The 144,179-nt window shown below is 35.4% G+C and overlaps 3 protein-coding genes across 6 annotated transcripts; all 3 read left to right on the forward strand.

The window, feature by feature from the left end:
• The first annotated feature begins 22,783 nt into the window (after positions 1 to 22,783).
• On the forward strand, positions 22,784 to 79,061 carry LOC123679831 (serine-rich adhesin for platelets). Of its 4 annotated transcripts, none has more exons than XM_045617346.1 (9): positions 22,784 to 23,030; positions 55,630 to 55,713; positions 66,283 to 66,327; positions 66,445 to 66,654; positions 66,736 to 66,999; positions 67,385 to 70,360; positions 70,424 to 74,006; positions 74,307 to 76,565; positions 78,065 to 79,061. In XM_045617346.1, the coding sequence occupies exons 2-9, from the start codon at positions 55,641 to 55,643 to the stop codon at positions 78,168 to 78,170; spliced, it is 9,516 nt and encodes a 3,171-aa protein (XP_045473302.1). In that variant the 5' UTR covers positions 22,784 to 23,030; positions 55,630 to 55,640; the 3' UTR covers positions 78,171 to 79,061. The 4 variants fall into 4 exon arrangements, with proteins under 4 accessions (XP_045473302.1, XP_045473303.1, XP_045473300.1 ...); XM_045617347.1 differs by having other exon boundaries at positions 70,424 to 73,735; positions 74,888 to 76,565; XM_045617344.1 differs by having other exon boundaries at positions 70,424 to 76,565.
• Positions 79,062 to 80,099: 1,038 nt separating this feature from the next.
• On the forward strand, positions 80,100 to 82,710 carry LOC123680033 (FAD synthase-like). The gene is made up of 6 exons (XM_045617675.1): positions 80,100 to 80,325; positions 80,410 to 80,504; positions 80,546 to 80,669; positions 80,724 to 80,824; positions 80,876 to 81,144; positions 82,424 to 82,710. Exons 1-6 carry the CDS (start codon positions 80,223 to 80,225, stop codon positions 82,536 to 82,538), a joined length of 807 nt encoding a protein of 268 aa, XP_045473631.1. The 5' UTR covers positions 80,100 to 80,222; the 3' UTR covers positions 82,539 to 82,710.
• Positions 82,711 to 137,234: 54,524 nt separating this feature from the next.
• LOC123680216 lies at positions 137,235 to 139,225 on the forward strand. The gene is made up of 2 exons (XM_045618007.1): positions 137,235 to 137,346; positions 138,658 to 139,225. The coding sequence occupies exons 1-2, from the start codon at positions 137,287 to 137,289 to the stop codon at positions 139,024 to 139,026; spliced, it is 429 nt and encodes a 142-aa protein (XP_045473963.1). The 5' UTR covers positions 137,235 to 137,286; the 3' UTR covers positions 139,027 to 139,225.
• The last annotated feature ends 4,954 nt before the right edge of the window (positions 139,226 to 144,179 follow it).

A 144,179-nucleotide genomic window follows, 5' to 3' on the forward strand; every position in this document is an offset into this window, starting at 1 on the left:
GTCAATTTTATTAGAGTCGTTGACGACCTCCCTGGGTTTCTATGAATGAGTAGGGTAGTGAACAAAAGATCTGCATGGTCGCAGTTCCCGGAAGGCTTATCGAAGCAAAACGACCCCAGTTCAAATAATAAAAATAATAATAATACCCGGAAGAAGAATATCATAGTAGCGGAATCTCAAAACCTAGTTGGGGAAAAGCTCGGCAGAACTGTTTTGAGCTGCTACCAACAAAATTATGATTGCCAAGATTCGAATCGGATAGGTACTTGAAGAAGCAGTTACAAAGGCATCAGTTTAATGGAAGTGAATTGTAAGCAACATTGGCGATTCAAACTGAGTCCAAATTTCCCAGGAACTCGACATTTTTAAAGAACAAGCTTCACTTTTATTTGGGAATATAAGGAATGCTAACGCTTTTAATCTCTTGCAACAAATCTAATATCTACACGATTAGAATAGAATAGAATAGAATAATGTTTATTTTCCCAAAACAAAATTAACAAAAAAAGTTCTATACAATCAGTAAATATAGTATAAACCTATTAAAAATAAACATTTTGTTTCCCACAAAAGTTCAAAACTTGTACGTGGGCAGTACCTATAGAAAAAATTTATAACAAGAATTTCGTGTACACAAATATCCATAAAGAGAAAAAAAGTAACAAAAATTACAATGGTTACCTCAACCAATTTTCACACATTTGGAACAGTGAGTATTAAATGAAATTGTTTCTGTTTGTGAACGTATACCAGAATGATGAAGGCTTGCTTCGAATCCATTTCTTTATTTTATTATTGAACGCTGATCTTGCCCTAGTATCCTTAATGTTCTTTGGGAGTGTATTATAAAGTAAAGGTGCCAGGTAAGTATGTGATTTTAAACCAATAGTTTTCTTCGGCATAGGTAAAGGGATGTTTGGAGATCTCATATCTTTTCGATTTTTTGTAGGTACCTGTAGCTGATGTTGGTGCATAAGTAGGGCACGGGCGTATAGTTGACGTACAGTAAACATGTTTGACAACTCATATAGACTTTCTGTTGGGTAAGTAATAGGTTTACGATATATAATTTTCAACACCCATTTTTGAGCTACTTCTATTCCTTTATAATACGAGTTTGCTATCCCTCCCCATGATAGTATAGCATAATTCAAATGCGGTTCAACCAGTGCTTGATACACCCTCGCCAGTTCATCTTGCTCACATATTTCTCTCAAACTTTTGAATTTACCTAATAGTGATCTTATTTTCTTTATTACAAGATTCGCTTGTTCATTCCATCGTAGATGACAGTCCATCATTATCCCTAAATATTTAATATATTCTGTACGTTTTACTTGAAAAGAATATCCTTTAGTTTTTATGCATAACGTATCAAATGAAGGTTTTCCAGTTCTAAGACTCGTAAATGTCATAAATTTTGTTTTATCCATGTTAACTGTCAACTTTCTTCTTTCAAAAAATTCGATTATCTCAGCAAAATTTTTTTCAGTTTTTAGCTTCAATTGGTTCCACGTCGGCGCGGTAAAGTAGACTACAGTGTCATCCGCAAAACTCACAATTTCATTATCAGGATTCAAGGCAAATAATTCATTCATATAAAGCAGAAAAAGGATCGGGCCCAAAATAGTCCCCTGAGGCACTCCGCATGTAATTGTTTCTTCTGTACTTAAGACTTTTCCTATTTTGACTTTTTGTTTTCTTCCTTTTAGATAGCTCTTGATTAAATCAAATGATACTCCTCTCCACCCCATATTTTCTAAAGTCTGCAACAATATTTCGTGATTAACCGTATCGAAGGCCTTCGAGAGATCAACGAATATGCATATCGCTGGTACATTATTATCCATGGCTTCAGTGATCAACTCTACTAGAGAATTGATGGCATCTTGTGTTGATCTTTTTTTTTGGAATCCAAATTGATTCTTGGCCAATATCTTGTACTTTTCTATAAAAGAAAGTGTGCGTTTGTATAAGATTTTTTCGAATATTTTCGCAGTTGATGAAATTAAGGATATAGGTCTATAATTCTTTGGCTCTGTCCGTTCTGACGACTTATATAGTGGTATTACCACGGCGGTTTTTAGGATATGGGGGAATATTCCTTTTCTGATACTATTGTTGATAAGATAGGTTAATGGTTTTTCAATGTGAGTAGATATGATTTTTAAGGTTTCTGCTTTGATGGTGTCCGGTCCGGGTGCTTTGTTGTTTTTTAATTCCTTAATTACTTTTTTCACTTCTGCTTCATCCGTGTCAAAATAAACAATGGAGTTGCAATATTTATGAGTTGTTTGCAGTACTTGATCTTGATGTGAAGTGAATTTCTCTGCTAGTCTCGTCGCAACGTTTATAAAATATTTATTAAATTCCTCTGCTATATCACCATCTCCCTTCAAAATCTCGCCATTTTCATTCTTTATACTTGCAATCCTATTTTCTTGTTTTTTATTATTCACTATTTTCCAGAGTCCTCTTGAATAGTTTTGATTTTTTTCTATTTCTTTTCGATAATAATTTTTTTTTTGTAAGATATTTTGCGCGCTCATTTAAACATGCTCAGATCTCACCCTTGGAGAGCACCTAACTGCATATAATAAGTATGTCGTCTCGAAGGATGCAATGGTCTGATGAATGACGAGCTCTCAAAAGTACGCGACTTGATCTCAGTGTTGTCCACCCCGTATACGTTCTTCATAACGATAACTCTACAACTACCTGTTCGTTTGACGAACATATTCTAAAATAAGAATGAACCAAAACAAAATATTATTTCTCATTAAAAAGTTTCACATCCCATAATTGTTTTCAAGCCCGAGAGTCAATTCGACTAATGGGAATTTTGACCCATAAAATATGTCTGTGATAAATAATATCATTCCAAAGGAGTATAATCAAATATTTCATTGTCTTTTTTTTGTACTGTGCTAAGTAGGGAATCCCAGTAAACATATCACAAACATAAACCGCAGGGAATAATCCTCATGGGCCCAAATTCTGGTCCCACAACTATTTCTCATATATATGAATGATATATTGAATATTAATATAAAACGAGATATCATGTCATACGTGGATGTATGGTCTTACTTTTCTCCGACGACAAAAATACGTCAGAAATAGGTTCATAAAATTCAAATGTTAACTGGATATGAATTCATTCTGCTCAAACTTCTTCAAAAACTTGAAATTATGACATTTACAAACTCCATAGCATCTAAGTCCATTTTTTACATTATCATTTACCATACAAATTCAACATCAATTAATGATCTCCCGAAATAAAGATGGACAAAACTGATAATATCAAATATATATATATCAGTAGTCAACCAAATAATTAAAAAAATTTGTTTACCATTTTAGGAGCTAAGTAAATTCATTCTAAAAGAAATACTGAAAAGAGCGCATAAAGCTTTAGTTGAATTTATTCTCTTCCGTGGAATAGTTGATTCGAGTGGTACTTAAGAAAGTTAAAAAAACTTCATTTTAACACAAAAGGTAATTCCAAAGATCAGCGTTGTTCTTACAGTTGGATAATGAACATGTAGCAATTCTATAGTTTCTATGTGTCGAAATTCATATAACAACAAAAAAAAACAACAAAACAACAAAATTTGCTATCACAACACTGTTCCTGAACAGTGTGTTTGTACACACTACTAGTCCCAGAATATGTAGGTATAACTGTATCCCTGATGAAGTGAAGAACATAAGAAACTCCAGACTTTTCATGAAATGATTGAGAAAAAATTGTAGAGGACATTTATCCAGAGCGTTTGATGGAGTTCATCATGCGATATGTTTTAATTCAACATTATCAATTATTATATAATTATTATTCGTTCGTTTACAGGGTTTAATAGAGAGGGTTCTCATTTGGAACCATTCCTCTTCATTTTATATATTATCTATTATATCCGCCAATGTTTTTCCAGGTAAACTGCGAACACAGATGACATTGAAATGTATTTAGCAGAAACTCAGATGATGCCAGGAAGTTCCAGGAAGATTTGGAAACATTTTACGAATTTTGCTCCCTTCACTACTTGTCCTTGGATGTTAACAAGTACAAACATATAATATATTCGCTAAATATATCAAGTTACATATAAATAAACATAAAGGCTAGAAAAGTGTATCTTTGATTTGAATTGTTTGTATTATTCACTATGAGTTACAAATTGTAACATATATAAAGGGTAGGTACTCCTAAATTGGAGGTTCAAAGGAATATGAAAGACTTCTTGAGTAATTTTACGAAAAAAAAGTCCTTTAAACAAACGCTTCTTTTTAGTTTCTTATAGTCCTACCAGTTTATCAAATCTTTAAGTTTTGCTACAGAAAGGATGAATAAGTACCAAAACTTATAGTTCATTTATTCATTACAGGTTACTAAATAGATCTTTATAATGATTTGAATTTTCCTGAGGATTACTAGAGAATTGTTTGAAACTTTTTTTCGAAAACGGTACAAAACTACAAGAAACCATAAGGCGTAGTATTGGACCGAAATTTCCTTTTAAATTTTTTTAGACTACCAGTGGCCCACCAAAAAAGTTCATGAGCCGTGAGGAAAGAAGTGAGCACTGTTCCAGAAAAAATAACCCCCTATAGATTTTCATTCAAAATCAGCATATCACATGATGAACACTTCAAATTGGATATCTTTGCCAAATTTAAGTTGAATTTGTTGTGAAGGAAAGAACTCGACAAAAACTTTAACTTCAATAACCTATTTTTTTCTGAGAATGATCCGAAGAATCTCATTCTTGTTTGTATCCCCAATTTAGGAACACCTTTTATTTATTTTTTTCAATAAAGTCGAGCATTTTTTGTTTCTTTTATGTAAAACTTTGCCCCTCGCTTTGTCCTGTGCTCCTCAAAACATTTCGATACAGGGTAAATCAAAAGCAAACTATGCCACTGATTCCTCTATATGTTAAATAAATAATAAATGAATAAATAAATAAAAACTTAAATCTCATGACTTAGTTAGTTAATTTAAACCCATTGTTCCCCAAAGTTCAATTAAGACACCACATTCCCTATTCAGTCAGGATGTGCTAGATAAGGCGAGACTACACGTGAATCATGCTGCCACGACACTACAAATATCTAATCAGTTTATGCCAACACCCACCCCTCATCTCATCTCGTTACCTACCCCAACGCTAATATGAATGCACCCAGCCCAGCATCCACCTTATTTTGTATATTCTCCCTCGCTGCTTTATTGCTAAGTAATAGGGGAAAATGTGCGTGCTATTCGAAGCAGTAATAAGTCATAGAGTGCTTTGATCTTCGGAGAGCATTCGTGCTTTCAAACATAAAAGGGACAAATACTGTATGTCTGATTTTTTGCTACTCAGGTTCTCTGTTCGCAATAATTCAATTTATGATCACTGAAAGAATTTTGTAAGTGCCTGAGCAGACTTTGTTGACTGGATTCCTCTGAGTTATCCCTGAGATTCTTTTACTTTGAGAGGAAATGGTGGATGACAAAGGTTTGAGATTAAAAGGTTCATTTCTGAGAATATTATTATGATGATTGGAGGAATTTTCATCTTCAGTGGCCATACAAAGTATACACTGTGTCCGTATAGTATGGAACAAATTCAGTTTTAGCTGAACATACCATTTTAAGAAATAATCCTGAAATACGTCGATTTTTTATTTCAATTTACCGTATTTTAAAATAATAATCTAATATTCAGGGTGAATTACTTTCGAGTAATGACGTCACCTTCTTTTTTTAAATGGAACACCCCCATTTTGTCTCAATTTTCGGTTTACTCTAGCTGAGCTGATTCGAAAAATATATCACATGTTTATTCCAATTGGTACAGGGTGGACAAAAATACAATAGTTTTGTGTGTGCTCATAAAGTAACGCGTTACATTCTTTATTAGTTAAATTAACAATATTATCAAGACACTAATTTTCTAGCGGCAATTGGTTTGAATGTAAAACCCTTTACTTTATTACATTTTTAGATTAATAAAAATGAGCTTTTTCCAAACATGTTTGGTACTTATGGTCTAGCAGACAGAAAATGAAAGAAATGATTTCTTATCAATTTAAAAAAAAAACATAGTCATCTAGTTTTTTTGTGAAATGTCATTATTTGTTTATTGCCGCTAGACAATAAGTATTTTTGATAATATTGTTCATTTAACTAATAAAGAATGTTACGCGTTACTTTATGAGCACACACAAAACTATTGTATTTTTGTCCACCCTGTACCAATTGGAATCAACATGTGATACATTTTTCGAATCAGCTCAGCTAGAGTAAACCGAAAATTGAGACCAAACGGGGGTGTTCCATTTAAAAAAAAATAAGGTGACGTCATTACTCGAAATTAATTCACCCTGTATATTAGATTATTATTTTAAAATACGGTCAATTAAAATCAAAAATCGACGTGTTTCAGGATTATTTATTAAAATGGTCTGTTTAGCTAAAAATGAATTTGTTCCATACTTCACGGACACAGTGTATATAATTTTTGACAGTAGGATGTATAAAAAAAAACCAAATATGAAAATGTATATTTTTATGACATCCAAGAATCTATCAGCAATTCCGTCGGCTTTAAAATATATTCTTTTAGGAAGTGTTCAACCATGTTACTTGATAAAAAAATAATGATATTTCTTTGTATGATGTAAAGTACTTTGTTTTATTTCATTCGTTAAATGGAAATTTTTGAGAAGAATTCATGCAAGATATTTTCAGCTAATCGATAACTATTGGTCGTATTGTAGACAAATTTTAAAGTGAATTTTCTTTACACGACAAAAAACTACAAGAGGAACAATACTAAGTACTGAAATGTACTTAGTACGTACTTAGTACCTCTTTCAGATCTATCTACAATACGATAAAGAGTGATAATTTTTTCAGTATTCACAAATGAGCATTAGAATTTTAATTTTAATTTTTATTGTGTTTCTTTTTTAATTTGAGCACTATAGTATAAGTACTTTGCTCTTTCTTTTGTATAGTAATTATTATGATAATTATAACAATTTATAAACATTGTATCTTTTTATAATTGAATGACATAACCTACTGAACACAAATTACATAAGCAATGTCACAAAATAATACGAACTGTATGTTTTTCTTGGAACATACTGTATTTAAATAATACAGTACAAAATAATACGAACTGTATGTTTTTCTTGGAACATACTGTATTTAAATAATACAGTACAAAATAATACGAACTGTATGTTTTTCTTGGAACATACTGTATTAAAAACAAATCCATCATGCTGAAATTGAAGAAGTGTGGACCCTGCCAAACTCATACCAAATAGTTTAAAATTAAATCAGCTTCTATCCTCCAGAGCAACACATACACATTTTCTTGAGGAAATTGAATTCAAAGTTTCTACGGCACTTAGCGATTGTTTCCCTAAGTTTTGTAACTTTCTCGAACTTGTTATTCAACTTTTCGTCTCATTTCCATATAGAAACAATTCTGTAGACGAAATAATATGTAAATCTTCAATCTTTAATGCAACATATGGCCCATTCTATTTTTATATTTATTGGTAAGAATTCCGTCAAAGTAGTTCGAAATGCACTTGTATAAAGTTGCATGCTTTATTTTATATCGATATTATTATTTAGTATGCAAATTTCGCTCAATTTATCAATTATGAAATTAAGATTGTTTCGGACGATATAAGATTATTTTCTTAAATGTCCAAGATTACTGTCTGATACGTAGGTACATACTCTATATTATTATTTCACATGAGTGAGGAACCCACGCTCTTGTCTTTGTAAGCGTGCCTTTTCCAGAGTTATACATTTCTACTCACATCATCAGAAACGATTAATAAAACCCCACAAGTAAACTAACAACCCATAATATGGGTACTTAGTGAATCCAAGATATGTAATTGGATATCACAATACATTTTCACCAAAGATATAAACAATTAAAAAAACCTGAGATACCTTCTTCAATAGTTTTCCTTATACAGGGGTTTCCAATAAGAGGTTTCATTTTGAATAGCCCGCTATCTGGCAGCTGTCACTTCCGAAGCTGTCACCTTTTCACATTTGACAAGTTAAAACTACGTCATTATTAAAAATGGAACGCTTCAACAACGCATTGAAATTGTTCAAATTCACTCTAAAATGGTGACAATTTTGCAGTCACAGTTCGCAGAACTGAAGCACCTTTGGGTCGTCGTGAAGCACCTTTTTGACCGGCAATGGTGAAACTGGTGGAAAAATATTTGAGATGCTGGGACAAGTTGTGACGAATCGAAACAGTGTGTGTCGCTCAAGAACAACTGGAAATATTGCTGCTGTAGCCGATACTGTAGTCGATATTGGATATTAGGCATTCCACAAATGATATTACATCGTATTTTGCACAGACTTAGATCTAAAGGCTTCAAAAATTCAGTTGTCACAAGAACTTAAGGCAGTCGTTCACCAGCAACGTCGTATATTTGCTGATTGGGTTCTTGAAATTCATCAAAATGATCTGGATTCACATCTTCTATGATGAGGCCCATTTTCATCTCGGAGGCTACGTTAATAAGTGGAGGGTGTTTTTTTTAGAGCTATAGAACTTTAAATTGCAATAAAACAACGATGGATTATTCCATTGACAGAATTTCATTTATCCGCAAGATAATCTTGTGGCATTATATTTTAAATATGATTTCTGGCATATGACCGCGGCTGGCTCGGATGTAGTCCAATCTGGACGTCCAATTTTCGATGACTTTTTCCAACATTTGTGTCCGTATATCGGCAATAACACGGCGAATGTTTTCTTACCAAATGGTAAAGGGTTTGTGGCTTATCTGCATAGACCAATGACTTTACATAGCCCCACAGAAAGTAGTATAGCGGTGTTAAATCACAAGATCTTGGAGGCCAATTCACAGGCCCAAAACGTGAAATTAGGCGGTCACCAAACGTGTCTTTCAATAAATCGATTGTGGCACAAGCTGTGTGACTTGTTGCGCCGTCTTGTTGGAACCACAGCTCCTGGACATCATGGTTGTTCAATTCAGGAATGAAAAAGTTAGTAATCATGGCTCTATACCGATCACCATTGACTGTAACGTTCTGGCCATCATCGTTTTTGAAGAAGTATGGACCAAAGTTTTTCTGGATGGTGTTTCGACATAGACTTGAGGATTAGCTTCACTCCAAATGCGGCAGTTTTGTTTGTTGACGTAGCCAACCAGAAGTGCGCTTCATCGCTAAACAAAATGAAATGAACGTAGTGCTCGATACGTTTTCCGCACGGAACCATTATTTTCGAAATGAAATTGCAATATTTGCAATCGTTGTTCAGACGTGAGTCTATTCATGATGAATTGCCAAACCAAACTGAAAATAAATCAATTGACAGCTGTTAAATTGGTCGCCATCTTGAACAGTAATGCCAACTTAAAGTTATATACCTCGAAAAAAAACAACCGTTATAAATATATCCCATATTTTCCGAAAAACTGTCAGATATTTCATAAGTTGTCGCTCTACATATAATTATCATGGACATATACATTTCCAAAGAAACCAACCATTCCAACAATTGCGATTTCTATAAAATTTTGTTCTAATTTACGACCTAAATAAAAGAGGAAGAAGAAGAAGAAGGAAAAAAAAGATTGTAGGAATTATAATGATTTGCAAATACAATATCCTACATGTATCCTTACAAATAACAGAAGAAAAATAAGATGTTCAACTCGGCAGCAAAGTAGATTGACCGCCTTGGCTCAGCCGCGGCAGTTAATCTACTACTCTGCAGCCTAGTAAATCAAATAACTATTTTTGAGCTCCATATCCCGAAAAGTGTACATTTTTGAACTTTGTGATTATGGACATTTTCAATCAGCCCATCAAGAACTTAAACATACCAAATATTCAGCCAAATTTACTCAATAAAATCATTTCCCTAAGTATATGTGCAGGGTTCTTTGAACAAACGTTCGAAAGCTCCTGACTTCAGTGCTCTCCCCTTTTTCCTTGCTGCCTATCAAAGATTCCATATGAAGTGAAACATATTTCACCCGAAAAACTTTCACATACACCCCTAAATCACCTCCATATGTATAATAAGCATATAGGTAGACCTGAAAACTCCTGCAACAAGCCAACGCAGTTCTGGAAAAATTCCCGCTTTCGCAGATATATCACGTAGTAATGGCGGAAATAACTGGGAGTGCCTCGTAGAGTTTCTCTAGCCTTCACTTCTCGCTACGTATCTTTCCGTTTATTTCCTACATAAACCTGGGGATTTGTAGGGTGCAGAGCTCCCAGTCACTACATCATATTTCCTCGCGCGCATTCTCTTCCGCTGAACCTGAGGGGACCACTACAACGACACACGATGCATTTAGTGTCTAAATCAATAATCGTTCCTGTATACTAGAACCGGGAGATTGTCAACATCGCAGCTTTGCCATTGTGATCCGAAATGGACTTCCGTTATAATATCTCGGGTGTACAATGGAAAAGCGGTATTTTCCTTAAGGATATCTGTTAAGTCGAGTGTAGTCGAGCCTTTTGTGTCTCTCAAAGCTCGAAAAAAGGAGGTGTTGTTAAGGAATGCGGGGAAGACTTTAACTTAAAAAATTTGCATATTCTTTTCGTAACGACTCAGAAATTCTCTGAAAAATGGAAATACCTACAAAGCACAGAAAACTAACCACTTTTAACCCCTAGTTAACTGGAGTTTATTTGTTGTAAATGACCCCTTTGAAGGATCACGTCGAATTTCCAAACATTCTCTACACATGCAAGATTTCAAGTCGATAGGATCTGTTGTATCTCAAATAATAGCTTTTCTCCGATTGGCGGCAAATGTTAATTTTGCAGACACAAATCAGAACAATTGAAAAGTCCCCGGTCTACCAGGGTAAAACACATTTTTTGGCAAAATTCGAATTTATTATTCAACATAGTTGCCTTCGAGAGCGATACAGCGTTTATAGCGATCTTTCAACTTTTTGATACCATTTTTGTAGTAGGATTTGCCTGTCGCTTCAAAATAGGCCTCATTTTGGGCGATTACTCCTTGATTGTCGCTAAATTTCTTTCCAGCGAGCATTCTTTTGAGGTCAGAGAACAGGAAAAAGTCGCTGGCGGCCAGATGTAGAAGCCCAATTCATGCAATTTTGCCATTGTTTTAATTGATTTGTGACACAGCGCATTGTCTTGATGAAACAGCCCATTTCTTTTCTTCAAATGGGGCCGTTTTTTTTAACGATTTCATCCTTCAAACGATCCAATAACGCTATATAATAATCCTGTTGATGGTCTGCCTTTTTGGAGTTAATCAATGAATATTGTACCTTGCGCATCACAGAATACTGATGCCATAACTTTGCCAGCTGACTGTTGTGTTTTTCCTCGCTTTGGATTCGGTTCATCGTGTGCAGTCCACTCAGCAGACTGTCGATTGGACTCCGGAGTGAAATGATGGAGCCATGTTTCATCCATTCTCACATTCGACGCTAAAATTCAGGATAATTGCACTTAAACAGCTTCAAACACTGCTTACAATAATCAATACGTTGTTGCTTTTGATCGATTGTGAGCTCGTGCGATACTCATTTTGCACACAGCTTTCTCATGTACCGGGTTTTTCACCATAATTTGACCCCCCTTTAACTCTGTTAAAGAAGACTAGAAGTACTAGAAGAGGTACAAAAAAATGTTTTCTACAGAAGTTTCACGAAATCGACTAGTGTTTTTTAAAATGTTTTCACAAAACGAAACATATACAGAGTTGGCACTATATTTATAGCAACTTCATTTTTTCAAATGGAACAGCCTGTATATTTTTCTATATTTGACTAGCTCTCTTTCCCCTGATTTACGAGAAGGTGTTTCGAGACAACCCAAAAGTACTTTAGTTTGGCCAACTGTGACAGCAAAATTTTCACCATTTTTGTAGTGAATTTTAACAATTTCATTACGTTCTTGAAGAGTGTATCATCAAAAGATGACAGCTTCGAGAATGAATCATTGAATTATTAAAAGGTGTAATTAACAACAAATTAATAAAACCAAATATATAGCTGAGATTGAGTGTATAATCAATTTCCGAATATAATCTATATTTCAATGAATAATGACTATGAATTCAGTATCGGAATTCAATACCTAGAACATAATCTAATGAATTTGATTGTTTTCCCATTCATTATTTCCAGACTCCTTCTAAGAAAATAATACTGAAAAAGCACTTAACATATTTTGATGATCACATAAACAATCTTACAATCTCTTCATTGTGCATGAACTGGGGGATTTCCATACTCCAAAAACCACAATAAAAGTGTTATTCGGAATTGATCTGGAACTTCCTGTATCTCAATTTTCTATGAATATTCCAAGAATTTCAATTGTAATCCTGAAAACATGTTACAATGCTAGACGGGATATGCGTGCTCTAATGACTGTCATTATTACATATTCGTTATGTCATGACAAATATAGATATGTAATAATTATTTAACGATATTAATAGAATTGTAGATTCAAAGGGGGTTTCATTTGGGGATTCATATTGGCTTGATAAAACATAATGAGGCTTCAATTCTGCATCTTGCGTCTAGAAGCAGCGGCAGCCTCGAAAAAATTATCCAAGTTTTTTTTGAAAATATCATTTTATAACGTATAATTTCTGAAACAATGGACTAATCGCCGAACTGCAAGCACTTTCGTGATCTATATAATCGGATCGATCAAAAAAGGGTTATATTTCTCTAAAGAAAGAATTTTTAATTTCTTAAAATTTTCTAAGGGTATGGAAAATTTGACAAAATTTTCGACTAGAAAATTTTCGAGCGAGATCGAAATTTGAAGCAGCATGGACCGCCAATATTAACTCCGCCAACCGATTTTCCGTAGACCCCGCTCTTTGAGAAAAATTTGAATTCGAAATTTGGAAAAAAAACCGTAAAAATTGAATTTCTATACAAAAATCTTTATATCTCCTGAAATATTCAACGGAGACCCCTCAAATAAAAAGGTGTTTTAAGAACGAGTTCTAATCTAGAACATGATGAGGCTTCAAGTCCGTATCTAGCATCTAGGAGCAGTGGCAGCCTCGTGAAAAATATTTCAATTTTTTTTTTGAAAATATCAATTTATAACGTATAATTTCTGGAATAATGGACTAATCGCCGAACTGCAAGCACTTTCTATTCGAACCACCGATTTCATCCGTAGGAACACTATTTTTTACCATTTTTGTTTTTTCATAGGAAATTTCCTTGGGATGGCTAATCCACAGCAAGTATCGGAAACGATTTGATCGAGCAAATCACAACGATAAGAGTTCTATGAACCCACCAATAAATATTGTAAAGCGATTGTTTTAGCCCTTTTTGATTATTATAATGTTAAGTTTTGGCAACGTCGCGGATTCTGGGAAGTCGAGACGTATGTATTGTCAGAAGAAATAAGATGTATCGGTTCATCGGCGGTCGGAAAGAATAGTTAAAGGTTGTTAGTATAAAGTTTTCGGTGTTAATCAAAACGGTTTTGATTATATTCACGGACATTTTAAATATATTAGGATTACAGTTCATTAGAAGGTCAGTTTGCATTGTATAAGTCCCATTTTGTTCCATTTCAATCCTTTACCCTGTTCCTTTACTTCCTTATACAGTGCGGTGCTGTGTGGAATAGCAGAGAGCAGTTTATATTGGTAAGATTATTATAACATCATTTTATTGGTTCAAATATAGGGAAAATGCAACATTTTTTGGTCCTTCGAGCCGGATTTTTTGAACTTTAATTCAAGTTTCGGTTACATTTATTTTAGTTTCAATCGGTATACAGAGTTTCGGAACTCATTTTCATTTCATTCCTAATTGTATTCGGAAATATTAATTCAGTTTATTTTGTTCGTTCATACGGTATTGAGCGAAGTAAAAACGTGCGGTAGTTTTTTATATTTGGTCAGCGGTTATCAAATACGATTCGAGTCCCAGAGTAAGCCTTGTTGCCAAGCGTACACAAAAGTATTCAATTCACAGTTTAGACTCGCGGGGTTAGTTTTCGAGTATTCTGCGCACTTGACTTTCAACACAATGGGTTTAACGTCAACTGAACGGAAAATGAAGATGCTTATTGCTAAGAAAGAATCTTTATTTTCGATACTGCAGAATTTATTGGATTTGTCAAAATCATTAACAAGTGAAGTAGATAAAACTAAATTTTTAACAATGGTCAGTTCAATTAATTCAACAAAGAATGACCTACTGAAAATAATAGACGATATAACAGAGCTCAGTTTTGAAATTAATGATGAGTTCGAACCAGACTTTAATATATTTAGAACTATTGATGAAATGTGTTGTCACATTCAAGTTTCAGCGGCTAAATTGGAACGAGAACGAATTCAGAAAGATGTTTCTTCGGTTAATGTTGAACCTCAGGGAAGTTTGATACGTAATCTTCCTACACTACCGAAGATTGAATTGCCGGAATTTTCGGGAAATATTAGAGAATGGGAAACCTTTTATTCAATATTCAAGAGTTTGATACATGAAAATAAGTTACTTACGGATACTGATAAAGTGAATTATTTGGTAGGTCGTTTGAAAGGATCTGCGTTGACTATTTGTTCTTCGTTAGCTCCTACTGGAGAAAATTATGAAATCATTTGGAATTCGCTTGTGGAAAAATATCAGGATAAGCGCGCTCTTGCAACTAATTATCTACGCCAAATTTTAGAGTTCAAATCGATACAGGGTGAGTCATCTAAGGGTCTCAATATATTTTTGGAAAAATTTGATTGTGCGGTACAGGCTTTGAAAAAGCTTAAATTAGATGATATGTCGGATTTCATTTTAATGCATCAGGCCCTTTCTAAGCTTGATTCTGATACGGTGAGATCGTTTGAAATGACTATTAGGGGTAATGGAATACCTACCTATGAAAATGTGATTAAGTTTGTGAAGGAACAATCGAAAATTTTGGCTCTAAATCAGCAATCAACCATTAGTAGAGGTGATAGCTATAAAACTCGTAATTCGAAATCCTTTTTTGTACATCAAAATAATTCTTGCGTAGGAATGGATCGGTCGAATATATGTATTTTTTGTAATCGGAAAAATCATTTGTTGAGTAGATGTGATAAATTTGAACAACTGTCGCCATCTAAACGATATGCTATAGTACGGGATAACAACTGGTGCTATAATTGCTTATCGCCAAATCACGGGGTAAGAGACTGTCCTTCAGACAAATTATGTTCAGAGTGTTCCAGAAAACACCACTTCCTATTACATTTGGGACGTATACAGGGTGAACTGGAAAAATATCCAAATTCGAAATCGGATTCGAATACAAATACGTTGTTTTCAACAGATAACAATTTTTGTGCTACTGCTTTGGGTGATCGGGATACTCATACGGTTTTATTGTCGACGGTTGTGGTAAATGTTTTAAACGGTTCGGGTGGTTTGAAAACAGCTAGGTTTTTAGTAGATAGTGGCAGTCAGGTTAACTTACTTACTTATAGGTGTTGTAAGAAACTAGGATTGAAGTTTTCACAATGCTCGACGTCAATTCATGGGGTTGGAGTCAGTTCAAATTCAATTAAAGGTTATACAAGTATTATTGTTTCGTCTAGGTATGATTTTACTAAGAAATATTCTATTGAGGCATTTTTAGTAGATAAAATTACGGATAAACTTCCAATAGCTAAAATTGATCGCGGTGTTTTAAAGAATTTTGGAAATATCCAATTGGCAGATGAACAATTTGACGAACCGGCTGAAGTTGATGGCATTTTGGGGGCGGATCTTTTCGCGATTATTGTGGGTAATTCGGTACCCTCAGCATCGGGATCTCCAGTGGCGGTACAAACGGTATTTGGTCATATGATTATGGGTAAGGTTCGTAAGTTAGAGTCAAAGGGGGAGTTCGGTGTATTCTTCAGTTTAGGGGAGGAGTGTCGGTTAAATGACTTGGTTAATAAATTTTGGGAGATGGAACAAGTTCCAAAGAATATTTTGCCGGACCCAGCAGAAGTAATATGCGAAAATTTGTTTTCGACATCTTTTAGTAGAGATTTTGAGGGACGTTTCACGGTAGCGCTTCCTTTTAAGAATTCTCCGAATACTTTGGGTAATTCTAAGACAACGGCATTGATTCGGCTCTATTCATTAGAAAGAAGGTTGGCGAAATTTCCGGAGTTTCGTTTGAGTTATAATGAGATAATGAAAGAAGCAATTCAGTTAGGATATATGCATTTGGTTGAGGATGAATATTTAAAAGATTCGGAACCTGCGTATTACATTCCTCATCATGCTATTGTTAAGCAAGGTAGTTCGAGTACGCCAATTCGTGTGGTTTTAGATGCTAGTACATCATCCGATAATGATGTTTCGTTGAACGACATTTTACATGGTGGTCCAAAACTACAAACCGATCTATTTTCTTTATTGCTGAATTTTAGGTTGTTTCGAATAGCGATTACAGCGGATATTCGACGAATGTATCATCAAATAAGATTAGTTGATCATCAATGGAGGTTTCAAAGATTGCTCTGGCGTTTCAGTCCTGATGATCCGGTTCGGGTATATGAATTCAATCGTTCAGCATTTGGGGTAAAATCAAGTCCATATTTAGCTCTTCGTACTATAAAGCAATTGATAAAAGAAAATGGATGTAGTTATCCTTTAGCAACGAAAATAGTTTCGACAGATGTTTACATAGATGATTTGGTTTGCAGCATTCCTTCGGAAGAGGAAGCATTTAATTTGTATTCACAATCGGTGTCATTATTCGCGGAAGGAAAATTCGAGTTAGTTAAGTGGTCTTCTAACTCTCTCGATCTATTGGAGTTAATTCCTAATGATCAACAACTTGTAAATTCGGTAACATTTGGAGCGGAGACAAAAACTGGGTGTTATGTGTCTGTTCGGAATATAGCGAATGAATCGTTTTATACAATATTTTCTAGAGTTTCGTCTTGGATTTCTATTTTGCGGATTACGGTTTGGTTACTTAGATTTTTGAAGAAGCCTCCCAAGAGAAAATTTATTATAGCAGATGATTCGAAAAAAGCGGAGATCGTATTGATAAAAATTGTTCAGAGTAAAGCATTCGGATCGGAAATAAGGTTATTGAATTCAGAAAAAGAGATCTATGGAAAATTGCGCAAATTGACTCCTTTCATCCAAGATGGAGTTCTCAGGGTGGGGGGACGATTAGAAAATTCTTCACTCAAATTTACTAGCCAACACCCTATTCTACTTCCAGGCAAAGATCCTTTTACAGTTAAATTAATTCAATACTATCATAAAATAAATCTCCATACTGGTTCTTTTCTTTTAGAAGCGTTGTTGAGACAAAAATATTGGATAGTGAGTGGTCGTAATGTTATACGACAGCAAATACATGCCTGTAATCATTGTTTTAGGTTAAAGCCCAGAAATAATTATCCTCTGATGGCGAATTTGCCTGCTTCAAGGGTGAATTCTACTAAAGTATTTTCTCAAACGGGGGTAGATTACTTTGGACCGTTCGGAATATCACTCGGTAAAAATAGAAAGACTCAAGTATATAAGGGATATGTTTGTTTGTTTATATGTATGAGCGTAAAAGCAGTTCATTTGGAACTCGTCAGTTCATTATCTACGGATCATTTTTTTGCAAGCCTTTAAACGGTTTATATCTCGAAGGGGTACTTGTAATGTTCTGTATTCAGATAGGGGCACTAACTTTGTGGGTGCTAAAAAAGTTCTTCGCGAAATTAATGAATTTATTAATTCGGATCAGTTTATAACTTCTTTTCAAAATGAATTATCTTTGAATGGTATTGATTGGAAATTTAATACGGCCGGGGCACCCCACATGGGCGGTTTGTGGGAGAGCAACGTTAAATCGGCTAAGAATCTGATCTATAAGGTAATAGGTACTCAAATTCTAACTTTTGAAGAGTTCAGCACTCTTCTTACGCAGGTGGAAGCTTTATTGAATTCACGTCCTCTTTGTCGTCTGTCATCAGATTCAAGTGCACCGGAAGCATTAACACCTTCACATTTTTTGACAATGTCACCATTAAAATGTATTCCATCGCATGATTTGTCGGATATCAAGTTGAATAGGCTTGATCGTTTTCAACTGATTGATCGGATGGTTCAGGATTTCTGGAAGCGCTGGAAATTAGAGTATCTAACGACCTTACAAACTCGGGAGAAATGGCATTTGAAATGCTCAAATATTGAAGTTGGCACGGTTGTCATATTAAAATGTGAAACTTCGCCACCACTGCATTGGCCATTGGCGTTGGTCACAGCGGTCCATCCCGGAAAAGATGGTATAGTTCGTAATGTAACGCTGAAAACGAGTAAAGGTACCTATACACTACCTGTAGTAAAGGTATGTCCTTTACCGACCCAGTAGTCAGAAGAGTTGACTACTATATATATATTTTTTTTTGGTAGGTTAGTTTTTGTTTCTTTTTTTGGTGAATTTTTTTTTACAGTGGATGATTTTGACAAGTTCATTCATGATAGGTATTTGATTTCAAAGTGTCTGAAATTGAGTTTTCAGGGCGGGGGGTATGTTTTAGCCCTTTTTGATTATTATAATGTTAAGTTTTGGCAACGTCGCGGATTCTGGGAAGTCGAGACGTATGTATTGTCAGAAGAAATAAGATGTATCGGTTCATCGGCGGTCGGAAAGAATAGTTAAAGGTTGTTAGTATAAAGTTTTCGGTGTTAATCAAAACGGTTTTGATTATATTCACGGACATTTTAAATATATTAGGATTACAGTTCATTAGAAGGTCAGTTTGCATTGTATAAGTCCCATTTTGTTCCATTTCAATCCTTTACCCTGTTCCTTTACTTCCTTATACAGTGCGGTGCTGTGTGGAATAGCAGAGAGCAGTTTATATTGGTAAGATTATTATAACATCATTTTATTGGTTCAAATATAGGGAAAATGCAACAGCGATAATATCGCTGAAGCATTATAAAATTTCTGCAAAACCAATTTTCCGTTTTTTCAATTAGGTGCAGGATATTGTGTGAGGTTGGAAAGCAATAATAAACCATAAGTGTCAAATTTGTAGTTTATTTTTCAGTGACGTTATCTCCTCTAAAATTCATCGCCCCAAGGGTGGTTCAGTCAGGACCGGACATTTTGCCGGGGCGCCAAATTTTAGGGGTGCAGTCAGCACATATTTTTTGACACCAAACTGTTTTCTTAGTGAAAATGTCACTCTTTGTAGTAAAATAATAAACGTTTTCAACTATTGTCATGAAAATACAAATAGGTACTTAAATGCTCCATCAAGAACTTCCTACTATAGAATTAGAGAGCGTCGTACATTGAAACAATGCAGGACGTTTTTTGATGAAATCGACAAAACGTAAGAAATACGATTTCATATGAAACTGTGAAGATGCCTAAAGGAAATATTGAGAAAAATTCGGTAGAATAGGGCGGCAAATTTTTATTTCACTGGGGCGGCAAAATTTCATTTTGCGGCAAAATTTTATTTTGCCGGGGCGCCAAAATTTCTGGCGGCGACCCTGGGCTCAGTTAATTGCCTGGAATTCGGCAGTTCAGAGTTTCAGACGACAAAGTCGATAATTTCGCAACCGTGAACGAGTCCGTCAGACCCCGCCAATTAGATCGGCATACGCAGGGAACCGTGGCAACATCCACCACGGGGCGATGCGTCGTCTGAAGTTGCAGCGCCGCGACGGATGCAGAGCAGGGGTCGTTTATTTTATCGCTCCGTACCCCCGTTTGCACGTGAAATAATTCCTCGTCTGGTTTCACGACGGCCTCCGTAAATTGCTTTATTTCTGTCTGTGCGCTGTCTCGCGTATTTTGTGGAAGTCGATGTTAGATATCGATGATGGGTTAGACGGGTAACAGAATGTAAACTGAGGTTATGCGAGTTACCTTGTACGATGGAGGTTAGGAGAGGATGGTATGGAAGGATGAGGAATAAGCGCTGTGAAAAATGCAGTAGTATTTGATTATACGTCTGTGATTTACTTTAGGATTTTCCGGAAAAATATACATGATAATGCTATGTCAAAAAATGGCGGGAATTCGAAAATTATACACACTGACAAATATAAGAGAAACGGAAGAATTCTCCACGAAGTTTGTAGTTCAGTTTCTCTTGTTACTACTTGAATACAAATTGGAGCAATTATTTTTCTTCGTTCAAGTTTGATTCCTCAGGGTGATTTATGGAAAACTAATCATAATTTTGAGCTGAAAATTTGCATATTGTGGTTTGAGACAATGTTCTATCTCCCTAAAATATTTTCAGATCTCTACAATGTCTGGTTGTATCGGAAACATACAAGTACTTCCTTATTTAAAATGGCACACCCAGTATATTATTGCATCATTAGATAGTTTTTTTATGACAATTTCAGCAATATGCTATACCTTAGGGAAAAAATTAATGGTTCATGACTTAATGGGATTCTAATGAAAAAAAATGTGGCGACGATTTTTTAATATTTCTGCAGAAAATTTTTTTTCGAATACGTAGTATTGTAAGACTGTTTGCAGTTTTGATCAAAAATGTACAGGGAGTTTATAAGAAGATCTTGTACTTGGACAAGTTAAATTCATCAAAACTCAAGATTTTCAAAGTGCAACTTATATTTTTTATTATTTCAGTCGATTCAACGTACAAGAATAGTGGGGGTTACTTGAGCAAACCCTATACCTGATAGAAATACTTCAACAGTTATCGAGAAAAAGCTTTAAATCAGGATAAACCGCAGTTTGCAACTTTGGGAGTAGTCTGTGACTTCCGCAAAACACAGAAAGAAACTAAAATTCGATGTTTGGATAATTAAATTTTACATTCCGTGAATTAGAACTAATTTTTCGTTGGGATTGTTGAGAAATCCATACAATACAGTTTCCAATTACGATTAATTCATTACAATTCTTGATATGTCACAGACTACTCCACACAGTTGGAAATTGCGGTTTTTTCTCATTTAAAGTTCTTCGTGGATAACTCTTGAGGTATTCATTTTAGGTATAGAATATGCGTGAAAACCCCCTTCCTTTTTAAACGTTGAATCGATTGAAATAATAAAAAATATAGGTTCCAATTTGAAAATCTTGACTTTTGATAAATTTGAGTTGTCCAAATTGATGATCTTCTGTAAACACCCTGTATATTGTTCGTCCAAACTGCAAACAATCTTATAATACTACGTATTTGCAGAATGCAAAATGTTTTCTCAAAAAACAATTCTCTGCAGAAATATTAAAAAAAAAAATGTGAGTCTCCGTCGCAACAATTTTTTTTTTCATAAGAATCACATTAACTCATGAATCGTTGTGTTTTTACCTATGGTGTGGCAAATTGCTGAAATTATCATACAAAAAAGCTATTTAATGATGCAATAATTTACTGGCTGTTCCATTTGAAATAAAGAAGTCTGTTTCCGGTATAACCGAAAATTGTAGAGAACATAAAATATTATAGGGAGAAAGATCATTGCCTCAAACCCCAAAATGCGAATTTTCAGCACATAAATATGATCAATTTTCCATAAACTCCTAAAAAGGCGAATCACCCTGTATACATAAGACTTCGAAGTTTTCAAAACCAAATGTTGAGGTATCCCAAAAAATTTAAAATATTTCAATTATTTGTGACAATTCACTACTCAGTAGTAAATCTGATAGTTTACCCACTTTGAAATGTTTCAAAGAAGATCAAAAATTTTTGATATGAAAGTTTAATTTTAAAATCGATTGAAAACAAATTTTCGTTTCACTATCCATAAGGCATAGGTATAACATTTAGTCAAAGTTTCTATACCTACTGCATTATAATACATTTTAGAAACACTGACAAAGTACGGATTGAAAAAATATTTTGTGAATTTTAAAGATCTTTCCAATACTAAATTATGTTAATAGGGTCATTAAAAATGGTAAATATCAAATTATGAGTAGACTGACAATTTCGAGTTTGGATTCATGCTAAAAACTTGTCTCAACAAAAGTTCTGAAGGATTTTTTATGATACTTAAAAAGATTCCTCCACACTTCAATTTCACCTGGCTTCTTCCAGTGATAGAATGAATTGAAATATAGAAAAACTAACAGACAAATAGAAGAGAATTATTCTCAGCAATAATAGCTCAGAAGAAAAATTAGGAAGAAAACCAAAATTAACTCCTTCAAAAAATTTTTTTGATTGATCAAATAACTAAACGTCGAAATGCCCAATTGAAGGTCAGAAACAAATACTGGGATTTGATATTAAAGTTACACGTCTCTTTCACTCTTCCAAACATAAATCAACATATTCTCATCACCTCACACATAAGTAAATCCAAACAAAAACAACTCATTCACATCATCGAAAATAATTGCAATTGGAAAACAAGCACAGTAAAAAAAATTCTCCAATTCGTTCACACCACCCCCGAAACACACCCCAATGACAAAATTCACTCATAACGTCTGTGAAAACAACCCGTGTCCCTCCAATTTTCCGGTCCAGAGGCAAGGGATGCTGCGAGGAGACAAAATGCATCCAGCACGAACAAATGAATGACGCCTAGCCAGGGCGATCTTCGATCGTCGGCGGTGCAGAATGAACGTCCGCATCCGAGGCCTTCTTCTAGACGACGGACGCTCGTAAGCGCCGCCGAGAGCAGCACCAAGAGCATCGCAAAGGAAGAAGAACAGCAAGCTTGATTCCCCCGCCCCTTCTGACTATTTAAACTAGCGGCGCTCACTCTCGCACGAGTTCATTTCTGGTCGATCTGTCGACATCTCTTGGCACAAACGGACACACACGCACGTACGGACATACGCACAACACTCACCCTCCGTCCGAACTTGCACAAGTTCGAAGCCGAAAAAATTTCCCGCGAGAATTTTCCATTCAGTGATTTTGGTTTTTTTAGTGATTTTTCCACTTGGCCAGTTCGGGGAATTGTTCGGGATTTTATCCTGGAAAAGTTGCGGGTTGCTGGTCCTTCGCTCAGGGATTGAGGTAAGTCTGATCAACAAAAACCTGAAAAATGTGGATGTTATTGTGATACTCCAGGAAAGTGCGGTGTATGCGGCATTTTTGGAAGTGTTTTCTTCCCAAGGACTGTCGGGAAATTCGTGTGGAAATTCAGTTGAAAATATCCGAGTACGAAGTGATACAATTTTAGTTATCGCGTAAATAATTGGATAAAATTTTTCGGTAAATTCTTGTGAGGAGATTTCACTGGGAAATAACAAGTACGAAGTGATAAAATTTCAGATTTTATGGAATTCCAATTTAAAAAGTCTGAATGAGATTTGTCGGAAAATTGCCAATTTGAAATGGAAAAAAAATTAATTTGATGATTTTTTCAACATTTTCTCGAAAACCCAAATCTTAAATATCCATGAAGAAAAATAATAACAAACATTATATAATATTCAATTCATTAAAAAAGAGAAGAAATTTTTTTCCAATTTTCTTTTTTATTAAATTTTTCCCGAGTTGGAAACCCAAATTTTTCCACTTTTAAAAATTCGCCAAAACGAAAATTCGCCACCAAAATTTCGCAATGCAACAACATCGATCCAATCTGGCTATTAAATTGTAATTCTCCAAGCGATACTGCACCTAAGAGAGCTTCTCCCAATTTAATTGGAATAAAGTGAATGAACAGTGAAGGGGTTGAGATTGAAGTGGGTTTTAGGGGGATTCTTGTTGCTTCACAAGGGGGTAGACGTCTTCCCTTCAATGTGGAAACTGCGTAGAATGTTTCCTTCAGCCGGCTTTTCAATAATGTGTCTTTTTGTCAAATTTTCATGATTTCGTAAAATTTCACTTGATAAAATATTTATTGTATTCTATTTCTTCACAGAATTATTATCGCAGAAAGTTTTCTTCTACCGGCTTTTCAATAATGTGTCTAAGTTTCCTTAATTTCGAAAAATTTCCCTTATTACAAAACACTCATCCAATAAATTTCTTCTTAGAATTATTATTACCTGCTTTTTCTTATGGGCAGTCCATCAAACTTTCATTGACAAAATTACATGTGCAGTTGACCTTGCCTAACCCATGATCTCTGAGTAATACCTAAGCAATAAAATTTTCCCAAATTGCCACAGACAGAAAGAAAAAGTGATTCTCCAAAATCTCATTCAAACCTCATTCACCTACAAGAATTATGTAGAGTATCTCTGAATCACTTCTCACCCACAGTTCCACATAAATTTTAAGGTCAAGTTCGACGAATACTGTGGCAATATAGCGTGAATAAGAGTCGGCAATATCATTTGGCATGGTATTTACGAGTTAGGTGATACGACGAGAGCACTAAGTCGGTGAAAATGTTATTTACACTTTCGATTTGAACATTTAAAATAACAATCCTAAGTGGAGCAGTTCGAAAAAATTGAAAATAGGTAAAAAAAATTTGAATTCGAGATGATAAGTACTTATACCATCATTCATCTGGAATAACTTTCCACGAGACAACAAAAAATTAATTCAGCTAAAGTATATTTCAAATATTGAATAAAATATTGTCATGTCTTAATCTTTCCAAAAATTCTTTCAGTAATCGCCAGAAAATTATAATGAAAATCAGTTTCCATCTCCCATTTTTGGATATAATTTTGTTCAAGATTAAAAAAAATTAAATATTATAAAACTATAACTCTTATATGAAGCTCATGAATAAATTCAGTATATTCTAAGTGATTTGAAATTTGCGAATAAAATTAATTTAGAGGCTGAGTCAACTGACCCTTTTCAGCTATGGTCCTCTGCATTTGAACTAGAAGTATATTCACAATTCTATTAGAAGATGGTATCAAAACAAAATATAAGAAACCTCCTTTCAAAAATTGCAGTTTTGTTATGAATTTTATCGCTACAAAATATGTTTTATGGAACATTTATATTCTTGCGATTAGGTCATAATATGAATGTATCAAGATTATTATGCATGAATGATTAAGTATACAGATAATATTCAATCTATAACTATATTATTATGGGTTGGATTGAGATATCATTTTTTAGATTTTTATAGGCTTCTACCATTAAGCAGATATCTAGATAAAAGTAAAGATCTATAGTATCTACATTTATTTTAGCAATAGGTATGGCTAATCTGACTGCTACATGAAAAAGCATACAAAATGCGGCAATTTCTTAAGTTTGTGTAAACTCTTCGATATTTTGCTAATGTACAAATGTGCGTATTTATTTAATTCGTGATAAGAATTAGGTTTGGTAGGTTTCATCTGCTTCATTAATGTCATTAGCATTTACCTACATAAAATATTGATTTCATAAGGAGTTTAATAAATCTTAATCAATCTTCCAGGATACACTGAACCGTCCTGAATAGAATCACAAAATTTGTTTGGACAATCTGGAGACAACATTTTTCTTTAAATCGTTGACGTCATGACATTGATAAAATAAATGAACTATTAAAGTTTTGAAATTTTAGTACACACTGATACAAGAGAGCATGTGATATTTCTATATGAATGTATAAATCATGACAATATATCACAAATTGTATTCAACATTTGTCAATGATTGTTTCAGTTTTATCTCAAAAAGTTATTTTTATTGTTTTTATTAATTTTCTAATATTAATTTTCAAATCTAGTTTGAAGTAGTATAGGAACTTAGATTTGAATTCTGGAAAATTATCTTGTCGAAAAAATTTATTTTGTGTCCTATTCAGACAGTGTGAGTTCATTCGTGATTAAAATATTCTACAGATTAGACGTTGAGGTAACGGACTGTTCCAACTGAAGACACCTGACAACAGCACGATTCCTCAAACCAAATGAATATTCAATGAACATTGACATTTTTTGAATTCTTATCGTTTCAACGCAATCTGCCACCTTCCTCTTTTCCGAGTATCTCTTTTCTCACCAAGTCAGCTACTTAAAAAAAAAACAAGAAACAAACGCTGCTTTCCAGCCACACCTCTGCATCCACACACCGAAGACAATGCTACGAAGAATTTTCAATTGCATAACGTAAAATAACTCTTGTTGCTTCCGAAAATTACTCACTGACATTAAGATTCATTGATTCTGAGAATATGCAGCCACAACTGAAAAGCGTCGCGACTAGAATTCACTTCGATCCGTACGGTCAACTGGGCAAATGGTTATTTTCCAGATGTACATCGGCCCATTCTATTTCGCTCCAACCCAAAAACTGTTCTATTCCTTTCAAACTCATCGTTCAATAGTTTTTAGTGCTCCTGTTTTGAAAGTTATGTAAAAATTTACAACCAGCATAATCTTAAAATTATATTGAATAGTTTAGGTCTTATTTTAAGTAACCAAATCAAGTATGCCAGATTTTTCACAATATTTTATAATTCTTCACCACGAGGCGAAATCTGTCAATTTATTTCAAAGAATATAATAAATATCTTTATTTCTTCCGAATTCTAAATGATACTGATTCATCGTTCATACTTAGTTATAAGGGCTAAGACGTTGTGATAACAAATATTCTAGTGAATATCTTCACAATGTCTGCTATCTCGATCAACTTCACTTTACGGTCATTCAAAATTATTTTGTGAACTTTTTTGATTTTTTCGTCGGTGACATCCTCTTTTGGTCGTCCACTGCGTTCGCCGTCTTCGGTGCTCATTTCACCCCGTTTAAATTTAGCATACCAATCAATGATAGTTGATTTTCCTGGTACAGACCCCGGAAACTCTTCATCAAGCCAAGATTTTGCTTCAACAGTATTTTTCCCTTCAGAAAGCAATATTTTATCAGCACACGAAATTCTTTTTTTTCCATCTTTTTTCAAATAACAAAAGCAGCTACACTCACAACGCAGTATCTCACAAACTAATGGTTGGACTGCTGTCAAATTTTGACACGTATCGTTTGAAGGTTGGTACTAACTGAAAATTATATGGATTTAATACTAGCACCGCCATCTGTGCATCAGACCGGGGACTTTTCAATTTGCCTTATATCTAATATCAACCCTCTTTATTTCATTATTTCTAATATTTAACCTTCAGATCAGAATCCAGCAGAATGAACTCAAAATTATATTTTATAATTAGATCATTTCAAATAATCATCAATATTCTTTACCTAAAAGTCCTGAGCCATTTATGTATTATAGTTTCCGAGAGATTCAATTTTTGATTTTTTTTTAGAAGGTAAGACCTAGCGGATTCTAATCCAACAGGTATAATCAATTATAATTTTTTTACAATGATAATTTTATATGTGTAGAGATATTTTGCGTAGAGAGAGGAGATAATAAACCATGTAAAATTTCTGCATATTTTTATATTTTATTCTCATTCCTTCCAAACATGGAGAATCTGAGCAGGATTCGAAAAATTCTTCATCGAAAATAATAAGCCAAAATTAAATAAAAATATTCACCTGCGCAACGTTCAGTTTTTTTTTTTGAAATTGGGTGGCTATTAATTGAATTGAGCTTCACAGAACGATCAATTATTTAGCAGAGCAGCAATTAACCGATAGTGAAAAAACATAAAAACAACTTTAAACAATATTTTTACTACCAAAAACGGCCGATACTCTTCAATTTCTCGAAGAACAACATAAGAGAGTTTTCTATTCATCTGAAAATTACGTTGTCCGTTATGTTTTTGGATACTCCGGAAGTATACATTTTCTATCTCTTCACAAACGTTTAGTTTCAACGAAAAGTTGAATTTCTATAATATTTCCTTGTTGAAAATTCAAATACGTATCTCCCACCAAGAAAATTATTCTGACACCACTAATACCATCTACAAATAACCAAAACGACTACCAAACCAATTGCCCAGTTGACGCACGGTTAACCGCTCAACGATTCGTTAAACTCCCAACGTACAACTTACATACGTTTTTCATAAATCGTCGGAAATAATAACAACACTCTCACCGGATAGAATATCGAATCATAGATCATTTTCGATGGATCGAAAAGGCATTCCCGACTGGATTTCATTGTTAGGCATTCTTTGTACGGCATGCCGTATGCGTATGTAGTCATTGTATTGTGAATGCCTACTGTATAAGCATAGGACAGCCGAGTCTCGCTCGGATTTTTTTCGTCTGGCACTCTATTAGGGTCGCAATGCAGCCACATTGAGCACCAGGCTTGGAGGTGGTCCAGATGATTCGAAAATCATCGTAATATAACAGCACAACATACATAATATAACAGAAAAATTTTTAAATGCAGAAAAAGTACCTCCCTCGAGCGGGACTCGAACCCGCAACCTCCGAACAACTAGTCCAGTGCTCTAAATCAATCAATCAATGAAAAATCAATATGAAACAATATTCAAGAGGGAACGTCGAAAACTTTTACTAGCTCATTCAAGATTAGTTGAATTAATTTCACTGATTACGATAAAGAAAAAGAATACGATAATCTTTCATATTATACGATTTTCAGAAAACATTGTTTCAATTGTGGTGTTTTCCACTTGTTGATTACTGTGTACAGTAACTTTTGTCACTTGAATACTGTGTTGTATGTCTAATATCTGTTTTAAATATACTTACTTCTTCGAATTTTGATATAACATGTCGAAATGACACCACATTCATTCTTCAAATAAATCCAGCGGACATTGTCACCTGAGTAGCATGTAATGATAACAAATTTAAATTCAATGAATTGAACATTAAATATCCATTTCCATTTGAAATTTCAAAATTATATTGAATTCTGATGCTTCACACATTAGGTATCACCAAAAAGATGGTACGCGATTTGGTTGTCCGCATCTCAGGAGGCTCATTATTTTTAAAATAAGGAGGAAGAAGATGAAAACGATTCATTATTCAAATACCAGAAATTCAATTTTATAATATTCATTCTTTTTCAAAACGATCCAACCTTTATGAATTAATTATACTTAATACCCCGTTTTATGAAAAGCATCTGCTATTAATATCGATCTATAATAGGATAATAAACCAAGTATACCCAATTTTTACATAATTGTCCCCGAAATGGTTAGATTACGTTGTCGGATTGTGATATATTTTCGAATACACAATTTTGCTATTTCATTATGAATGTATATTATATTGAATGAAATATATTTATTTGAGTGAATCCCAATTAAATATGCAAATTTGAGTATTTGGAATCCGATATTTTTTTTAATTGTCGAATTTATAATAAGCAGAATATTTATTGTTTTCTGTATCTACCTGCTGATATCCAAGGTTTGGCAACTTTTGCCCTCCTAGTGTCATCGGTTGTTTCACTTCGTTTGACGGGCTTGAAGTTTGTTTTCTGAATTTCTGATATATTTAGGTATCAATTCAATATATTTTGAGTTATTATGAAACGTTGATTCACTCACGAATTGAGTGAAATATCGTATCAATGTTGTTTTCATTTCTGCGCGCTTCATGGCAAATTTGCGTCATTTCCGTCAATAAGCATTTTGCCAAAAATATTATTGAACTATGGCCCATTATTTCTGTTGAAATATTAAGCATTAACTCAAGGACACTCTGTATGGATTACTTCGAGAAAAATATAATTTTGCTTTCTGATGAAGGAGCTGAATTTCCATATACTTCACTAGGGAGAACTTTAACAAATTTTGGATAAGCTTTTGTGTCGTTTATTATACAACTAAAGCCTTTATTTTCAATTTGATTGAATCAGTATTTTTTTGAATTAACGAGAAAAAATTTCTACTTGGCTATAACTTCGGAAACATTGGGCAGATTTGGCTTAATCACGAACTTAACTGCTGCATTCAGACCTCAATTCCACTCTGAAAGCGTTTCAGTCTGGCATCAATTCAATTTCAACAGGAATTCTCATAGAGCAAATAAAATCACATAGTCCCTGGCGTGGTATCCAATAGTAACACAGGTATTACAGTCAATAAACTTCGATGGAAAAATGAGTAAACCTTCTTCTGCGTAGTCGACTCACGTATGAATCTTATCTATGTATAGATTATCAAGCAACATCCATCGTATTTTGATTCATGGTGGTTTCCAAGATTGTACGTTTTATTTAACAGTGTGTTACTATAAATATTTACGTTCGAGTTGAGAATGAGTGAAGAGATGTAGGAATTTCCGATAACCACAAAGTATTGAACCATTCATATTTCAGATTGTGCAATGATTTTTTTTAATTGTGGTTAAATGCAAGTAAAACGATAAAGGTTTCGTTCGTTATATCCTCAGACTAATAAACAGAGATAGAGGGAGCATATGTTATTTTCAGTAAGCAAATTCTGTCCCCAACATAAACTATCAAATTTGGCATGAAGCGCGCGGAAATGTCAATCGTGATACGATATTTCACTCAATTTGCGAATTTCCCCACACAGAACGCACTTCTTATGTCTCATAGTGTTGAATCTACGTTTCATATTAACTCAAATTATATTGAAATAAATACCCAAATATATCAGAAATTCAGAAAACAAACTTCAAGCGTGCCAAACGACGTGAAACAACCGATGACACTAGGAGAGCAAAAGTTGACAAACCTTGAATTTCAGCAGGTAGATACAGAAAATAATAAATATTCTGCTTATTATAAATTAGACAATTAGAAAAAATATCGGATTCCAAATATTCAAATTTGCATATTCAATTGTGAATCACTCAAATAAATATATTTCATTCAAAATAATATATATATATTTTAATGATATAGTAAAATTATGGATTCGAAAATATATCAAAATCCGACAACGTAATCTAACCATGTTGGCGGCATGTAAAAATAGGGTATACTTCCTCTATATATGTTTATTACTTTATGATTATACTTGAACTGAAAATCAAGGGAGATTCTGAATTCATTCAAAATTCGATATTTGATAAATCTACTCCTTAGGAATTGCAACAACTAAGTATTGAAAGTAAATTATATCAAGGTTAATGTTTCAAATAACCTTTCCAAGATTTTGGAATTTCAAACGGCATTTCAATACTAATACGATTATTTCAGATGAAGAACACATGTCATTCTTCAATTTGACATTTACATTTCCTCGACCTTTTTGTTGGTGAAGATTCCAAAGACATATAAAATCGTTTCGCTAAATAAAATTTATCGACCTGAATTCATAGGCAATAACTGTTTGATCTATTATATAAATCCTTCATAATCTGAAATTAATCGCATTATTTATAATGTTAAACTTCAACAAACATGCAATGGAACTCCAACAGAAATTTTCACACAAAATGTATAGTGAGTGTTTTTATTACCTCAGTCATCGAACACCCATTTCAGTAGTTATGCGTTTTTTACAATATAATCGTTTTATATCGTCTGTTTACGATAAATAGAAAAGAACGATATTCGGCCATATATCGAATCTGAGTTATTATGAAACTAAATTGAGTATTCACTATTGATTGGAAATTTTCAATTTTAGATCGAGTTTTATCACAATTTTCATTTTTCGATGTTTTGATCGTCATGACGTTATTGGATTGTCACAGTTGTTGAATTTAATCAGGTCTTTCATTGTATACCTAAGAATTGGTTATAACTTCTGGAATGAGGTCTCTCATCCAAAAATTATACCTACAACATGCTTAGAAATTACCAGGAATTAATGTGTAGAAAAGTCTTCTTTATCGACACCTATACACTGTGTCCGTAAAGTATGGAACAAATTCAATTTTTAGCTAAAAAAACCATTTTGAGAAATAATCCTGAAACACGTCGATTTTTTATTTTAATTTACCGTATTCTAAAATAATAATCTGATCTACAGGGTGCATTACTTTCGAGTAATGACGTCACCGTCATTTTTTTAAATGGAACACCCCCATTTTGTCTCAATTTTCCGATTAATCTAGCTGAGCTGATTCCAAAAATGTATCACATGTTGATTCCAATTGATACAGGGTGGACAAAACTACAATAGTTTTGTGTGTGCTCATAAAGTAACAAGTAACATTCTTTACTAGTTAAACTAACAATATTATGAAAAATACTTATTGTCTAGCGGCAATTGGTTTGAATGTAACACCCTGTAGTTTCTTACATTTTTGGATTAATAAAAATGAGCTGTTTTCTAACATGTTTGGTACTTGTGTTCTAGCAGACAGAATATGAAAGAAATTATTTCATATCAATTTATAAAAAAACATAGTCCTCTAGTTTTTGTGAAATGTCATTATTTGTTTATTGCCGCTAGACAATAAGTATTTTTGATAATTTTGTTAATTGAACTGATAAAGAATGTTACGCGTTATTTTATGAGCACACACAAAAGTATTGTATTTTTGTCCACCCTGTGCCAATTGGAACCAACATGATACATTTTTGGAATCAGCTCAGCTAGAGTAATCGGAAAATTGGAACAAAATGGGGGTGTTCCATTAAAAAAAAAATTACTTGATAGTAATCCACCCTGTATATTAGATTATTATTTTAAAATACGGTAAATTAAAGTCAAAAATCTACGTGTTTCAGGATTATTTCTTAAAATGGTCTGTTTAGCTAAAAATGAATGAAATGAGTTCGCAAAATGCTACTTTTACGCCGCAAGTCCAGTTAGACGAACAAAACGAAGCGGGAATAAAAATTGAATCGAAAATGTTCAGAACAAGTTTAAAACCAAAAAACATACTTTAATAACCGTGACTTATCGATAAATGATTCACGTCTTACTTATATAAAACCAAATTTTTTTTCGAAGCTCAGATTGATGATCTCTCCAGATCCTGAAAAACTTGTACTTCCTTCGTATGGTCTATCAGATTATAAGGCCTGGTGCAGAATTAACGGCACTTAGCTCAATCTCGCCTGTCATTTTTTTCAATATTTCCAATATAACCGTAACGCATGGAGTTATTTTTCGATTATCGGATCCGATTTCGATGTACCGTTGCCGAAATTATTGAGCTACTAGATACCCGGCATCACGAATCCTATCTCGACCATCACATCTCGGTTACGGGCCAAACTTTTTTACGCCGGCTCATAAATATCTTATTCAGAAAACCTGCAATACAGTTTCTTCAGCAACCTTTGGCGGTTTTAGCATTCTGACTCCGTGTAGAAATGCAGTAACCTTGCGGTCTGCTCGAAATTACTCGGAAACTTGACGGGTGTCCGTTGTCTGACCGAAGAAGAAGACGCGTTTTCATAGAGTCACATCCCATCTCTAGAATTGTGCGGTATTCGTGCCCGGCTTGTATACGTATGGCAATAAAAATAAATTATACGATGTTGCGTACATAAAGTACGTCAGATTCTATCGCCTTTGTAACGCATTCGAATTTAAGCGAGTCTATAGGTAACTGATAGACGGCGTGGGGCAAGAGGTTAAGATTCAGTGTTTTTCTTCTTCTTCTTATTGGACTCGGTCGCCAGAAATAAAATTGGATATTCCGATATTCCTGCTAATTGATTAAATACAATAAGAATGCAAAGACAGGAACTTTTGAACGAACCATCTTTGAAAAAATGAATATACTAGGTGATCCAACGAAAACTTCACATGAAAAACTTTTGAATGGAAAATCTTTGAAACTGAAATTTTTCAAGGATGTGAAATAATGATATTTTGTCTGAACTGCGGTTGGAAGTTTCAGCTTTCTCGGTTGCTCTTTGGTAAGAGCGCTGGACTAGTAATTCGGAGGTTGCGGGTTCGATTACCGCCCGAGGAGGTACTTTTTCCAGCGCTCTTGCCAATGAGCTACCGAGAAAGATGAAAGTTCCAACCGCAGTTCAGACGAAAAATCATTATTTCACATCCTTGGAACATTTCAGTTTCAAGGTTTTTCCAATCAAGATTTCCTGTTCGTCGGATATAATTTGACCAATGAGTAGCATAAGAATTGAGCATAAATGGGTCCTTCTAACTTTGATCAAAACCTTTTAGAAAGGGTATATATTTCAAGAGAAACTAACTTATCCCAACAGCTCGCAATTTTCTACCAGATTCAGTTTTGCCGACTGAGAAGATGCTTCACGATGACTCAAAATTACTTTAGTTTTGCAAACTGTAACTGCACAATTTTCACCATTTTCGTAGGAAATTTCAACAATTTTACTGCGTTGTTGAAGCGTGCACCGTACCATTTTTAGTAATGGCGTGGTTTCAACCTGTAAAATGTCAAAATATGACAGCTTCAAAAGTGACATCTGCCTTGATAGATGACTTATCATAATGAATCCTCTTATGGAAAACCCTACATCAATATTGATAGATGTTTTGAAGATTTCCTTCATTATCAATAATGCAAAACTCGCCTCAATCTCTTCCAACTAATTAAACACAACACTTAAATGAAATGAAACCTAATTATGCATCTTTCGTTCATCAAATGTAAACATTTTGGCTATTCAGTACTCGATAATAGCTGCGTGATTTTGGTTACGTGCTAATTATTATTCAATACCTCATAACTACACCACTTGACTTTTTTTCGAGAGCCTTCGGGGTAATTGATTTGAGTTGCGAATTTTTCAACAATTGGTCAAAATGACAACTTCCAGATGAACCTCCGTGAATTGAATTAAAAATTCAATTATCCGTATCTCATTTCCATATACATGCTTCAAAATGAAATGCTACGCTAAGCAAGTAATTTTCGAGACGCCGCCGATGATTATATTACTATCTAATTATCCCAGAATAATGATAGCCCATCTTCGATCGTAAACAAAACTAGCATCCACCGAATCACGAACATTATAATCATACAAAACTAAACAAAAAAACCCAAAGCAGAACAATACATCACAACAAAATTCCTAATATCGACAATTGATTGACACATGTCGAATCGATTCAAGAACAACACCATCTAATCATCCAGGAAGATCCTGCTCATCACCATTTTTTCAATGCAATCCAACTTAGATTAGTTCTATTTCGGTGTGTCTGTACTCTTCCGGGACTGCCTACCAAGCTAATGACACACTTTACATCGCATTGAATAATAACCAATCAAGGTGAAATTCTTGTATGACAAGATACGAAATCGCAGACTCGTTTACTCCTCCGACTTACATCATTCGAGGTCGTTTTCTTCGATGAATCATTAGAGGACTCGCTTTTTTTTTATTCCGGAGTCATTGACATCGCCAGTCAATTTCTCGTCTACGCAAACAGGTTGCAGCAGCGGAGACTCGGTTTGCTTATAATGGATCAGATTGAAGATGAGCTGAGCTGCTGCCATTGTTGGGTGGAATGATGGGTCCATTGTGTTTTTCGAATGGAAATGGACTTCGGTCCAGTGGTGGAAAGTGGTGTTATACTGTATTTTTCGCCGAGAGGGTATCTCGACCGTTGTTGGTGTCTTCAGATGCCAGATGAGTATCTTATTGGCGCTACGATCTTAAGCTAGGATGCATTATTTTTCTTTAAAGTATGTAATGTAATATCTTGCGGTTTGTGAAGTGAAGAACCTTCTCAAATTTTCAGAATAATTCAGGTCATAGGATATATAGATTCCAAGGTTGTCCAGGTCCAGAGCTAGCGGTTCCTTTAGCTAACCAATTTCTCGCAAAGCTAGCAAAATTCTTAATTACTGCTTCACTACCCATCGATGAAGGAAATACTGGTCTTGCTGGCATCACTCATGAATGTTTTGAATTTCTTGTTTCTACCTTGACTGCTTTTTAATGAAAAATGAAAAGCTGGCTTCTAAACTATCTGAAGAATCTCAAAATTTCAGCTTCGTTGGAGGTAGGTTATGAATTACATTTCCTTCAGCAACTTTGCTATCTTTTGGTAGATCTTCCTTCTGATTCTTCAGTTGCTCCTGAATGAAAGCCTCCTCCCTACTCTTCCATATTTGTCTATGTCTCACCTGAGTCACCCTGTTTTCACCTACCATCTCTCGGATAGGGTCCACCCATCTTCTTTGTGGTCAGCCTCTACTTCTCATCATCAGCTACTGTCCTGTTTGTGATGCTGATATGTGACTCATAACTTGCATATGTTTGAGTGTAACAAAAAATTGTAATCCAGTTCGATGTTTGCAAGTATCTGCCTTAAGACAGCAGAGTTGCAAAGTGTTGCTATCTTTTATTATTATTCAGATGGCTGGAGGAGGAAAAATGAATCATTGTGTCATTTGTTGAGCCTATAATTTTGACACTAGGTAGTACTCTGTGGTGAAAACAACAGGATACAACTTAAAAAGGGATTAAGTGACTTGTTTCATAAGAGCTACTCACTGCCGATGGTTTGATTATGCAGTGGAGAGATGCCCAATCGACCATTTTGCGAGCTTACGTATTATGGCTACTTGTTCCATTAAACTATGAGCTAAGGTCTGAAGGCTTATCGTAAGTAATTGCACAAGTGCATCAAAATTACCGATAATTTTGCATGACAGCGTGTTGTCATAAAAACTGCATGAGTTCATTTTCATTTTTGGAGAAAGAGCCCGACACCGAAGGTGGAGGGCTCTTTCTCCAAAAATGAAAATGACCGAATGCAGTTTTTCAAAGAAAACACGCTGGAATGCGAAATTATCCGGTCATTTTGATGCACGAGTGTAATTCGGGGGAATATTTCCCGAATAAACTGTTACATGCTAAGGTCTGCATAGAAACTATGCATCTATGAACAGAACAATTATCGCAGTGCAGTTTCGCTTCCTACAATGCAATTATCGCTGTAATTTTCGATAATTGTTCCCCACATACATAGAATTTTTGACAGGAGGGAAATATTCGATTGAATTTGTGAATAGGCTAAATCTGCCAAATGGTTTCGCAGCTATATAACTATTCATAACATTTTTTTCCAATAAAGAGCAGCTTAGTAATCTTTCAGTTGTAAGGCAATTTTTCAGTTGTAAGGATGGCTTATGCGCCATTTTGTGGGTTTTATTCTACATTCAAATTAGGGAAAATTCAAAGAGACTTCTTACAAAATATTCACCACAATCGTAGACCCGTCGCCAGCCAAATTGCTGCCCTAGGCAGAGACCCAATTTGCCGCCCGCATAGAAGTCAACTTTGCAGGATGCAAAAAATTGAAATTGTGTAATCAGGGACGTCTACCAAGAGATAAAAAATTGAAGGTATTTTGATAATAACATACCTATGGAAATGTTCATAAACAAAATAGCAACAATTCCAAACATGAAATTAAACTGATTTTGAGATTGGTATAAGAGAAACTGAACTGAATCAATATATATCTAGTTCGAATACGTCATCAGTGACGTCACCATCATAGTCCAATGATATTTCTCGAGATTAGTTTTCAGCCTGTGTGTATTCAGGCTGAGAACTGCGATTCGCACGCCCCTGCACCATTTATCGCGTACACATACAAGTGAAATATTTGCCGTTCCGTTGCAATATCAATATTTGTCAAGAAAATCTTCGTTACTGTGCCCGGTCGGGAATCGCCAGCAGTTTTACCGGAACAGAAAACATTTTTCACGTGGAATTTTTCGAGTTGGCGTAGAGAGAAGTCGTTAATCAATATTGTCTGCACTCGGCCAGTAATTGAATCCTCTCGTGCAGGTTGAAAGTATAAGTAAACAAATCGGGCGGGGGCAGAGGGGGGAAACGGAACCATAAAGGAATTTTTGCACTGCGGGCACTCAGCACTCTCCGCAGGACGCGATACGAAGGCCGGTGGCAAGAAACGGATGGAGAGGCTCTTAAATCCTTCATAATATGCAGTTAACAGCGCAGAAGGTGATTCTGACTTGGATCCGACAACGGCCGGCTAATCGTGTGTAAAATTTTCATCATATTTATTGGATACATATTATTGATATAAATATTTCAACTAAGACAGGTGTGTTACTCAAAAAGCGTTTGTGTTATTTGTTCATCGATAAATCGATGTGATTTTTGCTCTGAAAAGTTTTTACTTTTCATTAAAAAACGACAATGATCAAATTCATTGCATTTATACAATGTAAAGGGTTTTCCAATAAAAATAAGAGGTTTCGTTTCGAATAGCCCGCTATCTGGGCAGCTGTCATCTTTTGACATTAGAGTAAAAATGGAACGATACACGCGTCAACAATGAATGGCAATTGTTGAAAGTTGCTACAAAATATACTGAAGAGAAAGTTGCCACCAAATTGATTTTGCAATAAATTGATGGTTAAACCCGTCGTAAGGCAAGTTACACAATTCTTCGGTGAAAATGCTCATCTTTGACTCAATCAGCAAAAATGCGACGTAAACTATCATCATTTAGCTTTAATTCTTGCATGAGCTGTATTTTATAGATACGTAAGCAAGATCCTTACTTAGAATTTCAAATGTAGTCAAAGGACAAAGGCCAACAAGTTGAGAACGGCGACGTATAATATTTTTTGTCTCTTCTCCAACACTTCGAGCTACAGAAGCAATATTTTCTTCGGTAGATTTCTGAGTCTTGTTGATGGTTTTCAAGAAGAGTGAAATTAGTGCGAAAACAATCAATAACTGCAAGAATTGTTTGGTCACCAAGCCGATTCTGTCGACCGTAAAATGAAAAGTGTAGTGTAATTCCAATAGTGTAAATTTTGAGTGAGCTAACTCTAAAAAATTCAAAGTTAAACTTTCGTTCGCCATTTCAGCGCAAAAATGGAATAATGAATTGGCAACATCATACCGACTCAACCATTTCATCAATTCCTTACTATCCAAAATAAGAAGTTGTGCATTAATTCCAACAGAAACTATGTGAATATACAAAAGTCCTCATCATAAATCTCACCTGGTCTAGATACCTGTTATGACAGATGAGCCATAGACCATAAAAAAGTTAAAATGTCACTGTACCTTCCACACCTCAGAGTAATAAACATGGATAAAGAGAGAATCTCATTTTCAGTAAGCAAATTTTGTCCCCAACATGAACTATCAAATTTGACATGAAGCGTGCGAAAATGAAAACATATCAGTGATCGATATTTCACTCAATTCGCGAGTTTCTCTACATAGAACGCACTTATTATGTCCCATAGTGAATCAACGTTTAATATTTACCCAAATATATTGAAATAATCACCTAAATTTATCAGAAATTCAGAAAACAAACTTCAAGCGCGCCAAACGACGTGAAACAACCGATGACACTAGGAGAGCAAAAGTTGCCAAACCATGGATTTCAGCAGGTAGATACAGAAAATAATAAATATTCCGCTTATTATAAAATCGACAATTATGAAAAATATCGGATTCCAAATATTCAAAATTGCATATTTAATTGGGAATCACTCAAATAAACATATTTCATTCAATATAATATACATTCATAACGATATAGTAAAATTGTGGATTTGAAAATATATCACAATCTGACAACGTAACCTAACCTTATTGGATACATATAAAAACTGCGTATAATTTCTCTATCTATGTTCATTACTCACAGAAAATCGAATCAGTACCTAATTCTGTAATTTACCAGGTGGAAACACATAATAATCTGATTTCTTTCTGATTTCTGGTCCATTTTCCGTTCCTGTTACAAACTCTTATGCCCCGATCGCACGAGTCCGAGTTAATTATTTCTGTAAAGCTGCCGGGTACGTAGCAATGAAATAAATCGCTCACGACAAATTTCTTGCAGCAAACACAGACTTATTACAGGTGTTGTTGCCGGTGCTTTCCCGCTGAAGTGATTTATTCCGTACTGCTAAAATGAAATTATGCACGATTTCCTATGGGAGTGCCATAAACATCAGAGGAGTTATGCTGCCATGAGTTATGGTCGATCTGGTGCTTGTGCTCTGGCTTGCTGACGATTAGTTTTCTGGATAAACGCAGCTACGTTGGACCTTAGCGATTTTCTGTGAAGTTGTTTACGTTATCGAATAACATTGATAACATATCAGTCTTATTCAGCGGAATTTTCTACTACTCACCAAGAATCGAGAACATGATATTTTACATTAAACAGCTTCGAAAGTACTGGATATAACTCTCTAGAGTGATCTCTAGTTGAATACTTCTTCTTCTTCATAAAAGACAATTTGTCTGTTTTTCTTTAATGTAATCTCCTCTATTATAAATAATCGTTCCATCTTCTTCTTGGTTGTCCCACACTTCTTCTGCTGATGTTGATTTTTGTATGTATGTATTCAACTTATGTTTCCTGTTTTTCACCCATACTCCGAAATTTTCTACCTTTCATATGCGTCTTATGTTCTGACTGGATTCCCTGTCCCATTATGTTTTTCCCGCTATTTTTTTTTCATGATCTTCATCTCGCTCTAGATAACTCTGAGTTTCTAGTCTTCTCTCAGCGGTGTAAGTTATTGCTGGTGTTACTACTGACTTATACTAGTTTGTCTAACGAAAACTGAACACCTCGATTTTCCAACTGGCTTCAAGTACCTGTTTCCTTACGTCCTCTTCTATCTTGTTGTCACTTGATAATCTAATTCCTAGGTATACAATATCCATTACCTGTTCTACCATCTTGTTGTCAATTTCTGTTTGCACCTTATGAGAATAATAAAGATTTCGTTTTCTCTCCTGAGATTTTCATATTGAATTTTTTGGTGGTGTCAAACATATTATCATAAAATAATATTCATTGATTATCTTCAAAATGGCCAGACCATCAACAGCGATTATTATATAGCATTATTGGATCGTTTAAAGGCTGAAATCGTTAAGAAACATCCCCATTCGAAGAAAAAAAGGTGCTGTATCATCAAAATAATGCGCCGTGTAACAAATCCATGAAAACAATGGCACAATTGCATGAATTGGGCTTCGAATTGCTTCTGCATCCACCGTATTCGCCAGATCTGGCCCCCAGCGACTTTTTCCTATTCTCAAACCTTAAAAGAATGCTCGCTGAAAAGAAATTTAGCGCCAATGAAGAAGTAATCGCCGAAACTGAGGCCTATTTTGAAGCGAAAGACAAATCGTACTACAAAAATGGTATCGGAAAGTTGGAAGATCGCTATAATCGCTGTACCGCCTTCGAAGGCAACTATGTTGAATAATAAAATCGAATTTTGCCAAAAAAGTATGTTTTACTATGGTAGACTGGGAACTTTTCAATTGGCCTGTTATGAAGTAATCTCTGCAGCTTTCAGGACCATGTCATCAGTATAGCATCATATTTTTAATTCCCCATTACCCATTGTATAAATTTTTGTTTTGTTTTGACATGTTTCATCATTTTGTCTAAGATTATGCTGAATAATACAATTCGAATAAATATGTCCAAATATTTCAAAGGCTCATATTCAAAATTGAGCAACCAAGTATTCTCGATTTGGTTAATATTTTCTGCTCATCTGCTTTGAGTTATATCCTTCTCCATTTTAACCAACAACCGAAGGCAATAATTCCATTTTAATGGACCGTTTAATACGTTTTGATTAACGACAAACTGAAGATCCTCAAACGCCTTGTCCATAATTAGATTCTACGCAGGTAAAGAACATCCTAAGAATGTGAATAATTCAGAATCAATTATAAGGCGTCCGCCTCTGTACCGAATATTTCGGAAATTCCAATGGCACCACTCAAATCGGCCATTGAATAATTCAGACAAACCTGTGATTTCTTCATGGGTGGGTAACCGTTCAGCAGATTCAACTTTGGGAAGAAATTGGACGAACGTGACGTATTTTTTAAATTTCACCAGTAAAAACCCTGGTAATATTGAGCAGGCTGCATTAAAATCGCGAATGACATTCTTAAAAGTTGGAATATTCGAGACCTAATAGCCTCAGTTGTTCGATTTGTATGCAACGTGCGAAATGAGGTTATAAGTTTCTCGTCATTGGCGTTTATGCAAAATAGATACAACATCAAGTTGAATTTGTAGTTGAAGTGTGCATTCTTTCGGCATTCTGGTGGACTTCTAACAAGGTAACGATTATTGTGTCATTTGAATTGTTACGATTCGATAAGACTCGATATTGGAAACAGTAAATTTCCCGGTTGGTTTGCGATCAGCTGTCACATAATGATTATGCTCTGACACTCACCCAAATCCATATGAACTCTCATTACCGCAGTATTGCTTTTTTGCTGATATCCAATAAAATCAAGCTCATATTATAGTAGACAATATGAAACAGTTTGATTACTATTATATCAAAACTGTTTGCCAGATACTGAAATTTCTAACACTAGATATGTTGAGAGTGTGCACGTCTATTCTGCATGTGTTGTTGTTGTTGGATTCATAACTTCAGATGTTGAGGCTTCACTATGATTCTCCAATGTCAGGAATACAATTTCATTTGCACCTAGAATTATCATAGTCTTTTGTTTTCACGAGTAGTTTAAATGTAGCCTTCAGCGACCTAATTAGATCTCCAGCCACCATATCTTTTCACAGTCGAAGAATCAGCTCCAGAAACATTCAAAGGATCGACTGCAGACTTTGCCAACCTGAAAGAGAAAGAGCGCCCAAAAATAGTTAAACTCCTTTGTCTAGTGTGGTTTCCTGGTCACTCGGGCATTAAAGGAAATTAAGAGACCACACTTTCTAGAAAAGGAGCACAGACTCTTTTCATTAGTCCAGAACCTTTCTGTGGTAAAGGAAAAATTTTTCAGGAGAAGGAAAATCTCTGGCGGAATCTTCTTAGGTCATACCTTAGCAAAAAGTATCTTCGAAAATTTTATACTGCAAGATTGAAGTAGTATCTGGATCTTAGCAAAAATATGTTACACTCCCCACTGGATTCCTTATAGGGCATTTCCGCCTCAGGAAGCACCTCATTAGAATGACTTGAAACGACGAGTGCAAATTATACAGGGTGAAGAAAGAAACTCCGCATCACCTGGTAATGGAATGCCTCACTATCACTAGCCAACGCAAAAAATGCTTTGGACAAGAGACTTGTAGAAGTGAGGAAGTAAACTCCTTGAAGCCATCCCAGATACTGAAGTTCATTAGAACTCTGGAACTATGACGACAAATGGCAAGAACAGCTCTGATAGGGGACACAATAGACCATAAGGTCCAATGAAACTCCCCTTGAATCATAATCTAATCTAAATCTTGTATTAGGCAAGTGGAGAAACTGGACAATAAGTCTTGGAATATGATATTCACACCAAAAGAATGTTTGATGCGTAAGGTCTTATTTCAGTATATTTTCTGACCAAATCTACGAATTCAATTCCTGATGTTACAAGAATTCTCGTCACTACTTTGTCTTGGTATATCCATCTTCATAAACACTGAATATTTTAGGCTTCTACCCATTTAATTTTCTTTTCAGGAAAGGAATTGACATACTTTTTGATGTCAACATTCTTTCTAATCGAAATTATTGTTCTCAACATTGCGTTTAAACGTGTATCATACCCTTTTTGTATCAAACCTAAATCAGAAATTCAAGAACAATGCCGCAAATGACTTTTAGATCCAATTGTTGTTTACAAGGTGAACAATACCGAACACAACATCGATCCATAAATAATCCCATCGAAATAAAAAGATACAGACATAGAAGACACACACATCTTCGTAGCATCAAACAGCGAAATGAAAGGTTAGAAAAAGTGGCGTTCCCGAGTACGGAGCCTGCCCTTTTCATTCCCATTAAAGTAACGTTCGCTTTTTCAGAGCCCACTATGTCAAAAGAACCGGATCCATCTGAATAAAACATTGACGATTCCGTTCTTATAGAAGTCTCGCAACAATATTTCTTCTTATAATTCCTCCTATTTAGTTTTATTTCGAAGGAGAAGAGCGAAGAACATCCCATCATCTGAGAACGACATTTGTAGCATTATAAATTTCATTCCGGAGACAAATTAAAAATTTGTTCTGCGTACTTGGGATGGCTGGTTAAAAATAGATGTCGTTAGTAAAGTGCAGCTTGATGGATGGTCTCATGTCGAGAAATTGCAGTGGTATTAAATTCATTTCTTTAGTTCCCGTATTAGATGGTATCTGATGTAATTTGTAAGGATTTGTAAGACTTAGGCTACTACTAGTACCGACCTTATTAAAATAGTAATACTATTTTACAAGATCCGATAAATGGCATTTTGCAATAATCAAATGATCACTAAATAGTAGATAGGCTGTTGCCTTTCAAGCGTGAATGTCATTTTAGCCAAGCTTGTTCTCCCTGGCTGATATACCTACCATTGAAGTTGTTGAATGCTCGTCATTTTAGGGCGATTGTCTTCTTAAGTGGTTGCAGCCTTCTTGGAAGATGATTGCACGCTTGTATTTATTGTTTTGTGTTCGAATCTGACAGGTGGTATGGACCGTTTAAAACAAAATTAATAAAACAAAATTTTCTTCATGGGACAAGTGCTTGTAAATTCTGTTTATCCCAAATATCCCATTTACATATATAAGTGCTGAACGTTTTGGAGACTCTTGAATAGATCATCTTGCATTCAGTAGATGACTAAAGTACTTACTGCGAATTCTCTTTATGTCTTTTACTATCAACTCATTAACTGATTATGCTTGACTTGAAATGACAATGTTGGCTAAAGCCATAGCAATAAAAATTGTTGGATCAGATTGATATTTGCTCACCAATTCGTTATCGTAGGGCTAAATCTAAAAATACTAGGTAACGGATGTTTTGAGCTGCATGAGAAATTTCGATAGTTATTGTCTATGGTTTGACAGTTGACAATGTGAAACTGTGTTGACATTTCTTTTCATTGAGGTTTGGCAATTCATCATGAATCGTTTAACACCAGAACAATGCTTGCATTTAGTAGAAGACTAAACTGTACTTACTGCGAATTCTCTTCGACTGTCTTCTATTATCCACTGTATATGTTCTTCCTGAAATGACAATGTCGGCTAAAGCCATAGCAATAAAAGTTGTTGGATCAGATTAATTTTTGGTCAGAAATTCATTATTGTAGTGCAAAATCTCAAAATAATAGGTAACGATTTGAGCAGCTTCATGAGAAGTTTCTATAGTTGTTGTCTCTGGTGAATGTGAAAACTGTGTTGACATTTCTTTTCATTAAGGTTTGGCAATTCCTCATGAATCGTTTAACTCCAGATCAACGTTTCCAAATTGTGGAAATTCGTGCAATAATTGATCTTTTTCGCATTAATTTTACTCTTCTCGATTCAAAACCATCAACAAGACAAAGAAATGTGCGCACCGAAGAGAATATTGCTGCTAAAGAGCGAAATGTTGAAGAAGACGGCGAAAAGTCGATACGTCACCGTTCTCAATTTGTTGGTCTTTGTCCTTCATCTACGTGGAAAATTTCACAGACAATCCTCAAGCCAGTAACAAATCACCTTTACATCCACTAAAATTGACAGTTTGATGCAGTTCACACACTGGTGGCATCAGAGCCGCTGCTATGAGCGGCAAACCTAACATTTTGCCGGGGCGCCAAATTGTAGGGGCTCAAAGTCAGTTAATAAAACAAGGTATACCTACTTTTTGACATGAAATGTTTTCTTAGTGAAAAAACCACTCTTTGTAGTAAAATAATAAAATTGCCAAGAGCCATTTTTTTTTCAAATCGAATAGGCGCTCTCAACTATATTACACATTATAAGTCCTGAAATGCACCTTTAAAATATAGAATAGGCGCTCCCAACTAGCAATGAAAATACAAGTAGGTAATAAATCCACCTTTAAGATCTATTTCTTATACCATAGAGAGCCGTACTTTTTTTTTAATGAAATCGACAAACGTCCTCTGATTAATTTGACAAGGTGATTTTAAGTTGAAAAATACGTTTTCATATGAAATTGAAAAGATGCCTGGGAGGAATAACAGAGGCTCCCTCAAAAAATCCAGATAAAAAACAAAGCAGGGCGACGAAATTTTGTCTAGCGGTGGCCCTGGGTAGCATCATCGGTCCTCATTCATTTCGAAATGGGAAAGGAACTGCAGGTAACGGTAAATGACGAACGCAATCGAGTCACGCTAATTTTTGGTTTCCAAAATCAAGTCAAATGTCGAGGACATTGATTTCCAACAAGGCTCTAACTTGCTTACAGTGCGCCTAACAATAAATTTATTGCAACATCAATTTGGTGATAACATTATTTCCAGAAGTGGTCCTATTAACTGGCCCTCTCGCTCGTGCGATTTAACGCCTTTCGATTATTTTTCATGGGTCTATGTTGAGTCATTGGTTTATGCCGACAAACCAGCAACTCTTGAAGCATTGGAAGACAATAGTCGAACCACCACTGAAAAAATTGAATTATAATAATGAAAAATTCATTTCAACAATATCTCTTTTTTATTATTATTGAAAGTACCCAAACTCTGGAAAACACAGCCATTAAACAACAGACTGGCGTCATTTATGAGGTAACAATAATGAAGACTGAAACTCCTAGAGTAAGAGAGAGAGAATATGCTCAGAAAAGATTCGTCTTCAAGCCGGCAAATTTCAAATGCTAATCACATCGGAAATCAAATCTTCCGCTCCGAGCCTAACAGATAACGCGATCTAGGAAGCCTCGAGCACGATACCTCGGATTTCCCTGCCTCACTTCAAATTGAAACATCCGAACGAGCCTGGAGATGCACAAAATCGATCAGGATACACGATCTGCTATGTATTTATGGGCGGCATGGCAACGTATAATTCCCGCCAAAAATGCCACGCATGCAAGGCGAGAACCCGCACAAAAACTCACGATATTACAGCCCAAATCAGGAAGAGCATAGCGGATTGAGATGTTATACCGTGATTAGTGTGCCGTGATTAGTCCATTATGCCATTTCGTTCTACGGTGTGGCAAAGCCAACTTTATAGTTAGCGAGGAGGTAATATAATAAACAATAATTCCCGTTTCTTTGCTTCCTTCGCGCAGGGCCGTCGCTGGCCAAACTGCCGCCCTAGGCAGAGACCCATTTTACCAGGGCCGTCGCTAGGCAGGGTAGGCGGTCGCCTAGGGCGGCAAAATTCAAGGGTGGCATTTCAAGCTTGATCAACAAAAATCATCACATGTGTAGAACTTCAAATTACCAAATGAGATTTAATTCAGTCTGCAACAACAGGAAAGAATACCGACAAATTTAACTAACATCAAAAACCATAGAAGGTCCGCATTATACATTATACTCCAAAATATCCAGATGTGGCGTGATCCCCTCATAGTGCTGTTAACGAGTTATTGACGCTAAAAAACACATGAACTCATCAGGCTTGTCGGCGTTCCCTCTACGTTGCCGAATTTTATTGCCACTTGGGGTTCTGGATTATTTTCTTTTAAATTCCCTAATCAGTATGTTGATTGATCAAAAGGAATGCAAAATATAAAAAAAAAACGATTCTATTTCATCACTTCCAACTGATACTTCTCAAGAAATATAAGAAGTTTTATTATTTCATACGACATTCCATTATTTTATAATATCCTTCACTATTTTTCATCAAATTAACTAGTGTGGGAGTGAGCGCATTCGAATTAAATAATGGTTCATTATTTGCCGCCCCTCCAGAGTGGGCCCTGCAGTTTCAGGTTCCTAGCTCAGTTTCGATTTTAGAAAAAGATTGAAAATTTGTTTTTTTTTTTGTTTATGATTATCGAGAATAATGAATGAATGAATGAATCATTATTTTATTTGACTTCGCCCACGCCCAACACTAATTAATTTGATATAAAAAATAAAGAATATTATAAAATAATGGAATGTCGTATGAAATAATAAAACTTCATATATTTCTTGAGTAGTATCAGTTGGAAGTGATGAAATGGAATCGTTTTCTTATATTACGCATTCCATTCTGAGGAATCAACATTCTGATTAGGTAATTGAAAAGAAAATAATCCAGAACCCCAAGTGGCAATAAAATTCGGCAACGTAGAGGGAACGCCGACAAGCCTGATGAGTGCATGTGTTTTTTTAGCGTCAATAACTCGTAAACAGCACCATGAGGGGATCACGCCACATCTGGATATTTATGAGTATAATGTATAATGCGGACCTTTTATGGTTTTTGATGTTAGTTAAATTTGTCGGTATTCCTTCCTGTTATTGCTGACTGAATTAAATCTCATTTGATAATTTGAATTTCTACACATGTAATTTTTGTTGATCAAGCTTGAAATGCCGCCCTTGAATTTTGCCGCCCTAGGCGACCGCGTATCCTGCCTACCCCCTAGCGACGGCCCTGCCTTCGCGGGAACCTGCGAAACGCGGGATTATTGCTGGAAATTCTCTTCCCACAGATCGTTTTCATTAGGACGATGGCCAATAATAAATATGTTTATGGATTCCCAGTAACGTAGCCAATTTTACCGTTACCTCCTTCTGCATGATCTATAAGTGTTCCTACTGTATAAATTTACAAGACGAGTTTGCAAGAACATAGGGTCACTAGTACTTGACATCACGAGAATCTCGGAGGAGATGGAAAAATCACGCATACTCGATTGCAACTCTGATCTTTTGATTTTTTTTTCCATGGCGAATTGCTGGAAGACATGAAATTCTATCGGTTGATTTGTTACGGGTCATTTTGAAGCATCGGGAAAAATTCCACCGTATTTGAACGTATTGGAGCTTAGCGAACGACTCTTTCAAGGATTATATAACTCATGTTTTGATGAACCAATAGAATCCATAAATTTCCCATAGTTACGTCGTAGAGATAAGTGAGTATACACCTAGACAACGTGGTATAATCGTTATGGTGTTTCGCCTCTTGCCATATTGGGATCATTTCCATAGAAACTTTCTTGGACATTCGCCAAAAAAAATAAAAGTCAATCTCAGTGAAATATCATTGAATTATCAAGATGCAGTGCTTTGGTTATAGTTATCGAAATCATTCGTTATATAATCGATTTCGTAGTTATTAATTTTTTGTATTTATATATCTTATCTTCAATTAGGGACACCAAATGTTATCATGAAAGAAATGAATCAAAATCGAACTTGAATTAACTCAGAATTATCCTATTCTCGTTGTACGAAACGTACAGTCAAATTCACTCGTAAAACATAATTTGGAGTACCTCAAAATGAAAAGTGAGGTGAACTCAAAACAGATAATCTAACAAATAAACATTTTGCAAAAAATGCACCTCCTCGCTGTACTCAATTTCGATCATCTCGGTACGGCCGTATACAAGATAACTCTCGAACAAAAAGACCTAGAAACTTTGAAATATTCACGGTAGGTTCGATCTCGAATACCTCAGTTAAAATCGAAAATGGGAAAAATCTGACTCGTATTTCTGGACGAAAATTCGAAAAAGCTATCGAAACATTTCGAGACAACTATTATGTTATAAAATGCATACAGAGAATCACAGCCTACACTGAAATCAATACCAACGTTCAGAAAAGATTTCATAATTGAATTGATTAATTTTTTTACCTCCATTAAGGAATAAAGAATAAAATTATCAATAATTCATTAGCTGTAAAATGAAACCGAAAGTTTCATCTTCAATAAAGTTATTTTGAATATGAATGAAAATTACACTCCTACTGTTTCATCTGTCTTGTCGTTCAGATTTAAACATAAAGTTACCAGAAATTAGTTGTAAAACGCATTATTGAATGCACGGTGAAAGATCCTCGAAATGCCACCGATGTCAAAACCTGCACAAACTGTTATTCCGTGGGAACAGGTTTCATTTTCGAACGGTTTGTAAATACATTTAGTACCATCAGTTTTTCCACCAATTAGCCTTAAGGTTATTTGCATGTCTGGTAAATATAATTGCTGCATAAATAAAACCCGTAAGATGATTGTCTTGTGTGTGCATCTTTCCGAAAAAAGAAGTTCTATTTGAATATGTTAATTCGACGGAATCCGAACCCATAAATATTGATGAGGTCACCAGATCAAGTGTGTGGAAAAATCTGAAAAAAAAAATTGTTTAAAAAATTTTATGCGATAAGATTAGATATCCAATTAATTATAACAGTAACGTTTCTCAAGCTCGAGGTGAATTGGATATTGCATCGTAAAGGAAACCATTCAGGCGTAAGAAATGTAACAACAAAAGCGAATCGAATTTTTATCAGGTAAATTTGTGGTACAACTTGGTTTGACGTCAATAACGAAATTCCAAATAGCTTCAAAAACGGGCTAATTGAAAAGTCCCCGGTCTACCATAGTAAAACACATTTTTTGGCAAAATTCGATTTTATGATTCAACATAGTTGCCTTCGAGGGCGATACACCGATTATAACGGTCTTCCAACTTTTCGATTTCATTTTTGTAGTACGATTTGTCTTTCGATTCAAAAAAGGCCTCAGTTTCGGCGATTACTTCTTCATTGGCGCTGAATTTCTTTCCAGCGAACATTTTTTCGAGGTCTGAGAACAGGAAAAAGTCGCTAGGGGCCAGATCAGGCAAATACGGTGGATGCAGAAGCAATTCAAAGCACAATACATGCAATTTTGTCATTTAAATAGCTTCAAACACTGGTCAGAATCATTACCATCGTTGTTGCTTTTGATCGAATTTGAGCTCGCGCGGCACCCATTTTGCACACAGCTTTCTCATGTACAAAAATTCGTGAATGAATGATTGCACGTTCAGATTATATCTTCACAATGTCTGCTATCTCGATCAACTTCACTTTACGGTCATTCAAAATTATTTTGTGAACTTTTTTGATTTTTTCGTCAGTGACAGCCTCTTTTGGGTGTCCACGGTGTTAGCCGTCTTCGGTGCTCATTTCATCACGTTTAAACTTAACATACCAATCAATGATGTTTGATTTTCCTGGTGCAGACCACGGAAACTCTCTATCAAGCCAAGATTTTGTTTCAATTGTATTTTTCCCTGCAAAAAGCGATATTTTATCAGCATACGATATTTTTTTTCTTCTTTCAAATAACAAAAGTAGCTACACTCACAACGCAATATCTTACAAACAAATGGTTGGACTGCTGTCAAATTTGGACATGTATCGTTTGAAGGTTGGTACTAACTAAAAGTCATATGGATTTAATACTTTTACTGCCATCTATGTATCAGACCGGGGACTTTTCTATTGGCCTATTATTCCTTAATTTCGGAAAAATAGTATCAAAAATAATACTGCAAAACGAAAATTAAATACCTTATACATCAAATATTTTTTGACAACGTAAAAAATTTTCAGCAAATTACAATTAAGTTAAGTTATTAAGCAGTCATTAAATAAAGTGAAATGCGGTATAATCGATCATAATTAATTGAGAAAGATGAAGAAATTTACTATGATCATTATTAGAATTGAGTAATTAACATCTCCTTGAAATCAAACAATCATATCAGAGTTTTTGGAAACTGAAATATTATTCACTTAATTCTTAATTCCTAATTCTTCTTTGATTATTATTAAATTGAATCGGGTTTGAGTGCAGTGGTCGCCCATTAAAAATAATTGAGGAAACGTCAAACATTTTTTAGACATTTTATAATGACGATCCCATGATGTCTTCAGTCGGAAAGGCAAAGACAAATTTTTTATTCAAATTCATAACTGAAATTTAAAAGCCATCTATCGGATTAGGATGTTACAAACTGGTTTAGGTTGACATAAATTTTGAATTCTGCTTGAAGCAGATGATTTGTGCTCAAGAAGATACATAAAGAGATGCTCTGCCTTTCTAATTTATCACTTTGATATCCAAGATGAGGTGATTGACCAGAATATTTAATGCTGTTTATGAATAAGAGGATAAGGTTGCGAAATGTTTGATGGTTCATTCACTTATCTCTGAATTAATCTTATCACGCTTGTTGAATTGCTTGTCTCTTCAGGTTTGAGTTAACTGTAGCTGGAATAAAACTTCCAACCATTTACAGGGTTTTTCATTGAAAGGTTTCAATTTGAATAGTTGAGCTAAAAAACAACTGACAATATTTTTACTGTAGCCCGAAACCTCGGCTTTGTCGATTCCTCATCGATCTTAGGAATTGGGCATTTTTTAAAGCCAGAAGAGCCTCGAAGAGATGATCATCACAATTAGCCACTGAGATCGAAGGATTTACCAACCTTAAATTTTTTTCTTTGGGATCACATGAAATATAAGTTATATGCCAATGCTCCACATTCGATTTAAGACCTTAAAGATGTAATTCGAGATATCAGGGACATACAGCTGTAAATTTGCGAATTGGTCATGAAAAATTTATAGATTTCTCTTGAAAGATGTTTTTTTAATATCAGAATGAAACCTCTTATTGGAAAACCTTTTATCTATAAGGTGATTCAATTTTCACAAAATCAACTTGAGCCATGAATTATTTAGGCAATTTTAATTAAGAAGAGTATTGTGTTTCCACATTTTACTTTAAATTGCATAAATATTTCATCGGCCTTATAGTAGTGTCTTCTTGACGTTTAATCACACAGAGAATTACCATAATCAAAGTTAATCAAATTCTTTTTATGCCTTTTCTCACAATTTCAGCACATCATTAACACTTCTGGAATCACTCAATTTGACAGTCATTGGTGATAATTATGAGTAGTAATTAAAATAACTAATTTCATGAGAGATGTGAAGCTGCAATTTTTGCCAGTCTTGTGTGAAGCGCGTTCGAATATCCACTGAGATAAGCTAGATGTTAATCTCAGACACCTCTTTAGTAGTTGAGAAAGGTTAGTTTCATAGGATAGTCCGTCTAGCAACCTGTTAAACACGCTGATGGAAGAGCTGTTAGGTCCTTTGCATCTTCAATAACCGGACATATTCTCACATTCACTGGACAAATATTTGCCCAAGAAATATACCGAATATGGTACCGGTAGAAAAGATCCTGACTATGGGAAAAGATTTGGCTGTTTGGTTACAGGTTTATTTAAGGAGTTATTGTAGAACGGCAAAACCACGCCTCCGGCCAAGGTGTCAAATTCACAGACAAACACCGGTGCTCCGTTGTGTGCCCGGTAATCAGCTAACTAGATTGGTGTGCAAACACAACCTGGATGGAAGTTAAATACAATCGGCGAAATTGAGTCACAAAAGGAAATGAACCTTGAGGCTTTCGGGCCCCACGGGGTCTCTTAAATCTGTCCGATGAATGTGACACACAAAATACAACGGTACATTATCAACACCTACTCCACAGATCGGACAGTGTTACTGTCTGGGAAACTCATGCTTCTTCCAAAATGGTCTTTCTACACCTACAGCGAATCTTTGTTGGCAGTTAGACTGGTCGACGGTCTGCGTGATACATCGAAAATGATTGAGAACCATTAGACTGAGTTCATTATTTATCTGAAAATTAACATATTTCAAAACTTGCTTTATTAAAACACATTAAACAGAATGATCGTTCGATAGCTAGTTTTTTCGATCGAGTTTGATGTATAAGATGCTCCGGGACGTAATAACACATTGAAAAATGGCTGTAGTTTTTTTCAATGATCAGAAATTATTTCTTCGTGGCATATCTTCATGAATTTTGGAGAAGGGTAGTAGTTTCATAAAAATATTATTTATTGAATGTAATTGTTATATTCCATTCAGAATATTCATTTATCTTTAAACAATAATAATGCAGAAAGCATTGATATACTTTCACGGGTTATAAATTAACAAACAAGCCACGAAGTGGCCAGTTTTTGAACGAACAAGTGTTAGAATAAGCCTTCAGAACCATTATTTTATTATAATTTCATTGAAAGTATTGGAATATATCTTTATATATAATTTAGTAAATTTTGCATTGAAAAATGTTAGTTGGTAGAAGTGTTTTCTGAATCACAAAACGTACCGAGTAAAAAAAATTCAAGAAAAAACGCTTAAAAATATTAACCAATATTTCCGTAACCACAAAACCAGCGTATTCAAGATTTTAGATGTTGATACAAAACATAGAGTAATGAACATAGATAGAGGGAGTATACGCAATTTTTACATGTCCCCAACATGGTTAGATTACGTTGTCGGATTGTGATATATTTTCAAATACATAGTTTCACTATATCGTCATGAATGTCTATTAAATTGTATGAAATATATTTTTTTAAGCGATTCCCGATTAAATATGCAAATTTGAATATTTGGAATCCGATATTTTTCCGAATTGTCGAATTAATAATAAGCAGAATATTCATTATTTTCTGTATCTACCTGCTATAATCCAAAGTTTGGCAACTTTTGCTCTCTTAGTGTCATCGGTTGTTTCACGTCGTATGGCGCGCTTGAAGTTTGTTTTATGAATTTCTGATATATTTAGGTATTTATTCCAATATATTTTGAGTTAATATGATACTTTGATTCACTTTGCGACATAAGAAGTGCGTTCTTTGTGGAGAAACTCGCGAATTGAGTGAAATATCTTATCAATGATAAGTTTTCATTTCCGCGCGCTTCATGCCAAATTTGATAGTTCATGTAGGGGACAAAATTTGCTTACCGAAAATGGCATAATATGATCCCTCTATTCATGGTTATTACTCTGAAATATGAAATAACACTTACAAGTTTCGTGCAATATTTCGATCGCATCATCAGAACCATAGACAATTAAAAAAATGATATTGGAAAGGAGTGACCCAATATTTCCCTGATAATATAACCGATCAAATCAAGTATCGTGCAAAATTTTATGTGGATAGAATCATCAAAACCGTAGAAAAACACAATATTGAAAAAAACTCAGACTGAGTTGAAATTTGGCTTGTTGCTCAAGGAATGAAAATTCCAAGGCCTTGTCAGAATCATAGAAAATTCAGAACAGAATATTGAACACAAGAGGAAACGGCTGATATGATGTTAAAAGTTTTTGGGCGCTAGTTAAATCTTCTGCCAATAGCACCCTTGGACGCCACTTGACTATAAAAGGTCGTTATGGGTGCAATTGGTGCACTTGCATTGCAACTGTAATTTCGTGGGACTGAAATTGTTAAATAAAACAAACGGTGCTACCAGTGGTACCACAGTGCATTCAAATGTGGTTAAAATTAAAGACGGAACAAGATTTTGTAGATAAAACTGTGCTTACTTCAGTCTTAAATAGTTCAAAGACCAATTCCCTGTACTTCAGTTCTATAGAAATCCCATTTTATTCAAACAGAGCTAAATCAGGTGAATCTGTTGGAGCCCCCTCTTCTGCAAATCCATTCCTACAAATCGACTAAATTATCACTCTACACACGTTCACTGCTCGAAATAATGGTAATTGTAGTAAGTTGAGCGTAAGAATAATCAATAAATTTAATAATACCAACGAACAACTAAAGTGTACGGTCTCGGTTGGGAAGTGAGCGTGAAGAATTAAAAGGTGAACAATTTTCAACAATTAAAGCAACAATTTAGCGAATTTGTCATTAGCACGACGAAACTCATCAACCTTGGATTCGATTCGGCTGTTGAAGACAGAGGATTTTGATGACAAATTATCGAAATAAAAAATCAATTAACGTTTTGTGAGATTTGGCTACCGGGTTTGGATATTTGCACTGATTCACAAACCTCTTAGTATGTTTGTTGGTTAAATAATGACGCTGCGGATCTTTGTACATCTTTTCAATATTTCCCCCATAAAGATTTATCGTTTATTTATGTAATAATTTTTTCAATTTATGTCCCACTTGGACATAACTATCTTAATTCTGAGATGTCGTCAAAAGACTCTTTCACACGAAATTGACTATTGTTCAGAAATTGTATCAATGTCTGAGGCATTTATTGAACTAAATCGGTTTTTCATGCTGCACGGATGCATTTCAGAATTTTATTGTTTTCAATTCCACAGTTTACTGACGGATTCCGTTTTTATTTCAGCAAACGCCAAGATGGCGTGGTCCCATTCAGATACTATGTGTCTGAACCTGCTGGTGCTCTTTCTGGTTCCAGTCATATATTCAGGTGAGTTTCAATTTTATTTTTTAATTTATCCAGATATCTGTGTCCAGATAAGTTAAACTCCTCACCCCTTATTACATTACAATTTGTTATGTCATTGTGTCAATCACATACATAGAGTAATAAACATAGATAGAGGGAGTATATGCAATTTTAACATGTCCCCAACATGGTTAGATTATGTGGTCGGATTGTGATATATTTTCAAATCCACAATGTATATTATATTGAATAAAATATATTTATTTCAGTGATTCCCGATTAAATATGCAAATTTGAATATTTGGAATCCGATATTTTTCCTAATTGTCGAATTTATAATAAGCAGAATATTTATTATTTTCTGTATCTACCTGCTGAAATCCAAGGTTCGGCAACTTTTGCTCTCCTAGTGTCATCGGTTGTTTCACGTCGTTTGGCGCGCTTGAAGTTTGTTTTCTGAATTTCTGATATATTTAGTTATTTATTTCAAGATATTTTGAGTTAATGTGAAACGTTGATTCACTATGGTAAATAAGAAGTGCGTTTTTTGTGGAGAAACTGGCAAATTGAGTGGAATATCGTATCACTAATATGTTTTCATTTCCGCGCGCTTCATGTCAAATGTGATAGATCATGTTGGGGATAAAATTTGCTCACTAAAAATGACATATGCTCCTTCTATCAATGTTTATAACTCTGAGGTCACATATTATTCTGAAAGTTGTCAGATATCATATCTATTTACTTTGCTTATTACAGCCTTCAATTCGAGAGAGGCTTTATCACAATTTAATAAGCAAAATATTTCATTTTTCGGTTTTACTTATATCACAAAATATCTGACAACATTCACAATATGACTGACACAATGATAACAAATTGTAGTAATACAAAGAGTGATGAATATGATTTCTCTGATTCCAGTTTCTTCGGACTAAGAACTAACAAAATCTCTCAAATAAATAGGAGATGTTTATTTCTTTGTAGTCGTGGTTGAAACAACGGTATCATCATTATCAATATCTAAGAATCGTTATCACAATTGTAGGTGGTTTCCAGATTTCCTTTCACTTTCTCTTATTCTGATATGATAAACAGAAACAATCATCTGCTACCTTAGACCGTTATTTTCGATTTTCGGTAAATTTCAAACGTCAAATGAGTCTACTTCATGAAAGTAAAGTAATACAAATACATATTAAAATTATAACATGATTGTGCCTTCTCTATCTAATATATCAACCATTTGATTTATTCGTTTTTGTCTAGAAATACAATTGCAATTGACAAAATAATGAAACCAACCAGAAAAAAGAAATAAATCATCCAAAACTGTACAAATTGACTAATCGGTAAATAAATAACAAAATTAACATAAAAACAGACGTACGTTTCGGAATTTTTTAATACACTCTTTCCTCATCAGTGTCTTATAGTTCAAAAAATTTACTGAATTTACAAACTTACAACTTGTATATTCATTTCACTAACTTGCGTTTGTGGACATCGTGGATTAACTCAGAGATATGTACTGTTTTCTGATAGAATATACAGCGATAGCAATCTCAACATGTAGTCAAAGATCTTCTCTCTTACTCTTCTGTGAAATGAATATATAATTCAACATTTAGATATGAAATAAAAATTTTAAATATTTCAATTTTTTGTATTGGTTGATGTTGACTTCAACTAATGAATGATTGCTTCAAATTATAAAGGTCAAACATTCTTCTGTCTATAGGACAATTAAGTTATTCAATGTATTAACCGTTTGCTCAATTTATACAGTTTTTAATAATGTATTTTTCTTCTGGTGAGTTTTGGTGTTTTGTCTATTGGAAGATTATTTCTAGGCAAAAAAGTATATAGCGAACAAATATATCAGATAATGATGGTTTTGGCACAATGATAATTTTGATATTCCGTTAATAAAATAAGAATAAGAAGTCCTATGATGAATTAAGTAAGTAATGGAGACAGCTCACTCTTGTTATCAACTTTTTTATACATTTCGGAAAATTTACTTCACAACAATGAGATTACTATTGTATACATAGTATTTCATTTTCCTATTCGAAGTTTAGTTAACAAGACTGAAGAGGAGTCCTAGACTGTCATGATATAAAATTTGATTATCAAACTCAAGCAGCTCTGACAAATTACACCTTTTGTTATGTTACGTTAAAATATATGTACTCTATGCGATCACAGAACATAATCGATCACTCTTCTTCTTATAAATTCGAGTAGGTGGCGTCCAACAAAAAACCAAAACACCCACTATACGTTTCTAGATTTTGAAACTTCTAATCTCCAGATAACCATAAAGATACAAACAAAACATCGTTCTGAATCTCAAAACGTATTAAATTTCAAACGTGTAAGTGGCGTTGACTCGGCCATCAAGATTTGAAGATCGCAGCACTAGCAGCGGCATTAGACGTTGCATTTTCACGGCCTACTCCGTTCCTCGGTTGACTATCCGGTAAATCGTCATCAAACACCTACTTAGCGTTGTCCAGGAAGTAAAACAAACAGAAACAACCGGTCACAGTAAAAATCAGCCATCGTTTTGTTCCTTTTGAATTTTAATTTATGCGCAGTCAGGTCCAGTAGTACTTTAAAATGTAGAACTGTGTCGGCCGTTCTGTTGCAAATAGTTTTTTAGGTTAGCATTATGTGATATTACAGCCGGTATGTGTGTGTGTGTGAGAATTGGCATAATATTTATGTCCGATGTCAGCATGTAATACGACAGATGTAGTGTCGCGCTTGTAGCATGAATAACAATTAAATTGATAGCGTCCACAGGGAATTTCAATGCGATCGTATGGAATTGTGTCCACGGTATGTTGAAGAATTGCAACCATTCATGAAAGATGAAGAATGGTTCGAGTACCTATCAATAGGTCATTATTTCTTCGGTGACTATTGATTGGGATGTGATTTGAATGTAGAGAGAAGGAATTTGGTTGGAGAGATTCGTAGTATTTTCATTCTGTGAATGTTTTAACTGAAACACATTCCTTGAAGAGGAATTGTTGACTCTAATAATTAAATTTGAAATTCTTTATTCTGGAATCTGTTGCTTTCACCCCACGAGCTATAACTTATTTGCATTACATTTTAAATATGATTTCTGGCATATGACCGCCACGGCTGGCTCGGATGTAGTCCAATCTGGACGTCCAATTTTCGATGACTTTTTTCACCATTTGTGGCCGTAAATCGGTAATAACACGGCGAATGTTGTCTTCCAAATGGTCAAGGGTTTGTGGCTTATCCGCATAGACCAATTACTTCACATAGCCCCACAGAAAGTAAGCTAGCGGTGTTAAAACACAAGATCTTGGAGGCCAATTCACAGGTCCAAAACGTGAAATTAGGCGGTCACCAAACGTGTCTTTCAATAAATAGATTGTAGCACGAGCTGTGTGACATGTTGCGCCGTCTTGTTGGAATCACAGCTCCTGGACATCATGGTTATTCAATTCAGGAATGAAAAAGTAAGTAATCATGGATCTATACCGATCACCATTGACAGTAACGTTTTGTCCATCATCGTTTTTGAAGAAGTACGGACCAATGATTCCACCAGCCCATAAAGCGCACCAAACAGTCAGTTTTTCTGGATGTAACGGTGTTTCGACATACACTTGAGGATTAGCTTCACTCCAAATGCGGCAGTTTTGTTTTTTGACTTAGGCATTCAACCAGAAGTGCGCTTCATCGCTAAACAAAATAAAATGGACGTAGTGCGCGATACGTATTCCGCACAGAACCATTATTTTCGAAATGTAATTGCACTATTTGCAAGCATTGTTCAGGCGTGAGTCTATTCATGATGAATTGCCAAACCAAACTGAGAATAAATCACTTGACAGCTGTTAAATCGGTCGCCATCTTGAACAGTAATGCCAACTTAAAGTTATATACCTCGAAAAAAAACATCCGTCAGATTTCTTCTTATTATTGACAACTCTTCGGATTTGGAATATTTTCCGCAAAAAAACAATTTTCATCAAATAATTCGCAGTGCGCTATATACATACTCATATAATCATCTGAACCCATCATGTCAGGGTTTGTTAGATCAACCAGTATATTTTATGATGGCATAACCTCCGCTCGTATCATCGCAACCAAATAGATACAATCCATAGGCGACGTAGTCTTAACAGCATTAACATTGGACTTGTGGGGAATGACTTTCACCTTGCTGAACTTACTGTCCACCAGCAATGAGACTTCGCGGCCAAGTAGGCGTGGGATCCCAATCGTCTTTGGAGGTCAACATTGCTAGTAAAACTATACAGACATTCAACCTGTCTTAATAGTTCAAATTTGCATTTATCGTTATGCATCTCGTGATTGACTGCAGGTTCAGGTCTCAATCCGCTCTGGGTGACCCAGACATTGAACTTATTGGTCATAGACACGTGGTCCGTTCGCATTATCATATTCAATTTGAGGAGATAGGATCTCCTATCGTTATTCTACTCGTCGACTGAATCTATTCTAGATATATGTTCAGTTCGTACGGTATAAAATTGACTAATTTGTAATAAAATATTGATGAGACAAGGTTTGACCATTACATGATTTATAAATTCAAAAGTATTGGAGCTATCTATATGGTATTTAGTACAATCAGGGCCTTACATGATCGAAGTTTTATGTTTCTGTGTAGTCAATTGTTAAAGTTATGGATTTTTCGAAATTTCATTCCTTGATTTTTTGTTTTGAAAATTTATTTATTGAAGAGTACAATGATTGACTGAGTTTTCGACCTAAAAAGGTTACTAGGCTGAGGAACACTGGAGCATGGCATATTTGAAGGATGATTCAGTTAAATATGCATATCAAATTTTTGAAACAGACTATGAGAAGACGTCATTTTTTTTTGATAACTAAGATCTATATTTTGAATGAAAAAACATTTTGGATTCATCTAAAATTCAGATAGAGTCATAATCAAACGGCTTAATTAATTGGCCATACAGGACGAAACAGTAATAATTCTTTACATCTACGTTATTATCTCAAAAAAATCACCTCCATCTAAGGTTTTCGTTGGATCAGCATGTAATCACACACTGTGGTATCTGTTTTTTACCTGATTGATATTCTTCAACTTTATAATCATATGTTAACCCTGTATAATTTATAACACCTCTTGGATTGATTATTTTTTTTCAAATCCATTTATTCGAGGTTACTGCGATGCCAATTTTCATGAGAGAATTCTTGCTGCCGTTTTTTACCGATCTGAGCAGCTGTTCAAGAAGGATGATCGATGCTCTTTGCAAGAGCATAACACTTTGACCTATAGAATAAGCTAACATACTACGACTTTTGCAAATTCGTATTTTGTGTCAGTTGCTACCCTATTAGGCCAATTGAAAAGTCCTCGGTCTGATGCACAGTTGGCAGTGCTAGTATTAAATCCATATGATTTTTAGTTAGTACCAACCTTCAAACGATACGTGTCAAAATTTGACAGCAGTCCTACCATTAGTATGTGAGATATTGCGTTGTGAGTGTAGCTACTTTTGTTATTTGAAAGCAGATGCAAAACAAAGAATTTCGTGTGCTAATAAAATATGGCTTTTTAAAGGAAAAATATACAGTTGAAGCAAAATCTTGGCTTGATGAAGAGTTTCCGGGGTCTGCACCAGGAAAATCAACCATCATTGATTGGTATGCTTAGTTTAAACGTGGTGAAATGAGGACCGAAGACGGCGAACGCAGAGGAGGCTGTCACCGACGAAAAAATCAAAAAAGTTCACAATATAATTTTTAATAACCGTAAAGTGAAGTTGATCGAGATAGCAGACTTTGTAAAGATATCATCTGAACATGTATATCATATCATTCACTAATATTTGTACATGAGAAAGCTGTGTGCAAAATTGGTGCCGCGCGAGCTTACAATCGATCAAAAGCAACAACGTGTTAATGATTCTGATCAGTGTATGAAGCTGTTTAAGTGAAATAAACCCGAATGTTTGCGTCCATATGTGACAATGGATGAAACATGGCTCCATCATTTCACTCCGGAGTCCAATTGACAGTCAGCTGAGTGGACTGCACACGATGAACTGAATCCAAAGCTAGGAAAACACAACAGTCAACTGGCAAGGTTATGACATCACTATTTTGGGATTTGCAAGGTATAATATTCATTGATTACGTCCAAAAGGGCAAGACCATCAACAGCGATTTTTATATAGCGTTATTGGATCCTTTAGAGGATGATATCGTTAAAAAACGGCCCCATTCGAAGAAACAAAGGTGCTGTTTCATCAAGACAATAAGCCGTATTACAAATGAAAACAATAGCAAAATTGCATGAATTGGGCTTCGAATTGCTTCTGCATCCACCGTATTCGACAGATCTGGCTGCCAGCGAATTTTTCCTGTTGTCAGACCTCAAACGAATGCTCCATGGAAAGAAATTTAGTGCCGAAGCTGAGGCCTATTTCGAAGCGAAAGACAAATCGTACTACAAAAATGGTATCGAAAAGTTGGAAGATCGCTATAATCGCTGTATCTCCCTCGAAGGCAACTATGTTGAATAATAAAATCGAATTTTGTCAAAAAAAAAGTGTTTTACTATGGTAGACCGGGGACTTTTCAATTGGCCTGTTAGACTCGGAAGCAAAGTTGATAGATCAATGAATATTTTGTGATTAATTGTCCAATTTCCGGTACTTTTTCAACCTGCCAGTATTATTGCATCAGAACTTTTAAGTCTAGTTTGAAAAACGTCCACTCCACTTCTAGATGTTGCGATCTCTACATCACCGAGTGTACAGTACGGTCTGTCTTGATGTCGTGAATTTAGCATCTTTTCCGAGTAGCCTTCTTGTTATCTCCTTTCGCATAAAGGTAACTGTAACCGTTTGCATAATCACGATCCCCATATACTCTGGCTGCAAGTTTATTTTTAAACCATTGATGGCCAGACTTGGAAACGGGAACTACTTCAACATGCTTTTCGCGACCGGCAAAAATGTAGTACAAATCTTGTGTCATATACTGTACATTTCTGGACTGGTTTCGTTATTTTTGTCGGAGTTGCTAGAGGTTAAAGGTTGATGTATGTGTTCGTGGCACGAGGAAGTCGACTGGTATAAGTCGTAGGAGAACATAACTGTCATGCGGTGGCACATCTGTCCAAGATAAGCTGATGCAAAGAAACAATAACCTCAGGATGCTCGTTAGTCTCTTTCCTGATTCAGATTAATAATTAAAACGATTATTAAGTGTTGCAGCAGGCGTTCTTGGTTATACGTAATTATAGTTGTTTCTTGGAAATATTTCAGAAATTGACTGCTTTAGGTGTTACAACCAAATAGTTGGTATGACCTTCAATTATTCAATTGAAGGTCATTTCTAATAGATGTTTCTTGAGATTCGCATATTTATGTGAATTTAGGGGATTGATGTTTTTCGAGTCAAATTTCATGAAGCTTCCCCGAATAGTTTAGAAGAGAACGGCCAAAACAATCTGCTAAAGTCAATTACACCAAAGAAATGCTTGCACATACTTAGTCATAGTCTAGACTGTCTAGAATCTAGTTAATTTGTGCTTACAAGAGCCTTTCACAGGAAAGTTTCGGTGTAGTTTTGATTTCTTCACAATTTCGTGACGGAACATTGCAAAAAATTTCATTTTTTGGCGATTTTTTGCATATTACTCGGAAAATATCATTTTCATGGATGACCTTGCTATACAAAAATGGGAATTTGTGTTCTCTCTCATAAAAATACGACGACGGTATTATTTCCCCAATATATTCATTGAAATCAATATAAAGAAATGAACTGAATTTCAAAAAGAGATTTTGAAAATGCTTTTTTCTAAACTGATGATGGCCTCATAGTATAAAACCCATCTGGATTGTATAAGAATAAGAAATTATTGAGTAGGAGATATTTCAATAATAACAAATTGAAGTTTTGATTGGAAAAAGTGGGTTTTTGCAGAAACAGATAAAATACGCCAAATTTCAACTTTCGTTTGGGCCAGAAAGGTTTATCGATCAGAAAACCTTGATGAAATAAATCTGAAGAGAATTTTATTTACTTTGTTTTGTATAGGGAGATCATTCCCGAAAAAAAAATATTATCCGAGTTATATGCAAAAAACCTTCAAAAAAATGGAATTTTTATCTTTCTTCTGCAATTTTTCCAAAGTTCCATGACAAAATTTTGGTAGCAAACGTCAGTTTCAGATTCAGCACCCCAACAAACATATAAAATCAAAGAAATCAAAACTACCCCAAAAAGAATACCAAAAGAATACCCTGTATTTTTCCTATTACAGTCTTTCAAAGGTCAGACTTATTTCATTAGACAATATTGGTTTAAATGTTCTGAGTATTCAATGACCCTTCTATGGAGAAAATGAATCTCATCAGACTCTAAAATGATTAGTACATTTTATTCTAGAAACTGTGAAATTCATAGCTAAATACTTAACGTTACTACTGACGTTATCGTTAGTTTGCCGATTCAATCATTCGTTTCTCATTACAATATGATAGATATGAATAATTCGAGTTTATAGCTTTTTTGCATATCTATCAACATGTTTTTTCAATTGGTGGATATTGTTCTCAAATGTTCATTCTATGATAATTTCAATGAATGGAAGAATATTTTCTCATACTGTCAAACAACCAATTCAGAAAAACGTATAGTATTCTTCAACTCAATCGGTGGAATTGAATCAGCTATTAGCGAACAAATGCGCAAAAATCTCCATACCTGAAGTCAATGATTTTCTGGAAGGTTTCAGTTTCCAATTTTTCGCGACTCCAAATCAAAGCTATATTTCGGCGAAACATAGAAAATCAAAGTTAACGTAGCTACCGGACTGTTACCTTCACATCCTTCATAGTGAAATTATCCGCTAAATAAACTTGACCATTTTTTTCTCAGTTTCGGTCGTTGAACTCCCCCTGAGAAATCCTTTTTCGTGATATGCAGCCAGGCGAAGCGATATTTTGACTGCGAATCGACAGCAACAACAATAGGGGTGTGAATTATAACGTACAATAAAATTTCCCACGTATAAAAACGTTCTCATGATTCGCGTTCGGGTATTTGACTCATAGTGATCAGGTGAACCCGACTCTTCTTCATTTTGTTTGTACATCGTATAAAAATTGTCGAATCCGGTAAAAAATCACCTCGCTAAATCAAGGTCAAGTTCATAGACTCAATTAACACGTATTATGAAAATAAGTATTAGTATATTAAAGCTCATAGAATAAATAACAAATTAATAATGAAATACTTAGGTAATCGAATAAAACTAATTGAAAATGAATAGATTAAAAAGATCCTGCTGATAAGAGTGAATGACAAGCAAATACATATATAGTCTGAAGTTGTCTCAGTGTAGTATTTAAGTCGTTTTATTTGGTTCATTTCAGAAGGCCAAAGCTGTTAAATCCTCATATTTTTTTTCGAATTATACTGGTTGAAAGTTAGTATCATTAAGATCTGATTTTCAGCGATTGCTATATGGAGACCAAAAGGACCAAATTAGAACTCCCCTCCATCAATAATTCTACAGAACATGCAAAATTGACGATATACCTACCTATTAGTTTTTGTGCCGACTTTGCCGATCAGGCGCCTTAACTCCTCACTTCTAGTGACCTTCCTTTTAATGAATTCAGATTTTGTGGCGCCTTCATTATACCATGACCTAGTTCAAGAACATCTGGAACCTACATCCGCCCTTTGAAAGAGTAACCCTCTGATCCCAGATGTTCAACATATCATCCAATTGATATATTAGCATTCTATCCTCAATAACGTCGTCTCACTGTAACTTTGCCGAAATAGTTGTTTGTTACTATATTTCCATCTTTCATCAAATTAATGATGAGGCCATATTTATGGAAGCGCTGGTCGGATTTCGCCCTGAAATTTTAAATTTCTAGTTTTTTTTCGATCGTGAACTATCATGTTCAAGAGTCAGACGGAAAGAATTAAGTTTGATCGCGCATTCAGCATGAGTGAAGCTGAAAATACCAGAAATATAGACATCGTTACGAATTGATAGAGCACTCTGTCAAAGAAATGAGTTCCCAAAAAGGTATCATTACCAAAAAACTTCCAAAAGAATTCACAAATGAAATTCAAGACAAACAAATATCATTGGAATTAAAAGGCAAATCGTCAAATAGGAACATAATAATAACATCAATATGTATATGTTATTGAAATCGGCTCCCGATTCGAACAATAAAACATGAGATATTATATTTTTATTGTCTACTCGGTTGCAAGTTGAAAAAATAATTAAACCCATTTTATTGCATTTTTAATACCCTGAAATAAAATCGTCCCAATGATTAATAGTTGCGAAATCTAAATATTCTGTTTTTTTACATTTGAGTTAGTTATATACTGACATAAACGACAAAATCAAGAATGTAAACTTCCCAATAATTTTAATTGTCCTTCCATGACCTCCATATAATCAAACCAGAAATGTAGACTAAGTAAATTCTCGTACTTTATTATTTGCTGTTAATGTGCTAATCTGAATCTTATTTATTGTTGCAGCTCCCTTATCTGAACTTGGTTCGGACAATCTCGGATACTACCCAGGTAAATATTGAAATTACACCATATTCTCTAATTCACACCCAACATTAATCTTCGAACGGAATATCAAACAACTCACCGATCTTCAAACAACAATAACGCAATTCATCTCTTTTACAGTTTCTGATAAGACAGGATGTTATTACAACTTCCAACACTACGATGAAGGAGACAGGATATTCACGAATGAGCCATGTTTGAACTGTACCTGCCACAACAAAATGCTCATGTGTTACTTGAGAGTTTGCCCGTTCGTGAAAGCTTACGGTGATAACTGCAGGGTAGAGAAGCGTGCCGATTTGTGCTGTCCAATCATTACATGCCCCGAAGGTAATTTGATAAAATTCACCCATCTCTGATGTCTTAAAAAACTTAATAATGGTAATAAGATGAGAAATATTAATTATGTAGTTCCAGTGCCTTTGATTCCGTCCAACGAAACACAAACCTCTGACGGCACTGCCATAGCTCGACCAGATGATTTTGGATGTACCATTGACGGCCTCTTCTATGCTGATGGTGTCAGAATACCTGGAGATCCAAACAAACCTTGCGAACTGTGCTACTGTATCAGGAACAAAACTGCGTGTGTTATGCAAGAATGTACACTGAAAATCCAAGGATGCACCCCTGTCTATCACAAGGATATTTGCTGCCCAATTCGCTACGACTGCGGTAAGTATTCTTGAAAAAATTGAGCAATTGAATTCATAGTAGGAAGTCAGATTCACTCAATTATGAAGACATCGAACTGAACTTGCCATTCAGAGTCTAGAGTCAATTTTGGATTATCCATAATCCAAATATCATTAGAGCTCCTGATTGGTTTGTTTCACAATAAAATGAAGTAGTGATCAACAATTTCCTTGGAATCTTCAGTGATCAATATCAAGCGCAACGTCCAGCATTCATCTTTTAATTTCATAGTTGATAACAAAGCTTCATCTGCCTTCAGTTGACTAGGAAGCAAATGAATAATATCGTGAGAAATTGAGAAAAACTGCATGAAATTGTTTCATCATCTAATAAAGCTTCCCTAATCGAATGCTTGCAATTGCAGATCGCCCAGCTTTGGAAGGACCATCAGACAACGAAGGCGGTTTGATTTTCACGACAACGACCAGCACGACTACCACAACGACAACCACAACAACCACTGAACCAACAACAACAACAGCAGCAACTTCCAATTGTTACTTCAATGACCAGATTTATTTGGACGGTGAAAAACTCCAGAAGGAAAAACCATGCGAATCGTGCTATTGTATGAAAGGTCACATTGTATGCGCCGTTCAAGAATGTGCCCCTACACCATTAGAAAAAATCAACTGTACGGCTCTGCCTCCCCTCGAAGGAGAATGTTGTCCTTCTCAATACGAATGTGAAAATATGTCAGGTGATCTTTCAACGACCGAACATTATGCAGTAACAGCTTCAGGAGTTACAGATATTTATGGCATTCCAATGGTTCCATTGGACACCACACTTCATTCTGAGGTCACAGCTAGCAGTGAATCAGAAGATATAAGTGGCGACTCTATCACTTCTTCACCCGAAGAATCAGGTCCTAGAGAGAGAACAACTCTTAGATCCAGTTCGGAAGAAGAATCAACTGAAAACTCTAGTGGAATAGAAGAAAGTTCATCTGAAGAGCCATCAAGCTCTTCTACTGAAGAGAAAATAACAATGTCTGAACACGGTGAAGATGCCCGACCAACTATTCCTTCAGAATCTCAGGTAACAACTGAACAACAAGAGGAAAGTGTGACAGAACAACATGACGTTATTGCTGAAGGAAGCAAACCGACTGAAAAAGAGACAGCCATCCCAACAACCACTGGAAAACCCATGGTAGAACAACCAGTGAATAACGATGACCATCAAGAAGGTCCTGCCTCAGATGACACCGCTGCTGAAGATGAAAAAGAGTCCGAAGAACAAACCACTCCTGAGAAAATCAATGAAGTTTCGAATGCAGAGGTAACAACTATAAGTCAAGTAACTGAAGAACACTCTTCAAATGAGAACCCAGAGAAATCCACTGAAATTCCAAGTTCTATTCACGATTCGAAAGAAAGTACTCCAAAAGAAGAAGAATTTGGACCATCCACCCCAAGTGAAGAAATCCAAACAGCAAAATCAGCTTCCGCAATTGGTGGACCGCCTAAAGAACAAGAGGTAGCTACTACACTGCTACCAAATGTTGAAGACATTTCAGAGGAAGTATCTGCGGAACAAACTACGAAAGCACAAATTCTGGAAACTGAAGATAATACTAATGACTCTCAAACTACAGAAAAATCTGAAGACAACCTCACAGAATCCCCACAAGTCCAGGAGAATGTTCCTATTTCAGAAAGTAAACCAGAAGAGAAGCCATCTTCAGTAACAGAAATGAACCCAATTACATCAGAAAATATCTCAACAGAAAATCACACCGACTCAGAATCTCAACAGACTGAAAGAACTACTGAATCGATTGAATCTGAAGAGAAAATAGTTACTACCGTTCCTACGATATCAGAGGAAATAACTCAAGGAGCACAAGAAGCGGAGGCTATACCAGAATCTACTGAGCACCAAGAAAAACCACAAGAGAATATTGGAAATGAGTCTTCTGGTTCTGAAAGTACTACGATGAAAGAAGAAAATGGAACTACAGAAAATGTTAAAGCATCTGAGGAAACTACGGTATCAGCTACTACTAAGGGAACGATTACTGAAAGTACTTCAGTGGATAATAAACAAGACAGCTCAGAAAGTGGTATAAGCACAGAGAAAATCGACGAAACTCCAGCTTCAACAGATGAACCAAAAATAGTAAATGAACAAACAACTGTTCCCGAATCTACTGAAGAATATTCGGGAGAATCTTCTTCAACTGAAGCTTCACATCCAACCGAAAAGTCAACTAATGAAGATGAGAATATCAGTTCAACCACTCTTGATAATAAGCAATCCGAAATATCAGGAACAACTGAAGGATCTTTGAACAATGTATCGGAAACAAAACCAGATGAAACTACCATCAAAGAAAAGGATGAGGTTTCTACTGAATACGCACATTCTGTTGAACATCAATCATCGACTTCCACTGAATCGGTCACAATCCAGACCTCAGATGAAACTACCAGTTATATCCAACCAGAATCGCATTCAACAGAATTGCATGGAGTTGAACCTGACATCAAGGCAACAGAAGCAACAACAGAATATCATGGATCATCAGAACAAGTCACTGAACAGAAGTTACAAGAAACAACTATCCTCAACTCATTGATTGAAAGTTCTAATGATGCTGGTTCTGAGATAACATCAGATAAAACGACAGAGAACAAGCTGCCAGAATCAACAGAAAAACACCATATTCCAGAAGTATTCACTGAAGATGATTCGGAAACAACTCTTTCTAGTGCTTCAGTTGAAAACTCTTCAGAGGAAAACGAAAACAAATACCAAACAAGTTCTGAAAGCTTGGAAATATATGATGCCAGCATAACTCCTGACTTTGAATCAACTGAAAAATACACACCAGATAAATCATCTACCGAAATTCCCTCTTCTAATACTTCTCCAAAATCAGAGGAAAAAACAACAGCAGGAGTATCGCAAGAAACTCTATCTGTAGATAGTCAAGAACAACCTGTTACAACCGAATCTAATCAAGGTGATTCCATAACAGAGAAATCAGTTTCGACGTCCACTGAATCCTCCCATTCTCAAGAACCAAAGATTCCATCTGCGTCAAATGAGAGTGGATCAGATGAAACTTTGACACCAACGACCGAATCTTCGGAAAGTCATCCAACTACCGAAGAACGTTTGGTGCCAGGAGAAGGAAGTTGCTTGGTTGATGGTGTAACCTACGAAAACAATGCTCACATTGATCCAATTAATCAATGTCAAGTTTCTTGCAAATGTATCAATTCCATCGTTAAATGCGAATCAGTTCAGTGTGATCCTCCTGCTGCTGATTTACAAAATTGTATGGCTGTCTATCCAGGACCTGAGAGTTGCTGCCCTATATACAATTGTGGTAAGTATACAGCTGTCTTCATAAAGGAACACACAATAAATATAACTATAATTTGATTTTCAGCCACACCTGGAGAGCAGTCTATGGAATCTGATAGTCAAAAGAAGGAACATGAAAATGAGAAGCCTACAATATCATCTGTTCCTGAAACATCAGAGTCTAGCGAAAAACCTGTAGATGCCAGTGAGGATAATACTGAACAGAATGAAGTAGAAATAGCAACAAAGGAAGTCCTTGTCTCTGAAAATGCATCAGAATCAACAGAAAAATATATACCAACAGCAACATCTGAACCCTCAAAGGAATATGAAAATCCATCTTCAACGAATGCAAGCGGTGAGGAACCAACTGGATCTGATGGAAAAGAAACTGAAAAACCGATTGACGAAATAACGAATGGGGTAACAAGTGAAAAAGAGAAAGAACCAGAGAACCAAAGTACGGAAAGTTATTCAAAACCAGAATTAAATTCATCTGAAGAAGTGACAATATATATTGGAGGAACTCCCACTACGGAAAGTTCAACATACACCAAACAAGAACATTCAAATGAGGACGTAGCAGTTACTGAGCCAGTATTACAAGAATCTGAAGAAGATAAGACAACAAGTAGAACAACAGCGATTGTTAATGAATCCACAGAACCAAGCGAATCAAATGAAAACATTCCTTCGAAAGAAAATGAATTACCAGAAAAAGAAACACCTTCAAAGGTAGACACTGGAAAAGAACAAGAAACACCATCATCATCTCAGGTTGCCATTACTGAAGGAGAAGTTAATGAAATCAGCACCAAGCCCAATATTGAAGTAATTCCTGAATCATATTCCACTGAGGAATCTTTGGAGGAACAAAAACCGATTGAGACAATGACTGAGAAAGTATCTCATTCCGAGAATATACCTGATAATCGAGACCAAACAACTATACAAGTAGAAGAGACTACAAGTCCTGTAGAAAAAGAAAAACCATTCACTTCCAGACCTGCTACTGAAGAACAAAACCAAGGAATCACTACTGAAAAATCACTCGAAGCTGAAATTACAACTCAGAAATTGGTTGATGCAACTTCCAGTGAATATTCTCCTTCTGGTGTTACTTCGACAGAAAAACAATTGACTGAAGAACAATCGCCCTTCACATCCCCCACTGTCGATGAGAAACAGGACACAACAGAAAAGGACTCCACAAAAGCAGCAAATGAACCATACACTAGTAGACCTTCGATTGAACCCTCTGCTACAACAGAATCTTCCGAAAAACCAGAAGCACCAATACATGATGATGTGAACAATGATTTCGAAGGAGAAGAAAATGTTGAATCTTCTAGTCCAACGCAACCACACGTTATTCCAGAAGTTTCAGAATCGTCCTCTTCCAGTCAATCTAACGAGAATACTGAAAGTCCAGTAACCGAAAAATTAATTCCAGGAGGAGAAAGTGAAGAAAGTAATAAACCAAGTGAGGAAGAAACAACTGAGCCAGAACATGTGACTGTACCAGATGATTCCAAGCCAGAAATGCCCGAAAATGATAACTTGGTAACTGAAGTACCCTCAATTGTTCAAGAGAGTCACGAAACTACTACACAACAAGTGAATAAACAACCAGAAACAACGATGTCCTCAGTAGAAAGTGAATCTAGTGACAATGTTCCAGAGCAAAATAATGAAGGAGATGAAAAGCCATCTTTCCATATGGATGCATCAAATGAAGCTGTTGGAGGAAGTTCGGAAGAATTAACGACGGTTAAGACATTTGTTACAGATAAACCAATAGTCGAAAGTCATGAAACCCCATTAGAAGCTAATGCACCTGTGGAGCATGATACTGTAACCAATAAAATACCTGAGGAAGTTTCTACAGAATCTTCAGTATCGGCAGAAAAAGAATCATCATCAATCGACTCGACTGAAGGAACTCACCAGGAAGAAATAACGAACCCCGAGACTGAAACTGACCAACAAAGCAAGCAAACCACCGAAAAATCTGCTGAATCGACAGAATCCTTGGCCGAGAAGAAAACGACTGTTGCTGCGGAGGCTTCTTCAACCGAAGGAACATCAGTAGAAGATATTCATGTCATGAGTTCAACTGAAAGTGAATCCTTGGAACCAGCTACTGTGAAAGCATCTGAAAGTGCTACAGAAACTGCTGAAATTTCTTCTGAACAAACGGAATCTGATGAAAAGCAAGTAACAACTCCAAAATCTCTTGAGATAACAGAGATACCAATTGAATCAGATCATCCTACCGAAACCTCTGAAACAACAGGTCCTGTCATTTCTGAGCATGAAACTGAGGACAAAATCGAATCAACAGAAAAATCCAATGTAGTGATAACTGAAGGACCACAAAGTACTAAAACTCATGATAGTTCAACAGAGAGTTATGAACAGACAAATACTGAATCTGTATCATTAGATAAAGAAGCTACACCGGCTACAACTCAAAAATCTGAAATAATTCATGATACTGATGTAACGAGTGAAGAAACAGGTCAGTCTTCTACAGAAGATATCAACAAACATTCAACGAGTGGACAAGAACATGAAACAACGGAAAAATCTCCAGTATCAACTGAGGAGAAGACGTCTTCGACTGAATCTGAAGAAGAAACCAATCAATTCTCAACAGAATCAATAAAGTTCGATCATGAAGACAAACAGACCACAACTCAAAAATCATTAGAATCGAATGAACCAACTGAAACCAGTGACTCGAATGATATCGAATCAAACTCTGTCAACAACGATGATCAATCAACCGAATTATCTAATCAAGATAATGAAGTCACCACTAGTAAGAACTCAAAAGAGGTAACTGAAACATCTGACTCAATCAAGGAAGTAACCACTAGCAAGATACCAATTGGGGTAGATGAAAGTACAAATATTGCAGATACGGAAACTTCTTCCCAACAATCCTCAAGCGAAACTTCGAAACAAGAATCTACTGAATCATCAGTTTACGATAAGGATGATCAATCTAAAACGACCGTTGTTACAGAAACATATGAAAAAGAAACTACTAACGCATCGGACGAACTTGTGAAATATTCTACTGAATTACCAAAACACGATTCATCGGAAGAAACAATAGATGATGTAGAAAAGACACAAACAACCGAAAAGTCCTTTGAATCCACTGAGTCATTTGACGAAAACAACAAAGTTGATTCGACAGGGTCAGACAAGCATGAATCAACAGAAATAGTATCAGAAAGTTCTTCAGCATCATCTGAATCTGGATCTGAAGAACAAGATGTAACAACAGCAAAATCCGATGATGCTGAACCAAGTGAATCTGGCTCTGTTGAACAAGAAGGAACTACACCAAAATCTGCTGATGCCAAACCAACTGAATCTGAATCTGGTTCTATTGAAGAACAAGCAACAACAGCAAAATCCGATGATGTTAAACCAACTGAACCTGAATCTATTGTCAAAGAAGTTACAACCGCAAAATCAGCTGATATTAAACCAACTGAATCTGAATCTGTTGGACAAGAAGTGTCAACAACAAAATCTGCTGATGCTAGACCAACTGAATCTGAATCAGTGGAACAAGAAGCGTCAACAGCTGAATCCACTGATACTAAATCAACTGAGTCTGAATCTGTTGAACAAGAAGTGACAACAGCAAAATCTGATGATGTTAAACCAACTGAATCTGAATCTGTTGAACAAGAAGCGACGACAGAAAAATCAGCTGATGCCAAACCAACTGAATCTGAATCTGTTGAACAAGATGCGACGACAGCAAAATCAGCTGATGCCAAACCTACTGAATCTGAATCTGTGGAACAAGAAGTAACAACAGCAAAATCAGCTGATGCCATACCAACAGAATCTGGATCTGTAGAACAAGATGTAACAACAGCAAAATCCGATGATGCTGAACCAAGTGAATCTGGCTCCGTTGAACAAGAAGGAACGACACCAAAATCTGCTGATGCCAAACCAACTGAATCTGAATCTGGTTCTATTGAAGAACAAGCAACAACAGCAAAATCCGATGATGTTAAACCAACTGAACCTGAATCTATTGAACAAGAAGCGACGACCGCAAAATCAGCTGATATTAAACCAACAGAATCTGAATCTGTGGAACAAGAAGTGACAACATCAAAATCAGCTGATGCTAAACCAATTGAACCTGAATCTTTTGAACACGAAGTGTCAACAGCAAAATCTTCTGATGCTAATCCAACTGAATCTGAACCTGTTGAACAAGAAGCGTCAACATCTAAATCTACTGATGCTAAACCAACTGAATCAGACTCTGTTGAACAAGAAGTGACAACAGCAAAATCTGCTGATACTCAACCAACTGAATCTGAATCTGGTTCTATCGAAGAACAAGCAACAACAGTAAAATCCGCTGATGTTAAACCAACTGAATCTGCATCTGTTGAACACGAAGCAACGACAACAAAATCAGCTGATGCCAAACCTACTGAATCTGAATCTGTTGAGCAAGAAGCGTCTACAGCCAAATCCACTGATGCTGAACCAACTGAATCTGTTGAAGAAGAAATGTCAACAGGAAAATCCACTCATGCTAAACCAACTGAATCTGAATCTGTTGGACAAGAAGCGACAACGCCAAAATCTGTTAATGCTGAGCCAACTGAAGAACAAAACAAGATTACAACCCAGAAACCATCTGAAGAAGTTCAACCGACTGAAGGAGATAACTCTGAACCCGCATCAAAGGTAACAACTGTACCTTCAGTAACCAATGAAGATGTTGCTGTCACCGAGAAAGATGAAACAGTTTCTTCTGATTCCTCCGCAGAAGAAGAGGAATCACATGAAGAAACTACTATTAAAGCGGAATCACCAGTGGAGATTCAAACAGAAGCTATCAAGACTGTAGAAAAAGAGACAGAAAAAACTGAATCACAGCAAACAACCTCATCACCAGAATCGGAAAGCTCTCCAGAGACAGTAGAAGAAGATAAACCTTCAACATCATTGCCAGTTCAACAGGAAGAAAAGGATGAGGTGTCTTCTTCGCCTGTTGTTCCAGAAGAAATAGTCACTAGCCCTAAGTCAGTTTATAGTGATTCCGAATCAACATCGGAAGAAGAGGCTGAAGAAGTATCCAGTGAGCCTTCTTCTATTACCGATCAGAAAGAGGTACATGCAACTGAATCAGTTTCATCAGAATCTACAACAGGCCTTCCGAAAGAAGAAACAACATCGAAATCTGGAGACGCCTCTAGCGAAACTACAGAAGAAGCTATTCGACCATCTTCTGAAACAGTAACCGATAAAATTGACCGAACAACTCAGTCGTCATTCAGTTCAACCATTGAATCTATCACCGATAATAAGATTGCAGATGAAATAAGCACTGAAAAATCACATGTTCTCTCGGCGGAGAAGAATGAAGGAGAAAAACCAATCGAAGAGGCCGCACCATCGACTGATTCTTCGGTAAACAAAGAATCTGACGAAAAGGTGACCACGCCACCACAATACAATGCAACACAAGAAACTGAAGTCACTAAACAATATCAAGAACCAAGCTCAACTGAAAAGATCGGCTCACAAGAACTTGATATTCTCCCTGATAACGAGAAAGAGTCTGACAAGGAATCAGAAAAAATACCTGAAACGACAACGACCTTCATAAAAAGGCCAATCGGAGATGAAATGACAACTTCCAAACAGTTCCTAGAAAAAGAAACTTATCGACCAACAACGCTCTCACAATTCATCCCTACAGTTGTTACTACCACCACAACTGCCGAGCCTGATAAACTGCCAAGTATTCCTGATTACTCAGAACCAGAATATGAAGACAACGGAGATGAGTTCGGTCCTGGAACTTGTCGTTATGGTGGAAAAGTCTACGTGTCTGCTCAGCAGATCCCAAGGGACGACCCCTGTGATTTCTGCTTCTGTTTCAGAAGTGATATAATTTGCTTGCAACAGAGCTGTCCACCACCGATCAGAAACTGCCACCAGGAACCGATCAGAGGATTCTGTTGTCCAAGATACGAATGTCCGGTCAATATGGCTGTATCGATGAATTTCACAACGACAACATCTACTACCACGACTACCCTTCCACCGCATTTCCTTTCTCACGCTTATAAAGGAAAAGCGAAGAAAACTGGGTGTTTGATCGACAATCGGGCTTACCAAGTGGGCGATTTCATTCCATCAGCATCAGGACCATGCCTTCAGTGCAAGTGAGTACCTTTACTTTATTATTCTGATGTACTACTACAGACTACTAACTAACAAAGAAACTGCAAAAACCAGGAGCTGTTTAAATTTTAATTTTTTTTTGGTAAAACATAGATAGTATAGCAAGGAGTAAATGGTTGAATTTGGAGAAAAAAATCGTGAAGGTTTTTTCATGTAAACAATTTTTGTTACTTAAATATTGTAGTCGTTTTTTGCAAGTTTTTCAAATTTGACAACAAACCAGCTGTTTGAGGAGATCCAAAGTCGATGTTTAGTTGTTGTTAAAATGCCTAGAGCACTTGTACGCGGAATTTATCGCCAGCTAAGAGAATTTGAAAGAGGTCGAATTATTGGTCTACGGGAGGCGGGGTTGTCATTTCAAGAAATCGCTAACCGTACGAACAGAAATTCAACTACTGTTATGAGATATTGTCAAGCGTGGTTTAATAATGCCCAAAATCGAAGAAGAGTAGACACCAGACGTCGAAGGGGCACAAATGAAGTTCAAGATCGACGTCTAAGACTTATGGCCATTAGAGACCGATTTACGACAACTCGATCTATGGCTGATGACTGGTTAGGAGAACAAGGCCATCCTGTAACTGTCCGAACGATTTACCGCCAGATAGGGTCTTTTGGAATGCAGCATTATCGACCCCATCTTGTGTTACCTCTAACGGTTGAACATCGCCGGCAACGATTACAGTAGAAAATCATCTATTTAGTAAGTAGTGCAGAGAACGTCAACATTGGAATTTGGAATGGCATCAGATCGTCTTTTCTGATGAATCTCGCTTCTCCTTGGGTTCACATGATGGCCGAAGAAGGGTTAGACGACGTCGGGGAGAAAGACGTGAACCTCAGTTTGATGTTGAGCGTCATGTACACCGGACAGTAGGCGTTATGGTATGGGGTGCTATTGCTCATGCATGTAGGTCACCTTTAGTCGTTATGCGAGGTAACATAACAGCGCTGCGTTACCTTCAAGAAATAATGGAGCCATATGTTCTCCCTTACCTTAACCGGCTCGAGAATCTAATATTTCAGCAAGATAATGCCCGACCTCATGTTGCCAGAATTATTTCAAACTTTTTCGAAGCGACCCATGTGAATATTTTGCCTTGGCCGCCCAGATCCCCCGATCTTTCGCCCATAGAGCATGTTTGGGACATCATGGGTAGAAGGCTTGGATATTTACCCCAGCCTCCTCGAACTTCAAACATTCAGTCCTTGCTATACTATCTATGTTTTACAACAACAAAAAAAGTGGAATTTATATAGCTCATTCTGGGTGTTGAAGTTTCTTTGTCAGTTAGTATATGTCATAAAGTACAAACAAATCATACCATTTTGTGAACCGAAACCTACCTTAACTTATCCAGAAAGCAGTATCATATAAAAAGGATGGGTTTTCAGTTGTTTAAATGATTCATTCAAGATATTTTCATGGAAAAATATATTATGTTGATGAATAAATGACTAAATTCTTATTTATTTCCAGGTGTGGAGGAAATGGACAAATGGAGTGTAATCCAGTAGTTTGCAGTCCGAGTCCAATGTTGGAGCAGATGTTAACGGTAGCAGCGACGTCGAAGAGAAGAAGATGAATCTGATGTTCCTAACAACGAATAGTGACAACCGTACACAGTCGACTAGACTAGTACAAGTGATACAGACTTTTTTTAATTGAAGAATATCGTGAACAGGACTTAAAACCACTGCATTATGCATTCTTGGGTGCCAAAAAAACATATTGAACTGTTGTTTATTATCGAGGATGTGCCTTTTAGGAGTTAACCTATCCAGATCGGATAGTTTCCACTTGAAGAGTGATAGGGCGACATTTCACTGAGACACAGAGCTGGTTCGGTCTCTACAATTATTTAATGTTTTTTCAATTGATATATGGACTTCTCTCCAACTCACCGAACGAGTCATCAGATCATCACTGATGCAAATTCGATGAGTGTGGAAGCCTAGTCCTAGCTATTTTCATTATTCTAGTCCAAGTTATCGTTAACTCTGTCGATAACGACCTTGTTGGAAGTTAAAATTAGTAATATGCAGGTTTTCCTAACTACAATTCGAGATTGATTAATGATTAGAAAGTACCAGCTCTGGGACTCATTCAAAACAACCAAGTTCGTATAGTAAATCTGGATTAAGGTAATAGCGTGTTGAAAAGCAACGACTGAAATGCAAATTTTACACTTTTGTATTTAGAATCTTTTAGAATCCATTTCGATGAGCCATTTTACATTTTAATGGGCCCTCTTTTAGTATAAATTTGTTGCGTATCCGCATCGAGATCTAAACTGTTTGACTGGCAGAAGATTATTTTTATTTCTATCAAATTTTCACTTTTCTATCGGGACTTGTTCTGCCACTTGAACGTTTAGGCTGTCATTTGTATATTTATGGATGCTCAATATAATTATGAATAAGTAGAATATGTAGTATTTATCTCTTGAAATGAATAAATTATGTAAAAGATGAAATTGTGTTTTTTTATAAATCTACAATTTACTAGCTCCAGCTGAATTACTTACCAAGACAACCAAAAGGTTTTGGAAAACACAGGTAATGAGGTTTTTTCATGATGGCGCGTCAAAAATTCTATAATACAAGCGCCAAAACTACCCTTGCTGAACCTTCTTATCTTCCTTAAGTGTTAAAATTTCGATTATGCTGTAAATTAATGAGTGAATCTGAAATTGTCAAATATATGCCAAAGGAATAAAATGCATTATTCTATGGAAGATGAGTTTGTTCTGTGGCTCTCCAGAACTTTCTTTTTGGTGGACCACTGGTAGTTTATAAAAATGTGAAATGGAACTTTGGTCCAGTACTACACTTTTTGGTTTCCTGTAGTTTTGACGTATCTGCTACCAATTTCAAGAAAATGAATTCAAAGAATTGTCTAGTAATCCTCAGGAAAATTCAAATTATTATAAAGATCTAGATAGTGAGCTGTGATGAATGAATGAATTATAATTTTTGGCAGTCATTCACCATATCTGAAGCGAAGATTAATAAAGATTCGGTAAACAGGTATAACCCTCACAAAAAAATAATACTACAAGAAACACCCTATACCTCGGAAACAAAAAGTTTGCGGTTATGTTTAAAAGACTTTTTTCTCAAAATTATCCAAGGAATCTCTCATTGTCTCATTCACCTTCAATATGTAGGAACATCCTGTTTATAGGTCGTGCAAAAAAATAATGTCCTTGATGTTATTACTTCCGAATAACAAATCAAATTTCCAGGATTACCCTGAGATCATTGTAAAATTATTCTATTGCATCATTTGATGAGTGGAAGACCGAATGCTGCTGCCGTTGGCGTTTCCTTGGGAAAGGATATTTATTATTAATAAACAAAAACAATATATTCATTGATTCTTATAATATAATTAATGAACAATTACATAAAAGATGCACAAGAATTATATTCAATCACCAAAATAAAGAAAACTTACTATCTGTGAATTCCTTCAGAACTTAATATTCTATATTCTAAGGTCAATTCTGTACATAACCTATTTCGACATCAAATGTCAATATAAATAAAAATTTCAGAAATGAAGGAAAAGAAATGATATTCAAATCGACAAATTCGATATATTGATGAAGAAGAGCTAACATAAAAAATTCAAAATGACTATTCTATCTTCTATTCTGAGAACAGTCTCTCGAAAAGTATCTCGAGGTATGGAATATGCCAGTATCAATAAAAGACATAAAACAGCGGGAATGATAGGTAAAACATTGATTTACAAATACAATTTAATTATAAATATATTATTATGATCTTTTATGTTCGCATGGTTGTGTCCCAATTCAGTTATTGGCGATGAAATTTTGAAAGGACAAGTTACGGACACTAACTCACCAATAAGTTGTAAAATTTTACATGACCTAGGAGTTAAAATGAAGAAGGTATTTTAAAGTAAGTTGTACTAATTTATCACTTGTAACAGATTTCAGTTGTAGGCGATAATATTACTGATGTTAGTGATGAAGTTGCCCTTTTCTCATCTTCATTTGACTATGTTATAACCACAGGAGGAATTGGTCCCACACATGATGACATCACATTCGAAGGTAAGAGTTGATGAATATGTAATTTTTTTTTAACTGAATGATTATCAATTACAGGAGTTGCCCAAGCCTTCAACGAGCCCTTAGTAATTAACACTGAAATTCAAGCATTATGTGAAAAATATAATCATGAATGTTCAAAAATTAAACTATCAAGAGTAAGTATTTATCACATATCATTATTTATTTTGAATATTATCTTATTTTAGATACCAAAATCAGCAAAGTTGAAATTCTACCGTGACCTGAAGTTTCCTGGAATAAGTGTCAAGAACGTATTCATATTCCCAGGAATACCAGAGTTTTTCCAAAAAGCTTTTCAAGTTGTAGCCCAAGATTCATTCCTTTGTAATGGTCGGTTCTTTTCCAAGGCTGTATATTTGAATGCATCTGAAGAACAAATTTTGAAAGATTTGAATTCCCTAGTTGCACTATGCCCAGCTGTTGAATTTGGATCCTATCCAAAAATTAATGATGAGTAAGTATAAACCATCGGTGAATTACTGCAGTCGAAAGTTGGGTAATTTCTCACGATGAGGCCCTCATATTGGTTCTTAAATCAATTTAAAAAAAAATTATTATATTATTTAAAGGCAATGCAAAGATGTAATTCAATTAAAATAGATATTAATTGGCTACAACCACACACGGTAGAAGTAACTGCAGTTTTTTCCAAGAAATATCTTTGGGTGTTCATCACATTGTTGTCAAAACAGTGTTCATTGCAAAAAAAATTTCTTGGGTAATAGTGTACTTACTTCTTAACTTAAACAGAATATTGAGTTCACTGTGAACTCCATATTTCATAACCACTTAATAAACTAGAGTTTTTCATGGGCCATCATATGTTTATTGAAGAAACACTTGAATGTTTGTCTAAAGAATGAAATAAACTGTTAATGATAAAATAGTTTAACTAGCTCTAATAGTATTTTTAATATGAAAAAATTTAGAAGTTTGAGTAGAAAATATTTACTGATATAGTCATATGAGAATGTAGATATCTATCTGTTATATAAACGTTCCATTCATAAAGAAAAACACTTTTACAAATTTTTATCACAGGGTTATAAAAATACAATTGCAAAAACTGAATTTCTTATGAACATTGAAATTTGTTTTCATTGATGTTAACAGTTTTGAGTTGAGTTATAAGTTGTAATATATTAAGATGCATTAAGAAATTCTAGTCTAATGAAATAATCTTGCCAAGATATTATCTACAAGTTATCCAGCTGATTATTGAACCGAAGATACTAAATATCTTGAGAACTGAAATATTTCAATTGTGGTAACCCATTCTAAGCTAAAATTAAATCTATTTTGTATTTTCCCTGATGATTTTAGCATTTTTTAAGAACATATAATATATCCTATTGATTTTGCAGAAATAATAATATTCAGTTTAGACAGTGAATATGAGTAGCCTTGCATATCTAACATTTCATCTTTTCAGGTGTTAATCTTTTCTACGAGTTATCTCTTTTTATTCCTCTAACCTTTTGGTTTACAAGGAACCTAAAAATTTCCCTTTTGCGTTTATACATTATGAATTTACCTCTGCATGCTCTAGTGTCATTATCTCGGATCCTAGAAGAAAACTAGATCCTAAGAAAAACTATCACAAACCTATTTTTGAAAAAAATGAGTTTCTTGTATTCACTGTCGAATTTTTATTATAAGCCAGTGTACATAATCTGGTTTTAGTTTTTTTTAACACTTTTTTCATAATTTGTTTTCATTCTGCCTTGTTTCAGATACTACAAGGTGAAGATAACAATCGAATCCTCAGATGAAGAAGCTACCAACGAGGCTTATACAAAATTATTGGAATTGCTTCCAAAACAGGTGGTCGTTGATGTCAAGTTTTGAAGTAGAGATTTATTTTCGATGTAAATAATTATTTATTTAGTTTTATGAAAAATGGAAAGAATATGGTCCAAAAATGAAAACTTCTAAAAATATAGAGTATAGTCTGTCAAAGTAATAGTTCCTAAGTCATTTAGAAATGAATATCCAGTTTTATTAAAATTCTGACTGATGACTCATGATTTTCATTATTAAAATTAAATTATTACCTTTCATTTTTGCATGGGCAAATGAAAGATATTTTCAAGTACATTCTAGGAGAGATATACTGATTGGTTCAAAAGTCTGGAAACGGTGAATTTATTTCGCACACAGGTGGAAAATCGGAATTCTGATACTGGGGTCTTCAGGAATTTCGCCCGTGGAATCGAATGGAACCATCAGATTTTGGACCCAAAAGGGCCTTATACGAGATATGAGGCCCAACTTTGAAATAATTTCAAATGCAAACCCATGTTTTTTATTGCAGATTCGAATTAAGCGGTAAATTTTACATCAGAATTGATTGAAACCAAAATTTTTCGTCCTTTTTTGGGCGCATTGCGCCGTTTTCTGTTCAAGGAGAAAAGATGGGTTTGCATTTGAAATTTCAAAGTATAAGGCTCTTCTGCACCCAAAATCTGATGAGCTCAATCTATTCAACGAGAAAAATTACTAAGGATCTCAGTATCAGATTATGAATTTTTGCATCCTGATCAGAATGAACGCATCCGGATTTTTGAACAAAAAACGCTTCATAGGGCCCAAAAATGGACGAAAAAAATTTTGGTTTCAAGCAACTTGCAATAAAAAAGATGGGTTTGCATTTGAAATTTCAAAGTTTGGCATCATATCTTGTATAAGGCTCTTTTGAGTCCAAAATCTGATGGGCTTATTCGATTCTTCGGGCGCGAAATAAATTCACAGTTTCCAGACTTTTGAACCACCCAATATACAGAAAATGAACACGGATAGGAATGTTAACTCGACAAATATTCTAGTTTTTATCGTTTATTCAACGATGTTTTAAAACCCGTTCTAGTTTTCTGCCCGAATAAATTTATATCGTGAGTAGCTTCACAACTTTGGTTATAGATGGCAGTAGTAGCAACGATTGAAGCAAGATTCTGATTTTCGTGTGATTGTGGGAATTATATTTTGTTGAACTGAAAATATGCCCAATATTTGAATCAATAAATAATAACATTTTAATTTCTATTGTGGTAATTGGTGAGAGAACACCTAGATTCAAATTCTACACAATGACTAATTATTTATTTATTTTCTCTTTATGATCCAAATTTAATTAAAAATATCGTCTGAAACCGGAGTTATTATAAATAAATAGAATAAAATTTTGGAATTTTTTTCAAACTATAAATTTGTGAGAAAAAATATTTTTAGGATCTTACCTATCATTTAACATCATAAAACTTTTTCAGTACCTATGTGAATTCAAGATGTACATTTAGTTTTTATGGGAATATTGCTTTCTTGGATGTTTTCGTCATTTTAAACGGTTTTTTTTTGCAAATTTTATCTTGACAACTTCCATAGCTAAACTGAATTCCTCTGGACAGATTTTTTTTGTACGATTTTCAGATGCTGAGCGCTGTACATTTCAAAGCTCATACCTACCAGATTTCAGGAATTATTTTATCATTGTAAATATTAATGCAGAAAACGGCATTATTATTATTTCAATAGGTCTATTTTGCATGTATTTCAATATTAACCAGATTAGGCACCAAATATTCAGTTGAATTGGATGCAGTTCCCAGAGATCTGATGGTGGGGTGCATATTAAATTATTTAAATTACTATTTTCTCTTCATTTTCACCCTCCATACCTATTCCATTTAGTTTCCAACTCTCTAATCTGTGTAAAGCCGGTCCAAATAACTGACTAGCAAATGAACCAATATGCCCATCCCAGATTTTAATAAGAATTCAGAATTTCATGTTGCTTGGTTTTTTGCTTTTTATTATGCGATTTTTGATCAGTCAGCTACTTTTAATACTTTATTTATGACTTGCCTGCAATAATGAGTAAAACTGTCATACAAGGGCACTCATCCTTAAGTGAATTAATCAAAATTAAATTAGAGTTTGTTTCGAATTAATTTACGTTTAAAGAAAAATAATTTTTGTTACCCTAATATCATTAGGATAGTGATTTCTTGGAAACTTCGACATTAAAGGTGTAAGAAAACAATTTAATACCTTATTAAAATCAGTTTATTGTTGAAATAAGAATGTAACACACTTGGATGAGGTGATTTCTTAGCAAATTTCGATTATGCGCTCTATCCTTGAGGATTGCGGTGAATCATCCTTTTTTTTTAATTCTGAAGTGTAAAACCTTTGCCGGCACCCGTTGGATAGTGTGAGGCTCTCCTGGAGGGCATACTCACTAAAAACCTCCATTTCACCTCCGCCGAACCCGTAGAGAAAGGTTCCAAGAACGTCAACCTTCCTCTTACGCGTTCAGCCTCAGTGTGGCCGGCTCACCAAGGGTTTGGTACTCTACAGTGGAATGCCCGTCTTTGTGAAACGCTGTCCTACCCTAAGGAGTGAGGGATAGGGCAGAAGCAATTCGTTTCTGGTGGTAGAACCATTCAATAGGTAGCCTAAAAAGCGTGAGGCAACTACCCATCAATGAGCTCCCTCCTTCCGTGGTTTTCCCCATAGCTCTGATTACAAAACTTAAGCCTGAGGTAGTTCCCCGCAGGGACTTGGTCGGCAAGCCTCCTCCCTTCGAACTTAATCTTCCACGAGGAGACGCCTCTTGACCCTGGTCTCGCGACCTTTGAAAACTAGCATAACTTATGCAAAGCCCAAGTCCTCACAGCACAGGATTTACCTTAGTTCGTGTCGGGATGTTATGAGAGAGAAGTTTATTTTTTTAATGTTTGTATCTTCTTGCTTCCTTCTCAACCTCTTGTGTCTCGTTCTGCTAGACCTGTCAATGATTTCCACTTACCTTTATGGTCTTTGTTTGGTGGGTTCTGCATCTCTATCTCCTCTTTGGTGAACCCAGCTGGCCGGCTGCTCTGCGTCTCTTCTCGAGTTGCTCGTTCTGCTATAACCTGTCGGTTGGAAGGATAGAGATTAGAAAATGTTCTTAGGAGTGGACGAGGTATTGACAGGAATGTGTTGTTTGGGAGAACACGAGATTTTTGAGTAATGGAGAATGTAGCAGGCTGGGATTATCCACGCCAAATTTTCTGGTCAGTCTTAGTTTCACTGTTTACTTTACAGCAGGCAGTTACTACAAGTCCTTACACCAGGACAAGGTGCTGACCTCAGAAGAGGCGCTGATTCATCCTGGAATCACTAATTGGCACTCAGTGATCCCTGACCAATATAGCTTCTATACCGCTATTTCTCTCATGAGGTTGTTTTAATATTGGCTTCTGCCAAGAAAAAATTGTTTGCTCCACCATCTTCGAGTGCGGCGAATTTGTTTCTTCGCTCTCTTGCTGAAAAATAATATCGATATGACACAAAACGTGGTTGAAGCAACAAAGGCGGCTGGCTTTACTCGCGCAATTTTTCTCGCCAAATTGCGCTCCGTTTTGGGAAGCGCGAAATTTAACAACGCAACGAGTAAGTTTCGCCCGAATTACTTTCGCGAGGAAGTTTGGCTAATGTGAACGCAGGTTTTGTACAATTGTACTCTTGGTAATCTCATTGTTCTTCAACTGCTGCGGTTTTGCCTGTCGCTATAAACCAGTGTTGCCAATGGCCTTCCGACAAAAAATCCGAAATATTGGTCAAAAACTCCGAAAAAATCCGAATTATTTGTCAAAAACTACGAAAAAATCCGAAAAAAATCCGATCTCTCTTCTACTGACAGAACGCTGATAGACCACAGAAAAACAGGTTATTCTGTGGCTAGACCGCCTAACGAACATCAATTAGGATCATAGAACTATTATTCTATTGTTATGATCACAGAAACCATAGTTATATGAGGTAAAATGTTCTAAGATATGTGGTAATCTTAGAACATAGAACTAGTATTCTTTATTCAAACGTGGTAATGCGCAGATTACAGAACAGTACGCTTGAATTTCATGGTAAAAAAATTCAAATTTTACCGGAATTTCTACTGTGATGCCATCGGGCGGCAATGAAAAGTACTAAGTTTCGTTAACAGAGGCTATATTATACTCGGAAGTTTGAAACGTTTTGAATCTTTTTTTGCCCCCGCTTCCACAAATTCGGGTTTCGCACATATGTTACGCACATTTAGAGGGTTTTTCCAAAGTTCCTGTTAGAATAGCAGGTACTCTGGAAAAAAACCCTAAATAGCAATGCTATCAGTGGCCGTAAGGGTTTTAAAATCATAAAATCTCTTAATAGTTTTATCTTGCTTTCTCTATCTGATTAACCATACTAGATGTCGACATCTAGTGGCTCAGTCAGTAACTTCATCACCAACCAAATTACAGAAATCTCTTTTATGAATATCTCTGAAACCAGGCAACGACTGAAAAAATCCGAAAAAATCCGCAAAATAATAAAATCCGAAAAAAATCCGCTTGAGGGAAAAAAATCCGCAAATCGGATTAAAATCCGCGAATTGGTAACACTGCTATAAACACTCGGCTCCACCCATAGAGTAATAAACATAGAAAGAGGGAGTATACGCATTTCTACACATCCCAACATGGTTAGATAACGTTGTCGGATTGTGATATATTTTCAAATCCACAATTTTACTATATCGTTATGAATGTATATTATATTGAATGAAATATATTTATTTGAGTGATTCCCTTTTAAATATGCAAATTTGAATATTTGGAATCCGATATTTTTTCTAATTGTCGAATTTATAATAAGCAGAGTATTCATCATTTTCTGTATCTGCTGAAATTCAAGGTTTGGCAACTTTTGCTCTCCTGGTGTCCTCAGTTGTTTCACGTCGTTTGGCGCGCTTGAAGTTTGTTTTCTGAATTTCTGATATATTCAGCTATTCATTTCAATATATTTTGAGTTGATATAAAGCGTTGATTCACTATGGGAAATAAGAAGTGCGTCTTTGTGTAGAAACTCGCGAATTGAGTGAAATATTGTATCACTGATATGTTTTCATTACTGCGCGCTTCATGTCTAATTTGATAGTTCATGTTGGGGACAAAATTTGCTTACTGAAAATGACATATGCTCCTTCTATCTATGCTTATTACTCTGAGGCTCTACCCATAAAATGCTTCATATTGCAAAGATTTTTCAAACCCGGGAATTCTGAAAGATTTGTGTACGTAGATCGGTTTGCATGAGATATTGATTTCGAATAATTTTCAAATCGTAACATATTTTGTTAGTAGATAATTGTGTTTGATATCCTCCAAACAAGATGCGGTGGATTGAAACAACTAGAGACCCGAGGCACAAAGTAAGTCAGGTCATTCTTGGATTCTTTAGATTCTTCCAAATCGATTCAAATGCAAGGAATTGACTTACACTTGAATTTGATTCATGATATGATAATCAACATGAACTATTCAAAATTTCACACTTTGTTTTATTGGTTATTTGGACTCCAAGCTCTGGATCCTTTCAATCCTTTCTAATGGACGTACATAATTGATTTTGATCACAATAAACTATTCAAAACTGAGTGTAGTCTATCGTTGGAGACATTTATCGGTTTCAAATGCTCCAAGATTGCAGATATTCGAGAAATATCAGCGCCCTCATATCAGTAATGACATCTAATCCTCGAATATATGGTCGACAAGAACTTACTGAAAAAATACCACCAGTTACGAAACTGTGGAACGAGTTAACCCCTCTCGTCTATCAATCTTATCTATCTTATTAAAGTTATTAGAGTTTATGGAAGATAGGCCTAAGCTTACGAACTACTTAGAGTAAAGCCTTGCGGTATGAAATTGGATAATATCATTTCTACGCGTCTTGGAGTTTAGACGTTGTATCTAGTTCTTTGAAATGATTTTTTCGTCAACTATGACGAAGCAATCATTTTGTGATATTTGAGATTCATAACAAGTGTTTTTTTAACTGCATAAGAAGTTTCGATGGTTTGTTGTCTATCGTTTGACAGTTGACAATGACAAACTGTGTTGACATTTCTATTCAGTAAAGTTTGACAATTAATCATCAATCGTTTAAAGCTGAAACATCGATCCGAAATTGTGAAAATTTACTTTGAACAATATAAATCTGTTCGCAAAGTTCATAGAGCACTTCTTCCATTTTACGGTCAACAAAATCGGTCTAGAGAGCAAGCAATTAGTGTAGTTATTGATCGTTTTTGCACTAATTTTACTCTTATCGATTCAAAACCTTCCACATGCCAAAGAAATACACATACAGAAGAGAATAGTGCTGCTGTAGCGCGAACTGCTGAAGGAGACTCTGAAATGTCGATAGATCGCAGTTCTCAACTTGTTGGCCTTTGTCCTTCTAACGGGTGTTTTTTTTTCGAGGTATATAACTTTAAGTTGGCATTACTGTTCAAGATGGCGACCGATTTAACAGCTGTCAAGTGATTTATTCTCAGTTTGGTTTGGCAATTCATCATGAATAGAATCACGCCTGAACAACGCTTGTAAATAGTGCAATTGGTTCTGTGCGGAATACGTATCGCGCACTACGTCTATTTTATCGTCGACAAAATCGTCCATCAGAGCAGTTAATTCGATTAACCATGGAACGTTTTCGCACCACGTTTACTCTTATTACAGAAGAAGCTATTGCTGCTGTAGAGCGTAGCATTGAGGAAAACCCGAATGAGTATATCCGCCATCGAGCACAGGAATTGGATCTGTGTCCATCCACTTTATGGAAGATTTTGCGGAAGGATCTTGGTTTGCGTGCTAACAAAATCCAACTCCTGCAAGACTGAAGCCAAACGATCATCAAGTAAGGCGTAGATTCGTCGAATGGGCCCAAAATGAAATTGCCGTTGTTCCCGATTTTCATAAGCGAATTTTGTTTAGCGATGAAGCACACTTCTGGTTGAATGGCTACGCCAACAAACCAAACTGCCGCATTTGGAGTGAAGCTCATCCTCAAGTGTATGTCGACACACCGTTACATCCAGAAAAACTTACTTTTGTTGCGCTTTATGGGCTGGTGGAATCATTGGTCCGTACTTCTTCAAAAACGATGATGGCCAGAGCGTTACAATCAATGGTGATCGGTATAGAGCCATGATTACTAACTTTTTCATTGCTAAATTGAACAATCATGATTTCCAGGAGCTGTGGTTCCAACAAGACGGCACAACATGTCACACAGCCCGTGCCGCAATCGATTTATTGAGAGACACGTTTGGTGACCGCCTAATTTCACATTTGGGACCTGTGAATTGGCCTCCAAAATCTTGTGATTTATCACCGCTAGACTACTTTCCACTCTCGGATGATATATGGCATATTAATTTGGGGACATGGTACTGCCTTGGAAAAGGTACTCCTGAAACAGAAAAGAGCTATCCGGGCGCTGTATGGGATGGGCCGGACTGAGAGCTGCAGACCCGTCTTCCAAAGGGAAAGGATAATGACTGTGACATCTTGCTTCATTAACACGTGTCTGAAATATGCCCATCAGAACAAAATGAAATTCCCCTCCAACTCAGATTTTCACAGCTACAACACTAGACATAAACATCATTTTAGTCTTCCATATTCAAGAATAAACAGGGCACAGCAAGGTGCCAATTCGGTCTGTCTCAAGCTCTATAATAAACTACCCGAAACCATCAAACAGCTCAGTGAACACAAATTCAACAGAAGGGTCAGAGATCTACTGCTACAGGAAACATTATATAAAGTGGAAGAATTCTTGAACTTGCAACTCTAACTGTGCTCCATGAATTGTATTATTGTATATTGTATATATTATTGTTTTTATTATTGTATTTATGATATTTATTATTACGTAGCGTTATAATTCATGTTGTAACTAACTTTTACAGACAAACCGTGTAATCAATTGACGGGAAATATTTATGATGTAATTCTTTTGGTGCATTCATGAATAAATATTATTATTATTATTATTATTACTTTCTGTGGGGCTATGTAAAGTCATTGGTCTATGCGGATAAGCCACAAACCCTTAATCATTTGGAAGACAACATTCGCCGTGTTATTTCCGATATACGGACACATGCTTTGTTGTTTGAAGTTGATAATTTTTTGTATTGCTCTATCTCAAAAAAATATACCTATATTTAAATTTCTCAAATGAAGGTCTTAAAAACACCCAGTATTTTTGGATACAGTTCTTTGTTCTCCAAGGCCGCATTAGTTAAATAAATGAAGTAGCACATCAAAACTTCTGACGCTAAGTCAGTACTTTTCACAAATTTCTTCAAGTTGATGTGTAAATTGAAAGCAGTAATATCAATCCCATAGAATGTTAATACTCCTGACCAATAAAGCATAACCGGATCGCAAAGATAAACAAAAATGACTGTTGTAGACAATCCCATGACTGAATTCGAAAATTTCAATCTCTATCAGAGAGTTACGATCGTGAAAAAAATGAGACAATGGGCGAATAAAAGTAAACTTTATATATTCAGCCATTTATGGTCGCAAAATAGCCCAGTCTAGTCAGGTTTTTCTATTTATGATTCTTCTCTTCTTTGAATTCCGAAGACAGCCACCGTTGATTTATATTGTTGCTGATAATGTTTGCAACCGTATTGTCACAAATCAAAGAGGCATTATGTCGAGAATTGAAATGTTTCCGATAAATCAGAGGCTATTGTCTCCACTACCAGTATGTAGATGCGATGGCTTGAGTAATGGTAGCGTTCCAGAATGCAACATGCTGGCTTCGTTGGCTCACCTGTACTGTTCCGTCTTTCTTTTGGTGTTTGCCCTTCAGCATATACATTTCTAATATCGAAAAAGTACTAGAAAAGCACTTGCGTGAACTCAAGAGCTTTCGTGCATTCATAGCTGTGTTCATTTGAATTTCAACTACCCTGAAATGTTCAAGTTTGAGTCATTCTTTACGTACATACAGGGTGTCCCGTAAACCGACATCTACCCAGCGCAGGCACGTCCATAGAGTAATAAATATAGATTGAGGGAGTATACGCTATTTTTACATGTCCCTAACATATGGTTAGATTACGTAGTCGTATTGTGATATATTTTCAAATCCACAATTTTACTATATCGTTATGAATGTATATTATATTGAATGAAATATATTTATTTGAGTGATTCCCGATTAAATATGCAAATTTGAATATTTGGAATCCGATATTTTTCCTAATTGTCGAATAATAAGCATAATATTTATTGTTTTCTGTATTTACTTGCTGATATCCAAGGTTTGGCAACTTTTGCTCTCCTAGTGTTATCGGTAGTTTCACGTCGTTTGGCGCCATTGTAGTTTGTTTTCTGAATTTATGATATATTTAGGTATTTATTTCAATATATTTTAAGTTAATAAAAAACGTTGATTCATTAAGGGACATGAGAAGTGCATTCTTCGTGGAGAAACTCGCGAATTGAGTGAAATATCGTATCACTGATATGTTTTCATTTCAGCGCGCTTCATGTCAAATTTGATAGTTTATGTTTGGGAGAAAATTTGTTTACTGAAAATGAGATATACTCCTTCTATCTAAGTTTATTACTGTGAGGTCACGTCAAACTTGAATATCAAAATTAAAATTTGATTTTAGTAAATGTATATTAGTTATCGATTATCGATTTATTTATTCAATTATAATTTTTTTATAGCAGAAACGATCAAGGTTGAATGACGAAGTTTCTGAATTTTCCATAGCTACCTTGGGAAAATCTTTAGTCATGTTAGATAGGCTGATCGGTCTTCAACTTTCGATCGAAAGGAGAGTCAGAAAACACCTACATTTGTAGCTGTGGCACCCAGAACAATAACTAAGGTGCAGATTTTGACAATTTTCATAATTCTGTCGATATCTCGAAAACTAAGGCACTTCAACTAAAATCAAATTTGAATATTCTGGTCGGGTATGACGTAAGCTATCAGCATGCGCTGGGTTAACGTGGGTTTACGGGACACCCTATATACAGGAATACCAAGAGCCCAAATTATAATTGGCCGAATTTCATAATGTGTTTCTACAGGCAATTTGTAAGAGAAAGTTCGTATAGAATATGATCCCATTTTTTTTCGTAGTGTAGTTCATTCAAGATTCAAATTATGGGTAACGTTTCACAATTTTTTCACTGAAAATATAGCAACACCATGATCTTAATCAAAATTCATTGTACAGCATTGGAAGGCATGGAAAATACTTGTGCAAAACTTGTATAATTAAAGCTATAACAAGTAGGTATTCCATAAAAGCGCCACCCTAGTTTGAGGACAATTTTCCACTCCTTTCAATGGTGATTAACATAGTTCTCAAGTTATAAAGGGTGTTTTTTTTTAGAACTATAGAACTTTAAATTGCAATAAAACAACGACAGATGATTCGATTGACATGCATTTTATTTATTCGCAAGATAATCTTGTGGCATTACATTTTAAATATGATTTCTGGCATATGACCGCCACGGCTGGCTCGGATGTAGTCCAGTCTGGACGACCAATTTTCGATGACTTTTTCCAACATTTGTGGCCGTATATCGGCAATAACACGGCGAATGTTGTCTTCCAAATGGTCAAGGGTTTGTGGCTTATCCGCATAGACCAATGACTTTACATAGCCCCACAGAAAGTAGTCTAGCGGTGTTAAATCACAAGATCTTGGAGGCCAATTCACAGGTTCAAAACGTGAAATTAGGCGGTCACCAAACGTGTCTTTCAATAAATCGATTGTGGCACGAGCTGTGTGACATGTTGCGCCGTCTTGTTGGAACCACAGCTCCTGGACATCATGGGTATTCAATTCAGAAATGAAAAAGTTAGTAATCATGGCTCTATACCGATCACCATTGACTGTAACGTTTTGGCCATCATCGTTTTTGAAGAAGTTCGGACCAATGATTCCACCAGCTCATAAAGCGCACCAAACAGTCAGTTTTTCTGGATGTAACGGTGTTTCGACATACACTTAAGGATTAGCTTCACTTCAAATGCGGCAGTTTTGTTTGTTGACGTAACCATTCAACCAGAGGTGCGCTTCATCGCTAAACAAAATAAAATGGACGCAGTGCGCGATACGTATTCTGCATAGAACCATTATTTTCAAAATAAAATTGCACTATTTGCAAGCGTTGCTCAGACGAGGTTTTATTCATGATGAATTGCCAAACCAAACTGAGAATAAATCACTTAACAGCTGTTAAATCGGTTGCCGTCTTGAACAGTATTGCCAACTTAAAGTTATATACCTCGAAAAAAAACACCCGTTATAATAATGATATTTTTTCTCTCTCGATAGTTTCACTAGAGACCAGAAAACAACACACACAAAAATCCATATCCCCCTCACTATTCAATCAGAAAATAAAGGCTGGAATATATTGCCGGATCTCAGATAGAATTTGGGCAATAGTCCATCCAATCTACCGATAAATCTCCTCGTAATATCTTTCATTTGAAGTCTAAGATCTATTCGGCGAATTCGCCATTTTCTACTTCTGTACGAATAATTTATTCGACAACGGAGGTAATATTAAATTTTCATATGGTTTCAGATCTCTGGAAGAGGAATGAGAAACAGGCAAGTATTTCCGATTCCTTTTTTAATGTTACTTCTTTGAGAGAAGGAGAGCGAGAGTGGAATTTTATTACAGGACGTAAAGGGAACGAATGGTCGATCTAAGAAGTTTCCACAACTTACTCCCTTCTTGAAAGCTTTTTTTTGTTAAGTGACGTTTGCCTGTATTTTTTCATAAGGCTTTATTTCTTAGAATTGGGTTGCTTGTGATGAAAATGGATACTAGGTCCTACCCGATTTTCGAATAAAATTTGAGGTTCACAAATTGAACTATAGTACCTCCCCCCCCCCTTAAAAAAATCTTTAGCAACCTCCCAATGAGGTGCCACCATTCTGATATTGCTGAGAAGTTTAGAATTAAGAGTAGTAAAACTATACTAACCTTATTGGTGCTTATAAAACAATTCAGTGGGATCAACTATTGGTATAATTTTATATAGGGATATCCGAATATATTAACCCTATCGATTAACTCTAGTGTGTATCAATTCACAGGGGAGCAGCTGACTTGGTGACCAGGTTTTTAGAGCTGATTCTATATCAATTGGATGTCCTGAATTCAAATAACGTATTCATTTTAACCTAGGAGCTCAAATTTTTAATATATACAATTTAAGAGAAATGTAAGTTACATTATTGTAAAGGATGTTTTTTTTTAGAGCTATAGAACTTTAAATAGCAATAAAACAACGATGGATCATTCGATTGACATGAAATTTATTTATCCGCAAGATAATTTTGTGGCATTACATTTTAACTATTTCTGGCATATGACCGCCACGGCTGGCTCGGATGTAGTCCAATCTAGACGTCCAATTTTCGATGACTTTTTCCAACATTTGTGGCCGTATATCGGCAATAACACGGCGAATGTTGTCTTCCAAATGGTCAAGGGTTTGTGGCTTATCCGCATAGAACAATGACTTTACATAGCCCCACAGAAAGTAGTCTAGCGGTGTTAAATCACAAGATCTTGGAGGCCAATTCACAGGTCCAAAACGTGAAATCAGGCGGTCACCAAACGTGTCTTTCAATAAATCGATTGTGGCACGAGCGGTGTGACATGTTGCGCCGTCTTGTTGGAACCGCAGCTCCTGAACATCATGGTTGTTCAATTCAGGAATGAAAAAGTTAGTAATCATGGCTCTATACTGATCACCATTGACTGTAACGTTCTGGCCATCATCGTTTTTGAAGAACTACGGACCAATGATTCCACCAGACCATAAAGCGCACCAAACAGTCAGTTTTTCTGGATGTAACGGTGTTTCGACATACACTTGAGGATTAGCATCACTCCAAATGCGGCAGTTTTGTTTGTTGACGTAGCTATTCAACCAGAAGTGCGCTTCATCGCTAAACAAAATGAAATAGACGTAGTGCGCGATACGTATTCCGCACAGAACCATTATTTTCGAAATAAAATTGCACTATTTGCAAGCGTTGTTCAGGCGTGAGTCTATTCATGATGAATTGCCAAACCAAACTGAGAATAAATCACTTGACAGCTGTTAAATCGATCGCCATCTTGAACAGTAATGCAAACTGAAAGTTATATACCTCGAAAGTTTCTTTTCCGCGATATTCTTAAGGGTTTTTTTAAACTTCAGCAGTAATCTGCCATCATGTGCATGTCCCATCTTCCTTGGTAGCAGTTCTTGTTCCTCACTCATGTCTCCTAAATTTTCTAGAGAACAGTCCAAGTGGCTGTGTAAATAGTTTATTTTAATATTTTAATAGGTACTCATATAGCCGTGTGCTGAATAAAGCTTATTTATTATTATTATATTGCACCCTAAGGATTTGAAACTATTAAGCATCTTGTTAACCATTTCAACATAGTTTTGAGCTTTATGTTTGCCTATAAATTTTTTTACAACTGCAACAAATGATGTCCAAGCTTCTCGTTCAAGTTGATTCATTGAATTTTTATGGAGGCAGGATCCTTCATTAATTGTCTTATTTGTGGGCCGTCAAATATCCCTGCTTTGAGTTTTTCTGTGCTCAACTGATGCATTTTTACCCCTATATATGCAAAACATGACCCAATTACAAATTGCTTCATTGCCAAACCTTACTGAACAGAAATGTCAACACGTTTGACATTCTCAACTGTCAAACCATAGACAACAATTTCTCATGCAGCTTAAAAACATCTGTTATTCATTTTCATTTGGGTCATTGTACGATTGTACTCCATATGAATTTTCACAACTCATTGAGCCCCTTGAACGATGGAAATCAGATTTCTTCAAGGGAAATTCATGCTTTGATGAATGAAGATGAGTGAAAATCACCTACATTATCAATTATGCACGGTCCAGCCGTTCTTGAATGCTTCGGCGGACACATCGATTACGATGCTCTATCTACCTCTATTAATCTCAAAGTGAACTGGAGGATTCCGTTAGATAAAGGACCCTTGCTACATTGTAATCAGCATCCACTCAAATGGAAGAATTTCCATCCGATTGCCGATGAATTCTGATAATCTATAAACGATCAGGTAGTTCATTCAATAAAATAAATAATCTGAGAGGAATTGCTCAATTTTTGCTAGTCTCCTAACTTCTATTGACGATGATATTCATCTGGAGAAGTACCTAAGGACTCTGCTCAAACGTCTAGGAAAATTGATATGGAGGTATATAAGAGTGAAGTTATTTCTGCTACAGTTAACAGAATAAAGATCTTATTATTTCGAATTTGATCACAAAAAATTAGTTATCCATCATCCGATCGTGTTCATTTTTTATGATATCATAACTTATGAATTTTCAATGGTTCTGGTTGCGCAACATGAACTTTGCTGAAGATTGAAACGATTATTTATATATGTACATAGGTGTACAACTTTGCTCCCGCTGTTTTTTCCGAAATTCGAGCCTTTATTGTAAAAAACTGAATATATAGGGTTTTTTTTTTCAAGGTATATAACTTTAAGTTGGCATTACTGTTCAAGATGTCGACCGATTTAACAGCTGTCCAATGATTTATTCTCAGTTTGGTTTGGCAATTTATCATGAATAGACTCACGCCTGAACAACGCTTGCAAATAGTGCAACTTTATTTGAAAAATAATGGTTCTGTGCGGAATACGTATCGCGCACTACGTCCATTTTTTATTTTGTTTATCGATGAAACGCACTTCTGGTTGAATGGCTACGTCAACAAATAAAACTGCCGCATTTGGAGTGAAGATAATCCTCGAGTGTATGTCGAAACACCATTACATCCAGAAAAACTGACTGTTTGGTGCGTTTTATGGGCTGGTGGAATCATTAGTCCGTACTTCTTCAAAAACGATGATGGCCAGAACGTTACAGTCAATGGTGATCGGTATAGAGCCATGATTACTAACTTTTTCATTCCTGAATTGAACAACCATGATGTACAGGAGCTGTGGTTCTAACAAGACGTCGCAACATGTCACACAGCTCGTGCCACAAATGATTTATTGAAAGACACGTTTGGTGACCGCCTAATTTCACATTTTGGACCTGTTAATTGTCCTCCAAGATCTTGTGATTTAACACAGCTAGACTTCTTTATGTGGGTATATGTAAAGTCATTAGTCTATGCGGATAAGCCACAAACCCTTGACCATTTGGAAGACAATATTCGCCGTGTTATTGCCGATATGCGGCCACAAATGTTGGAAAAAGTCATCGAAAATTGGACGTCCAGATTGGACTACATCCGAGCCAGCCGTGGCGGTCATATGCCAGAAATCATATTTAAAATGTAATGCCACAAGATTATCTTGCGGATAAATAAAATTCATGTCAATCGAATTATCCATCGTTGTTTTATTGCAATTTAAAGTTCTACAGCTCTTGAAAAAAACACCCTCTACATTTATGATTCTAAGAATTGTCCATTTCAACAACTCATAGTATACTACGTCGAGCTGGTCCCACCAAATACTGAGCATGGCTTCAAAACCGTGAACATTCGATTGGGCTGTCGACGTGGAAGCATGGCCGGGATAGCCACATGATTTTTTGCGCTTGGGATTATAGTAATGAACCAATTTTTCGTGTTTTATCACAATGCGATGCAGAAATCCCTTCCTTCTTTGCCTTACAAGCAGCTGTTCACAAGCAAACAAATGCCGTTGAACATTTCTCGGCTTCAACTCGTACGACACCCAATTTCCTTGTTTCTGAATCATTTCCATGACTTTCAGGCGTTTTGAAATGACTTGTTGCGTCACTCCCAATAATCCTGCCAATTGTTGTTGCGTTTGACACGAGTCTTGATCAAGTATTATTGCCTTAAATTCTGCATCTTCGAAAACCTTTTCTCTTCAGCCGTCATGCTGATCTTCGATGTATAAATCACCGTTCTTGAAGCGTTGAAATCATTTTTGGCATGTTCTTTCACTAATAGCGACCTCACCATAGGTATTTGTCAGCATTAGATGAGCCTCAGCCACAGTTTTCTGCATATTGAAGCAGAAAATTAAAACCTTCTGCAAATGACGAGAATTTGGATCGTAAACTGACATGTTAATCGTTATGTCATAACAACTCCTTTGGTTTTATGGTCACGAAAATATATTCTTCTTGAATTTCCAATGGTTCTAGTTATGTGATGCACTTATATTTTGCAAGAAGCTTTGAATTGTCATTCTAAATGAAAATGCAAATTTTCATTTCGATCGAATAAGTAGTTCTAAAATTAACCAAAATTTCTGAAGGTCATTTTGACGGAATCCCTAGTATGATTTTGCCTATCAATGAACTCAACTTAACCTAATTTTTTTTGTTTGTGACTCATGAGTTATCATATTTACGGCCGGACAGATCGCGTTTGGGGTCGAAAAATTCGTTTCAAAATTCGATCAAGATTACATAAAACTGGAAAAAATAGTAGTATTCTCTATTTACCTCGAATGAGATTGAAAAAATTGTCTAAAGAGAAATGAAGAATGTCCGATAAAATTAAGAATATTCGAACTGGTTATCTATTCTGATCATAGACGATCAGAAAACATCCTAAAAACAAGAAACAGAGAAACAAAGACTAAGCACAAAATAACGAACAATGAATATTTTAAAGATTCCAGAAATACTTTATTCGAACCACTTCACACACTGTTAAGCCTGATTATGAAAAGAAAACAACCATTGAGAACGTTTTAGCAAATTGTATTTACACAAAGCGTTCGTTCGTTGATAGTTACAATGGATACATTTTATGAAATGGGGTATTATTCAAACAAATCTCCCCTGAATCGAATAAATGAAAGCCAAATAATGGGGAGCATCTTGTAACGAATAGTGAATAGCCTCATCCTTCTCAAGCACAGCCCGTCTCTAGAGGAGATGCTTATTTATTTTACCTTAATTGGAAAAACCCTCCTTCAATTTTATTCGGAAAGAAACTTTTTGCACTGCTTCGCAACGTTGGAAAAACATTAATTTTCCAAGCTTCCATTTCATATCTTGAGAATGTCTATGTCAAAAGACATGAATTTTCAGTCTTTCAGCGAAGCAACAACGAACAATTCAAGAGAGTAGTAGCCGCCTTGCTTTATATCCTTTTTAGTACACTAGCTTTTCACTTTGTCGAAAGCTATGCCATTACTTCAACATCTCATTGATCGGATAGAAAAGATTCTTCTCAGCTTTCTATCCATCGTCGGTGTATGGAATTTATCTGAGATATAAGAATACAGGAGAAATGTTCTTACATGCATGTAATAAGGATTCAGCATGGAATTTTCCTTTGGGTTTTACATTGATCTGAATCTTTTTCTTTTAGAAGATATCCTCGCATTATAGATAATTACTTTTCTCTATTTCAGTATCGTAATGAGTTCATTACAGTATCTTCTGAAAACAGTGCTGTAATGAACTCATTATGGCATTGTTTTCAGTTATATTTTTCGTTTTGTGGTTTTGTGTGACTATCAAATCTCAACACACGTCAAAAAAATTGCCAATATAATAAGTAATTCAGATATAGTGGAATGATTTGTAACATTATTTGCAATTTGTCTTAATGCAGGAATAAGTTACGAATTCAATGCATAATTATAAATTATTTCAAAATTCGAAACGTACGATTGAAATTCAAATTCAAATGTCAATTTTTGTAACAGTCACACCAACTGCTAAGATACAATACAAAAGTCACTAGGATGTATAATCTGAATTTTTCATTGAATTTCGACAATATTTTCCAAAACTTGACTGAAATAGAGAAAATATCGTCATCGTCTAATACTCGTTGCAAAAGGCAATTCCAACACTCATCCGTTCGAATTTGGCATTCTTGTTGGAATAGCAGCCCATTCTGCAACTTGTTTTAGAATATACTTTTTCGAGCGTTAATAATAATACAAATCCTCCTCAGAATCGCTAGCTATATCATTTCGTCACAAGGTCTAAGATTTCAGAATTTTGAGACGGAAATGATCTCAAATGAGATTATTGCTGCTGTAGCTCGAAGTGTTGAAGAAGATGCCGAAATTTAAATACGTCGCCGTTCTCAACTTGTTGGCCTCTGTCCTAGGACTACGTGGAAAATAACGGTAAATGGCAAGCGCTATCGAGACATGGTGACTGACTTTTCGTTTACAAAAATTAATCGACGATATTTGGTTACAACAAGATGGAGCAACTCGCCATACATCAATTTATTTCCAGAAGTGATCCTGTTAACTGGCCGCCTCGTTCGTGCGACTTAATGTCTCTCGATTTTTTTTCATGGGGGTGTTTTCAAGAACGGTGATTTTGACGTCGAAGACCAGCAAGGCTGTGGAAGAGAGAAGGTTTTCGAAGATGCAGGGTTGGAGGCATGACTTGATCAAGACTCGTGTCAAACGCAACAGAAATGGCAGGAATATTGGGAGAGACGCAACAAGCCATTTTAAAACGCCTGAAAGTCATGGGAATGATTCAGAAACAAGGAAATTGGGTGCTGTACGAGTTGAAGCGGAGAGATGTTAAACGACGTTTGTTAGCTTGTGAACAGCTGCTTGCAAGTCTGAGTCGAAGGGGATTTCTGCATCGCATTGTGACTGGAGACGAAAAATGGCTTCATTACGATAATCCCAAGCGCAGAAATCATGCGGATATCCCGGCCAAACCTAATATTCACGGTTCCAAGGTCATGGTATTTGGTGGGACCAGCTCAGCGTAGTGTATTATGAGTTGTTAAAACCGACTGAAACAATCACAGGCGATCTTTATCGAACGCACTTAATGCGTTTGAGCCGAGCATTAATAGACAAATGGCCGCAATACAACGAGAGATGATAAATTGATTTTACAATGCTCGACTCCATGTTGTGAAAGTAATCAAGACATACTTGGAAACGTTGAATGGGAAGTCCTACCCCACCCGCCGTATTCCCCAGACATTGTTCCCTCGGACTATCACTTGTTTCGATAAATGGAACATGGCCTGGCTGACAAGCACTTCTGGTCTTATGAAGAAGTAAAGAATTGGATCGATTCGTGGATCGCTTCAGAAGATGACCAGTTTTTTCAACGCGGGGTTCGTACGCTGCCCGAAAGGTGGGAGAAAGTAGTGGCCAGCGATGGACAATACTTCGAAACATAAATGTATAACCAGTTTTTCACAATAAAGCCTCGAAAAAAGATTGGCGCAAACAAAGTAATAAAATGGTTTATTCTGTAAGCTACAGGGTATAAACACTTCTATATAAACAAAATATAATGCACTAGTCAGAATTCAAATAAATACACAAATCAAGATTAATTTCTTTTAACATATTTCAATAAAAATATAAGAATCAAAACTCAAGAGTACAGTAATGATAACAGATGAGTGCCCATTCTATACACACAATATATCATAAAAATATGTATTATGTAATGTTTTCAAGCTCTCAAAAAAAAGCCCTCATCAAATGAAAAGGACTGATGTGAAAGCATGAGCTTCTGATCACTCGTCATTAGTGCACCAATTGGACCATTGAAGATCACATATATAACATACAGTTATATGTTTTCCAAGGGTACAATTGTTGCTTGAATGAACAATCGCTCAAAAGCTCCTGACAATTTTTTATTTTCGTGAAAAATTTAATAAGTGAGGAAGATTCTGGAAATTCTTCTTTTTCATATCCCTTCTGAAATCTTATCTACCAGCTGGCATTAAAACAGACACACCTTCAGATTTTGCTACTCATTAGGAAGGATCATATCGCATGGAGACTATATTGAGAAATAAAAACCGAATAATAAAATGAAAACCTACAACAATCCTATCCGATTTATTTCGCTATTCATCGAAAAAACATGATTTGATCGTAATACACCGAAATTAATGTTAGCCTTATCGTTTTTCCCCAGACGTAGCCTATCGAATCGACAGATTCTACATTCAGATCTTTCCTCTCGTATTATCATTTCGCATTATTTTGCGCTCGAACGGATCTGAATACTCATTCCAATCCTGAATTTCCATCCAATTTCGTGGATGAATGACGAATTTTTGTATTGAAACGAATATTGCTTTTCAGTTCATCTCAACATCGCTATTTCATCGTTTTCGCTCTTTCATCATTCCTCTGCTCTTATTATAGCTGCGGAATTGAATTTCAACAACTCGCTTGATATCCTATAGTAATTATCTTTAATTAGCGAAAATTGTTCCTTTGAGTGCTGAATAGATGGGGATGGAGGTGACGTCCCCATTTGGGGGTTACACAGCTTCATATAGAAGGAACGTTTGCGAGCTTTCGATTCTGTCATTTTCTACTATGTTAGAATGCACACACATGAAGGATTTCGGTGGGTAAAGTGAGCTCGTTAGTTGAACTCATAAAGTTCTATGATGTTCAATCCTTCCACGGATTTCATTCCTGTTAAAACGGTTTTTGGGTTAGTTCTAGCTTATCCATGTCATGGTCCCGATTTCAAAATACTCTGTCAATGACATTTATGTTTATTAAATTATTAGCGACTTTCTATACAGACTTCTAGACAAACTTTCGAAAGGCGAAGTTCAGCCCTAGGCTACTCTCACATTTAACCTCCCGGAAATTCATGAACAAAATACATTCTATAAAACTTTTTGGTATGTCTGCCATGTAAAGGGTGTTTCTTTAGAGCTATAGAACATTAAATTGCAATAAAACAACGATGGATTATTCGATCGACATGAATTCTATTTATCCCCAAGATAATTTTGTGGCATTACATTTTAAATATGATTTCTGGCATATGACCACACGGCTGGCTCGGATGTAGTCCAATCTGGACGTCCAATTTTCGTTGACTTTTTCCAACATTTGTGGCCGTATATCGGCAATAATACGGCGAATGTTGTCTTCCAAATGGTCAAGGGTTTGTGGCTTATCCGCATAGACCAATTACTTTACATAGCCCCACAGAAAATAGTCTAGCGGTGTTAAATCACAACATCTTGGAGGCCAATTCACAGGTCCAAAACGTGAAATTAGGCGGTCACGAAACGTGTCTTTCAATAAATCGATTGTGGCACGAGCTGTGTGACATGTTGCGCCGTCTTGTTGGAACCACAGCTCCTGGACACCATGGTTGTTCAATTTAGGAATGAAACAGTTAGTAATCATGACTCTATACCGATCACCATTGACTGTAACGTTCTGGTCATCATCATTTTTGAAGAAGTACGGACCAATGATTCCACTAGCCCATAAAGCGCACCAAACAGTCAGTTTTTCTGGATGTAACGGTGTTTCGACATACAATTGAGGATTAGCTTCACTCCAAATGCGGCAGTTTCATTTGTTGACGTAGCCATTCAACCAGAAGTGCGCTTCATCGCTAAACAAAATGAAATGGACGTAGTGCGCGATACGTTTTCCGCATAGAATCATTACAATGCAACATCCACACTGACACGTTTTAGATTACTGTTACTCCCAGACTTCACCTCTCAAAATGTCGCGTACCTAATTAAACTATCAAACTACTCATACAGCCGAACAAGATGCTGTAAGTATGTAAGCTATGATCAGAAAGCAGTTTCAATACGAATTCTCAACAGTATCATTTTGATCACCTTTACTTTCACAACAGTGGACTTTAAATCTGGAATTTTTTCAATTTTCACATCCTCGAAACAAGTCCTTCACATCAGAATACTCCAGCAGATTAGTTGCCGGACACCCTGTATAACAAAAGAAAAAATACGAACCTTCCAAGCATCTATTTATTTATTATTACGATTTTTCGTTGATTCAAGAAAATGTGAAAAATGGTTAAATCAATTACTTAATTGATAATATGAATTTGAACAAGCGTGTTTTTCTCATTTTTTATTTTCAGTAAGATGTGTATTATGAATTCATATGTAGTATTCTCTTGAAATGGAGAAAAATATGAGGCAATTCCGTAGTCAAAACTTTCCTTATTTGTTCCTTGTCCGGAAACTTCCTAGATAAATTCTCTTTTCCAATAACTCCAGTTGAAGGTAACAGTTTAAACTTGACTAATGCATATTTGTCACAGTGTCACTATGTTGCGGCAGTACTTCCTACAGGTCAGGAATGGAAATTAAGTTCTCAATTGTAAAAAATTATAGATACTGGTTTGATCGAAACATTTTAATGTAATGAGTAAGAAGCTTCAATTTGAAAAGTTTCAATGGATCTATTTCGCCTTAAAAAATTTTTAAAAAAGCCAAATTCAAATGAATTGCTGTATTTTTTTTTCTTTACAAACCTCATATTCTCATTTCATTGACTCCACAAACTGTTTCAGCTGTTGACGGTCCCGAACAAATAACAGCTTTTTCAGATATAGGATTTCATATTACATATATTCTTTTGGCAAGGAATGAAATGGCATTCGTTCGCAAAACCTAAATTCGTTTTTCCACAATGTTCATATCTTGTGAACTGAAGTGTGTTACCTATTTCTAATAGAAGGTGTTTTTTTTAGAGCTATATAACTTTAAATTGCAATAAAACAACGATAGATTATTCGATTGACATGAATTTTATTTATCCGCAAGATAATCTTGTGGCATTATATTTTAAATATGTTTTCTGGCATATGACCGCCACGGCTGGCTCGGATGTAGTCCAATCTGGACGTCCAATTTTCGATGACTTTTTCCAACATTTGTGGCCGTATATCGGCAATAACACGGCGAATGTTGTCTTCCAAATGGTCAAGGGTTTGTGGCTTATCCGCATAGATCAATGACTTTACATAGCCCCACAGAAAATAGTCTAGCGGTGTTAAATCACAAGATCTTTGATGCCAATGCACAGGTCCAAAACGTGAAATTAGGCGGTCACCAAACGTGTCTTTGAATAAATCGATTATGGCACGAGCTGTGTGACATGTTGCGCCGTCTTGTTGGAACCACAGCTCCTGGACATCATGGTTGTTCAATTCAGGAATGAAAAAGTTAGTAATCATGGCTCTATACCGATCACCATTGACTGTAACGTTCTGGCCATCATCGTTCTTGAACAAGTACGGACCAATGATTCCACCAGCCCATAAAGCGCACCAAACAGTCAGTTTTTCTGGATGTAACGGTGTTTCGACATACACTTGAGGATAAGCTTCACTCCAAATGCGGCAGTTTTGTTTGTTGACGTAGCCATTCAACCAGAAGTGTGCTTTATCGCTAATGGACGTAGTGCGCGATACGTATTCCGCACAGAACCATTATTTTCGAAATAAAATTGCACTATTTGCAAGCGTTGTTCAGGCGTGAGTCTATTCATGATGAATTGCCAAACCAAACTGAGAACAAATCACTTGACAGCTGTTGAATCGGTCTCCATCTTGAACAGTAATGCCAACTTAAAGTTATATACCTCGAAAAAAAACACTCGTTACTAACACGTCTTCGAAGGTTCACTTCTAATTTGGAAACACCTTGAATAATAGACAATATCACAATTTTTTCCTTTACAAACCTCATCTTCTCATTTCATTGACTTCACAAACTGTTTAAGCTGTTGACGGTCCCGCACAAATAACAGCTTCTCCAGATTTAGGATTGCATATAATATTCTTCTGGCAATAACAGGAATAATATTTGATCCCAAAACCTAATTTCGTTATTCCACAATATTCATATCTTTTACTGAAGTGTGTTACCTATTTCTAATATACATATAGTGAAATTTCTTGACAATTTTCTGCACAAAATTGTGCAATTTCATTCGGTATAACGTTATTCGGTACACGCGTCACTTTCTCGTATAATTCAATTTGTCGCACTGGAATCTCGTGCCAGCCCTGACTCCAAAATAAAATTGCAACATTTTCCGGAAACAATTCGCAAAATGGCCGGAACGGCTGCACTCAAATATATTAAAATATAATGGGGCTCGATGTTTGGTAAACAAATAAATTGTCTGTTTTAAAATACACGTACGTCTAAAGTGAATGACGTTTATTCGATTCGAAAATGAAGAGTTATTCGTCGGCGGTTTGTTTTTCGATTGCGAAATCGTCTTTGAATGAATTATGCGGGGGAAAATTGCCATAAAAACTTTTGTTCAAAAAACTCCCATTTGAAGAAAAGTTTCGAAGGAGAGAAAGCAGAAATTTTTATTCACGAAATTATGAATTAATGAATTCAATTACTCAATTATGCGTTATGCTGCAAAATCAAATGACATAAAAACATGGACTGATATTCCTGACAAAAAAGCAATCTTCTTGAAGAAATGAAAAAGTATATGGTAAGAATTCATGCAATATTCGAAGGTTAGATATTTTTTCATGTGATGCCATCATATCGCACTAGCATTTAAAATGTGTCCATTATTCCCCCTAAATTGGAGAAAACATATCTCAAGTCACTATGGATTCTAGTGGATTGATGTAAGAATATACACTGTGTCTGTAAAGTATGGAACAAATTCATTTTTAGCTAAATAGACCATTTTAAGAAATAATCCTGAAACACGTCGATTTTTATTTTAATTTACCGTATTTTAAAATAAAAATCTAATATACAGGGTGAATTACTTTAGAGTAATGACGTCACCGTCATTTTTTTTAACAGAAATACCCCCATTTTGTCTGATTCCAAAAATGTATCACATGTTGATTCCAATTGGTACAGGGTGGACAAAAATACAATAGTTTTGTGTGTGTTCATAAAGTAACGCGTAACATTCTTTATTAGTCAAATTACCAATATCATCAAAAATACTTATTGTCTAGCGGCAATAACGAATAAGGACATTTCACAAAAAACTAGATGACTATGTTTTTTTTAAATTGATAAGAAATAATTTCTTTCATATTCGGTCTGCTAGACCACAAGTACCAAACATGTTTGGAAACAGCTCATTTTTATTAATCTAAAAATGAAACAAACTACAGGGTGTTACATTCAAACCAATTGCCGCTAGACAATAAGTATTTTTGATAATGTTGTTAATTTAACTAATAAAGAATGTTACGGATCAGTTTATGAGCACATACAAAACTATTGTATTTTTGTCTAACCTGTACCAATTGGAATCAACATGTGATACAACTTTGGAATCAGCTCAGCTAAAGTAATCCGAAAATTGAGATAGAATGGGGGTGTTCCATTTAAAAAAAATGACGGTGACGTCATAACTCGAAAGTAATTCACCCTGTATATTGGATTATTATTTTAAAATACGGTGAATTAAAATAAAAAATCGACGTATTTCAGGATTATCTCTTAAAATGGTATATTTAGCGAAAAATGAATTTGTTCCATACTTTACGGACACAGTGTATATTCTTACTTCAGTCAACAAGAATCTATAGTGATTTGAGATATTGTTTCTTCAATTTAGGGGGAATAATGGACTATACTGATGAAATCCTTGAAAAAGCTTATCATATTTTAATATTTCTTCCATTTCGAAATTCAAGACAAATCAACTTGCCAAAGAAAATCCCCCAAATATTCTCGGTTACGAATTCTTGGAAGTGAAGGTGAAAAACTGAAATAGTAAATAGTGGGCTCGAGATCTTCTCTGGAAACAGCTCGAAACTCCATTACACGCAATTTTCCGGGTCAATTGGAAAACATGAGAACGTTGAAGAGTTGGAAGCCAAACCAAACAAAAACCATTCGGAATATCATAGTATCCAATCTCTTTTAATCTGTATCAAGGAATCCTCCGAGGTCCACTTTCAGAAAAATGAAAGCATTCCTGAACAAATGAAATGAATCCTCTGGAGGGACATGCACATACATTATTTAGGTCGATTTCGGGAGATGAGGAGGAGAGGAGGGCCGATCTTGAGGGCCGACGTTAGATTAGCAAATATTTCGGTGGATTCCGCGAATTTTGATTTGGAAGAATGAGGAAAGATCGGTTGATTTATTCATGAAGGAATTCGTAATCAAATTCTTCGGAATAAAGGAGTTGAATTGAAGATTCTATTCAGTTTTTTTGAGTGGATCCAGGTAGAATTGAGTTTGAATTCGATTTGATGAAAGTTTATTAGACGAAGAGAGACAGAGAACTATTTTGCTGAATGATTCCATTCAATTATAGAATGCAAATGAGTTGTAACTATGTATATAATAATGGGTGTTTTTTTCAAGGTATATAACTTTAAGTTGGCATTACTGTTCAAGATGGCGACCGATTTAACAGCTGTCAAGTGATTTATTCTCAGTTTGGTTTGGCAATTCATCATAAATAGACTCACGCCTGAACAACGCTTGCGAATAGTGCAATTTTATTTCGAAAATAATGGTTCTGTGCGGAATACGTATCGCGCACTACATCCATTTTATTTTGCTTAGCGATGAAAAGCACTTCTGGTTCAATGGCTACGTCAACAAACAAAACTGCCGCATTTGGAGTGAAGCTAATCCTCAAGTGTATGTCGAAACACCGTTACATCCAGAAAAACTGACTGTTTGGTGCGCTTTATGGGCTGGTGGAATCATTGGTCCGTACTTCTTCAAAAACGATGATAGCCAGAATGTTACAGTCAATGGTGATCGGTATAGAGCCATGATTACTAACTTTTTCATTCCTGAATTGAACAACCCTCAGCTAACTACAAAAATTAAAAAATTCTTCAATATCATAATAATAACCATGAAGTCCAGGAGCTGTGGTTTCAACAAGACGACGCAACATGTCACACAGCTCGTGCCACAATCGATTTATTGAAAGACACATTTGGTGACCGCCTAATTTCACGTTTTGGACCTGTGAATTGGCCTCCAAGATCTTGTGATTTAACACCGTTAGACTTCTTTCTGTGGGGCTATGTAAAGTCTTTGGTCTATGCGGATAAGCCACAAACCCTTGACCATTTGGAAGACAACATTCGCCGTGTTATTGCCGATATACGGCCACAAATGTTGGGAAAAGTCATCGAGAATTGGACGTCCAGATTGGACTACATCCGAGCCAGCCGTGGCGGTCATATGCCAGAAATCATATTTAGAATGTAATGCCACAAGATTATCTTGCGGATAAATAAAATTCATGTCAATCGAATAATCCATCGTTGTTTTATTGCAATTTAAAGTTCTATAGCTCTAAAAAAAACACCCTTTATCATCGTAAATAATAGAACAATATACAAAATCAAACAATCTTAGTGATAAGATCCTTCATCGAATCTAGAATAACCACCCAGCTCGCCATATCTGCCCTCGCAATGGGAAACACACTTATTCAAGCTGGAGACCACCTGCAGCATCATTGCCTACCATAATGAATACCTATGATTCCACACGCATACAGTACCGTATCAGATCATTGTTTCCCAGATCAGCTCAATTGAAAAATTATGCAAATTTTACATTTTACACCATGGTTTATTAATTCCACTTATCTCACAGAATATACGTTATTAAAATGTATACATAAAATGTATGTAGTTTGTGTTCTATAAACTGAATATTCACAAAGTTACAGGGTATTTTTTATGGAATTATGGTACCGATTAAACTAAATGAAACAGAGATGTCTAATCGATCGTAAAATTTCTATCGAACGAAAAATATTTTCAACAAACAGTATTAATAAAAATTTATTTCTAAATGTAATGGTGAGAAATTTGAGAATTTGTGGTAAATAATTTATTAATACTGTTTGTTGAAAATATTTTTCTTTCGATAGAAATTATACGTTCGATTAGAACATTTCTGTTTCATTTAGTTTTATAGGTACCATAATTCCATAAAAACACCCTGTAACTTTGTGAATATTCACTTACTGCAGGTTTATACAAATTTGTAGCCATGCATACATTTGTGCTACAAAACTACCCACTTTCCCCTATTCAAATTCCTGATGGGGTTGCAACCCTCTCTAGGGGGTTGTTAGTAGAATCAAGCTTTTTAACCCAGATCATGTCCTCCTATGATCAAAAATCGACCTGTCTGAGTGTTTTCACAAATTCTTATTCGTTGTTGAGTTATTGAGGGTGTACACTTTAAAATAAGACACCCTGTATAGTCCTTTTTTGGAAGAGTTTGCACAAAACGTTCCACATTGTCTTCACCGTTGCTTCTTTATATTCGGTCCCGTCTTTCTTTCATATTGACCGCCCAATCTATTAGTATCAACGTCATTCTCGTTCGCAGCAAAAATCCATTAATATTTCCCGAATATAATTGTGAGTGTATGTTGTATTTTTGAGGATTTTTCTTTGATTAGCGCATTTATAGTTTGTCATACTCTGAACATACGCATTGGCAAAACGTTTTGAAGCTTTTTTGAAATGAAGCTGTCAAACTCAATCCTGTCGTCATAGTGATTGATAATTGCACTGAATGCAATTATCGGTAATTGCACAAGTGCATCAAAATTACCGATAATTTTGCATGACAGCGTGTTGTCATAAAAACCGCATGAGTTCATTTTCATTCTCCACCTTCGGTGTCGGGCTCTTTCTCCAAAAATGAAAATGACTGAATGCAGTTTCTCAAAGAAAACACGCTGGAATGCGAAATTATCCGGTCATTTTGATGCACGAGTGTAATTCGGGGGAATATTTCCCGAATGAACTGTTACATTACTTGTCAAACTGATGTAGAATGGAATTGCCATATATTCGAACTGTGTAAGATGCATGGAAACTATGCATCTATGAACAGTGCAATTATCGCAGTGCTGTTTCGCTTCCTACAATGCGATTATCGCTGTAATTTTCGATAATTGTTCTCTATATAAATAGAATTTTTGACAGGAGGGAAATATTCGCTGTAATTCTCGATGATTGCATTCCATTTACATAGAATTTTTGAAAGGAGGCAAATATTCAGTGTAGTGTTGACATGATTGGGAGAAATTGTTTCACATGACACAAAATGACAAAATTTGATATGTTGTTAGAACTGATAGAAAAATTTCACTGGAATATTATTCATTTGCAACTGTAGAAGATTTATGATTGAGAGCAATGAATCAAAAGTGCCTCAAAAAAAAATTGTGTCCTCTATCAGTCTCAAACCTGTGCTATCCTGGACTGTCAGCGATGTTCGATGTTACGGATCAGTAACATAGGTCAGTCACATCGGAAGAATAATATTGGAAAAAAAATATAATTCAAGAACTATTCGTAGTAGGACTTTGCGTAAATAATATTTTCATTTATCATTCCAAAACGTAAACTATAAAAATTTCAGGGGGGCTAAATTTTTCTTCCTCCAACGATTACCAACGATCATTATTGAAAATAATAAACCAATAAACGACCGTTGTAATGTGATAGCGAATAAATCCAACGCAACTGTATTATTTATTTGTAAACATGAATAACGCTTCTACCCACCCCAGACTGCCTCTTATCTGCATGCATCCACGAAATAAATTAATATTCTCACACCAGACTGAACGTTGCGCTAACCCGTTTATGGGAGATTTTTATTAAGATGTTTGAAACGATGCGTTTAAAAGGTATAATTTCGGTTTAATTTATTGGAGATCTTGTGCAGCGGTAATAACGTGGTGGTGAGAAATAATTTGGTGTTTGAATAATAATTATGGGAGACGTTTATCTCGATTGTAGGATATTTAGTTTTTTCTTAACTGATGAAACTGGAATTTATTCAGGTGATTCAATGCCGGTTTTCTTTGAGTTTGTACAATATTAGTTTCTCTATTTGATATGATCTTTCAGTTGAGAATATTTACTATTTTAATGTTTTTATTCCATTTATATGTTTAAAAACGACTTTATTCAACCCATAGCAACTAGGGTAAGATGAAGTTTATCAATGAATTGATGTTCTTGTATTCACTAATGAATTGAATTGTTTTCAATTCACTTGTATTAGATGTAGTAAAGAGAAATCCATCGTTTTTTCAATTAATGGCTTCAGTTATCCGTATCTTGTGTTTTATGAATCTGATCGGTTTCCACTAGATGGCGCAAAATGATGGGATTTCGTACTACAAAAACTTTTCTGGATATACAGGATTACAGGATATAAACTAAAAGATAGACAGAGGATTGCAACCATAAGATAAAAGTGCAAAACAGACGATGCTGTGAGGTTGATAAGAGGGAGAAGAAGGCAATGGAACCAGCACATAGACAGAATGAGTCCAGACAGGATGGCCAAGATTGCAAAAGATAACATACCTCACGGAAGAAGACCATTGGTAAGCCTACCAAAACGATGGCGAGACAGCTGGCAGTATACATCCCAGGAAACAAATACATAAGGAAAACCGGAATCAAACAGTCCTGGTGCCTTCTAAAAGAGGAAGAAGAATAAAAACTTTTCTGATAGTTTTGTGATTAGTTGACTCAGTTTAGTTTGAGCGCGTGTCAAAGATTGGCATTAGCAAAGATAAAATACGCTCCATTTCACAGTTAGTCTTCAATACATTTCTATGTTAAATAAGCACCACGCACTGGGAGGCAAATTGTCGAAAAAGTGATGGACATTGTCGAGTCAGACCGTCATGTAAGCACTGTTTCGATTTCACAAGAGTTGAAGATTGCATAAAACACCGTTTGAAACCATTTGCATAAGGCTGGTTTCAAGAAAAAGCTTGATCTATGGGTGCCAACGAATTAACGCAAAAAACTTCTCAGATCGATTTTCCATCTGCGAATCCCAACAAAATCGACCCATTTTTGAAGCGGTTGGTGACTGGTGATGAAAAGTGGATCTTTTACGAAAACGTCAAGTTAAAACGGTCGTGGTCGAAATGCGGTGAGCCGGTGGAAACAGTGGCCAAGCTAGGATTTACGGCCAAGAAGGTTTTTGGTATGCGTTTGGTGGCATTGGCAAGAATAATCTATTATGAGCTGACCTCTGTGGCACAACTGTTGACTCGGAACTGTACTGTCATCAATCGGACCGTCGGAAGGAAACAATCGGGAAAGAAGCGGCCAGCTTTGGCCAATAGGAGAGGAATTGTGTTCCATCAGGACATAGCCAGGCCATACATATCGATAGTGTCTCACCAGAAGCTCCGGGAGCTTGGTTGGGAGGCCTTATACATCCACCTTATAGTCCAGACCTGGCACCAAGTGATTATCACCTGTTCCTGTTCATGGCGAACAATTCTGCTGGTGAAAAAATCGCTTCAATCGTTCGCCAACCTTAGCTGTGGCGCCATTTGGCTGATTTAATAATTTCCATCGCTAATGGTATACCATATCTGTTTACATTGAAAACAACTTCCATTGATATATCTTAAAATATATGTATCTACTATTTTTTTCAATATCAAAAATATATTGAAAACCTCATTGGAAAAATCTTTATATCTTCAATCTGATAACCTACCATTAGGGATTCACGGCTTGACTTGATATTCAAGCTACTTGGCTCAATTTCAAGTAGCTTGACTCAAGTTCAACTAGCTTGAGCTTGACTTGAAATCAACTCAAGTTCGAGTCAAGTAGTAGTCATGTACTTAATTAATAAGTACTCGACTTGTTATTGAAAAACTACTACTTGACTTGAACTTTAGTTGATTTCAAGTCAAGCTCAAGCTACTTGAGTTTGAGTCAAGTAGCTTGAATATCAAGTCAAGCCGTGAATCCCTACCTGCCATTTTTATGATTCCATAAGCAGAAATAGCATCGATGATTTGAAAACCTAACTAATTTAAGTAATATGAACTTGATCAACATTATTGATTGCTTCGCAAATTAGAACTCCATATTTATTCAGTTATAAGTAGTTAAAGTTTTAATAAATTATCATGCGACGGAGTTGCTCTTTTGAAATATACTTGGAAGTTTACATAGCGAAATCAATAAACGGAAAATACACACAACGAAAATAGAGGAGTGAAATATTCAAACTTTCAGCAAACAAGATTTTCGAGATCAAAATCTGCTCGAAACATCTCGTGAAACAGCCTAACAATATTCGTGCTCTGGTCTTTTCAAAGAAACTTCGGAAACAAATTTAAACTGGAAAAGTTTCCCGTCTCACGTCCCATAAGACTTAAATGAATAAGCCGAATAAATAATATGAACGACCCTCAGAAACTTTTTTTCATCTATTCTTTAATGTGAGCTCCTAATGGAAAACATATTTCACCCTGATATTTCCTACAGAAGAGGCAGAATGGAATTTTCTTCTCGAAAAATCTATTTTTCTCTGCAGGCAAACTCCCTGATAAAAGTGGAACGAATACGTGGAGGAGATGTTCAGGAGAATGCCTCTTTTACGGTGAGATTATTTCATGGGGACTCAGGTAATTCCGTTCTCGTAAACTATATCGTCATGCATACTCAATGTCATGGATGGGATATGAATTTTCGAGTACTTGCGTTTTCTGAAAAATAAAATTATCCGCAAGATCCCCAACTAACTCTGAATTGCATTTTTCAGATTGGATTACATAAGGTGCACTTCAATTTGATGTGAAATGTATATTTCAATGAATGTCAGGTAGATAGAATGTCAGGAGTTGTTCTCTTTTTATTTTTATCTGAGATGGGTAATTATGGTGAGTGCCAAAAAAACATCCTTCAAATGTATGAGTTTTCGAAATGTGAATACATTCTGAAAGGACTTCTTTAGGACCACATTTACCACGTTTATTATTTTTGAAAACGGTTAAGGCAAAAATCCGTTCATTCTACTGGAATATCTCAGTTTCACACAGATTTTATGGTTATATTTGATTATTATATATCGGTAGTCGGAACTCTCCTGTCACGGATTCATCTATAGAGTGCGGCAGAGCCGACTGACGAGTTTCAAAGTGCTATTTAAAAACAATGGTAACAGTAAGAGAAAAACAGTTTAATTCATTCGAAGCAGTAAGAAATATAGTTTTTTTGTTCAAGTTTTGAAAACGATATCACTAAGATGGCGGTCGTCAGCAGCGACAGTCGATGTCGATTTCGGAAGTTTTCGAACGCTTTTCGGCATATCTCGAGCGGTATGGCCCAAATTTCTTCGATTATTCGCTGCTTGAGTTCTGACAGAGTGTGTGGACGATGTTTGAAGACCTTGACTTAAAGGTTGCTCAAAAGGAAGAAGTTGCAGATGCTCAAATCTGGTGAGCGTGCGGGCCAACCCACGTCCCATATCAGTGAGACCAGTCTCCCTGGGAACATCGTTTTACAATAGTGAATTTCTGTCATAAATGAAGCTATGACTTATAACTCATTTATGAGTATTTTCTCAAAATTTTTATGTGGAGAATGTTTTCCGTATTATTTCTCTGTTATATTTTTCGTTTCTTGCATTTTGAAAGAGATCTTTTCTGAAACAATCTACATGTTATTGCCTTGAGATACCCATTTCGTTTCTTATCTCATTTGGCAGTCATTTTGTTCAGCGATATAAAATAAGTAGATACATGAGTATAGTTATATGTTATGAAAACTCTGGTTGTTTCAGAAACAGAAAGGTCATCACCTTAATTTGGCTTATTATTGATTTACAGTTTTTTCTTTTGGTATTTTTTGTGTACTAAATTCCTGATTGGAGTTCCTGATAAAAGCTGAAAGTTTGATCATTACATTGAGAGTTCTTCGTCAAAAGAGGGCCTAACATCATTTGCAATTCTCAGCTTACACGCCGTTGGCTACGTCAACAAACAGAACTGCCGCATTTGGAATGAAGCCAATCCTCAAGTGTATGTCGAAACACCGTTACATCCGGAAAAACTGACTGTTTGGTGCGTTTTATGGGCTGGTGGAATCATTGGTCCTTACTTCTTCAAAAACGACGATGGCCAAAACGTTACAGTCAATTGTGATCGGTATAGAGGCATGATTACTAACTTTTTCATTCCTGAATTGAACAACCATGATGTTCAGGAGCTGTGGTTCCAACAAGACGGCGCAACATGTCACACAGCTCGTGCCACAATCGATTTATTGAAAGACACGTTTGGTGACCGCCTAATTTCACGTTTTGGACCTGTGAATTAGCCTCCAAGATCTTGTGATTCAACACCGCTAGACTACTTTCTGTGGGGCTATGTAAAGTCATTGGTCTATGCGGATAAGCCACAAACCCTTGACCATTTGGAAGACAACATTCGCCGAGTTATTGCCGATATACGGCCACAAATGTTGGAAAAAGTCATTGAAAATTGGACGTCCAGATTGGACTACATCCGAGCCAGCCGTGGCGGTCATATGCAAGAAATCATATTCAAAATGTAATGCCACAAAATTATCTTGCGGATAAATAAAATTCATGTCAATCGAATAATCCATCGTTGTTTTATTGCAATATAAAGTTCTATAGCTCTAAAAAAACCCCCTCTATATTGCAGTTGAAATAAAGGAAAATAGTCATCTCATTTCCTGAACATAGATTGTTTATTTCTTGGGAAACTTAGGCGGGCCAAGACTTTTTGCGATATGCTTTTATCAGTTTTTTTCTTCAATTTCATAATACGGTTGTAGAGAATTGTACTCAATTTTAATGCAAAAAGCTCCTATAAATCTCAAGAAAAGCACTGAAAGGCAGACGGATGGATTTTCGTTTGCCACGGTAGTGCTTTCTTTATTATAACCTGTGATAATAAATTCCAATTATAAAGTTGCTGATGAGACAATTAATCAGTCATAAACAATTAATTAATCAGGGTTGGGTTAAGTACTTTTAATCACAAATAAATTTTTAAATCTGAAATAACAACAACTATAATCTAATAAGTTTCTTACAAATATATAATTCTTAGTTCTAATAGACTGAATCGAAAGATTGCAATACCGTGCACTTAGGACAATTGTACACTAATGAGTAATTTAGATAATGAAGTTCTAGTTAAAGCAGTCAAAATGTGAATGATGAAAAATTTAAAGTATCAAGCTAATATGGAATGTAATCTCTAAGAATAAGGATGAAGTTGAATTTGGAAAAATATACGATTAAGAAAATTTAAAAAAAGATACTCAATTTGGATACGTTGAAATATAAGACAATATGAAATTATGAGTACTAAACTTTGAGAACTGCGAATACAAATCTGGAATATTAAATATACTGAATATAATGTGAAAATTACAATATTTAAATATTGGTAATGTTAATATGAGAAAATATAATAAAAATTTAGAAAAGGAAATGTGCCAAAGGTGAATTTAATATTATATCCAAAATTGTATCTAATCAACAATGAAGAAAAAAAAACCATGAGAAGGAACTTATCTTAAAATTAGGGTGAATCTCCTCCCCAAGCCAACTGTACCAAGTGACTCAAAATGAAACGGTATGAAAATCTCTAGCAACAAATGTAGGACCAATTGAACAATTTTCCCAGGAGGTATGCACCATTAACTCGCAATTTTCGTGAAGATCTTGAATGATACCAATACGTCCAATAGAAAAAAATTACCATATAATAAAAATCTAAGAATGACAGAAAAAAGTATGTATTACTTTAAAATTCAATTCAAATTGATCACAAGGTAACTTACCCTCGTTGTCGAGGATTTTCACTCAATTGTAGCTCACAAAATAAATACTTGATTTGACTAGGCTATCCAAATTAAATTGATTATTGCCTTAGCAGAAAAATTAATTCAGCTACCATAATAAATTTCAAAAAATGCCGACTTTAAACTCTACTGCTCGCCAAAATTTCGTTGTTACTCTGTGAGAGGCTACGATGGAAAAGAACGATATTCGAAATGCATTTTCAAAAGAACTCAAATTGAATCATAACCGAGATACAAAAAAATGAATGAAAAAACTGAACGTGTTGATGTTACTTTTTGTGTTTTAAATGCAAGTTTGAATTTAACGCTATAACATGACATCTACCGGCAATGCAACATACCTCCTGTTACAGAAATCATTAACCACAGGAACAAATTATAAGGAATACTGTAAATAATTAAATTCAAATTCAAACCGTAACACGTTACTTTCGATTTTTGGATTCTACCCATTCCAAAACGTGAACTGTTGAAACTTCAGGCAGATAAATTTTTTTCTTTCTGGAAGATTCTAAAGATTTATGATGAAAATAATAACCCAACACAAAAGCAGTTTTAATTGTTACATGAGAAAATTCGATGATCAACAGGATAATTACAAATATGGGAAGACAAGTTATTTCAGTCATAAAACTCCTGAGAACAGGAGTCAGGAACAACGTAATGCGTTTAATTTTTATCCAATTAGTGGCACACCTACCTACCAAGATACATTGCCATAATTCTTTGAGAACGTCGTATTAAGATAATTAGATCTCGCAGTTTATTTACCGATCATTATTAATACCGTATATTTGGAATATTTATTACTAGCAATCATCTTTAAATTAGGTCGCAATCTTATCGACCATGAAATTTAAAGTGTACAGTAAGAGTGCAGAATATACAGGGTGTCCCGTAAAGACCAAGTCAAACCGAGGTAGAATGTAGATCAAAGGATAACCCACCTGCTATCACAAAATTCCCATTATAAAAGTCTTACCGTTTTCGAGATATTTTTTTTTTTTTGAAAATAATGAATTTTTGCCCCTTTCAATAGTTTTGTCTTTACGATCGCTACAATTTTACACCTTTTTGGTTAATTTTTTCAGTAAAATATTTCTAAAGAATGATTTCAACCTTTACATTGAAAACATTCTCCGAGCATTTTAAAGGAAAATATTTTTATTGGAAATTTTGGTAATGGATTATTTTGTTCATGAAGTTTAGCCCATCGTAGTGGAACCAAAATGTACCGAGCTACTGCTGCACATTACATCAATAAATTGTCTATTTTATAGTGATTTCAAAAAGATATCACACAAGTTATTCAAAGAAATTCAATCATTTACTCCATGTTGTACTATGTTTTACCAATGAAAATTTAATATTTAAACAACTCCTTCTGGGTGTTGCAGTTTCCTCGAGGTGTTAAGTTTTCATTGGACCACATTGTATAGTGTGGTCATGTATACGTTTTTTCACTTAAAGAAATAGAGAAATAAATTGATATATTCATCAACGCAAGTAAAAAGGCCCTAAATTTCACTTATCGATTTTCGGAAACTGCTTCTGAACCGATCAGTGTCGATATAGGTACTTATTATCTTTCTGTCAGTTCAGCGAACATCTGCAAAGCTTTAGTATAGTTTTACTAGGTATGGAGTGGCATAGACCAGACCGTCTGATAGGATAATATGAAAGTTCGTATATATCCCAGACCTTCCAATGGTATGAAAGGAGAATTCAAGGCAAATGAAATTTTCCCCCTGAAAGGATGTTTAAGTGAGTTCAGAATTCATCATCTGAATTTCGGATGGAATAGCTTCGATTCATTTACAATTTATTCCCTCAACTATTTCAATATGAAACGCTGCGCTTTCAAATAGGTATTTACATTTTGAATGCAAAGGAAATAGTTATTCCTGAACTGCGAATTCCGTGAACAACATATTTCGACATATTGCTTGGATTCCAACATATGAATTTCATCGGGAAGGGAAAAATGAGAATATTTCTCTTTTTATTGGAATCCCTCTGAAACAATAATTTCACTGAAAGCTTTCTGGTGACGTCTGGTATTACAAAGGGCTGCCGCTTTTAAATATGGCATACTGAAATAAAGAATATTTCTTGCTAGAATTATAATTTGATTTAAAACAGAATACACTCTACAGATATAAGGAATCTGCTCGAGAATGTCTTTATTGCATTTTGAATTAATATTTAGAATAATAACAAAGGGTTCTCCAATGAAGAATTTCATTTTGACATTAAAAAAAACGAGTAACTGTATTAGATATCAGTCAAATGGCCGCCACAGTTATTGCTACAGTACCATGTCCTTTTCATGAAATGTCCAATTCGCACATTTGCAACAGTATGTAACTACTCGAATTCCATCTTCAAGATCTTGAATCGATTGTGGAGCATCGGCATAGATCTCATCTATCCTGTGGCCTCAAAGAAAAAAGTTTAAAGGTCTTAAATCACAAGCTTTCGATGGCTAATTGAGATCCCCTCTTTGAGCAAAAACACCTTTCTTGTGAAATTGCTATTGGTTCATTGTGGGTGTGGCACCGTCTTGTTGAGAATAAACTAGATGGCGTTAGAAAGATGTGATTTTGTACTACAAAAACTTTTCTGACAGTTTTGTGATTAGTTTTGTATCAGCGCGCGTGAAAGATGTACAATACTGTATTTCAGAATAAACTATTTCAGAATAAAGAAAAAATACGCTATATTTTACAGTTTTTCTTAGATGAGGGTGAAAATGCAAGCCAGATGTCTGAAGATGTGAATAGTGTTTATGGTCATGATATTGTAACAAATAATCATGCGCAATTTTGGTTTCCTTGATTCCGTTTCGGTAATGTCGATGTCAAAGATGCACTGGAAGGCTAATTGTGAAAAATGTCGATTCCGAGCGTCATGTTAGAACTGCTTTAATTGTCCAAAAACTAAAGATTGCACAAAAAACCGTTTGATAGATATCATTCGTATAAGGCTGGTCTCACAATGGGTATCACACGAGTTAACGCGAAGAAAACCTCAAGTACCGAATTTATATCTGCGAATCACTGCTGAAATGCTACAAAATCGACCCATTTTTGAAGCGTTTGGTAATTGGTGAGAAAAAGTGAACCACCCACGACATCGTCAAGCGAAAACGGAGCTAGGATTGACGACCAGGAAGATTTTACTGGGTGTTTGTGTGTTGGATGGGATTGGCAGAGAATTATCTTCTATCTGCTGCTAGCCTACGGCACAACTATTAATTTGGAGTTAAACTGTCAACAATTGGACCATTTGAAGGAATCAATCGCCCAGAAGCGGCTAGCTTTGGCCAAAACAAGAGAAATTGGGCAACGCCAGGCCACACACAAGCTCCGGGAGCTTGGTTGGGAGGTATTATGCATCCACCATATAGTCCAGACCTGATACCAAATGATTACCATTTGTTCCTGATTATGTTAAACAATTTTGCTGGTGAAAAATCCGTTTCAACAGAGGCTTGTGAAAATCGACTTTTTCAATTTTTTGCAATTTCTTTTTACTATACCTTATATATCAATGCCTTCTGCGTTCGAATTATCAATAACTATTCTCAATTATTGGTGTACAACTTTGCTTTCGTCATACAATAAGCTTAGGTATCTGTGAACATGGCGCTATCGAAATATTAGTCGATTTGTGTCTGCTTACAAGCCAAGTTCTCGTCATTTGCGGAAGGTTTTAATTTTCTGCTTTAATATGAAAAAATCTGCGGCTGAGTCTCATTGAATTCTCTCAAACACCTATGGTGAGGCCACTATTAGTGAAAGAACGTTCCGAGAGTGGTTTCATAGCTTCAAGAACGGTTATTTTAACGTCGAAGACCAGCATGACGGTGGAAGAGAGAAGGTTTTCGAAGATGCAAAATTGGAGGCATTATTTGATCAAGACTCGTGTAAAACGCGACAAGAATTGGCAGGACCATTGGAATTGATGCAATCATTTCAAAACGCCTGAAAGTCATGGAAATGATTCAGAAACAAGGGAATTGGGTGCCGTACGAGTTGAAGCCGAGAAATGTTGAACGGTGTTTGTTTGCTTCTGAAGAGCTGCTTGCAAGGCAAAGACGGAAGAGATTTCTGCATCGCATTGTGACTGGAGAGGAAAAATGACTTCATTACACATCGAGAACCAATCCGAATATTCACGGTTCCAAGGTCATTCTCAGTATTTGGTGGGACCAGCTCGGCGTAGTGTATTATGAGTTCTTGAAACCGACTGAAACAATCACAGGCGTTCGTTATTGAACGAAATGAATGTGTTTGAAGCAAGCGTTGAAAGACAAATGACCGCAATACAACGAGAGACATGATAAAGTGATTTTACAGCATGACAATACTCGACCCCATGTTGCGAAAGTGGTCAAGACATACTTGAAAACGTGGAATTGGGAAGTTCTACCCGCCGTATTCTCCCAGACGTTGCTCCCTCGGACTATCACTTCTGCGCAACATCAATGTATAATGTTTTACCCTCCTCTTTCAAGAACTTAACATTTAAGCATTTTAAGAATAAAATGAAGGAGGAATTAGTGAAGAATGTGTTCTATTCGGTAGAAGAGATTTTTAAATGTAAATTTTAAGGTTGTCCGGCTCTTATGAAATGCAAATTTTATCTATTATTTATTATTTTTATCTATTATTATTATTATTTATTATACTATTGTATATGTATAGTATTTTATAGTGTATTTTTGTGTGGATATATTGTTTATTGACTGTATTCATATCATTTATAATTTTGATGACTTTTGGCTGCTCTTGTGCTCTTCTTATATATTTTGAATGTTTTGCATTGTTTATGACTTGTGAAAGCAACTATATTGTTATGCAATATCACCAATAAAGGCTATTCTATTCTATTCTATTCTATTCTTTCAATCAATAGCACACGGTCTGACTAACCAACACTTCCGGTCTTATGAAGAAGTAAAAAATTGGATCGATTCGTGGCGCTTCAAAAGATGTCCAGTTTTTTCAACACGGGATTCGAACGCTGCCCGAAAAATGGGAGAAAGTAGTGGCCAGCGATGGACAATACTTTGAATAATAAATGTATAACTAGTTTTTCACAATAAAACCTCGAATTTCAAAGAAAAACGATGGAAGCAAAGTTGTACGCCTATGTAGGTATTCTTTCTATGATTGTTTTCGAAAAACCGATTCAATTCGAATGAGGTAACGAAAATAGTAAACATGAATTATTACAATTAATTTTCTCCAATTCTGTGGTTATTCCGTTCATTCTTCCACATCTTGTAGAACAAAATCGTGCGAGAATATATCAGAAACGCACAGTTTTCATGGTTATATTTTATTATTCTATGTTGGCACTCCGAACTTTCCGCTACGGCGTTATCTGTCAATTCATCAAATTGCCTTAAAGAAAGCAGTTCTGCCAACCAACATTTTTCAATGCAAAAATCACTAAATTATATTTATGGAAATATTTCATTAATTTCAATGAAAATGCAATGAATTAGAGAAAATAATGTATAATACTCGTACAGAAGGCTCATTCTACCACTCGTTCATTCCAAAACTCGCCACTTCGTGGCTCGTTTCTGAATTTTGAACTCGTGGAAGAATATCAATGCCTTCTGCACTTGTATTATAACTATAAACTATTACACCACCTTTTTCCAAGCTCCACGTTGTGAAATTCCAAAGGACCTCTGTTCAATCTGAGGCGATTTATTTTTTCAATAGTCTCCTATATCAGTGGAATGGATGCGTACGGAAATCGAACTACAGTTTCGGTCCGAATGAGCTCTCTCCAAAAGACTAATTTTCCGTTCCACTTTTTACGTATATGCAATTATTCACGTGACGTTGCTTTTGCCGATCATCCTACAAATTCAAACAACTTCAAAAGACCCATTGAAAAATGTTCGCAGAACGGATCAGAATTCGTGTATGCAGGAAAATAGCTGAGAGCCGGACTCTGAAAATAGAAAAGCGCCTACCTCTGTCCAGGGATCTATAATTAATAGCGAATATTTCGTTGAAAAGAAAAACAAGACCTTGTAATTGCTCATACGGATTAAATCACGTGGTAAGCACTCTGTTGTTGTTCCCTTGACGACGGCTCTTTCTGATCAATATTCAATTACGGTCCATCCATAGTCAGCAGTGGTAAAAAATTGACGGTTGCAGAGATGAATCGGTATTCTTGGGATTTTTGTGCTACATAGCACGTGAAGGTAGCCGTGAAAAAACGGTTGGTACTTGAGGAGATCTTCATTGGTTTTAATTGGTATGGGTTTTTATCCCTACATAACATTAGTATTTATTCAATTGATTTGTTTTTTAATTTTTTTTCAATATTCGGTGCCAATAGGTGTGGCACCAAAAAGTCAGCACTTCACAGTGATTCGGATTTGAAGAAGCAATATTAGAAAAGTAAAATGAAATACCTTGCAACTATAGATCAATTTTCTTACGCCACTTTGAAGGCAACCACAAAAATCATAACCAACCTATAAGATGTCTAAAACACTAATGTGCCCACTTACTTTTGAAAAACCTTAAGAGAAAGTGGCGACATTTGACATTTGAAGGGACCAGCCTTTCTTGATTTAAATTGATAGAAAACCATTTTATTGAATATTCAGTGCCAATGTAAAAAGTCAGCACTGCACAGTGATTCGCATTTGATACCTAGCAACTATAGGGATATCTCCTTATACCACTTTGAATTCAACTACAAAAATCATAACCAACCTTTAGATAAGATCATATTACTCTCATATGAGAAGGTAGGATACATATAATATGTCTAAAACACTGGGGTGCTCACATACTTTTGAAAAACCTTAAGAGAAAGTGGCGATTTTTGAAGGGACCAGCCTTCTTGGATTTTGGTTTTGGTGCCTTTTCACCTGATTTTCCCATTGTTTCTTATGGCGGCGCTCTCGTCGTCTTTCTGTCAATGCCCTTTTGAGGTTAAATCAATAATAAACTACTTTTGACAGAGCAAATGAAATGATGCCGTCGATTTCTTAATTCTTTGTATAGCGCAACTTTAAAGAAGAAAAGGGAAAAGGGACCCATGCCTAGCCGAGTTGCCAGAATTAACCTAAAAAAATCTAGTCAGTGAACACACCAGTATTCTAGACATCTTAGATACATATCAGGGAGATCTAGTATTGACGCCGAACGCTGTGTTTGTCATAAGGCAGAAGATAACTGAAAATCCATTGGAACTGGAACTATGTGTCACATAAGCAACGAAACAATCGCAATTTTGGAAGAAAAGTTTCCTAGCTGTGAGTCTCGAAGAGATTATCACAATTGGCCACCGAGATCTAATGATTCAACATCTTCAAACTTTATTCTATTCAAGACTTTAAAGATGGAATTCGTGAAGTTATCGAGAACATACTGCCGTAAATGTGTGAAGAGGTAATGGAAAATTACATGAAAAGGCTATGTTGATTGGTATGCTAAGTTTAGACGTGGTGAAATGAGCAACGAGGACGGCGAACGCAGTGGACGCCCAAAAGAGTCTGTCACCGACGAAAAATCAAAAAAGTTCACAAAATAATTTTGAATGACTGTAAAGTGAAGTTGATCGAGATAGCAGACATTGTGAAAATATCATCTAAACGTGTACATCATATCATTCACGAATATTCGTACAAGAGAAAGCTGTGCGCAGAATGGGTGCTGCGCGACCTCACAATCGATCAAAAGCAACAACGTGTTAATGATTCTGAGCAGTGTTTGAAGAGCAATAAACCTGAATTTTTGCGTCGATATGTGACAATGAATGAAACATGGTTACATCATTTCACTCCGGAGTTCAATCGACAGTCAGCTGAGTAGACTGCACACGAATCCAAAGCGAGGAAAAACACAACTGTCGGATGACAAGGTTATGGCATCAGTATTCTGGGTCGCGCAAGGTATAATATTCCTTGATTACCTCCAAAAGTGCCAGACCATCAACAGCGATTATTATATAGCGTTATTGGATCGTTCAAAGGATGAAATCGTTGAAAAAACGGCCCCATTTGAAGAAAAAAAGGGTGCTGCTTCATCAAGACAATGCGCCGTGTCACAAAACAATGAAAACAACGGTAAAATTGCATGATTTGAGATTTGAATTGCTTCTGCATCCACCGTATTCGTCATATCTGGCACCTATCGACTTTTTTCTGTTCTCAGACCTCAAAAGAATGCTCGCTGGAAAGAAATTTAGCGCCAATGAAGAAGTAATCGCCGAAACTGAGGCCTATTTTGAAGCGAAAGACAAAAGGTACTACAAAAATGGTATCGAAAAGTTGGAAGATCGCTTTAATCGCTTGATCTCCCTCGAAGGCAACTATGTTGAATAATAAATAGAATCGAATTTTACCAAAAAAATGTGTTTTACTATGGTAGTCCGGGGATTTTTCGATGGGCCGGTTATTTGAAGAGTATTTTGATATTTTATGTTTTCCGTCATCATTTTCTTTTATTCTCCAAGTTCCACGTTCTGTAGATGGTATAGAAATTGGCTAATCGATACACTGAATATCACAAGAAATAGCGATGTTGAATGGACACAGTCAAATTCTCATAGCTACCCTCAAAAATAAAATCCCAATTTTATTACGATAGTTTACAGGGGTTCGAGAGCATTTTGCTTGAATTGGCGCCACATGCTGGTTCGTGCTCATTTTAACTAATCAAAAAGAACTGTTGGGACAATGACGAACAATAATCCTAACTAGTTATGAAGAAAGCACCCCTATTCATGGCATTTACTACGAAGCAATTAATAACTTTGAAGTTTCCTAATACCCTTTCTGCTTTTGGACATCCCATTTCCACTCGGAATTAAACTAATTATCATTTTGCGACTTCATTCAGTTAGAACCTAGTGATCGTAGTTATGAAATTAATTGAGGAAAGTCAGTAGGGATATGATTATGTGATATTGAATTTTGTTCATATAGGGGGGAGTTGCTTTTGAAATTTGCCGAAATATTTTCGCTCTTTTATTGAACAAAAGGTACTTTTTCAAATAAAGTGATTATTTGTAGATCGAATTATATCGGCAATATATATGTTTATCTACTCCTATTGAATTATATACTCATTATTCAACTGCTTTTGAGCAATTAATAGTATCTATTAACAAACAGCGTGATTTATAATAACTCACTGCTATAACTCACTATTATAAATCGGAAAATATGGATCTGTGCTTCTATACTTCTCTGCTTCTATTCGATTGGCCGAAAGAGAACATTCTATTATTGTTATTGAGGGGAGGAATGTCCGAGGGAATGTCACTTTTGACGTTTTCAAATTAAGTTGATATCTAATTATTGTGAATGTTTTGCTGAAAACGATTAATTCAGATAGTGAAGATGAAATATTATAAAGGTATACATTTCCAAAAGACAAACAGCTAATGTTACCATACAGAATTAATTGCCCGAAAAAATATAAAGGAGTTTGAAAAAATTTTCAAGATGGGTGTAGCAGTAAGATCATTAAGTAATCGTTTACAGGGAATATTTTTTGGTATATTTTAATGCATTTTTATAGGCAATAATTAAGGTTTTTCAATAAATTTCTATGTCTGTACTCTGTACTGGATTCGAGCTAGCCGAAGCTAGTTCGATTGTGATTGGTGGCACTGACTTTCCATCTCTCTTGTACGGGATCGAGCACATTATGTTTATTTCTCGTTCCTTCTGTCTTTATTCTAAGTCTGAATTTTTTTCTTAGTATTTATTGATAAAGTCGTAGATAAAGTATAGTATTCAACTTGCGGTAATGGTCATAACTCACTTGATGAATTACAGCACTCGCCTGCGGCTCGTGCTGCAAACATCATCTTCGTGAGTTATGACCTACATTACCGCTCGTTGAATAATATACTATTTCTCTATTTCAGTATCGTAATGAGTTCATTACAGTACTAAAAACAGTGCTGTAATGAACTCTATACATCGAATTCGTCAGACATAATTAACGAATTCAATGCGTAATTATAAATTATTTCAAAATTCGAAAAGTACGGTTTGAATTCAAATTTCGTAATCTGTCAATTTTCGTTACAGTCACACCAACTGCCAAGATACAATACAAATGTCACTAGGATGTATAAGCTGAATTTTTTTTGAATTTCGACAATATTTCACAAAATTTGACTGAAATAGAGAAAATATCGTCTAATAGTCGTTGCAGAAGGCAATTCCAACACTCATTTCGCATTCGTGTTGGAATAGGAGCCCATTCTGCAACTTGTTTTAGAATATACTTTTTGGGTACTTGTTGTGCCAGACAGCATTTTGTCCAAATACAGGGTTTCGCAATAAAAGGTTCCATTTTGATGAAAAACAAAACGAGTGTATTTTGAGGAAAACCAATGGATTTTCATCTCATTGTAAAGAGTAAGGTATGCAGAACCATATCCTTCTGCTTCAATTTTCTATTATTCTCGATACAGCTTCAAATTGATTTATGTATCTTGACTTGATTTCAAGTTAAGCTCAAGTCAAGTAGTAGTTTTTCAATCTCAAGTCAAGTCTAGTATTTATTTATCAAGTACTTGAATCATATCAGCTAATTGATTTTTATCAGTTTCTTTGTGTAGTGTCACATCAATGAAAAAATGATGAAATCAGAAGGAACCTTGCAAAAAACACTTTTATTTATTAACTTATTGTATGAAAGAACCGAAAATATCAATTCTTTTGAAATAGAAACATAAGTTAAATCACTATAAATCACAGAATACCAAATAATGAAAAAATAAAATTTCTCAATATTGAGAAATCTCAAGGCTTTGGTTGATTTCATAATTTTCCATCCAGGATCTAAGACACATGAGTCATCCTATCGATTTGTCGCCCAACCTATTGCGGGTTTTTGTAACTGTAAGAGCAGCTCAGGAAGATTGTCTTTCAAAAGGAGCTGAAGATGCTGGTGTTAATAAAAAATCTTTTGCCATTTTGGCCAAGTTTGGAAAGATATTTCTGAAACTACCAAAATCTACCAATAGATTTCATAGAAATGTGGGAGAACTACTAATGAAATCACACTGGCAAATGCTTCAGTCTCTCGGCGCTCGAGGAATCCCCTTATTTAGTATAAGCGCGCACGAGATAGCAGAAATATATGCCGTGCAACGCGTGCATACCAAGCTTAAGTAATATCAAGTAGCTTGATATCGAGTCAATCAATAAATATCTAAAATCAAGTCAAGTCAAGTTCAATTATGTAATTTTCCACGAGCTTGATTTTCAAGTGAAGTAGTTGGTTGAAATGTCAAGCTACTTGGCTCCATGAATCCCTAATCGTGCTCCAACTGTAGTTGTGGCGGTCATTTGGCTCATATTGCTTTCCATCGTCAATGACTTACTTTCATCTTTACAATGAAATAAACATCCTCTTATTTCTCTTAAAAAGTACTCTTTCTTTTTATCAAAATGAAATATCTTGATGGACAACTCTTTACTAGTCGGATATTGGAAAAAAGCTATAGGTTAAGAACCTCTCAAAACAGTAATCATAATAGTCAAATCAAACAACAAATACTGGAGGAATAGGGAGGCTGCAAGTTATTTATTGATCTGGTGAGATACTTTTATATAATGTAAAGGATCGTTTTCATTCATCCTGTTTTCCCAACAAGAACTCAACATAATGGGATGTTCCATTAACCCAATGGCTAATATTAAATAACTCTTCCTTCCACACAACATTAAACCAACTTCAAACTTTTATCTACACCAAACAATTTGATTCTGGTTTACGATCCGGGCATGTTATATTATGATAAACTCATCCAAATTTTATTTACGGAAGTAAAGCTGCTTATTTGCAGCTTAATGAAGTAATAAATGTCTTTCTGAACCCCTCGAGCAAGAGTTCTCCCCCACCCCTTCACCCACCAACGTTCCTTGAAACTTTCAGCACACTCTTGATATAGTTGAGTTTGAACATGAATAATGCATAGATGCAATTTTCTTCGAACTAACTTCGGCAATATTTTATCAATTCCAACTTTATTTACGTACAAACTGCAAATAACAATTCTGCTGTCATTTTTCTGTAAGGAAAGTTGGCAAATGGAGAAATGTGTGGGAGGTAATGCAATACCTATTATCTCTTATTGGTTTCGGTGTTTAGAAAACGAATAAGAAAATTTGATAAGAGCAATGACTTGGTGTCAGCCAGATAAAATTTTAAAAAAACTATTTCGTTTACTGTACTCTTCTTTTATCGCCTATACTCATTTTTGTGTAATGTTGAAAAGCAGTCAAATCATAGAGAAATTTCCGTTACCTATTTATTACTTACCAGAAATTTTGTGTTTTTTTTTCACATTTATTACTGTTGAATCTTATTCAACAACCAGTTATTGACAGTTATGAATTATTCATTTGACGTTATAAACTTCCGTTTAAAAATGAGTGCATTTATCATTCAATACCTCAAAGTCATGAATATAGATAGAGGAAGCATATGTCATTTTCACTGAGCAAATTTTGTCTCCAACATGAACTACCAAATTTGACATGAAGCGCGCGGATGAAAACATATCAGTGATACGATTTTTCGCTCAATTCGCGATTATCTCCACAATGAACGCATTTATTATGTCCCATAGTGAATCAACATTTCATATCAACTCAAAATATATTGTGATGAATACCTAAATATATCAGAAATTCAGAAAACAATCTTCAAGCGCGCCAAACGACGTGAAACAACGGATGACACTAGGAGAGCAATAGTTGCCAAACCTTGGATTTCAATACGTAGATACAGAAAATAATAAATATTCTGCTTATTATAAATTCGGGAATTAGGAACAATATCGGATCACAAATATTCAAATTTGCATATTTAATCGGGAATCACTCAAATAAATATATTTCATTCAATAAAATATACATTCATAACGATTTAGTGAAATTGTGGATTTGAAAATATATCACAATCGGACAACGTAATCTGACCATGTTGAGGATATGTAAAAATCGCGTATACTCTCCTTATCTATGTTTATTACTCTAGGTTTAATATCAACTAATTTGCCTTATTTGGGTGAATATGCGAATAAAGATAGATATATTAAAAATAAATTGAGAAACTGAGTTATTTCATATATTCATTTATTCATTATTATCTACGCAACACTTCAATATACATTATAATGTCTTATATTACAATTATTTGATTCGAAATAGTTCTGTTCCAGAAAATAATAGAAGGATATTAAATAGGTACTGAATATAAATTCCACGCTATACAGTTAATTTCATGCTCATATAATGTTATATGTAATAAAAACTCTTAAATTATAGTGAGACAAACTGACAAACATATCGTCCCAATTTGTTGAAAAGAGAAATTGCGCATCAACCAACACTAATGGAAGAATTTAATAATAGTTATTTATAATACAAGTGCAGAAGGCATTGATATTCTACCACGAGTTCAAAATTCAAAAACGAGCCACGAAGTGGCGAGTTTTGGAATGAACAAGTGGTAGAGTGAGCCTTCTGTACGTGTATTATACATTATTTTCTCTAATTCATTGCATTTTCATTGAAATTAATGAAATATTTTCATAAATATAATTTAGTGATTTTTGCATTGAAAAATGTTGGTTGGCAGAACTAATTTCTTTAAGGCAATTTGATGAATTGACAGATAAAGGCGTAGCGGAAAGTTAGGAGTGCCAACATAGAATAATAAAATATAACCATGAAAACTGTGCGTTTCTGATATATTCTCGCACGATTTTGTTCTACAAGATGTGGAAGAATGAACGGAATAACCACAGAATTAGAGAAAATAATTACTTCAGCTTGTTTCTTTTATTCGAATATTATTCTGAGAATCAAAGCGATAGATGTAAGTCCATCCCAGCATCCTACTAAACCCTATCAACTCTTGTTAGTCTGAAATCTACTAGACCATAACGCTGCATGGATAACAAGTATTACAGGCAAACAGTTATTTGCAGCTGGATGAGCTGTCGATATACGAATTACCTACTCCGACATTGGCTCTTTGTTGATCCTGCTATAGCTTGTTTTGAGTTTATGTTTGTTTTGAATGATTAAGATTTATATCTATCTTGCCCAAATACAATTGACGTTATATGATTGGCAGATTCTCATCAAACAACAGATAGATCAACTTTCTAGCGAATTCAGTCTGAACCATAGTGTAACAAACATAGATAGAGGGATTATACGCAATTTTAACTTGTCCCCAACATGGTTAGAGTACGTTGTCGGATTGTGATATATTTTCAAATCCACAATTTTACTATATCACTTTGAATGTATATTATATGAATGAAATATATTTATTTTAGGGATTCTTAATTAAATATGCAAATTTGAATATTTGGAATCTGATATTTTTCCTAATTGTCGAATTTATAGTATGCAGAATATTTATTATTTTCTGTATCTACCTGCTGAAATTCGAGGTTTAGCAACTTTTGCTCTCTTACTGTCAACGGTTGTTTCACGTCGTTTAGCGTGCTTGAAGTTTGTTTTCTGAATTTCTGATATATTTAGGAATCCATCTCAATATATTTTGAGTTGATATAAAACGTTAATTCACTATGGGACATAAGAAGTGCGTTCTTTGTGGAGAAACTCGCGAATTGAGTGAAATATCATATCACTGATATGTTTTCATTTCTACGCGCTTCATGTCAAATTTGATGGTTCATGTTGGGGACAAAATTTGCTTAGAGTAAAGGACGTATGCTCCCTTTATCTATATTATTTTATTACTCTGAGGTCTGAACCCTAAATCAAATATATAAAGAGTGAGTCCTTTGAGGAGTATATTGGATTAACCATAGACTCCTTTCATCAATTTGGTTATCAGTGAGTCGGAGCTTGTCGATTAGGAACATTCCCAGCTCAAAATCAAAAAATTACAGACAATGTGACAAATGTTCTTGAAATGAACTAAGTTTGCATGCTTCCACTACTGAATTTTATAACATAGTTGTTAAATTTCAGACGTTGTATTATTATAATACACTATCATATTATTCATATTGTATTATATTATCACTCTTTCAAACATTTTTTTCAATAGAAGACTCAGTGTGGAGTTATTTGTAATCTTTCATTTTCTATTCCTTGTCTACAAATTATTAAATTTCATCATCAATTTGACTTCACTTCCTTCATGAATATATCATATCAGTCCAAGCAGTTTAGAATCTATTTTATTGAACCAAACTACTACATAGGACGAATTATTTAGTGGGAAATAAGAACAATGTTTTGCTGTAAAGTTCCCGTTATGATAGATTAGGTGATATGGAAATGATAAACCTTTGTGTGAAATTTGAAGCTTTTACTATCGAATATTTCCCCAAAGAAATACCTCAGCCGAGGTTTGGGAAAAATTGGAATGGATCTTTTGATGATTCGCGGTAAAGAAAAGATTGAATTCGATAAAGAATTTTTCACTATCGGAATAGGAAAACGGGTATTGTATTATTCGTGGGAGAGAGTATTTTTCATGAGAAAAACCCTCAAAAGATCCTTAGAGAAATATGAAAAGAATATATTTTGTTTGAGGCTATCGTTCGAATCATACACAGCGTGATCCAGATTAACATGAAAGCCTATGGTTGAAAATAAGAAAAATGGCAATACAAAATTTTCTTGCTTCTTAGTTTGATGCTGATATGTTTTATGTTATTTATTCCGAATCTCGTAGGTTTCTATGAGATCTTTTAGAAGCTTAGAGCTTGTAAAGGGTGTTTTTTTAGAGCTATAGAACTTTAAATTGCAATAAAACAACAATGGATTATTCGATTGACATGAATTTTATTTATCCGCAAGATAATCTTGTGGCATTACATTTTAAATATGATTTCTGGCAAATGACCGCCATGGCTGGCTCGGATGTAGTCAAATCTGGACGTCCAATTTTCGATGACTTTTTCCAACATTTGTGGCCGTATATCGGCAGTAACACGGCGAATGTAGTCTTCCAAATGGTCAAGGGTTTGTGGCTTATCCGCATAGACCATAACTTCACAGAGTCCCACAGAAAGAAGTCTAGCGGTGTTAAATCACAAGATCTTGGAGGCAAATTCACAGGTTCAAAACGTGAAATTAGGCGGTCACCAAACGTGTCTTTCAATAAATCGATTGTGGCACGAGCTGTGTGACATGTTGCGCCGTCTTGTTGGAACCACAGCTCCTGGACATCATTTTTGCTCAATTCAGGAATGAAAAAGTTAGTTATCATGGCTCTTTACCGATCACCATTGACTGTAACGTTCTGGCCATCATCGTTTTTGAAGAAGTACGGACCAATGATTCCACCAGCCCATAAAGCGCATCAAAAAGTCAGTTTTTCTGGATGTAACGGTGTTTCGACATACACTTGAGGATTAGCTTCACTCCAAATGCGGCAGTATTGTTTGTTGACGTAGCCATTCAACCAGAAGTGCGCTTCATCGCTAAAGAAAATAAAATGGACGTAGTGCGCGATACGTATTCCGCACAGAATCATTATTTTCGAAATAAAATTGCACTATTTGCAAGCGTTGTTCAGGCGTGAGTCTATGTATGATGAATTGCCAAACCAAACTGAGAATAAATCACTTGACAGCTGTTAAATTGGTCGCCATCTTGAACAGTAATGCCAACTTAAAGTTATATACCTCGAAAAAAAAACACCCTCTACTAGTTGAGAGAACCAGTTGTGCTTTGTTACTGTGTCCCAATGCCACCTTAGGCACAACAATCTCAATTTTTTACCCAACAGCGAATAGTTGGACGGTTTCCAGGTGCTCGAACCCTAGACCTTCAGCCTACGGATTTTCTGGAAATTGCTCAAAAGAAAAAACATTGTGTCAAAAATATCAATGTTGCATGTCACTTTTTGCAGTTCAGTTGAGTAATTCTGTAGTATTCAGAAGTTTTGACTTCAGGTTTGTGTTCAGAAGAATTAAATATATGATTATTTATTTTATTTATTCATGCGAGTTTTCTTGAAACAATTACAAATAATATGCAGGGCCGCCGCCAGACATTTGTCCCACCGGCAAAATAAAATTTCTCCGCTCTGATTTGCCTTATTCATCTTAATTTTCTTTGAAGAGTTTCTGTTATTCCGCTAAGACATCTCTAAGATTTATGAAATCGTATTTTCTAACTTAAAATCACCTTCTCAACTTAATTGAAGGAGGTTTTGTTAATTTCATCAAAAAACGTCCCGCCTTGTTTGAAAATACGAAGCTCTATAAGTCTTTAGTGGAAAGACTGAAAATAAAGGTGAATTTTAGTACCTACTTATTTTTATTCTTATAAATATAGTTGAGAGAGCCGCCTATTCAATTTAAAAAAAAATTGGTTCTTGGTAATTTTATTCCTACAAAGAGTGGTATTTTCACTAAGAATATTTTTTGTGTCAAAAAGTATGTCTTGTTTTATTTACTGACTTTGCGCCCCTTCAATTTTGCTCTCAGGTGAAATGTGCAGGTCCCGACGGAGGTAGTTTTTTTTATACGTTGATTTTAAGGGGGGTTTGTTTATAGCCCAATCAAATTTTTTTTTTTTAAATTTTCGATTATCGTTTTCTACTGCTTCAATATATGGGTCGATGACTTGTATGATATATATATATATATACATAATTATTTTTTTTATTTTGTTAACCTCCGACTTCCTGATCGTCGAGATATAAACAAACATTCCAAATGAGTTAATGCATTGTTTCAATTGAATGAAGAGCACCTTAATCGCGTCCTGATTCGATATCTCTTCAATAAAGAATGAATAAATTGACAACTTAATATTGCATTCATATACAGGGGGATCTTTGGAGGAATACGACAAACAGAAACCATAAACGAATATTATAAGCAGAAGGATCATAAATATATAAATATATAGATTTTAATCGCCTGACAGTCTTGGTTAGGTATACAGAGTGATATCCGAATGACGAGAGAATTTTTAATGAAGTTTGAACTAACCAAAATTCCGTTTTCGAATTGTATTGTAACCCTTATCGAACTCCTTCGATTATCATTCCTGAAATATATACTCGAATACAATCAAAGTTAATCATTCTTATGAAAAAATAATTCAATAAGAACATACCAAGACTATAGCGAATTTTCTATGTTTCTTATGATCTGGACGCAGTTAGTTAGTACATGCAAAATCTCAATACAATCGCATTTGTAATCATAGAAATATTAGGAATTTCTTTTCTAATATTCTTCTTGAATTTTTCAGGATTCTGTAAGTAAGAAGCTTGAAACTGTTATTTTATATCAAGTAGCAGTATTTTAATAGCGTTTCATTGTCACAGAAATATTGGGTTATATTTTTTTCTTCTTCGTGATTGTATTATGGTTTTGTTAAAGCAATTGAAGAAGGAAATATCTTTTATTTTATTCATTCATTCATTAATTCAGTTTAATTTCACATAAACACCATTTCAAGTAATTACAGATGCAGAACAAAAGTAAATCCTTACCTAGAAAATACTATATATTGACTCATTGATGCCACTTAAACTTCAGAAATGGCCTAATGAGGTATCCACATATTTGTCGATACTTTTGAGCACTTACATAAAGATGGTTCACAGATATCTTTATTGAATTTGGTGGATTTCTGATGTTTCCACAAGTGTCCAAAATTATAGTGTCTACAATAAATTGATCTGTACCGCATGGAACTACCTATTTTCATGAAAAACAACCTCCCGGTGTTAGGAGCGAATTAAAAAAAAAAAAAACTAAAATTATTCATAAATAATCATTTATCATCCTGAATCATGGTTCCGAGCAAAGTTTTTGGATTTTTTTATTGATTTTTTTTCCTAATATCATAAAAAATCAATGAATACTAGATTGTTTATGTACAGAGCGATCTGATATTACCGATCTTTGGTGATCTTGTTTTTTAAATTTTATAAATGATGATGGAAGGAAGTGACATCAGCCCCTATAGGTATATCCTAAATTGCAAACCTCAAAGTATTGAATCCTTTTGATACGAATCCTCTTTGAAGACCTCAATTTGTGGTTTCCGTTTGTCGCAATCCTTTCAAAATACCCTGTATAATGGATAAGAATTAATGGATTATAATTCGCAAAACGTGAAGAAAGACTGATCACATGACGTCTTCAGATAAGCCTTTGCTTTAAATATAGTGCTCATCGCATCCACATCACATTGCCGAAGATACATTTGCCATTGTTTTTTTTTTCGTGTCCAACAACGATGATTGAAATGAGATTGATTGTGTCAATTGTTTTCGCAATGTTAGTTGTGGCTTCCACGGTGAGTAGACCCTTATTTTTGTTTTGAAATTAGAAATATTCTTGTTGTGAAATCTTGTGGAGAATTGAGAGTATAAGTGATGCTTCTCAGCTGATGGAAATCATTAATTTCTATCCATTTTTCCAGATAACTAAATGTTATGTGATGACTTGTTCATTCACAGAAAAAGTAGAACAATTATCTCAAAAAATTTTATTTTTTCTATAAATGTCAGAATATTGTCTACTTTATAAACGTCAGGAGATAATGTGAGTGTTCCAGAAAAGTCTGGACGAACCAAAACTTCATTAAAGGAATAGTTATTTCTCGAATTCTGGGACAAATCCTTTCTTTCAGCCATACCTAGTAAAAGAAATTCGCGACGGAATATCTCAGTTTCAGAAAGATTTGATGGTTATATTTCGTTCATTATCTGTCAAATTTATGATACAGAAAACAGTTATAAGACAAAAATTTTTCAATGCAAAAATCACTGAACTAGGTATTCATGGAAATATTCCATTCGTTTGAATAAAAATCCAGTGGACTTTTTAACAATTTTACCACTCAATATGAACTGTCTGTTCTCTATCTGCAGGGCTTAAGAAGTTGTACTTCTGTTATTCCCCGAATTTTGCCTATACGCGTAGGATTTCTCCTCGCCGTCGGCTTCTTACTCCCCGCTTAAAGGAACATTCACTCAATTCCAGATATTTAAAATATCAGAAAGGTAGAGCTCGGTCGTGTCCGGTCCTTGTGGTCCACCTGGTTCTCGTCGAACTTCAGGTCCTATTACACGTGATCTTTGGACCTGTCCTTCGCTTCCTAGGAATTTTCTCATCGTCCTTGCAGTACCTAAAAGAACAGCTTTTTGCATTATATTACATATATACTCACTAAGTCCCAGTTGCTTGATATTCCTCTTGAGATTTTTGGGCACTATTCCAGTTGTTGAGATGATAATTGGAATAATTTTCGTTGATATCATTCCCCACTGACGCTTTATTTGAAATTCGAGGTCCCTATATTTTGAAATTTTTCGACCTCTTTTTGACGTATGTTGTTGTTATTTGGTATTGCTACGTCGATGAGTATTACTGTCTTTTGATGTTTATCGACTACTAGCAATATATCTGGCCTGTTGTGAGGAACTGTTTTATCAGTCAAAACTGTACGATCCCAGTACAGTTTATAGCGTTCATTTTCCAGGATGGTTTCCGGTTGGTACTTGTAGTATGGTACTTTTTCAGAATGAATTAGTTTCGATTTATTAATTATTATTATCATATTCAATTATTATTATAATCATAATTATTATAATTCATTTTTCAGGCTGACAAGTTCCAGGATTGGAAAGATCAAATGGAAACTCTTCAAGGAAAATGCACAAATCAGTATAAATTAAATGATGCTGCAATCACAGAATTATTGAATGCCAATACTGTTGATGTGACGGATAAGAACATCCAGAAACTTTTATACTGCATTGCATTAGATCAAGGATTCATGGACTCAGAGGGAACTCTTGGAACTGAAAAAATTGCTGAGCATTTAAAAAAACTGGATTTGGACGAGAAAACCATAAAAGCTGTAAACAAAAAATGTAGCTCTATAGAAAAACCTTCTGATAAGAATGTGTTAGTAGGTCTTTATTATAAATGTTATGAGAATGAACTACCAAGGAAATATCTTGTTCTTTGAATTCAGCTTATACTTGATTACTTTTTTCAAAAATCAATTAAATCACATTGAAATTTCTCAATAAAATGCAGTTGTTACCATATATTGCAAACACTTCCATAAAATCTTTCAAAACCTATTAGATATAAGTTGAGTATTGATTCCTTTTAGATTTTTACGCATTCATTGTATGGAATATGGAATAAACATTATGTTAGAACCTGTTTTTGAATTATTGGTAAATTACATTCTCAATTATCAACCCATAATCTTACAAAATCAAAACATTATTTTTGCGCTGAACATATTATACAATTTCAAACAAAAATATTCGGATCACCAATTTGGTATTATAAAAGTGCACTTCAGACGTCATTTATTTATTCCTGACTGCATCGAGAGCATTTAAGAGACTTTCTAATAAATAAAGAATATTTACAAGGTTTTTCAAAAAAGAGGTTTCATTACAACATTAAAAATATAGAGAAAATTTAGCAGTTCGGAACACTAAAACACTTCAAGGACGTCGTGATCAAATGGAGAAATTTGAGCTGTTGGAAAAAGTTACTGATGCGAAGAATTCAAACCAAGGGTATCGCTTAAAAACAACTTAGAATTCTGCTGCTCGTGGAGTTGACGAAAACCCTGGTTTGTCGATTCTCCGTCCATCTTAGGAATAATGCATTCAACAGAGGACATTACGCCGTATTTTTCATGAAGACTTTAAAGCTTTTATCAGTTTACACAATAACTTAAATCAGTCGATCACTAGCAACGTCGCATCTTTGCTGATTTGAGCCTTGAAATGCATCAAAATAATCCTGATTTTCATCGAGAAATCATCTTCAGTGACTGAACGCATTTCCTCCCCATATGCTTGTTCAACACGTAGAATTATCGCAATTGAAGCCCGAAAAATCCAAGAGCCTCTCTATCTTAAACGTGTCACTGTTTGCTGCGGATTTTGGGCTGGTGTTGTGATTGAACCTTACTTATTCGAAAAAGAGGCTGGTGCAACTGCTTCGGTGAATAGATTGAGCTACCGAGCTATTATTAATAATACCGGAATTGAAAGATATTGATGTTGATGACGTTTTTTCTCAAGACTTAATTCTTATGGCATTCAAAGATTAGTGAACACAAGAACTCAAGGCGGTCGAAAACCAGGAACAGATTTGGTGATTCAACACCTTGAGACTTTTTTTTTCGGACCACGTGAAAGATGAAATCTTTGCCAATGCTCCACAATGGATCTTGATATGAGTCCACATTAATGACCTCTATTTATGAGGTAGATAATGTCCTTAAAGATTGAATTCGAAAAATTGTCTAGGATATACATGGTCAGTGAAAAATTTCATAAACAGGATTTGCTGCTGCAACCGTAGTCGTAGCGATGATATCAATGATATTGTTTTTCATCTTCAATGTCATTTCTTTCTCTTTTCAATGAAATGAACATCGATTGATTTCTCTTGGAATATACTCGTTTTTCAAAATGAAACGTCTAATTGCAAACCCCTTCATGTTAAATTATATTGAAATAATTCAACTAATGATATGAAAAGATGGAAAAGAGAAAGAAGGAGGGAATAGGATCAGCAAATCGACAGAATGATTCCAGACAGGATGGCTCAGACAACATACCTAACGGAAGAAGACCCTTAGGATGCCCACCAAATAATGGCAAGACAGCTGTCAACCTAAGAGCCCAAGAAACAAAAACATAAGTAAACTGGTAAAAAACAGGCAATATATCTCCTGAAATAATTTGAAATAGAAGAACATTTCCTTCTTAATCTTGATGTTATATATGAAAAACGTTGTTGCGAAGATTCTCATCAACCCATCTTATTCTTAGAAGTCCCGAAATCTATTCGCCATTCCTTAACTGTGTCCATTCAGATTACCAAAGTCAAGATATCATCCTCGAAACTCCCTAATTACTTGGCGAAAAAAATTACCTCTTCAGGCCCGAATAACTGAACCAAAAGCTCGTTCTGAGCAGCATCCAATCGGTGAATCTCATCTGTCCTGAATACATTCTTCAGTTTTGAAATAATTAAAAACTTTTTCGAGTAGATCGTGTAATGTCGTACAGTGCAATGGTGGTTGCAATTCAATTAAAGAGTTTTTTGAGGCTGATGGGAGGCGTGGGGAGGGTTAGATCGATTTTCTGGACGGATGTCAAAAGTTTCCCCGAGTGTTCTAAGTTTTCAGATTAAATAGATCAAGTTTCGAAGGTTTTTCACGAGAAGAATTACTTTGAAGTTGGGAAATTGTGTGCGAGTGAAAATTGTGTCTGGGTTTATGATCGGGGATTCCACTTCGTTTGAAATATTGCGTATACTTTGTGAACTTTTCGATATTGAACGGAGATCAAGATATTAGTTGTATGTCTGCTATTTTGGTCGATTATTTGGAATGATGAGATTGAACGCTCATTATAAGGTGTAGTAAGAAGAAATCTATGTTAAATTATTAAAGTTTCTAATGTGGAAATAACCCCCAGGATGCAGAGCTTATTAAAAAAACATAGTTGAGCTTACTTACAATACAGGATCTAAGTCGAAGTGATACCATACCAGTGAGGACCATATCGAAAGAGTGTTAGAGCGACTGCACCTTGGTACCTGCCTTGAAGATTGGGTTCAATCATAGAGACGCATGCGCGTGATTGATTCTGACAATTATCATCAGCACGATGGGCTTGGGATTTTATGGTCCCAGTATAACATGGGCTTAGTATTAAATTATGAATTGCTGACATCTATTATGCATGAAAACCAAGGCTTTAATTGCCATAGTTAGAATGAGACGATTCAAGTCGAATATGCACCGTTTTGTTCGACAACTTGTTGCCATTTTGAAGGTAATATCCTTATGCCTCGCCCATAGAAGACTTCGTCTCTATCAGTAAAAAATTGAGACAGTCGATTTTCACAAGACTTTGTTGAAACGAATTTTTTACCAGCAAAATTGGTCACCATGGAGAGAATCAGATGGTAATCACTTAGTGCCAGGTCCAGACTATAAGGTGTATGCATAAGAACCTCCCAACCAAGCTCCCGGAGCTTCTATCGAGTCTCCATCCATGGGTGTGGCTTGGCGTTGTCCTGATGGAACACAATTCTTCTCCTATTGGCTAAAACTTGCTACTGTTAGGCGATTGCTTCTTTCAGACGGTCCAATTGTTGACAATATAGTTTTAAATCAACAGTTGTGCTATAGGAGAGCAGCTCATATTAGATAATTCCCTGTCAATTCAACCAAACACACATCAAAACCTTCCTGGCCGTCAATACTAGCTTGGCCAGCCTTTCCGCGGGCTAACAGCGCTTTGACAAAGACCGTTTTCGCTTGACGTTGTCGTAAGTGATCCACATGGCATCAACAGTCAATGACCACTTCAAAACTGTGTCGATTTTGTTGCAGCAGTGATTCGCAGATGTAAATTCGGTCATGAGGTTTTTTGTGTGTTTTGGGCAATCGAAATAGTGCTTACATGACGGTAGGCCTCGACAATGTCTATGGATTGATCGACATTTTGACAATTGGCCTTTTAGTGCGTGGTACATCTTTGACATAAAAATTACCGGAACGGAATCGATGAAACCGAAATTGCGAGTGATTGGCTGTTACAGTATCAGGACCATAAACACCATTTACATTTTCGCCTTCATTGAGGAATAACTGTAAAATATACATATTTTCTCCTTTTAGTGTCTATCTTTGTGCGCGCTCAAACTGAACTGAGTCAACTTATCACAAAACTGTCATAAAAGTTTTTGTAGTACGAAATCTCATCTTTCTAGCGCCATCTAGTGGAACCTGAACGGAGATACAGATAACTAAAGCCGTCCATTGACAAAACAATGGATTTCTTTTCACTACAATTTGATTATTGACGAAGTAGCAGAGGAAAAACAACTATTATAAATGAATCTTCAAATTAATATAAATGAAATATGAATACTTCAAACATAATGAATGAATGATTCTAAAACTTCGAACAACAGATTTGTCCTAAATGTAATTCATCACCCTGTTCAAATGTGTAATCAAAAGGGAGGAGACTATTTAGAATCCAATGGAATGTATAAGCTAGTAAACTTACATAGTTTGGAAATTATGAATCAAGAAACAGAATAATTTTTTTCAAAATATTCAACGAGGTCGAATAATTTTTGAAATCCTAGACATTTGCATAAGGATCAAAAATATGTTCTTCTTCTTACACAAATTTTATACCCTATTTTTGGTTTTTTCTATCACCCTTTTCGTGCCTAAATTCATTTAAATACTCTGTACCCCTTGTAAAACCTTCAGTGCCTGAAGATGAACTTCAAATGAGTCCGAAACTGCGCGATTATACAATATAAACATTACCTATTGTTAAACTTGATTTTCTCGAGAAATATAGAAATACAATGAACACTATAGTGGGAATTATTTATCCTAGCATAGAAAGTTTGAAATTCTCAATATTTTCAATTCTAACTGATTTGACTTCAAACCAAAATGATTTCTGAGATTACTTCTCATTCAGGAATCCTTTGAAGTACCCTTGATAGAGAAAATGCCGAAAGGTTGTTAAAATCCAGATAATTCATCTTTCATAATCAGGAAATTTGAATTTGCAATTATAATTTCGCTCAAAGCCTGGCATAAACTTAGTGATTCAGTCGGTTTTCCATGAATAGGATGTTGATTAGGTATTAATACGTATAAATATTAATAATTTACTTCAAAAAAGGATTGACATAAGGCCGCCTCGGCTGTATATAAATTAAAATAGAATTTAAAACTGAATCAATGTAGTCCGAGCACTTTCAGCAAATTGGTTTCCAGAGTTTGAAGTTAGGTATTCATGAAAATGAATTAATCATTTCATAGCAATTTGTTCACAACAATTGAAATCTTTTTGAGAATAAACTGAGGGAAAATACATGCCTAGAGGTACTAAATGCCAAAGTGGATGGTAATTCTCATTATAAAAAAGTAATTAGAGTTGAATGGAATTTTGTCATTGACATTGATATTCATGAAATGAATATCAATGTCTTTGATACTGCATAACTCTTATCTTTAAAATAGGCAAATAAAGCATGATAGTGACGACCTAATCTATCAATGAGATGTACATTGGTTGTACAGCTCATTGATAGATTAGT

Source organism: Harmonia axyridis, chromosome 5, assembly GCF_914767665.1.
Source record: "Harmonia axyridis chromosome 5, icHarAxyr1.1, whole genome shotgun sequence".
Classification (NCBI taxonomy): domain Eukaryota; kingdom Metazoa; phylum Arthropoda; class Insecta; order Coleoptera; family Coccinellidae; genus Harmonia; species Harmonia axyridis.

What these genes read in the sequence shown, in the direction of transcription:
- LOC123679831 (XM_045617344.1), top strand. Translation starts at nt 55,641, where the DNA reads ATGGCGTGGTCCCATTCAGATACTATGTGTCTGAACCTGCTGGTGCTC. An exon ending in CTGCCCTATATACAATTGTG is followed by an intron (nt 70,361 to 70,423) that starts GTAAGTATACAG and finishes TTTGATTTTCAG; the next exon opens with CCACACCTGGAGAGCAGTCT. An exon ending in GGACCATGCCTTCAGTGCAA is followed by an intron (nt 76,566 to 78,064) that starts GTGAGTACCTTT and finishes ATTTATTTCCAG; the next exon opens with GTGTGGAGGAAATGGACAAA.
- LOC123680216 (XM_045618007.1), top strand. Translation starts at nt 137,287, where the DNA reads ATGATTGAAATGAGATTGATTGTGTCAATTGTTTTCGCAATGTTAGTT. An exon ending in TGTTAGTTGTGGCTTCCACG is followed by an intron (nt 137,347 to 138,657) that starts GTGAGTAGACCC and finishes TTCATTTTTCAG; the next exon opens with GCTGACAAGTTCCAGGATTG.
- LOC123680033 (XM_045617675.1), top strand. Translation starts at nt 80,223, where the DNA reads ATGACTATTCTATCTTCTATTCTGAGAACAGTCTCTCGAAAAGTATCT. An exon ending in TAGGAGTTAAAATGAAGAAG is followed by an intron (nt 80,505 to 80,545) that starts GTATTTTAAAGT and finishes CACTTGTAACAG; the next exon opens with ATTTCAGTTGTAGGCGATAA. An exon ending in CAAAAATTAAACTATCAAGA is followed by an intron (nt 80,825 to 80,875) that starts GTAAGTATTTAT and finishes ATCTTATTTTAG; the next exon opens with ATACCAAAATCAGCAAAGTT.